Source organism: Triticum urartu, chromosome 3A (assembly GCF_056163025.1).
Source record: "Triticum urartu cultivar PI428250 chromosome 3A, HENAU_Tu73, whole genome shotgun sequence".
NCBI lineage: Eukaryota > Viridiplantae > Streptophyta > Magnoliopsida > Poales > Poaceae > Triticum > Triticum urartu.
In genome coordinates, this window is record NC_141875.1 from 156,113,522 (window position 1) to 156,257,700 (window position 144,179).

A 144,179-nucleotide genomic window follows, 5' to 3' on the forward strand; every position below is an offset into this window, starting at 1 on the left:
TCAAGGTGCTCTCAGTAACGGTGGAAGGAACCCAATTACAGGTCATAATTGTCTTGGGCGGCATGGCGAAAGGACAACCTAAAGACAAGAATAATTTGTCGGCTCAAATTAATTGGTGGGATACAAGTCAACAATTGCAATGCATGTTCAGAATGGCGGCTTAAGTAAGGGCTAATGATATATGAAGTAACGATAAACTGGCAGAATAAGCTGCCATGACTAAGGGCATTCAAGATCTACCAAGAGTAAAAATTTGCTAAGTATTAGGACAAACAGGTTTTATGGATTGAGGCTATAAATTTGGATCTATCGCTGTCCAGAAAAGGGAATAAATTCAAAATATATAGAGGCGACAGTGGAAAAGCAGAGGAGCCCTAGAAGAGATCTGTTGTGGTGAGGATATATTCTAGTATTAAAAACAAGTGCTAAAACTACTACCGCACAAGATTCATGTGGTTTTTGGATCTAATCCATGGATCAAAACAAAGAGAAAGTAGGGCAGCGACGAACACCGACGAACACCGATGAAACCTAATGGTAGATCTATGACGAAAGAAGGGATGGCTTACTGATGTTGTTAGGGCAGTGGAGTGGCACCGCGGTTATCTGGTCTGATCAGGGTGATGCAGCGGCCGTAGTTGAGGTCGAGGATGAAGGTTGACGGCGGCGGAGCTCGTGCGAGTGGATGCATCGCGAGGAGGAAGAAGGCGAGAAGGGAAAGGAGAAGAATGGAAGGTGACTCCGTGTCCCTATTTATAGGCTTGGAAGTACAAACGGCAGGCACGGGAATCGAGGAACAGTAAAATGGATATGTGTCGACACGGGTGCCTTAATTTTCGGAGAGTCAGTAAAGAAAGAGATTAATTAAGATTTGGATTCTATATAACATTAATTGCAGATGACGTCATGTTGGGTTATCGCAACTTTCGAACACGACGTCATGGCGGGTCACAATACTTCACAATAAGAGGAGGAAGGATTTTTCTAAGTGATTGAAGATTGACATGAACAAGTTCAAGTCAACCTGGGGCCTAATGTTGGGGATATAACTATTAAGTATAACCCGCCTAGGAGGGACAGGGTCATCCCTATGACGATTCATCTCAATGAAGCCCAAGAAGCATATGGTGGTTCATAGATAGACTTTGTAGAGGGCCAAACCCGAAGGCGGCTTAAGGCCCACGGATATAAACCGCCATGTATGTATACTTATTTTGTAAGGTAGGAACGAAGGGTCACCGAGCCGGATACGTTGTATAAGCCGGCCGGGACTCTATAGGCCACAGGGCGTCAACCCGTGTATATAAGGGGACTACCCAGCGGTGGCTTAGGACAAGAATCAACAGATCGAGAGCCGGGTCAAGCGTATTCGCTCCCCGTTCATCGAAACCCTAGCAATGGCACCTACAACTGGATTAGGCTTTTACCTTCACCGTAAGGGGCCGAACCAGTATAAACTCCTCGCGTCCTTTGTCCTGATTAACCCCTTTAAGCTAACCTCATTGCGATGGCTCCATGACTAAGTCCTCACACTAGGACATCTGCCATGACAATTCCACTGCAGTGACCCATGGTCATTTCCGACATATCATGTCGGGTTGCCCGCTGGCTATAAATAGCCCACCCCCTCCACCACAAATTAGTGGCTGCTCAGAGTTAGTGCATGACTTTTATCGATTGAGAGCAACCCACCTTCGAAGCCTTTGAGAGAGAGAATCCTTGCGAGGATAAAGCCCAAAAGACCCAGAGCCAAAGAGTGTTAGGCATCACTGAAGTCTTTCTGTCCATGTGACCTGAAGACTTGTTACACTTGAGGACTGTGCATCCTCCAGCCGGTTAGGCATCATGTTATGAGGATCCAAGAGTCATTATGGATCGTCGGTGAACAGAGTCTATGAAGGTTTGGAAGTCTACCTTGAAGACTTACCAAAGTGATTGGGAAATGACTGTGTGTCCTTAGCTCAAGGGGAATAAGGTGAAGACGTGGTCTTCTGAGTTCAATCTCAGCCTCCCTAACCAGACGTACAGTTGTCACAACAACTGGAATTGCTCTACCAAATCCTTGTCTTCACTAAGCTACTGGTTCTATCCCCTACCACCTTTACATTTCAGTTTGTCATCGTAAAGCCATTGCTTGTTTGCCTGATCTGTTTGACTTCTCTGTGCGAATACTATTACCTGTTTGGCTTCATACTATCTTCCATTCTGATCTGTTGTACCTAGCTGCTATTAGCCTTCGTGCTTTCATTATATTGCTTACTTGACTATAGTCTTCCTAGTGTAGTTTATCTTCCGCTGCATATCATATAGGTTCAATTTGATTGTCTGTCTTTGAAGACCTTGCATATTTGAAGACTTTCATAAAAATCGCCTATTCACCCCCCTCTAGTCGATACTAGCCCTTTCAATTGGTATCAGAGTAAGGTGCTCCCTTGTTCTGTGTGATTCGGTTTAACCACCTGGAGTTTTAGCTATGTCGACTACAAGGATAATCAAGGTCTTTGCTGCATGCCCCGTCTTTGATGGCACTGATTACCCCTACTGGAAGAACAAGATGAGCATGCATCTTGAAGCCATTGACATCGACCTCTAGTATGTCGTCAAGACTGGCATTCCCAAAGTCGGTGAAGGCATCACCGCTGCTGATGTCAAGAGGTTCGCGCAACTGGACTCAACCGCCAAGAACATCATCTGTGGTCATCTGACCAAAGGACAATATGGCCGTGTGAGTGCTTTGGAAACTGTGAAGCTAGTCTAGGACTAGTTATCCAAGGTCAACGAAGGCGTCTCAACATAGAGAGACTCAAGAATAGATGTGCTTCACAATCTCTTCAATCGATTCAAGAGAATGAGAATGTCCAGCTCACATTTGACTGCCTCACTGATATCACAAATGAGCTTCGCACACTCCGCGCCATTGAGATCACCAAGCATGAAATTGTGAAGAAGCTACTGAGATCACTTGATAGCTCATTTGACACTTTGGCCCTGATGATTCAAGAACACCCTGACTTCAGAGATCTCAATCCGCCTGACATACTTGAGAGGCTCAACACACATGAGTTTTAGCTATTTGAGAAGAGAGATATCTATGGCCCCAACTATGGACGATCCCGTGCTTTGAAGGAAAAAGCTGTTTCCTCATCTGAAAAAAATCTGACTGTAGTTCTGATGATCCTGAAGACATTGGCAAAGAGCTAGCAATGCTTGTGAGAAAGTTCCAGAAGTTCACCAAGAAGAATCGCTTCGGAAAGTCTTCAAGATTGATAACCCACAAGTATAGGGATCAATTGTAGCCTCTTTCGATAAGTAAGAGTGTCGAACCCAATGAGGAGCTAAAGGTAGAACAAATATTCCCTCAAGTTCTATCGACCACCGATATAACTCTACGCACGCTTGACGTCCGCTTTACCTAGAACAAGTATAAAACTAGAAGTACTTTGTAGGTGTTGTTGGATAGGTTTGCAAGATAATAAAGAGCGTGTAAATAAAAAGTAGGGGATGTTTAGATGAAGACACAACTAAGTTAGTTTTAGTAGAGAGCTTGTTGTCACACAAGAAAGTTATTTGTCCCTAGGCAATCGATAACTAAACCGGTAATCATTATTGCAATTTTATTTGCGGGAGAGGCATAAGCTAACATACTTTCTCTTCTTGGATCATATGCACTTATGATTGGAACTCTAGCAAGCATCCGCAACTACTAAAGATCATTAAGGTAAAACCCAACCATAACATTGTAAGGCATCAAGTCCTCTTTATTCCCATACGCAAACAACCTACTTACTCGGGTCTGTGTTTCTATCACTCACGCCACCCACCATAAGCAAATCATGAACATATTGCAAACCCTACAACGGGGATCCCTCACGCTTGCGCGGCATGGAGAGCACCATAGGACAGCACCAATAATAAAACATGCAACTCAAACCAATCATGATCATCAATTAACCCATAGGACAAAACAGATCTACTCAAACATCATAGGGTAGCCATACATCATTGGGAAATAATATATAGCGTTGAGAACATGTTTAAGTATAGATTAGAGTGGGTAAAAGAGGGGTTACACCGCTGCATAGAGGTGGGAAGAGTTGGGGATGATGGCGGTGAAGTTGTTGGTGTAGATTGCAGTGATGATGATGGCCCCGGCGGTGTTCCGACGCCACCGGAAGAGAGGGGGAGAGAGCCCCCTTCTTATTCTTCTTCCTTGACCTTCTCCCTAGATGGGAGAAGGGTTTCCCCTCTAGTCCTTGGTCTCCATGACATGGGAGGGGCGAGAGCCCCTTCGAGATTGGATTTGTCTCTCTGTCTCTCTCTGTTTCTGTGTTTTTGATTCTGCCCTTTCACCGTTTCTTATATTCCTGGAGATCGGTAACTCCGATTGGGCTGAAATTTGGAAACGATTTTTATCCGGATATTAGCTTTCTTGTGGAGAAAGAAGGGCACCAACCACCTTATGGGGTGGCCACGAGGTCCCAGGGCGTGCCTGACCCCATGGGGCGCGCCCCCTGCCTCGTGCCCCCTCGGGCATGGTCTCGCATTGATTCTTCTTCCCAAAAATCACATATATTCCAAAAAAAAATCTCCATCGGTTTTTGTCCCATTTGGACTCCGTTTGATATGGATTTTCTACGAAACAAAAAACATGAAACAAACAGGAACTGGCACTGGGCAATGGATCAATATGTTAGTCTCAAAAATAGTATAAAAAGTTGCCAAAAGTATATGAAAGTTGTAGAATATTGGCATGGAACAATCAAAAATTATAGATACAACAGAGACGTATCATCATCCCCAAGCTTAATTCCTGCTCTTCCTCGAGTAGGTAAATGATAAAAAGATAACTTTTGATGTGGAATGATACCTAGCATAATCTTGATCATGTAATCTAATCATGGCATGAATATTAAGACATGAGTTATTCAAAGCAATAGTCTATAATTTGACATTAAGACAATAGTACTTAAAGCATACTAATAAAGAAATCATGTCTTTTCAAAATAACATGGCCAAAGAAAGTTATCCCTATAAATCATATGGTCTGGCTATGCTCCATCTTCACCACACAAAATATTCAAATCATGCACAATCCCGATGACAGGCCAAGCAATTGTTTCATACTTTTGATGTTCTCAAACCTTTTCAACTTTCACGCAATACATGAGCGTGAGCCATGGACATAGCACTATGGGTGGAATAGAATATGATGATGGAGGTTGTGTGGAGAAGACAAAAAAGGGAGAAAGTCTCACATCGTCACGGCTAATCAACGGGCTATGGAGATGCCCATCAATTGATGTCAATGCGAGGAGTAGGGATTGCCATGCAACAGATGCACTAAGATCTATAAGTGTATGAAAGCTCAAACTGGAAACTAAGTGGGTGTGCATCCAACTTGCTTGCTCATGAAGACCTCGGGCATTTGAGGAAGCCCATCATCGGAATATACAAGCCGAGTTCTATAATGAAAATTCCCACTAGTATATGAAAGTGATAACTCAAGAGACTCTCTATATGAAGAACATGGTGCTACTCTGAAGCACAAGTGTGGTAAAAGGATAGTAACATTGTCCCTTCTCTCTTTTTCTCTCATTTTTTCTCATTTTTTTCTTTTTTTAGGCTTCTTTGGACTCTCTTTTTTTGGGGGGCTTCTTTGGCCACTTTTATTTTGATAACCTCACATGGGACAATGTCCTAATAATGATGATCATCACACTTATATTTACTTACAACTCAATATTTACAACTCGATATCTAGAACAAAGTATGAATCTATATGAATGCCTCTGGCGGTGTACCAGGATGTGCAATGATCTAGCGTAGCAATGACATCAAAAAACGGACAAGCCATGAAAACATCATGCTAGCTATCTTACGATCATGCAAAGCAATATGACAAGAAATGCTCAAGTCATGTATATGAAGATGATGGAAGTTCCATGGCAATATATCTCGGAATGGCTATGGAAATGCCATAATAGGTAGGTATGGTGGCTATTTTGAGGAAGATATAAGGAGGCTCATGTGTGATAGAGCGAATCATATCACGAGGTTTGGATGCACTGGTGAAGTTTGCACCAACTCTCGAGGTGAGAAAGGGCAATGCACAGTACCGAAGAGGCTAGCAATGATGGAAGGGTGAGAGTGCGTATAATCCATGGACTCAACATTAGTCATAAAGAACTCACATACTTATTGCAAAAATCTATTAGTCATTGAAACAAAGTACTACGCGCATGCTCCTAGGGGGATAGATTGGTAGGAAAAGACCATCGCTCGCCCCCGACCGCCACTCATAAGGAAGACAATCAATAAATACCTCATGCTCCAACTTCGTTACATAACGATTCACCATACGTGCATGCTACAGGAATCACAAACTTCAACACAAGTATTTCTACAATCCACAACTACCCACTAGCATGACTCTAATATCACCATCTTTATATCACAAAACTATTGCAAGGAATCAAAATATCATATTCTGTGATCTACAAGTTTTATGTAGGATTTAATGACTAACCATGTGAATGACCAATTCCTGTCAACTCTATAAATAGATATAAGTGAAGCAAGAGAGTTTAATTCTTTCTACAAAATATATGCCCATGCTCTAACAAATATAAGTGAAGCAAAATAGCATTCTACAAATGGCGGTTTTCTATGTGAAGAGAAATAGGCAATCCAAACTTCAAAAGATATAAGTGAAGCACATGAAGCATTCTATAAAGCCATACTGAAAACATATAAGTGAAGTGCAATGAGCATTCTATAAATCAACCAAGGACTATCTCATACCAGCATGGTGCATCAAAGAAAAGTGAAAACTAAATGCAAAAGATGCTCCAAGATTTACGCATATCATGTGACGAATAAAAATATAGCTCCAAGTAAAATTACCGATGATTGTTAGAAGAAAGAGGGGATGCCTTCCGGGGCATCCCCAAGATTGGTTGCTTGGGAGTCCTTGAATATTTCCTTGGGGTGCCTAGGGCATCCCCAAGCTTAGGCTTTTGCCACTCCTTATTCCTTCATCCATCGTGATCTCTCCCAAAACTTGAAAACTTCAATCACACAAAACTTAACAGAAAGTTCGGTATGATCCGTTAGTATAATAAAGCAAATCACTACTCTAAGTACTATTGCAAACTAATTCATATTTTGTTTTTGCATTGTAGCTAATGTAATATAAATTTTCCATGGCTTAATCCACTGATAGAAATTGATAGTTTCATCAAAACAAGCAAACTATGCATCAAAAACAGAATCTGTCTTAAACAGGACAGTCTGTAGTAATCTGAACATTCACCATACTTCCGGTACTCCAAATATTCTGAAAAAATTAGGAAAAATAAAAAATTATTATAGAAATACAGTGCAAAATGTTTCAGAACCGTTTGACGTTCCAGTAAAAAATGTAAAATCGCGCACTACAGCCAAAGTTTCTGTTCTGCACCGCACAAACCAACAAGCAATGTAAACATCCTAAAGGAAAATCTTGGCACATTATTTTTATAATACAATGGAATTGTACAAGGGGATAATTATTTTTTTTGAAAAGTTTCTGTAATCATGATTCACAAAGTTTCCGTGAGCATGAACAAAGTTCAAGGAGATCCCCCACTTCAACAATGCTTGTCTATCTCACTTTCACTTTCCTTATTGAAAAGTTTTGGGTTCCCCTCTTTATTTTTTTTGTTTTTAAACTATATAAAAGCACTCAACAGAAATAAATGACTCTCTAAAACTTCCGGGTTGTCTCCCTGCAGCGCTTTCTTTAAAGCCATTAAGCTAGGCATAAGGTGCTCAAGTAATGAATCCATCCAGATCCCAAGGTATATCAAAGCCAATTCTAATTAAAAATGATTTGTGATTTAGTAGTGAGCACAAAGCAACATATATCATGTAATTACGAAGTCTAACTCTCTTCCTATGCATCAGCATGTCATAAAAGAACAATTCATGCACACATAGTAAAGGCCAATGCATAGTATAAACAGTTTCTTGCAATTTTATCACATTGGAAACATGGAGAGGCGGAGATGTAGTTCCTCTCTCATAATAATTGCAAGTAGGAGCAGCAAGCACATGCATATTATATCTATCAAAATCATCATGTGTAGTAGTGAAACACAACCCATCAATATAATCCTTAATAAGGGCAAACTTCTCTGATATAGTGTAGTCGAGAGAATTCAAATAGATAATAGGACTATCATGCGTGGGTGCAATAGCAACAATTTCATGTTTAACATAAGGAACTATAGCAAGTTCATATACATAAGCATAATTCATATTGGCATCTTGGCCACAAGCATAGCAAGCATCATCGAAAAGGGATATTTCAAAAGAATCAATGGGATCATAACAATCATCATAGCAATCATCCTTCGGTAAGCATGAAGGGAAATTAAACAATGTATGATTTGAAGAGTTACTCTCATTAGAATGTGGGCACGGGTAGCTAATCCGCTCTTCCTCCTTTTGTTCTTCGTTCTCCTCATCATCTTTTTCATCCAATGAGCTCATAGTTTCATCTATTTCTTCTTCCATAGACTCCTGCAAAATATTAGTCTCTTCTCGGACAGCGGAGACTTTCTCCATTAATTCATCAATATCATAATTTTATTTATAATTCTCATTGCAATATTTAAGGATAGCTAAATTTTCAAGTCTATAAACTGAATCATCAAAATCTTCAAACTCTTTAAATAAAGATTCAATTTCATAAGCACCCATAAAAGCAACGAATTCTTCTATTTGTTCCACATAATAATAATAATCATATATACCATTAGAATAAGAAGCCAAGGTTTCATCATCATTAAATTCACATGAAAAGGGAAGGTGTGGAGCCTTCATCCTAGAGCAACAAGTATAATCATATCTCAAGCATAGTTGCCGAGCATACCAATGCAACATATAAATTTGATCCCACAATAGTTTCCCTTTTTGAGTCAAGTGATAATCCTAAAGTATTCACGTTGATCCAATGTTACTCCCATTATAAAGTTGAATGGGGTTTTCTCAGGATTATCAAAGTAGTACATGATATCTTTCACATAATGAGCATCGAGGGTTTTAGGAGGTTCCCCATCTCCATGAGTAGCAAGTAAACCTATTTTTTTTGGTATTTCGTGTTCCATATCCATAACTAAAGATAGAGAACAACTTAGAACAGCAAATAAAAATTACTTAGTGATAAAGCAAACAAGCACACACGAGAATATTCACCCCACGCCATAACTCCCTAGCAACGGTGCTAGAAAAAGGTCTTGATAACCCACAAGTATAGGGGATCAATTGTAGCCTCTTTCGATAAGTAAGAGTGTCAAACCCAATGAGGAGCTAAAGGTAGAACAAATATTCCCTCAAGTTCTATCGACCACCGATACAACTCTACGCACGCTTGACGTTCGCTTTACCTAGAACAAGTATAAAACTAGAAGTACTTTGTAGGTGTTGTTGGATAGGTTTGCAAGATAATAAAGAGCGCGTAAATAAAAATTAGGGGCTGTTTAGATGAAGACACAACTAAGTTAGTTTTAGTAGTGAGCTTGTTGTCACACAAGAAAGTTATTTGTCCCTAGGCAATCGATAACTAAACCGGTAATCATTATTGCAATTTTATTTGAGGGAGAGGCATAAGCTAACATACTTTATCTTCTTGGATCATATGCACTTATGATTGGAAATCTAGCAAGCATTCGCAACTACTAAAGATCATTAAGGTAAAACCCAACCATAGCATTATAAGGCATCAAGTCCTCTTTATTCCCATACGCAAACCACCTACTTACTCGGGTCTGTGTTTCTATCACTCACGCCACCCACCATAAGCAAATCATGAACATATTGCAAACCCTACAACGGGGATCCCTCACGCTTGCGCGACACGGAGAGCACCATAGGACAGCACCAATAATAAAACATGCAACTGAAATCAATCACGATCATCAATTAACCCATAGGACAAAACGGATCTACTCAAACATCATAGGGTAGCCATACATCATTGGGATATAATATATAGAGTTGAGAACCATGTTTAAGTAGAGATTACAGTGGGTAAAAGAGGGGTTACACCACTTCATAGAGGGGGGAAGAGTTGGTGATGATGGCGGTGAAGTTGTTGGTGTAGATTGCGGTGATGATGATGGCCCCGACGGCGTTCCGGCGCCACCGGAAGAGAGGGGGAGAGAGCCCTTCTTCTTCTTCTTCTTCTTCTTCTTCTTCCTTGACCTTCTCCCTAGATGGGAGAAGGGTTTCCCCTCTGGTCCTTGATCTCCATGGCATGGGAGGGGTGAGAGCCTCTCCGAGATTGGATTTGTCTCTCTGTCTCTCTCTGTTTCCGCGTTTTTGATTCTGCCCTTTCACCGTTTCTTATATTCCCGGAGATCCGTAACTCCGATTGGGCTGAAATTTGGACACGATTTTTATCCGGATATTAGATTTCTTGCAGAGAAATAAGGGCACCAACCGCCTTACGGGGTGGCCACAAGGGCCCAGGGCGCGCCTGACCCCCTGGGGCACGCCCCCTGCCTCGTAGCCCCCTCAGGCATCGTCTCGCGTTGATTCTTCTTCCCAAAAATCACATATATTCCAAAAAAATCTCCGTTAGTTTTTATCCCGTTTGGACTCCGTTTGATGTGGATTTTCTACGAAACAAAGAACATGCAACAAACAGGAACTGGCACTGGGCACTGGATAAATATGTTAGTCCCAAAAATAGTATAAAAAGTTGCCAAAAGTATATGAAAGTTGTAGAATATTGGCATGGAACAATAAAAAATTATAGATACGACAGAGATGTATCAAAGATCCAGTTCCAAGAATGATGAGGCTTCCTGTCATGACTACAAGAAGAGAACTTGCCACAAATGCATGAAGCCAGGCCACTACATATCTGAATGTCCTCAATGGGACAAGGAAGCGAAGAAAAAGAAGAAGAGCAAGGAATATGACTCTTACGACAGGAAGAAGAAATCCTCAAAGTCTTCTTAGAAGTCTTCATCAAAGTCTTCATCATACAAGAAGAGCTCATCTGGCAAGGCTTGTGCGTTCATTGGCAAGGAGATGGATTCAGAGGAGGAGTCTGCTTCTGAGGAGGTAGAGGTGGAGTCTGAGGAGGAGTCTGACTCAGGCATGGCAAGCCTGGCTCTAGCTTCGGCATTCGTCGCCAAGTCCATCTTCAACATTGAAGACAATGGTCACGCCACCAACGCTGAAGTAAATGATGAGGACTACTCTGCTCCAACCTACTGCTTCATGGCACGAGGTGAAGGAAATATGCCCTAGAGGCAATAATAAAGTTTTTATTTATATTTCCTTATATAATGATAAATGTTTATTATTCATGCTAGAATTGTATTAACCGGAAACTTAGTACATGTGTGAATACATAGACAAACAAAGTGTCCCTAGTATGCCTCTACTTGACTAGCTCGTTAATCAAAGATGGTTAAGTTTCCTAGCCATAGACATGTGTTGTCATTTGATGAACGAGATCACATCATTAGAGAATGATGTGATGGACAAGACCCATCCGTTAGCTTAGCACTATGATCGTTTAGTTTATTGCTGTTGCTTTCTTCATGACTTATACATGTTCCTCACACTATGAGATTATGCAACTCCCGAATACCGAAGGAACACCTTGTGTGCTATCAAATGTTAGAATGTAACTGGGTGATTATAAAGATGCTCTATAGGTCTATCCGATGGTGTTTGTTGAGTTAGGATAGGTCGAGATTAGGATTTGTCACCCTGTGTATCGGAAAGATATCTCTGGGCCCTCTCGGTAATGCACATCACTATGAGCCTTGCAAGCAATGTGACTAATGATTTAGTAATGGGATGATGCATTACAGAACGAGTAAAGAGACTTGCCGGTGACGATATTGAACGAGGTATGATGATACCGACGATCGAATCTCGGGCAAGTAACATACCGATGACAATGGGAACAACATATGTTTTTATGCGGTTTGACCGATGATAACCCACAAGTATAGGGGATCGCAACAGCTTTCGAGGGTAGAGTATTCAACCCAAATTTATTGATTCGACACAAGGGGAGCCAAAGAATATTCTCAAGTATTAGCAGCTGAGTTGTCAATTCAACCACACTTGGAAACTTAGTATCTGCAGCAAAGTGTTTAGTAGCACAGTAATATGATAGTGGTGGTAGCGGCAACAAAAGTAAAGACAACAAAAGTAATGTTTTTGGTATTTTGTAGTGATTGTAACAGTAGCAACGGGAAAGTAAATAAGCGAGAACCAGTATATGGAAAACTCGTAGGCACCGGATCAATGATGGATAATTATGCCAGATGCGGTTCATCATGTAACAGTCATAACATAGGGTGACACAGAACTAGCTCCAATTCATCAATGTAATGTAGGCATGTATTCCGTATATAGTGATACATGCTTATGGAAAAGAACTTGCATGACATCTTTTGTCCTACCCTCCCATGGCAGCGGGGTCCTATTGGAAACTAAGGGATATTAAGGCCTCCTTTTAATAGAGAACCGGAACAAAGCATTAGCACATAGTGAATACATGAACTCCTCAAACTATGGTCATCACTGGGAGTGGTCCCGATTATTGTCACTTTGGGGTTGCCGGATCATAACACATAGTAGGTGACTATAGACTTGCAAGATAGGATCAAGAACTCACATATATTCATGAAAACATAATAGGTTCAGATCTGAAATCATGGCACTCGGGCCCTAGTGACAAGCATTAAGCATAGCAAAGTCATAGCAATATCAATCTTAGAACATAGTGGATACTAGGGATCAAACCCTAACAAAACTAACTCGATTACATGATAAATCTCATCCAACCCATCACCGTCCAGCAAGCCTACGATGGAATTACTCACGCACGGCGGTGAGCATCATGAAATTGGTGATGGAGGATGGTTGATGATGACGACGACGACGAATCCCCCTCTTCGGAGCCCCAAACAGACTCCAGATCAGCCCTCGAGAGGTTTTAGGGCTTGGCGGCGGCTCCGTATCGTAAAACGCGATGATTTCTTCCCTCTGATTTTTTTCTTTCCGAAAGCAAATATATAGAGTTGGAGTTGGTGTCTGAGGGCATCCAGGGGGCCCACGAGGTAGGGGGGCGCGCCCTAGGGGGGGGGGGCGCCCCCACCCTCGTGGACAGGGTGTGGGCCCCCTGGTCTTCATCTTCGGCGAGGATTTTTTATTATTTTTTCTAAGATGTTCCGTGGAGTTTCAGGTCATTCCGAGAATATTTGTTTTCTGCACATAAAACAACACCATGGCAATTCTGCTGAAAACAGCGTCAGTCCGGGTTAGTTCCATTCAAATCATACAAGTTAGAGTCCAAAACAAGGGCAAAAGTGTTTGGAAAAGTAGATACGACGGAGACATATCAACTCCCCAAGCTTAAACCCTTGCTTGTCCTCAAGTAATTCAGTTGACAAACTGAAAGAAAGAAAGAAATACTTTTACAAACTCGGTTTGCTCTTGTTGTTGTAACTATGTCAAGCCAACATTCAAGTTTTCAGCATAGATCATAACTAACCACATTTGCAACAATTCTTAGGTCTCATAATTACTCATATCAATAGCGTAACCAACTAGCAAGTCATAATAATAAATCTCGGATGACAACACTTTCTCCAAACAATCATAATATGATATAACAAGATGGTATCTCGCTAGCCCTTTTTGAGACCGCAAAACATAAATGCAGAGCACCTTTAAAGATCAAGGACTAACTAGACATTGTAATTCATGGTAAAAGAGATCCAATCATAGTCACACCCAACATAGATTAATAGTGATGAATGCAAATGACAGCTGTGCTCTCCAGCTAGTGCTTTTTAATAAGAGGGTGATGACTCAACATAAAATTAAATGGATAGGCCCTTCGCAGAGGGAAGCAGGGATTTGTAGAGATGCCAGAGCTTGGTTTTGAAATAGAGATAAATTGTATTTTGAGCAGTATACTTTCATTGTCAACGTAACAACTAAGAGATGGCGATATCTTCCATGCTAAACACATTATAGGCGGTTCCCAAACATAATGGTAAAGTTTATACTCCCCCTCCACCAACAAGCATCAATCCATGGCTTGCTCGAAACAACGAGTGCCTCCAACATACATCAGGTCCCAGGGGGAGTTTTGTTTGCAATTAATTTTTATTTAGTTTGCATAAAGCATGGGACTGGGCATCCCGGTGACCAGCCATTTTCTCGTGAGTGAGGAGCGGAGTCCACTCCTCTTGAGAATAACCCGCCTAACACAGAAGATAAGGACAACCTTGGTTGATACATGAGCTATTCGAGCATACAAAACAGAATGTTTATTTGAAGGTTTAGAGTTTGCCACATACAAATTTACTTGGAACGGCAGGTAGATACCGCATATAGGAAGGTATAGTGGACTCATCTGGAATAACTTTGGGGTTTAAGGGATTGGATGCACAAGCAGTATTCCCGCTTAGTACAAGTGAAGGCTAGCAAAACACTGGGAAACGACCAACTAGAGAGCGACAACAACCATGTACATGCATTAAAATTAATAAACATTGGATGGAAGCATGAGTAGGATATAATCCACCATGAACATAAATATCGTGAAGGATATGTTGATTTTGTTTCAACTACATGCGTGAACATGTGCCAAGTCAAGTCACTTAAATCATTCAAAGGAGGATACCACCCCATCATACCACATCATAATCATCTCAATAGCATGTTGGCACACAAGGTAAATCATTATAACTCATAGCTAATCAAGCATGGCACAAGCAACTATGATCTCTAATTGTCATTGCAAACATGTTTATTCATAATAAGCTGAATCAAGAACGAGGGACTCATCATATTTACAAAAACAAAAGAGTTCGAGTTCATACCAGCTTTTCTCATCTCAGTCAGCCCATCATATATCATCATAATTGCCTTTCACTTGCACGACCAAACGGTGTGAATAAGAATAAGAGTGTACATGCATTGGACTAAGCTGGAATCTGCGAGCATTTAATAAACAGGAGAAGACAAGGCAATATGGGCTCTTGGCTAAATCAACAATAATGCATATAAGAGCCACTTCAACAATTTAATTATGGTCTTCTCCAACTGATCCCCAAAGAAAAGAAAAGAAATAAAACTATTTACACGGGAAAGCTCCCAACAAGCAGGAGAAGAACGGGAAATATTTTTGGGTTTTCTTTTTAATTATTACTACTACAGCAGAAAAATAAACTACTACTAAGTTTTTTGTTTTTCTTAAGGTTTAACAAACACACAAGAAGAAAGCAGGAAAAAGAAAATAAACTAGCATGGATATTACAGCAAAAACGTATGAGCACCGACATCTAGCAATAAGTGTGTGTGAACATAAATGTAATGTCGGTGAGAAATACGTACTCCCCCAGGCTTAGGCTTTTGTCCTAAGTTGGTCTATTGCCAGGGATAGCCTGGCGGATACCCATAGGTGTAGCTGGGGTCATACTGCGACGAAGAATAGTTGGGATCATACTGATGTGCAGTGGTTATCGCCTGCTGAGCTGCAGCGTGGAATCGAGCTTCCTCCGCTCTCCTCTCATACTCTTCCGCCTCCTCTCTGGTAATAACATATCTTATTTTTGTCTGTGAATCAAAGAAGGCAGGAGCAGGGAGAGTAATATGGAAAACACGTGGTTTATCAAAAATTAAACGATATAAGAGAGGTGATTCAGGCCTCTTGACAAACTGGTGCGAAGCCATAGAGTCATAATCTAAATATGCAGGAGGCAACTCCGTATCACCCTCACGAATATCTATCTCAAGAAAATGAGCTAAGCGAGTTGCATAAATTCCTCCAAAGAAATCTCCATTATGTCTATTATGATGCAACCTACGAGCTACAATGGCTCCCATATGATAAGATTGGTCTCCTAGCAGAGCACTCCTAAGAATGCTAAGATCAAGGACACACATGTGACATGCTTCATCCTTAGCATTTATGCATCTACCGATGAAAAGAGCAAAATAATGTATAGCAGGAAAGTAAATGCTCCCTTTGGTAGCCTGCGTTATATCTCTAGATTCCCCCACAGTTATACTAGCAAGAAAGTTTCTAAATTCAGATTTAGGGGGATCCCTAACACTACCCCATGATGGAAGTTTGCAAGCAGAAGTGAAATCCTCTAAGTCCATGGTATAAGATTTGTCATAGAGATCAAACATGACTGAAGGAGAATTATGCGAAGATGAATACTCAAACCTCCTCACAAAGGAACTTGTGAGATCATGATACCGGGGGCATTTGTTAGCCTCAAAATCCTCAAGACCGGCATTGCGCAAATGTGCTTTGAATTCTTCTTTAATTCCCGCACGATCCATACAATTTTCCAACGGCCATTCGCAAGGCCGTACTGGAGCGTCTCTTGGTGGATCCTCGTCAGCATCGCGCATAGCAATCCTGGGTCCTTGCTTCTTAGAGGAACCACCTTGGAACATCTTCCTAAGCATATTGTTTTTCTCTGAAAAATTCTGAAATTTTTAGTAACTTCAAACAAAAGTAAACCAACTTCAATAATATTGATAGCAACTACTCCTACAAGTGCCTAGAGCCTATATCAAGCATTAGAACTACTTGGAACCATATAAATTTGACATGCAAGATCAAGAACATGGTCACCTATGCAACACAAATTTGCAAAGAATAAAGCACTAGAAAAAACTAATTGGACCAATGGAGGAGTCACATACCAAGGAACAATCTCCCCAAGCAGTTTTGCGAGAGGTGCTTTGAGCAAGGAGATCGAAAATCACAGCAAAAGTGGCTGGAACTCGTGCTTGAGTTGGTTTTTCGGGTTTGTGTGAGACAGAGGAAGAAGATGGGTGCTGGGATAAGTGGAGGAGGGCCACCATGGGCCCATGAGGTAGGGGGCGCGCCCTAGAGGGGGGGGGGGCGCCCACCACCCTCGTGGCCAGGTGGCAGCTCCTCCCGCGGTAATTTTTGCACAACAAATCCTCAAATATTCCCGAAAAAATCATATTAAATTGGCATGTCATTCTGAGGACTTTTATTTTCGGGATATTTTTATATTGCATGGATAAGTCAGGAAACAGACAGAAAAAATACTATTTTTACTTTATTTAATATAAATAATAGAAAGTAAAAGTGGGGTACAGAGGGTTGTGCTTCTAGTTTCATCCATCTCATGCTCATCAAAAAGAATCCACTAACAAGGTTGATCAAGCCTTGTTAACAAACTCATTCCGATAATCATGAAACTGGAGAAATTTCGAATAACACTAAGTTACCTCAACGGGGATATGCACATCCCCAATAATAAGTATATCATATTTCTTTTTGACAGTAGGAAGAGGAAATTCAAAACCTCCAATTATAATCGATGAAAATTTTCCAATGGAGTTGATACTCTGAATTTGAGGTTGTTTCCTCGGAAGGTGTACCGTATGCTCATTACCATTAACATGAAAAGTGACATTGCCTTTGTTGCAATCAATAACAGCCCCTGCAGTATTAAGAAAAGGTCTTCCAAGAATAATAGACATACTATCATCCTCGGGAATATCAAGTATAACAAAGTCCATTAAAATAGTAACGTTTGCAACCAAAACAGGCACATCCTCACAAATACCGACAGGTATAGCAGTCGATTTATCAGCCATTTGCAAAGATATTTTGGTAGGTGTCAGCTTATTCAAGTCAAGTCTACGATATAAAGAGAGAGGCATAATACTAACACCAGCTCCAAGATCACATAAAGCAGTTTTAATATAATTTCTTTTAATGGAGCAAGGTATAGTAGGTACTCTGGGGTCTCCAAGTTTCTTTGGTATTCCACCCTTAAAAGTATAATTAGCAAGCATGGTGGAAATTTCAGCTTCCGGTATCTTTCTTTTATTAGTAATGATATCCTTCATATATTTAGCATAAGGATTTGTTTTGAGCATATTAGTTAATCGCATACGCAAAAAGCTAGGCCTAATCATTTTAGCAAAGCGCTCAAAATCCTCATCATCCTTTTTCTTGGATGGTTTCAGAGCAAAAGACATGGGTTTCTGAACCCAAGGTTCCCTTTCTTTACCATGTTTCCTAGCAACAAAGTCTCTTTTATCATAACGTTGATTCTTTGATTGTGGGTTATCAAGATCAACAGCAGGTACAATTTCTACATCATTATCATTACTAGGTTGAGCATCGTCATGAACATCATCATTAATATTTTCATTAGGTTCATGTTCATGACCAGATTGTGTTTCAACATCAGACATAGAAATATCATTTGGATTATCAGGTGGTTCAGCAATAGGTTCACTAGAAGTTTGCACAGTTCTATCATTTTTCTTTTTCTTCTTTTTAGAAGAACTAGGAACATCAATATTATTTCTTTGAGAATCTTGCTCGATTCCCTTAGGGTGGCCTTCAGGATACCCTGAGTCATTATACATGTTCTAGTAGCCACTCTAACAGCATAATCATTTTTCTTACTATTCATTTCATCAAGCACTTCTTTTTGAGCCTTAAGTACTTGTTCTACTTGAGTGGTAACCATAGAAGCATGTTTGCTAACAAGTTTAAGTTCACCTTTAATATTAGCCATATAATCACCCAAGCGTCTAATCATATAAGCATTTTTTTAATTGTCTACCAAAATAAGCATTGAAGTCGTCTTGCTTAAACATAAAGTTATCAAACTCATCCAAGCACTGACTAGCAATTTTAGTAGGAGGGACTTCAGTTTTATCATATCTATAGAGAGAATTTACCTTTACTACCTGTGTCGGGATATTGGGATCAGGAGGTTCTTCAATAAATAAAGAATTGAGATCATATGTTTCTTCAACAGGCGGTATATTAAGACCATGTATTTCTTCAATAGGAGGTAAATTCTTAACATCTTCAGCTTTAATACCTTTTTCTTTCATAGATTTCTTTGCCTCTTGCATATCTTCGGGACTGAGAAATAGAACACCTCTCTTCTTCGGAGTTGGTTTAGGGATAGGTTCAGTAATTGGAGCAGGAGCTGGCTCAGGAGGTGCCCAATTATTTTCATTTGTCAACATATTATTCAATAGAATTTCAGCTTCATTCAGTGTTCTTTCCCTGAAAAGAGAACCAACACAACTATCCAGGTAATCTCTGGAAGCATCGGTTAGTCCATTATAAAAGATATCAAGTATTTCAGGTTTCTTAAGAGGATGATCAGGAAAAGCATTAAGTAACTTGAGAAGCCTCTCCCAAGCTTGTGGGAGACTCTCTTCTTTAATTTGCACGAAGTTGTATATTTCCCTCAAAGCAGCTTGTTTCTTATGAGCAGGGAAATATTTAGCAGAGAAGTAATAAATCATATCCTGGGGACTACGCACACAACCAGGATCAAGAGAATTAAACCATATCTTAGCATCACCCTTAAATGAGAATGGAAATATTTTGAGTATATATAAAAGTAACGCGATCTCTCATCATTAGTAAACAGGGCGGCTATATCATTTAACTTAGTAAGATGTGCCACAACAGTTTCAGATTCATAGCCATAAAACGGATCAGATTCAACCAAAGTAATTATATCAGGATCAACAGAGAATTCATAATCCTTATCAGGAACACATATAGGTGAAGTAGCAAAAGTAGGGTCGGGTTTCATTTTATCTCTAAGTGATTCTTTGTTCCATTTAACTAATAACCTCTTAAGCTCATATCTATCTTTGCAAGCTAAAATAGCGGCAGCAGATTCCATATCAAAAAGATAGCCCTCAGGAATAACAGGCATATTTTCATCATCACTATCATCATCGTATTCAGATTCAATAATTTCTTTTTCTCTAGCCCTAGCAATTTGTTCATCAAGAAATTCACCAAGGGGCACAGTAGTATCAGGCATAGAAGCAGTTTCATCATAAGTAGCATGCATAGCAGAAGTGGCATCATCAATAACATGCGACATATCAGAACAAATAGCAGAAGCAGGTGTAGGTGTCGCAAACTTACTCATAATAGAAGGTGAATCAAGTGCAGAGCTAGATGGCAGTTCCTTACCTCCCCTCGTAGTTGAGGGATAGATCTTGGTTTTTGGATCTCTCAAGTTCTTCATAGTGTCCAGTAGATATAAATCCCAAGTAACTCAAAGAATAGAGCTATGCTCCCCGGCAACGGCGCCAGAAATTTGTCTTGATAACCCACAAGTATAGGGGATCACAATAGCTTTCGAGGGTAGAGTATTCAACCCAAATTTATTGATTCGACACAAGGGGAGCCAAAGAATATTCCCAAGTATTAGCAGCTGAGTTGTCAATTCAACCACACCTGGAAACTTAGTATCTGCAGCAAAGTGTTTAGTAGCACAGTAATATGATAGTGGTGGTAGCGGCAACAAAAGTAAAGACAGCAAAAGTAATGTTTTTGGTATTTTGTAGTGATTGTAACAGTAGCAGCGGGAAAGTAAATAAGCGAGAACCAGTATATGGAAAACTCATAGGCACCGGATCAGTGATGGATAATTATGCTGGATGCGGTTCATCATGTAACAGTCATAACATAGGGTGACACAGAACTAGCTCCAATTCATCAATGTAATGTAGGCATGTATTCCGTATATAGTCATACGTTCTTATGGAAAAGAACTTGCATGACATCTTTTGTCCTACCCTCCCATGGCAGCGGGGTCCTATTGGAAACTAAGGGATATTAAGGCCTCCTTTTAATAGAGAACCGGAACAAAGCATTAGCACATAGTGAATACATGAACTCCTCAAACTATGGTCATTACCGGGAGTGGTCCCGATTATTGTCACTTCGGGGTTGCCGGATCATAACACATAGTAGGTGACTATAGACTTGCAAGATAGGATCAAGAACTCACATATATTCATGAAAACATAATAGGTTCAGATCTGAAATCATGGTACTCGGGCCCTAGTGACAAGCATTAAGCATAGCAAAGTCATAGCAACATCAATCTCAGAACATAGTGAATACTTGGGATCAAACCCTAACAAAACTAACTTGATTACATGATAAATCTCATCCAACCCATCACCGTCCAGCAAGCCTACGATGGAATTACTCACACACGGCGGTGAGCATCATGAAATTGGTGATGGAGGATGGCTGATGACGACGACGACGACGAATCCCCCTCTCCGGAGCCCCGAACGGACTCCAGATCAGCCCTCCCGAGAGGTTTTAGGGCTTGGCGGCGGCTCCGTATCGTAAAATGCGATGATTTCTTCTCTCTGATTTTTTTCTCTCCGAAAGCAAATATATAGAGTTGGAGTTGGCGTCGGAGGGCATCCAGGGGCCCACGAGGTAGGGGGCGCGCCCTAGGGGGGGCCACCCTCGTGGACAGGGTGTGGGCCCCCTGGTCTTCATCTTTGGCAAGTATTTTTTATTATTTTTTTCTAAGATGTTCAGTGGAGTTTCAGGTCATTCCGAGAATATTTGTTTTCTGCATATAAAACAACACCATGGCAATTCTGCTGAAAACAGCGTCAGTCCGGGTTAGTTCCATTCAAATCATACAAGTTAGAGTCCAAAACAAGGGCAAAAGTGTTTGGAAAAGTAGATACGATGGAGACGTATCAACCGATAAAGATATTCGTAGAATATGTAGGAACCAACATGAGCATCCAGGTTCTGCTATTGGTTATTGACTGGAGATGTATCTCGGTCATGTCTACATAGTTCTCGAACCCATAGGGTCCACACGCTTAAAGTTCGATGACGATTTGTATTATTAGTTATGTGATTTGATGTACCGAAGGTTGTTCGGAGTCTCGGATGAGACAACGGACATGACGAGGAGTCTCTAAATGGTCAAGACATAAAGATCGATATATTGGACCATGTTATTCGGACACCGGAAGTGTTCCAGATGGTTTCGGATAAAACCGGAGTGCCGAAGGGGTTACCGGAACCCCCCGGGAATTAATGGGCCTTAGTGGGCCTTAGGGGGAGAGAGAGAGGGAAGCAGCCAGGAGGTGGCACGCCCCCCCAAGGGGAGTCCGAATAGGACTAGGAGAGGGGGCGCAGCCCCTCTTTCCCTCTCCCTCTCCCTCTCCTTCTTCTCCTACTTGGACTAGGAAAGGGGGGGACCGATTCCTACTTGGAGTAGGATTCTCCCCCCTTGGGTGCGCCCCTTGTGACTGTCCGACCTCCTCCTCCCCTCCTTTATATACGGGGGAGGGGGGCACCCCATAGACACACAAGTTGATCTTTTAGCCGTGTGTGGTGCCCCCCTCCACAGTTACACACCTCGGTCATATCGTCATAGTGCTTAGGCGAAGCCCTGCATCGGTAACTTCATCATCACCTTCACCATGCCGTCGTGCTGATGGAACTCTCCCTCGGCCTCAACTAGATCAAGAGTTCGAGGGACGTCATCGAGCTAAACATGTGCTGATCACGGAGGTGCCTTGCGTTTGGTACTTGGATCAGTTGGATCGCGAAGACATTCGACTACATCAACCGCGTTACTAAACGCTTCCGCTTTCGGTCTATGAGGGTATGTAGACACACTCTCCCCTCTCATTGCTATCCATCTCCTAGATAGATCTTGCGTGATCGTAGGATTTTTTTGAAATACTTCGTTCCCCAATAGTGGCATCCGAGCCAGGTCTATGCGTAGATGTTATATGCATGAGTAGAACACAAAGAGTTGTGGGAGATAATAGTCATACTACTTACCAGCATGTCATACTTTGATTCGGCGGTATTTTTGGATGAAGCGGCCCAGACCAACATTACATGACCGCATTCATGAGACTGGTTCTACCGACGTGCTTCGCACATAGGTGGCTAGTGGGTGTCTGTTTCTCCAACTTTAATTGAATCGAGTGTGACTACGCTCGGTCCTTGTTGAAGGTTAAAACATCACACTTGACGAAAAATCATTGTGGTTTTTTCATGCTAGGTAAGAACGGTTCTTGCTAAGCCCGTAGCAGCCTTGTAAAACTTGCAACAACAAAGTAGAGGACGTCTAACTTGTTTTTGCAGGGCATGTTGTGATGTGATATGGCCAAGACGTGATGAGATATAAATTGTTGTATGAGATGATCATGTTTTTTTTAAAGTTATCGGCAACTGGCAGAATCCTTATGATTGTCTCTTTATTGCATAAGATGCAAGCGCCATATAATTGCTTTACTTCATCGCTATGCGATAGCAATAGTTGCAATAGCAATAATTGGCGAGATGACCATGTGCCGACACATTGATAAAGATCAAGATGATGGAGATCATGGTGTCATGCCGGTAACGATGGAGATCATGACAGTACTTTGGAGATGGAGATCAAAGGCACACGATTATGATGGCCATATCATGTCACATATTTTGATTGCATGTGATGTTTATCTTTTATGCATCTTATTTTGCTTAGTATGACGGTAGCAATATGAGATGATCCCTTACTAAAATTTCAAGGTATAAGTGTTCTCCCTGAGTATGCACTGTTGCGACAGTTCTTCGTGCTGAGACACCACGTGATGATCAGGTGTGATAAGCTCTACGTTCACATACAATGGGTGCAAGCCAGTTTTGCACATGCAGAATACTCGGGTTAAACTTGACGAGCCTAGCATATGCAGATATGGCCTCAGAACACTGAGACCAAAAGGTCGAACGTGAAGCATATACTAGATATGATCAACATAGTGATGTTCACCATTCAAAACTTCTCCATCTCACGTGATGATCGGACATGGTTTAGTTGATATGGATCACGTGATCATTTAGATGACTAGAGGGATGTCTATCTAAGTGGGAGTTCTTAAGTAATATGATTAAATTGAACTTTAATTTATCATGAACTTAGTCCTGATAGTTTTTGCATATCTATGTTGTAGATCAATAGCTCGCGTATAGCTCCCTTGTTTTATTTTTGATATGTTCCTAGAGAAAACTATGTTGAAATATGTTAGTAGCAATGATGCAGACTAGCTCCGTGATCTGAGGATTATCCTCATTGCTGCACAGAAGAATTAGGTCCTTGATGCACCACTAGGTGATGGACCTATTGCACGAGCAGATGCAGATGTTATGAACGTTTGGAAAGCTCGGTATGATGACTACTTGATAGTTTAGTGCGCCATGCTTTACGGCTTAGAACCGGGATTTCAAAAACATTTTGAACGCCATGGAGCATATAAGATGTTCCAAGAGCTAAAATTGGTATTTCAGACTCATGCCCGAGTCAAGAGGTATGAGATCTCTGACAAGTACTTTGCCTACAAGATGGAGGAGAATAGCTCAACTAGTGAGCATGTGCTCAGAATGTATGAGTACTACAATCGCTTGAATCAAGTGGGAGTTAATCTTCCAGATAAGATAGTGATTGACAGAGTTCTCTAGTCACTATCGCCAAGTTACTAGAACTTCGCGATGAACTATAATATGCAAGGGATGATGAAAACGATTACCAAGCTCTTCGTGATGTTGAAATCAACAAAGGTAGAAATCAAGAATAGCATCAAATGTTGATGGTTAAAAAGACCACTAGTTTCAAGTAAAATGGCAAGGGAAAGAAAGGGAACTTCAATAGGAATGGCAAGAAAGTTGTCACTCCTGTGAAGAAGCCCAAAGCTAGACCTAAGCCTGAAACTGAGTGCTTCTACTGCAAAGGGAATGGTCACTGGAAGCGAAACTACCCCAAACATTTGGCGGATAAGAAGGATGGCAAAGAGAACAAAGGTATATTGGATATACAGATTATTGATGTGTACGTCACTAGTGTACATAGTAACCCCTAGGTATTTGATACCGGTCCAGTTGCTAAGATTAGTAACTCGAAACAGGAGTTGCAAAATGAATAGAGACTAGTTAAGGGCAAGGTGACGATGTGTGTTGGAAATGATTCCAAGGTTGATAAGATCACCATCGCACACTCACTTTACCTTTGGAATTAGTGTTGAACATAAAATAAATGTTATTTGGTGTTTGCATTGAGCATAATATGATTGGATCATGTTTATTGCAATACGGTTATTCATTTAAGTCAAAGAATAATTGTTATTCTATTTACATGAATAAAACCTTCTGTGGTCATACACCCAAGGTGAATGGTTTATTGAATCTCGATCGCAGTGATACACATATTCATAATATTGATGCCAAAAGATGCAAAGTTGATAATGATATTGCAACATGCTAGTGGCACTGCCGTTTAGGTCATATTGGTGTAAAGCGCATGAAGAAACTCCATGCGGATGGATTTTTGGAATCACTTTATTATGAATCATTTGATGCTTGCGAACCGTGCCTCATGGGCAAGATGACTAAAACTCCGTTCTTCGGAACAATGGAGCGAACCACTGACTTATTGGAAATAATGCATACCGATGTATGCGGTCCGATGAGTGTTGAGGCTCGTGGCGGGTATCATTATTTTCTGTCCTTCACAGATGATTTGAGAAGATATGGGTATATCTACTTAATGAAACATAAGTCTGAAACATTTGAAAAGTTCAAAGAATTTCAGAGTGAAGTGGAAAATCATTGTAACAAGAAAATAAAGTTTCTACGATATGATCGCAAAGGCGAATATTTGAGTTACGAGTTTGTTCTTCATTTGAAACAATGTGAAATAGTTTCGCAACTCACGCCACCTAGAACACCACAGCGTAATGGTGTGTCCAAACGTCGTAACCGTACTTTATTAGATATGGTGCGATCTGTGATGTCTCTTATTGATTTACCACTATCGTTTTGGGGTTATGCATTAGAGACAGCTGCATTCATGTTAAATAGGGCACCATCTAAATCCGTTGAGATGACACCATATGAACTATGGTTTAGCAAGAAACCTAAGCTGCCGTTTATTAAAGTTTGGGGTTGCGATGCTTATGTGAATAAGTTTCAGCCTGATAAGCTCAAACCCAAAGCGAAGAAGTGCATCTTCATAGGATACCCAAAAGAAACTGTTGGGTACACCTTCTATCACAGATCTGAAGGCAAGATCTTTGTTGCTAAGAGTGGATCCTTTCTAGAGAAGGAGTTTCTCTCGAAAGAAGTGAGTGGGAGGTAAGTAGAACTTGATGAGGTAATTGTACCTTCTCCCAAATTGGAAAATAGTTCATCATAGGAATCAGTTCCAGTGATGCCTACACCAATTAGCGAGGAAGTTAATGATGATGATCATGAAACTTCAGATCAAGTTACTACCGAACCTCGTAGGTCTACCAGAGTACCGCACCAGAATGGTACGGTAATCCTATTCTGGAAGTCATGTTACTAGACCATGACGAACCTATGAACTATGAGGAAGCGATGATGAGCCCAGATTCCGCGAAATGGCTTAAGGCCATGAAATCTGAGATGGGATCCATGTATCACTACAAAAAAAGACACATCCATGACATTTTGGGCCGAACGAATTTTTTTCCTGTCATACTTATGACACTTCTATGACGATAATTGTGACAAAACCCGGTATCATCATAGATGTGCTGGGGTCCTACTTCTATGACAAAAAATCATGACAGAAAATGGGCTTTTCATCCTAGGCGGGCCGGAGACGCAACTGCATGGCATTCTTTGGGCCGTCCATGATGGAAAAAACCGTGGTAGAAGCGAGGGCGAGGAAAATATCGGGGAGTTCCCTGTTACGGTGCGTGGTCAGGGGACGAGCAATGCGCGTTTCTCTTGTACACGTACGCGCGTGGGTGCGAGGCGTTGGGCTCTAACTGAACTCGAGCAAGGCGTTCGCCTAACTGAAGTCGAGCGATTGCACATCCGACTACGCGTTACTGAACCCGAGTGATCGATCGATCCCTTGCTGTTAACTGAACCTGAGTGATTCCTTCGCTACTGCTGCTAACTGAAGCCGATCGAACACTGCTACCTCCTTTCCTTGATGAATAGTGAGTGTTTTTGGGGCGGGGTTGGATGAACAGTTCCTGGTGAGGGGTTGGATGAACAGGACCCCGTGGGGGGTTGGATGAATAGGACCCCGTGGTAGTAGAGGCCGTTGCCATTGGATGAACAGTACCCCGATTGATCGAGCCGGTGGATGAATAGGACCACGTGGAGGGCTGAATGAACAGGAGCCCGTGGAGGACTAGTTGAACAGTAGCCGGTGGAGGGCTGGATGAATAGTAGCCCGTGGAGGGGTGGTTGAACAGGACCCCGTGGAGAGAGCTGGTTGAACACTAGCCGGTGGAGGAGCGCGCGGTGGAGGCTGGATGAACAGGAGCCTGTGGATGAACAGTCGCAGATGGAAGCTGGAGGAGGTCGATGGTGGATGAACAGTTGCCCGTGGAGGATGGAGGAGGTCCATGGTGGAGATGAACAGTATCCCATGGAGTCCCGTTTTGCGGTACGCCACACCGCTCCCGATGAACTGGACCCCTGTTTCGACCGTAGCGCTCCAACACAAGTCCGTTTCCTCCGTTTTGCGGTACGCCACACCCCTCCCGATCAACAGGACCCCGTTTCCATCGTAGGAGGTCTGTTTCCTCCGTTTGCGGTATGCCAGACCCCTCCCGATGAACAGGATCCCGTTTTGACCATGGCCGGTCAAACACAAGGCAGTTTCCTCCGTACTGCGGTACGGCAAGCCTTGTTTCCATCGGCTGTTCCGTCCAAGCCGGTTGGCTCCCGATGAACACAACGTATTCCGTTGCCTCCCGATGAACACGAAGCATTCCGTTGCCTCCCCTTGAACACGACGACAGCGCAGCTTCTCCGTTCCGACCCAGCCATGTACACGAGCCCTGGCCGTACTTATGCACGAGTACGCGTTCGAGACCCCGCCCGTATGTCTGTACGTGGCTGTATTTTCTTTCTTGCACCCTGGCCACTGTACGTACGTGTACATGCTACGTGCGCACCTCTACTACGACACGTTCGCGCTTCTACATCGACCAGTATGTATGTACACGTTCGCGACCAGAATGACAACGCTATGTACACTTCGACCAGGTGGGTCCTGACTGTTAGGCACTTCCTTGCATGCGAAGATGTAGCTGGTGGGTCCTAGTAGTCAGGGGGAAACGATTATTTTTCGAAATACGGTGGCCCATCCGGTGGGTCCGTGCTGTCAGGTAGAGGAATCGTTATTTTCCACATAATAAGGAGGCACTTCCTTGCTGCGGCCGTGGACCCAGCTGCCAGCCTCTCCACGTACAGTACTCTTCCGATGGAAGTCGTTCCTTGACCATGTTGACCACGCCGCGCCGAGAGCACTAGGGTGGTGGACGATGGCGAGGCCTAGGAAGGGGATGACGCGGACCAGGGAATACGCGTGTAGCGCCCCGAGACCGATGTGCCAGGTGTCTTCCAGTTATTCGTTGTTGTTGCCTTGTCATTTGCTTGCGTGTTGCATCTTGTCATGTCATCATGTGCATTGCATCATCATGTTTTCAAAACCTGCATCCATCCGGGTTCCCCCAGTTCTTTCCGTTGTCCGTTCTGAGCCCATACACACTTGCACACGCCCGCGGCATGTCCGAAATATTATTTTATAAGTGGCCGGAAAATGTTCTCGGATTGGGTTGGAAGTTGGCGTGTGGTCTTATTATAGTGTAGTTAGACCGCCTGTCAAGTTTCATCGCATTCGGAGTTCGTTTGATAGCCCAACCGTTAAACTATAGCGGCATTATAGCCGGTCTAACGTCGGACGTTTTCGGTCTCCGGAAACAGTCGCCGGGCCTCTCTTCTCTTCTCTCAGCCTGAGGCCTTCTGCATAGTCCTCTACCCACCACCAGGACCAACCTAACCTCTCTCGTCAGCCCGCGGCCCTCCTCGCGCGTGCGTCCGAAAGCTGTCCCTGACCCGAACCGGGCTGTCGTCACCGTTGGATCCGGATCATCCCCAAACGTCTACAAAACATCTACGTTTTGTTTATTGGACTTCCTAACCTATATTTTCTCTGCCGTCTGATTTAGATCGAAGGGCTTCCATTAGTCTGCATATAGACCCACTCACTATATAAACCAGAAACCCTAAAACCTAGGGGTTTGTCCCCATCGCCGCTGCCATCTGACCAAATCCCCCCTTGGGATCTCCCCTGCCCGATCCAACCCACCAACCGGCGCAACCCCCTCCTCCTTGCTCGATCCCTCGTGCCCGAGCCACCTCGCCGGAGTAGTAGCAGCTACCGGCGACCGCGCTGCCTCCACCTCGTCCTCAACCCCGCAGCCGCCGGATCCCATGCGTGCCTCCACCTCGAACCACCTCGCTTCCCTGTTCCCGAGCGCCTCGGCCTTCCCCTCGAGCCGGAGCTCGCCGTCGTCGGTGAACAGCAGCAACAACCGAGGCCCGCTGCGTTTCCCCTCTATTTCCTTCTCGTACTTCCCCTTCCCCTGTCTCTCCCTCACATCTCTCTGTCTGCAGGAGACCGCCGTCGCACCCTCTGCCATGGAGCTCGCCTCCATCGTCAGCAGCAGCCCCGAGCCTCGATCTGAGTCGTCATCGGCGTGCCACTACCGGAGCACCAGCAGGCCCTGTCCAGCGCCCTTGCTTTTTTCCTTCGTCTTCCTCGCTGCTCCCTTTGTCTCACCCGTTTCTCTCCCTCTCTCTGTTCTTTGTAACAGCGCCATCACCTGAGGAGCTCCTCTCCTGCGACGTCTTCTTCCTCGCCGAGCCTAGCCATGGATGCTACCGCCCTGGCCTCGGACCTACCGAGTCCCGCGCCCTTGCCGCTCCCTGCTGACTTCGTCGGAGCCGCGCCTCTCCACCCCTGACCGCGCCGGCCATGTCCCTCGTCGGAGTCGCGTCCTGCTTCCCCTGCTTCATGAATGAGAACAGGCCGCGTTGACCTGTTCCTCTGCCAGCGTGGATGGGAACCACGTCGTCACACGAGGCCTCCTCTTGCCTCGCCAAGGCCGGCCTGCTTCCCCTCCGAACTGGGCCTGGCCCATGGGTGAGGCCGCTCCCGTGCACCATCCTTTTTTCTCTCATGTTGGGCCAGCCTGCCAGATTCGGCCCGTTCATGTTTTTTTCCAGATCTACGAATTTCCTATTTATTCCAGAGATGACAGTTTTGTAGAGAGCCCCGTAAACTTCATGCATTTAATAACTTCACAACCGTGCATCGGATCTAAATAAATTATATATGAAAGTTGCTTAGAATTTTGTCTAGTTTAATAATATTCAACTTTCATGCATGTTTGAAATATTTAAAATGCTGTTTGGTTAAATTTGCTCCTATGTCATGTTAAAATGATTTAATTCATAACTAATTAACCGTAGCTCAGACTTAAATAACCTTTATATGTAAATGGGGTAGAAAAATGCCTAGTTTAACATGGTGGCATTGCTTTGCATGTTTAACAACTCTAAAATTATGTTTAGGGAAGAACAGTACCAAACCTTAAAATATGCACATGAGGAGTTTCCAGACTTGTTATTTGTTGTTCCGGCCTCATTTAAACTTGCCTAGATAGGTAGTTTTCATTTGCTTCACCCCTTGCCATGTTAATCAACATTTAATATTGTTGGGTACATAAACGAGATTGGACTAAATAACTTGTTGGGGTGTTTCGTCAATATGCAACTCGTTGCATATTGAGCTCCACTTAATTTGTAGGATTGTTTGTGCACTTTGCCATGCCATGCTTCATTAAACCGGACATGCATCATACTTGGTTGTGCATCATGCCATGTTGATGTGATGGTTGTTTAGTATGTTGTTTGCTTTTTCCGGTGTTGCTTCTTCGGGTTGGTTCCAATAACATTGCATTTGTGAGGATTCGTTCGACTACGTCCGTTTGTCTTCATCATGGACTCGTTCTTCTTCCTTGCGGGATCTCAGGCAAGATGACCATACCCTCGAAATCACTTCTATCTTTGCTTGCTAGTTGCTCGCTCTTTTGCTATGCCTATGCTACGATAACTACCACTTGCTTATCATGCTTCCCATATTACCATGTTAAGCTCTAATCCACCTTGTCCTAGCAAACCATTGTTTGGCTATGTTACCACTTTGCTCAGGCCCTCTTATAGCGTTGTTAGTTGCATGTGAAGATTGGAGTATGTTCCATGTTTGGAACATGGTTATTTTGTTGGGATATCACAATATCTCTTATTTAATTAATGCATCTATATACTTGGTAAAGGGTGGAAGGCTCGGCCTTATGCCTGGTGTTTTGTTCCACTCTTGCCGCCCTAGTTTCTGTCATATCGGTGTTATGTTCCCGTATTTTGCGTTCCTTACACGGTTGGGTTATAATGGGAACCCCTTGACAGTTCGCCTTGAATAAAACTCCTCCAGCAAGGCCCAACATTGGTTTTACCATTCGCCACCTAGCCTTTTATTTCCCTTGGGTTCTGCAGACTCAAGGGTCATCTTTATTTAAACCCCTGGGCCAGTGCTCCTCTGAGTATTGGTCCAACCTGTCAGCTGCCGGTGGCCACCAGGGGCAACTCTGGGCTGGCCTACCGGAACCTTGGACAATCCGGTGTGCCCTGAGAACGAGATATGTGCAGCTCCTATCAGGATTTGTCGGCACATTCGGGTGGCTTTGTTGGACTTGTTTTACCATTGTACAGGATGTCTTGTAACCGGGATGCCGAGTCTGATCGGATTGTCTTGGGAGAAGGAATATCCTTCATTGACCGTGAGAGCTTGTGATGGGCTAAGTTGGGACACCCCTGCAGGGATTTGAAATTTCGAAAGCCGTGCCCGCGGTTATGGGCAGATGGGAATTTGTTAATGTCCGGTTGTAGAAAACCTGAAGCTTGACTTAATTAAAATACATCAACCGCGTGTGTAACCATGATGGTCCCTTCCCGGCGGAGTTCGGGGAGTGAACACGGTGTTGGAGTTATGCTTGACGTAGGTTGTTCTAGGATCACTTCTTGATCATAGATTCTCGAACGTGCTTTGCCTTCTCTTCTCGCTCTCATTTGCGTATGTTAGCCACCATACATGCTAGTGCTTGCTGCAGCTCCACCTCATACCCCTTTTACCTACCTATAAGCTTAAATAGTCTTGATCGCGAGGGTGTGAGATTGCTGAGTCCCCGTGACTCACAGATACTTCCAAAACTAGCTTGCAGGTGCCGATGATATCGTGCAGGTGATGCAACCAAGCTCAAGGAGGAGCTCGATGAAGTTCGTGTTCGTTATGTTGTTCCGTTTCTAGTTGATCAGTAGTGGAGCCCAGTTGGGACGATCGGGGATCTGTGTAGCATTTGGGGTAGTCTTCTTTTATTTTGGTTCCATAGTCGGACCTTGATTGTATTTGGATGATGTAATGCTTTATTCATGTATTGTGTGAAGTGGCGATTGTAAACCAACTATGTATCTCTTTCCCTTATGTATTACATGGGTTGTGTGAAGATTACCTCACTTGCGACATTGCTTTCAATGCGGTTATGCCTCTAAGTCGTGCTTCGACACGTGGGAGATATAGCCGCATCGAGGGTGTTACAACACGGCAGTGGTTGCCCACACGGAGAGGAGTACGAGGGTTCACTAGTTCGGCTGCGGTGTGAGGCTACCGTCGCCGCAGAATAACAAGAGGTGTGGGTGCGTAGAGGGATAGCCAGGCCAGCGGTGGGAGTAGTAGGGGGCGGTGAGGCCTCCGAGGCATCACAGCCGGCCATGGGAGGCAGGAGCACGCGGCACGACCGTCGCTGGTTTGGGTGGCTAGAGCAAGAAGACCAGATGTTGAAGAAGCACTAGGGCTGTTGGATGGACATCGTACGGTCACTTGAGCTAGACTCGTTCATATTGACTAAGTTGACAAAGCCCTCCATCCCCGTCAACTTAGTAGGCCCACAAGTCAGCCTCCCACTTTGGTGGGTCCCAGCTAGTAGGGGGTATTCATTTTTTTGTGCGTAATAAGGAGGCACTTCCTTGCATGCGAAGATATAGCTGGTGGGTCCGACCTGTCAGCGGGGGGGGGGGGGGGGGCTTTTTCGTGAAATACAGAGGCCCTCCCGGTGGGTCCCAGCTGTTAGGTGGAGGAATCATTATTTTGCGCGTAATAAGGAGGCATTTCCTTGCGTGCGGCCATGGATCTAGCTGTCGGCCTCTCCATGCACAGTCTACTTCTGATGGATGTCGTTCGTTGACCATGTTGACCACTCCGCGCCGAGCGCATCCAAGGTGGTGGACGACGGCGAGGCCCCGGACAACAACGAGTCGGAGATGGGAAGACCGAGAGTAGACTCGCAGACGGAGAGGTGTATGAGGGTTAACTGGTTCTGGTGCGGTGTGGTTCGGCAGTCGGTGGAGGAGAACAGGAGGTGTGGAGGGGTGAAGGGATGGCCTGGCCAACGGTGGGGTAGCGCTTCACAGTGAAGCGTGCTGGCAGCTCTGATTAAATATGCCAACTCTAATAGTACCATGGACCCCGATTCTGATGATGAAAAGATGGGAAAGGTAAACAAGAGTGGCAACACCAAGGGCCAGCATCAAAACCCGGCGAGTCAGGGGGGCAATGGTAAGCGCAAGGCTGATGGTAATTTAGATTTTGTGGCCAACACTAACACGCAGAACATTGGTCAGCATCATAAGGGAAAGCCACCTCCTTGGGCAGGAGGGACGGCTATCAATCTTGAGCAGATGATGAATGAGCCTTGCCCAAAGCATGCTATGCGGGAAAGGCCATATAGTCACCTTTGGAAAGACTGCCAAATCATGACGGAGTTCAACAATTCAAATTTGTTCTAGAACAATCATGGGTTGGGCGGCGACTCAGGTTCCGATTCTCATGGTCCGAGTTACTGTGGTGGCGGTTCTAATTCCGGTTTCAGGGTGGTTATCATCAACAGTCCAGCCAGGGGAATCAACAACATCAATCGTGTTATTAGAGTAACCTGAAGCAGTTGAATAGTGGGCAGTACCACGTCTTCACCACAAGTTTATGTAAGAGGGATAGGAAGCTTCATAAAAGGGCAGTAAACGCCGTTGAGCTGGCGGTTCCCCATTATTTACGATGGTCTGAGCAGCCCATATTGTCTGGAGCCGTGAGGATCACCCGCCCCGGGTTGATAATCCGGGTCATTTGGCGCTGGTGGTGGCACCTCGGGTTGGAGGATACAAGTTCACTAAGGTACTCATGGATGGAGGCAACAATATTAATATCCTCTACTATGATACTTTCCGTCGTATGGGGTTGACCGACAAAAACCTTAAACCGTCAAACACTGTTTTTCACGGTGTGGTACCTGGTAAGTCGGCATATCCGGTCGGTAAGATATCTTTGGAAGTTGCTTTTGGAGATGAGTACTGATTCCAGATCTGAGACGTTGACCTTTGAAGTGGTTAAAATCAAGAGCCCTTATCATGCTCTATTCGGACGGCCGGCTTATGCCAAATTCATGGCATGACTTTGTAATGTATATCTGTAGCTCAAAATGTTGGGTCACAAGGGCACTATAACAGTACATGGGAGTCGCAAGATAACCTTGGAGTGTGAGGAAGACGATGCTGCTTATGCTGAGTCTGTTTGTGCGACAGAAGAGTTGAAGTTCTACAAAGACAATGTTGACCCGGCAGACATGACGTCATTGAAAAAGCCAACTACGGAGCATGATCAGGTCTTGAAGTTTAAGTCGGCAGATGATACTAAGCTAGTTGATTTTGTTCCTGGCGATTCATCCAAGCAGTTCAGCATCAGTGCTAATCTGGATCCGAAATAGGAAGGTGCGCTCATCCAGTTCATCCGTGAGAACCGGGACATCTTTGCATGGAAACCTTCTGACATGCCAGGTGTACCGAGGGAACTCGCTGAGCACACTCTTAATATTGATCCAAAGTTTAAACCGGTCAAGCAATTTCTTCATCATTTCAATGAAGAAAGGCGTAAGGCCATTGGTGAAGAAGTGGCCCGGCTCTTGGCGGCTGGGTTTATTTTTGAAGTTTTTCATCCTGAGTGGTTGGCTAACCCGGTGTTGGTGCTTAAGAAGAACGACACTTGGTGTATGTGTGTGGACTACACGGACTTAAACAAAGCTTGTCCGGCTGATCCCTTTGCTCTCCCTCGTATTGATCAAATTATTAATGCTACGGCGGGTTGTGAGCGTTTGAGCTTTTTGGATGCTATTCTGGTTATCATCAGATCAAGATGGCAGTTAAGGACCAGGAGAAGACAACTTTCATTACTCCGTTTGGAGCCTTCTGCTATGTGTCCATGCCTTTTGGGCTCAAGAGTGCCCAGGCGACTTACCAGCAGTGTGTGCAAAATTGCCTCCACAATCAAATCGAGCGTAATGTTCATGCTTATGTGGATGACATTGTAATGAAGTCCAGGAAGAAGGAGACCCTGATTGGTGATTTGAAAGAAACCTTTGACAATCTCCGGATCTATATGATGATGCTTAACCCGGCCAAGTGTGTCTTTGGTGTGCCAGCTGGTAAGCTTTTAGGATTTCTGGTTACTGAATGAGGTATTGAAGCTAACCCAGAGAAGATAAAGGCTATCACCTCTCTGGCTAAACCGGCATGTATTAACGATGTCCAGCGTTTGGCGGGTCGTATTGCGGCCTTAAGCCGGTTGGCTGAGAAAGCTATCCCTCTTTATGAGATGATGAAGAAGACAGATCACTTTGTTTGGAGTGATGCTGCTAATCAAGCGTTTGAGGATTTGAAGAAACAGTTGGCTGAGCCGCCCGTTCTTGCTGCTCCCATTGACAAGGAGCCTTTGCTGTTATATGTGGCTGCCAATGGCCGAGCTGTTAGTGTAGCCATTGTGGTGGAAAGGAAGGAAGCAGGCAAATAATATATGGTTCAATGGCCGGTTTATTACATCAATGAGATCCTTATTGAGTCCAAATAGAGGTATCCACATTAGTAGAAGCTTGTGTACAGGGTTTTTATGGCTAGCCGGAAGCTGAAGCAGTATTTTCTGGGTCATCCTATCATTGTGGTTAGTTCTGCCCCTTTAGGGGATATCATTCAAAACTGAGAAGCCACAGGTCGGGTAGCCAAATGGGCCATTGAGCTTGGACCTCATGGTTTAAAGTATGTGCCTCGTACAACCATGAAGTCTCAAGCACTTGTGGATTTTATCAATGATTGGACAGAGTTGGAGATACACGAGGAGAAGCCAAATAACACATATTGGACTATTCACTTTGATGGTTCCAGGCACTTGGAAGGCTCGGGGGCTGGAGTTGTCTTGACTTCCCCACGAGGTGATAAATTTTCTTATGTCCTCAGGCTGATGTTCCCTTGTACTAACAATGCAGTTGAGTATGAGGCCTTGCTCCATGGTCTTCGGATGGCTAAGGAGATGAACTTAAGCCATGTGAGGTGCTTTGGCGACTCAGATCTGGTAGCACAGCAAGTGTCTGGCACTTGGGATTCTAAGGATCCACTCATGGCGGCTTATCGTCGAGAAGTTAATGCTATTGCTGAGCACTTAAAGGGTTATCAAGTTGAGCATGTGGATCGCAGGAAAAATGAGGTGGCTGATGCTCTAAGCTGGTTAGGATCTCAGCGTAAGCCGGTGCCACCTAACACTTTCCTAGATATTCTGCATAACCCTTCTATCAAGTTGCCTACATAGGAGGATCTTGCTATTCCTAACCCGGAGGCACAACTGGTGGAGGCTCTTCATGCTATTCCGGATTGGACAGTTCCATATTTGGCTTATTTGACCCGCGGCGAGTTACCTGAGGATGAAACTTTGGCCAGACAGATAACCCGGCGGTCTAAGTCAATGACTATTGTCAATGGAGAGCTACATCATTGCAGTGTTACATGGGCGTTTCAACGTTGTGTTTCCCCCGAAGAAGGCTGTGAAATTATGCGAGAGATTCATGAAGGAGATTGTGGTCATCATGCCGGCTCTAAATCTCTTGTAGCCAAGGCTTTCCATCATGGGTTTTATTGGCTGACGGCTCACGCTTACGCTGAAGATCTAGTCAGTAAATGTGATTGATGTCAGAAGTTTTCACGCGGAGCTCATGTGCCGGCTCAAGAATTGAGGATGATTCCAATTACTTGGCCATTTGAAGTCTGGGGGCTTGATATGGTTGGGCCTTTCAAAAGGTCCAAAGATAAAAAGACACACCTCCTGGTGGCGGTTGACAAGTTCACAAAGTGGGTTGAGGCAGAGCCGGTCAGTAAATGTGACGCGACGACGACAGTTCAATTCATCAAAAAGGTGATTTTCTGTTTTGGTTTTCCACACAACATCATAACTGCTAATGGCACTAATCTATCCAAGGGTGCTATGGAAGAATTTTGTCAATGTGAGCATGTCCGGCTTGATGTATCACCAGTAGCTCACCCCCAGTCTAATGGTCAAGCTGAGAGATCCAATCAAGAGATCCTGCGAGGCATCAAGCCTCGGCTTATGGTTCCTTTGCAGAGGACGCCGGGTTGTTGGATGGAGGAGTTACCCTCGGTGTTATCGAGTATCAATACTACCCCAACAGTTCGACGGGTTACACGCATTTCTTCATGGTTTACGGAGCAGAAGCAGTTCTCCCTAGTGACATCCGTCACGACTCGCCCTGCGTGGCGGCTTATGTTGAGGCTGATAATGAAAAAGCATGCCAGGATGCACTTGACCTGTTAGATGAGGAGCGTGACCTTACGGCGGCTTGTTCAGCAATTTACCAACAAGATCTGCATCGTTATCACAGCCGCTGGGTGAAGACCAGGACCTTTCAAGAAGGTGACTTGGTGCTCTGGCTTATTCAGGATCAGACTGATATGCATAAACTATCCCCACCTTGGCAAGGGCTTTTTGTGGTCAGCAAGAATCTGAACAACAGATCATACTACCTTGTCGATGTTCGAGACCACAAGGACTCACGCACGTCGGAGGAGGAGATCCATCGGTCGTGGAATATTGCTCATCTTCGGCCTTACTACACTTGAGCCGCCAGCTCTTACAATGTACATATCTTGACAATGTATATATTATGATGATTATAATAAAGATGGCACCCCTGCTAGTACAGGGCCTCCGTTCGTTTCATCTCAAATAATAATGAGTCTTTTTCACTACAAATGAACATTTGGGGGCTTCCTGCTCATTGAGCATAGCTATGAATATCCCTCTTGATCCGGCACAACGCCACTCTCATAGGTCATTTGGGGGCCTCTTGCTCATTGAGCATAGATGTGAATATCCCTCTTGATTGGCTCAATGCCACATGTTACTTGGGGGCTTCCTGCTCATCGAGCATAGCTGTGAATATCCCTCTTGATCGGCTCAATGCCACATGTCACTTGGGGGCTTCCTGCTCATTGAGCATAGCTGTGAATATCCCTCTTGATCGGCTTAATGCCACAAGCCATTTGGGGGCTTCCTGCTCGTTGAGCATAGTTGTGAATATCCCTCTTGGTCTGGCTTATATGCCCTAAAGCACGTTGGGGCTTCCTGCTCAAACATAGGTGTATTCACCAAAGAGAACATAGCGTTACTACCCTTGTGAACTAGCTTGGAACACCCGGTCTATTCACCAAAATTTTCCGGGTTATCCTGCTTTGTAGAGTCTGCCACTCCGCCCGGGTAATCCCAGAATGACAAGCCGGACTCTTGACAGTCAATCTTACATAGACCCTGAACTTGTCAAGGTTAAAACGACGGTCATGTGAGGCCGGATTCACAAAGTGTAAAAGGTTAACTCAGTGGCTTGGCGGCCCATGAAAGCCTTGGAGCTTTAGGTTTGGAGGCCTATGAAAGCCTCGTTTTCTAGATTTTTAATTCATTATCTTTTTCTGAAACATTTTTTGGGGTCGTGTATTTACGCCATATTAACATATGGCTTGAGACGATTCAGGCCATGAAGCCTTCATGCTTATGGATCATATTTGAGCGTATCTAGAGTTTGATAACCCGGACTGGCTTCGGACTATAAGTCGCCAACATATAATAATAGCCTATGTTCTTGGAGTTCTGGCTTTAAACTTTGGGATGATACCCCTTACTACCTAAGGTGTTCACATTTGGGTTAATATCCTTACTGCTTTCGCTTGCTAAGCCGACGGTGTATCACAAGTATGATATTTTTTATTAAAGGTCATGATTAAACTGGCCCTGGTTATGGGCTATCTTTAGCCACCGGTGTTTTTATAAGGTATTATGACCCGTCCTGCGGTAAACCGCCAGGATCCTTGTCATGTATATGTGTGCAGGTACAATAAGTAAATTGGAGCACACAGTCGATGAGATCATAAACATAAGTGGCAGATCTTCAAGTTTGACAGATCAGTAGTATCATGCAAAACAAAATATGCACGATTGCATGGTAGATCAAGAGTTTAACTAAGCCTATTGCAAAGACATCTGATGCCCCACAGGAATGACTGTCTTAGGAGTTTCACAGAAAGAAGATGCCAAGCCGACCCACAGCTTATGGTTCTTGACCTTGCTGAGTTGAAGGTTGCGGCTCGTCCACCACCGGTTCATCTGCCTCCTTTTCACCCAATGGCTGGAAGTCAGTGGTCGACCAGTCGATCCTAGTTAAAGCTCTGAATACAGCTTCATCACTTATAAGTGTGGATGGGTCAACATCAAGGGCATAAGTGTGCTTACGGATTAGAGGAGTCAGGTCCGGAGCATCATGAGTCGGCACCTTCACCTTCTTATTGTTGGCATCATAAACCGGTTGGTAATGTGTAAGATCAGTGTCTTCAGCTAGTTTGCTAGCCAAAGAACGCATTTCCCTTGTAAGGGTGGAGAAATCATCTGCAGTGAAGGGTGACCCATCTTCTTTTATGCTTGGAGAGCCGTTTGCCAAGTCTGCCGGTTCAAGATCAGTTAGCCACGCTTTGGCCCGGGTTAGCGTACTAAATGCACCGGCTCTTGCAGTTGATTTTTCCAACTCTTCGATCCGCGTAGGCAGCATTGATAGTTTATCCAACGTATCCTTGATAAGGGTTGGAGCCGGTTTGTTGTGTGCAGCGGTGCAGATAACCCGTTGTGCGCCACTGTATAGATGTTCTATGAGCGTGTAAGCCGCTTTCAGTTTCTTCTGCATGTCTGAGCCAAGATGGGTAACCCGAGATCCTGTATCATTAAGGATGTTGTGAGACAAGAGCACATTGGATAACATATGTTCCCTAGAGGCAATAATAAAGTTATTATTTATTTCCTTATTTCATGATAAATGTTTATTATTCATGCTAGAATTGTATTAACCGGAAACATAATACATGTGTGAATACATAGACAAACATAGTGTCACTAGTATGCCTCTACTTGACTAGCTCATTGATCAAAGATGGTTAAGTTTCCTAGCCATAGAAATGAGTTGTTATTTGATCAACGGGATCACATCATTAGGAGAATGATGTGATTGACTTGACCCATTTCGTCAGCTTAGCACTTGATCGTTCAAGTTTACTCCTATTGCTTTCTTCATGACTTATACATGTTCCTATGACTATGAGATTATGCAACTCCCGAATACCGAAGGAACACTTTGTGTGCTACCAAACATCACAACGTAACTGGGTGATTATAAAGGTGCTCTACAGGTGTCTCTGATGGTGTTCGTGGAGTTGGCATAGATCAAGAATAGGATTTGTCACCCCGATTGTCGGAGAGGTATCTTTGGGCCCTCTCGGTAATGCACATCACTATAAGCCTTGCAAGAAATGTGGCTAATGAGTTAGTTGCGGGATGTTGCATTACGGAATGAGTAAAGAGACTTGCCGGTAACGAGATTGAACTAGGTATTGAGATACCGACGATCGAATCTCGGGCAAGTAACATACAGATGACAAAGGGAACAACGTATGTTGTTATGCGGTTTGACCGATAAAGATATTCGTAGAATATGTAGGAACCAATATGAGCATCCAGGTTCTACTATTGGTTATTGACCAGAGACGTGTCTCGGTCATGTCTACTTAGTTCTCAAACCCGTAGGGTCCGCACGCTTAAAGTTCTGTGACGATCGGTATTATGAGTTTTTGTGTTTTGATGTACCGAAGGTAGTTCGGAGTCCCAGATATGATCACGGACATGATGAGGAGTCTCTAAATGGTCGAGACGTAAAGATCGATATATTGGATGACTATGTTCGGATACCGGAAAGGTTTCGGGAGGTTTCGGGCATTTACCGGAGTACCGGGGGGTTATCGGAACCCCCCGGGGAGTATATTGGGCCTAATGGGCCTTAGTGGGAGAAGAGGAGGGGCGGCCAAGGGCAGCCGCGCGCCCCCTCCCCCTCTAGTTCGAATTGGACAAGGAGGGGGGGCGGCGCCCCCCTTTCCTTCTCTCTTCTCTCCCTTCCTTCTCCTCTCCTACTCCAACTAGGAAAAGACTCCCCCCTTGGCGCGCCTCCTCCTTGGCTGGCCGCCTCCCCCCTAGTTCCTTTATATACGGGGCAGGGGGCACCCCATAGACACAACAATTGATCTGTTGATCTCTTAGCCGTGTGGAGTGCCCCCCTCCACCATAATCCACCTCAGTTATATCGTAGTGGTGCTTAGGCGAAGCCCTGCGACGGTAGCTTCATCAACATCGTCACCACGCTGTCGTGCTGACGAAACTCTTCCCCGAGATCTACTGGATCATGAGTTCGCGGGACGTCACCGAGCTGAACGTGTGCTGAACGCGGAGGTGCCGTAGGTTCGGTACTGAGTTTCGGTCGATCGTGAAGACGTACGACTACATCAACCGCATTGTCATAACGCTTCCGCTTAATGGTCTACGAGGGTACGTGGACGACACTCTCCCCTCTCGTTGCTATGCATCACCATGATCTTGCGTGTGCGTAGGATTCTTTTTGAAATTACTACGTTCCCCAACAATATGTTCGAAGATTAAGAAGAAGCTATCTTACCGAAAATGGCAGTGGTCATGGCATTGATCTGCTATTTTAAGCCGGCAAGCTCTGCAGATACCGGCTTAAAGGCCGCCTCAGCATCCTTGGCTCTCTTCAGGAGGGCTGACTTCTCTGTATCCCAGCCCGTTTGTTCAACCTTGAAGTTTTCCTTCAATTTCTCCATTACTGTTAAGGCAATAGTCAATTCATCCATGGCTTTGGAGGTTTGTGCTTGTTGAGATTTGATGTTCTCTTGAAGGCCGGCGACTTGGGATTCCTTACTGCTAAGTTTAGTCTACAAAAAATAAACAGTAAGTGAGATGGCAATGAATTTATTTGAAGTCCCAAGCACAATACAAGCATTATACTTGGCACTTGGGGGCTAATGTCTATTGCTTATTCAAATATTGTGAAGTCCCAAGCACAATACAAGTATTATACTTGGCAATTGGAGGCTAATGCATATTGCTCTTCAAACATGGCTTTATTTGCTGACCTGGACAAATGATGGCGATCCGGGTTACGAAGATTTTGAGTGGGATTATGGATTTCTAGCAGATGATTAGTCTCGACTTAACATATTTGTTAAGCCGACCATTGGGGGCTACGGATGCAAGGTTAATTCTTGCTGAGTTAAAGTGTCGGCTCAACATATTTCTTAAGCCGGCCCTTGGGGGCTACAGATGCAAAGTTGAGGCGCTGATATTATAAAATCCCAGTTTATCTTGCAAGTGTAAGCCAGCCCTTGGGGGCTACTAGAATTGATCTATGCAGCTATTGAAGTTTGCAGCACATATTATTCTAATCATGTCCAATAAACTTGGCGGCTAAGGGGAAGGATATTCATATAACAAGGAATTGCAGTGCTTACCTCATAGGGCTCTTTCATCAGGTTCACTAAGCAGGCTTCAAAGTCACGGCTGGTGTACATGCGATTTAAATAACCGGAATGGAGGTCTTGAGCACTGAAATGAGTATAGCTCTACAAGTCTGCCTTCCATTTGCCTTTATCTTTAGCCAAAATTTCTTCTTTTGCGTTGTGCCTGGATAAGACGGAGGGTTGGCTTGGAGCTGTGAATCCAAATCCAGTGATAACAACATCGTTAGTCTTCTCCTTAGCAGGTTCAATTGGGCTTGGCGGCTTAGAGAAAGCCGGCTCAACATCCATATCATCTGGAGAAACTTCATGATCTTGTGGTGGAGGATCATTAAGGGTGGCATCAGCAATTGTGCTAGCAGGTTCTGAATGTTATTTTTCCGGTTCAGATGGGTTAGAATCGTCGACCGGCTTGTTCATTTTAGCTTTCTTGCTAGGTTTGCTTTGGCCCCTGAAAATAAGAAGTGTAAAAGGTCAGTATAATGATCAGGCAATAAGTGTGAAGGGTTAAAATGTGTCGTTACCCAGGTACAGTCTTGAAAGCTGGGATCTGAGTTCCCGTTGACTCGCCAGAGGAGGAATGAGAAGTCCCCTGATAGTTTGAATCAAACGGGTTAAGAGGTTATCGAAAGAACCTGCCTTGGGATAAAGTACATCGGAAGCAGGAAAGACCTCTAGGCGGCGTTTGCGAACCGACGTATTTGGTAAGCCGGAGGAGGTGATTTGTCCACCACTATGCCGGGTAACTCGGCGAGCTTCGTGTTGCTATTTCTTCAAAAGAAAGTTGGGATCCAAGTGAGCTAGAGGGTGAGAAAAGCTTACTTTCCGGCTTGCTTGTCGGGATTTTGGTGTTGGCAGAGGTTCTGAGCGGGAAGGAAGAATAATTACCTCTGCGTCACCTGCACAGCTGGCCTCTGCGTCGTCCTAATAACAATCATTGTCAATGGTATGTGTAAAAAAGGAGCCAAGAGAGTCGAGTTCTACCTCTGACTCATCATCATTGTTAGCGTCAATGCTTAAATCAGCAGGCACGATGGTCTTCTTGGTAGATTTTTTGGTCGCCAAGGTTTTGGTGTGAGCTGGTTTGGCCGGCTTATCCTATGTTTTCCTCTTCCAAAATGGATCATCAGCCTATTAAGATTGAAAAGATCATAAGTAGGCATCAAAAATATTTGTTAAGTAAAAGAGGTGCAATTCTTACAGCTGGCGGCTTGTTGAAAGTGCAGAAAGGGCTAAGTCCGGTTTTGCTGCACTCCTTCACAGGTTCATTCAGCAGTTTTTTGGTAGCTTCAGTGATCTCCACATCAGACAGTTGAATGTTACAATGGCGATGAGGATCTTTCATGTCGCCAGTGTATTTGCACATTAAGCTGGGGCGGCGGCTTAACGACAAGATATTCCAAGATATCTAGCACAGGAAAAAGTCGACGCCAGTTAAGCCATTAGCCATAAAGGCTCTGAGTTTTGAAAAGGCTGGTGCGTATTTGGCCCGTTCCCTTGCATTGAGCCGTTGGGGGAGTGGATGTGTGTTGCTAAATTGGTGTTCGCGGTAACCCAACAGAGGATTCTCACTGGCTGGAGACGTGTCTTGACAATAGAACCAAGTTTGGTTCCAGTCTTTGGGGTTTCTGTGGAGCTTGGCATGGGGAAAGCTAACTTTTTTTTTTTCCTTTTTTGAATTGAGACTCCACCAAGTTCTTGGCATGGCCCGTCGACAAACTCGGTTTGGCGGTTCAAATAATAGAACTCCCTGAATAAGTCAATGTGGGCTCCTCTTGAAGGTAAGCTTCACAGAATACTTGGAAGTTGCAGATGTTCGATACAGAGTTGGGTCCGATGTCTTGAGGGTGCAGTTGCAAGAAATGAAGCACATCACGGAAAAACTTTGAGCCGGGGGGGGGGGGCTGAACCCTCGGCCCAAGTGATCAGCAAAAACAATTACTTCTCCATCTTTTGGTTGAGGAGGAACTTCTGCACCAGGAGCTGTCCAATGGATGATCTCTTTCTTGGCTACAGAGCTAGTGGCGACAAAATTGTTGAATTCTTCTTCAGTAACCCGGGATTTGATCCAATTGCAAGACGTATATGTCTTAGCCATTTTCTCAATGATCTGAAAGAAAGGTTATGCTGGTTCAAGATTACATGTTTAAGCCGGCCTGTGGTTAAAAGGAAAGCAATAATGAAGCATGCATAGGAGTTAAGCCGGACGTTGGCATTTCAAAGTTACAAGGAACCATTGGCGGCTTAAGAGGGGATTAATGATACCTGGCGGGTTACTATGACTGAGTTAAGCCGCCCATACAGATATTGAAAGAATAGATCTGGGGATTAAAAAATCACTAAGTATTGAGAAAAACAGGTTTCACAGATTGATGCTATGATTTCGGATCTATGACACTTCAGTTAATGGGAAAATATTTAAACCTAAATATCGGTGCTCGAGCAGTTCATGGGTTCAGATCGGTTTTCTCATGCAAAGGATGTGTTTTAAATAGTAAACGGGGGATGCTATAACTACCACGACATATGAGGGCTACCAGTTTGAATCAAAATCACAAACTGCAGTGGAAAGCGAGGATGAACTTTGATGAACCCGTCGAAACCCTAATGGATCTATTAGAAGAAGAAGAAGGGGAACTAACCAGGGCTGTTGGACAGCAGAGGAGTGCAGATGGAATCTGGTCCAAACAGGTTGATGCAGCGGCCGAGGTTGGAGCAGAGGTGATGGTCGACGGTGGCGGTAGAGCTCAAATGCTAGGGCGTCACGAGGTTGAAGACAGAAATGAAGAGGCAAGGGGGGGAGTGAAAGGGACCCCCAGCCCTATTTATATGACAAAGGGATAAGGGACATGCACGGGAATCGAGGAGGCCAAAAATGGATATGACAGTGCAGATGCCACGATTTTCTAAGATTCATTAAAAGAGAAGATTTATTTGAACTTTGTGCAGTATTAATGACAGGTGACGTCATGGCGGGTTACCATGATCCTAGAATATGATGTCATGGCGAGTTACAACGTTTCGCAAGAGTAATAAGGAAGGAATTTTTTCTATGTGTTGAAGATTGATATGAACAAGTTCAAATCAACCTGGGGCCTAATGTTGGGGATATAACTATTGAGCTAACCCGCCCAGGAGGGGCCGGGTTAAGCCCCTGGCGGTTTATCAATACAAAGCCCATGAAGATGCTTAAAACGGTAGTCCATTACGCAAACTCATTGAGGGCCTGAAGCCCAAAGGCGACTTAAGGCCCAAACAAGTGTAAACCATCGTATATGTGTAACTTGTATTATAAGGCATGTACAGTTAAGTCACCGAGCCGGACAAGTTGTTTATGAGCCGGCCAGGACTTTGTAAGCCGCTGGGTGTCGACCTGTGTATATAAAGGGATGACCCGGCGGTGACTTAGGGCAAGAAACAACAGATCGAAAGCTAGGTTAAGCATATTCGCTCCCTGGTAATCGAGACATAAGCAATACCACCTCAAACGGATTAGGCCTTTACCTTCACCGCAAGGGGCCGAACCAGTATAAACTCCTTGTGTCCTTTGTCCCGTTTAACCCGTTTAAGCTAACCATGTTGTGATGGCTCCACGACTAAGTCCTCACACTAGGACATCTGCCGTGACAATTCCACGACAAGTTCGGTGGGACCGAAAGGGGTGGATTGGTCAGACCGAGATGTCACTGAGAGGTTTTGGAAGTTTAATCCCCTGATAGATCGATGGTTCCGAGTGCTCCTCACCCGGAGGGTCTGAATTCGAATTGATCAAACCTACTGATGTAGCATGAATAGAGTTTGAGACGAGAAAAGCATAGATAGTTAGAGGGAGTACTTAAGCATTCTTGTCCATCCATTTGGCAAAGAGAAAAGACAAACAATAAAAACAACAAATGGATGTCCTCGAATGGGGAAAAAATATGCAACCAACATGCTCACACAATAAGATAGCAAATGAAATATGTGGCAAAGCATGCACAAACACTCTAGCATCTATCAAGCAATTGGCGATGACTAGGCCATCTTTATATGAGTATATTGACTGAGGAGTCAAATGAGAACATTTGATCGTAGGTCATACTCATCGTTTAAGAACAAGTGGGGTTACCACTTTTACATAAAGCATCATTGTGTTCACACCATTAGAGTTGCTTTAGCTCAATTCTTAGAGCAAAGCTCCCCTAGATGTGATATCCCCCTAAGAGGGATGAACTAACGTTGGGTTTTTGTCGATGATGACTTCATGTACGTCTTGAAGATGTAGATGCTCAATGTTGATGTAGATCATTTGGAGCAATCCATTGGAGTGAGTTGCACTTTCAGTACCTACATGGGGTTAGTCCAACAAGGAACATACAAGGATATCCATACACATGGAGTGAAAGTCACATGATGTTGTCCATGAAAGCATTAGGTTACCTTGTCCCTTGTCTTACCAACAAGAGGGTTTGTGACTCCATGAACTAGTGCAAGATGTGAAAGTTGATTGCACTTGTCCTTAACAAAATGAATATGAGTGAAGTATGTTGGCGGAGTCACCCTCAAGAACTCTCTAGTTCTTCTTCTTTGGGATCCACATAATCTTGATGGGAATCCTTGGAATTGTAGTCGTACTTGATGAAGTAGAACTTGATGTAGTCTTGGGAGCCCACTTGACCAAGGCCTTTGGAGCTTCTTCAAATGCATCAATCTTTTCTTGAAGCTTGTCCTTGACTTTTAGCTTGTGGTCTTGTGGTGGAAGATCATCTTGAGCTTGTGTTCCCTTGAAAGAAGTGGGATCATACTTCTCTTGCCGAGGAACAAACTTCGTCTTGCGGTATTGATCTTCTTCCCACTCAACTCCACTGGCATTGAACTTGCGTTCAAAACCAACACCTTGATTCTTCCGGTGCCTTCCTTGCTTGCGTACAATTTCCTCAAATTGCTTACTTCCGGCAAGGCTCTTGTAGACATCTTTCTCTATAATTCCCTTCAATAAGCTATTTTCTTGCTCAAGTGTAACTTGGCTAAGAGAATCATTAGTGGAATCAAGAGTACTACTAGAAGCAACAACATTGGATTTAACATGATTATTATTACTACTAGAAGAAGAATCTTTCTTGCTCTTGTTGCTAGATTTTACTTGTGGCATGTAAGTAGACAAAAGTAAACGCTTGGCAATGTAAGAAGAACTTTTCTTACGAAGATCATCATTGATTATTTTTAAGTACCCATGCTCTTGCTCTAGATTGAGATTTTCAAAGCGTAGCTTCTCATGAGTCTTTAAAAGCTCTCAATGATCCTATAAGGTTGTTTCATGAGCTAACTTAAGAGTGTTTAGTTATTTAGTTAGACGCTCAATCTCCTTCTTATCATTGTAATTCCAACTTGATTAGCATGATTAATAGCAGTTTCATCATAGTTTTCATCACTAGAGTTGTCAACAAGTAAATCATCATCACCTAGCAAATCATCTTCATCACTATTGAAATCAACATACTCGGGGTGTGATACCTTGGGGCCTTTAGGCATGAAGCACCTTCCATTCCATTCATTTGGTGATTCAAATATGTCGTAGGAGTTGGATGACACAAGTGCAAGACCGGCAACACCTTCATCTTGAGTATATTCGGAGTTGGAGTGATAGCTTCTCTCGGAGTAGTTGTCGAAGTTGGAATCGGATACCCATTCACCAACATGAGCTTGATGTCTTCATCTTGTGTAGCTCTTTGATGACTTGTCCTTCCTTTCTGAATCCTTGCTTCTGCGAGAGGGTCTTCATTCATAATGATCATCTCTACTCCTTCTCTATCGGTGGTGATTCCTCTCTTTTGCTTCTCCTTTTAGGTGAGTCTTCCCTTGTAGGGAGCCGTACACTCACTAGAGTAGTGTCCGGGTCTTCCACAATTCTAGCAATTGCGATCACGACTAGAAGATCTTTTGTCATTGTAGGACCTTGACTTGGAACTTCTTTATTTGTTTCTACTCTTGTAGAACTTGTTGAAGTTCTTTATCATTAGGCTCAATTCTTGATTGAAGGCTTGTTTCTCACTTGATGTTGTAGGAGCATCACATGAAGCTTTGTAAGTACCACTAGACTTGTTGGTTAGCTCTTTTTTATCCTTAACTGACATCTCATGAGCAACAATTCTACCAATGACTTCCATTGGATTGAGATCTTTGTAATTGGGCATCATTTGAATCAAGGTGCACATCGTATCATATTTTCTATCCAAGGCTCTTAGGATCTTCTTGACGATGAATCTGTCAGTCATCTCTTCACTTCCTAAGCCGACAATCTCATTTGTGATGAGAGCAAGCCCATAGTACATTTCAGCGACACCTTCACCATCCTTCATTTTGAACTTGTCAAGTTGACTTTAAAGCACATCCAATTTGGATTCCTTGACGGACTCAGTACCTTCGTGCATATCAACCAAAGTATCCCAAATTTCCTTTGCATTCTCAAGGCGGCTGATTTTGTTGAATTCTTCGGGGCACAATCCGTTGAAGAGGATATCGCAAGCTTGAGCATTGTATTGCAACATTTTCAATTCTTCCGCGGTCGCTCCTTGATTCGGTTCTCTTCCATCTTCGAATAATTCACCTTGTAAGCCAATACACACAATATCCCAAATGGTGGGGTTATGTCCAAGAATGTGCATTTTCATATTATGCTTCCAACTAGCAAAATTAGTACCATCAAAGTAAGGACCTCTACGGTGGTAATTTCCCTCTCTAGAAGCCATACTCTCCTAGGTTGTGAAACCAAGGCTATGATCACGAAAGCTATGGAAATCAAGGCAAATGGAGACCAAAGCTCTGATACCACTTGTAGGATCGAAAGTAGGTCTAGAGGGGGGGGTGATTAGACTACTTGACCAAATGAAAATCTAGAATTTTCCCAATTTTAATTCTTGGCATATTTTAGCAACTTAGCACAAGTCAAGCGATCAACGTACACATGCAATTCTAATAGTGTAGCAGCGGAAAGTAAAACATTGCATATGAAGGTAAAGAGAAGGGTGTGGAGAAGGCAAATGCAATGTAGACACGGAGATTTTTGGCGTGGTTCCGATAAGTGGTGCTATCGTACATCCATGTTGATGGAGACTTCAACCCACGAAGGGTAACGGTTGCACGAGTCCACGGAGGGCTCCACCCACGAAGGGTCCACGAAGAAGCAACCTTGTCTATCCCACCATGGCTATCGCCAACGAAGGACTTGCCTCACTTGGTTAGATCTTCACGAAGTAGGCGATCTCCTTGCCCTTACAAACTCCTTGGTTCAACTCCACAATCTTGAGGGAGGCTCCCAAGTGACACCTAACCAATCTAGGAGACACCACTCTCCAAAAGGTAAAAGATGGTGTGTTGATGATGAACTCCTTGCTCTTGTGCTTCAAATGATAGTCTCCCCAACACTCAACTCTCTCTCACAAATTTGGCTATGGTGGAAAGATGATTTGAGTGGAAAGAAACTTGGGGAAGGCTAGAGATCAAGATTCTTGTGGTTGGATTGGAATGTCTTGCTATCAACACATGAGTAGGTGGTTATCTCTCAGAAAATGAGTTGTGAAAGTGTAGGCACGTTCTGATGGCTCTCTCTTCAATAGAGAAGGGGGTGGAGGGGTATATATAGCCTCCACACAAAATCTAACCATTACACACATTTTACCCAACTCGGTCAGACCGAATAGGTGAACTCAGTGAGACCGATTCACTTCAAAATGTGAACGTTAGGATTCTCGGTGGTACTGACATAATCAACTCGGTGAGACCGATGCACTAGGGTTAGGGAAAAATCTCATCTCGGTGTGACCGATTGCATGAACACGGTGGGACCGATTTCAGCAATGAGCAAACAGAGAGTTGGTCAGGCAAACTCGGTGGGACCAATCGCTCCTTTCGGTGATATCGAAACATTACGAAAGGGAAACAGAGAGTTTGCATTGCGAACCCGGTGGGACCGATCGCTCATTTCGGTGAGACCGAAATGTTATGAAGGGAAATAGAATGTTTGCAATCCCATCTCGGTGAGACCGAAATCCCTATTGGTGAGACTGAACTGATTAGGGTTTCTGGCTATGGCTATGTCAAATGATCTCGGTGGCGTCAGATAGATCAAATTGGTGGGGCCGAGTTTGACTTTAGGTTTAGGACATATTGGAATTTGAGAAAGTGGTTGAGGGCTTTGGAGCATATCACTAAGCATTTATGAGCAAGTAGATCATTAAATAACACCTCATCCGCTTTTAATAGTATTGGCTTTTCCTATGGACTGAATGTGATCTTGGATCACTAAAATAGAAATGTAGAGTCTTGAGCTTTTGCCAATATTTGTCCTTAGCATTTTGAGGGGTCCACATATCTAGTCCATGTCATGCCAATCATTGAACTTTTTGAAATGTTCAGCTTCAATGGATATTAGTTCAATGAGCTATATGTTGTTATGAATTACCAAAACCACCTGGGGATTAGTTGCACTTTCAATCACCCCCTTTTTGGCAATTGATGATAACATATAGATCAAAGCTTCGACAAATGATAATAAGAATGAAATGCATTGATGCTTTGAGAAGTATGTGATAAGCAAGAGCTCCACCTAAATTTGTGCATTATTTAAAATTTGCTTTTGAATGCAAATGCACAATCGATTAGGATCACAGGTTACTCTTACATGTCACATACATTTTGGTGGAGCGCTCAAAATGATAGAATATAAATAACATGCACTTATCACCAAGGCAAACATGATTGATCATACACAAGTATTAAGATAACATCATTCAAGCACACATTAAAGCATAATATGATCAAACACATGACCATAAGAGTATCTCACACACAAGCACAAATATTGTAGCAACCCAACAAAAAAAGCAAGTAGCAAGAGAGGCAAAAAAAAGCAAAACACACACACACACGCACACACTCTCTCTCTATCTCTCTCTCTCGAAGCCTATGATCTATACACTTTCTCCCCCTTTGGCAACAAGTTACCAAAAAGCTTGAAAATGCATAGTGCTATGTGGCACTCTAAGAACGATCTCTGGGAGCTCTAGTGTGCGAAGATGTCATGGAGAGGATAGCATATGCAAAATCTTCCTAGGATGTCTGAGGAACTGGAGGAGTTGCAACTGGAGGAGTTGCAACTGGGGCAGTGGCTGCAGGTGCTGAAGTGGTAGCTCTTGTGTCACTGACTGGCACAGCTATAGACCTATGTGCTCTAGGCACTCTCTGAAATGCCTCTGTGGTTGGCCTGCCACTCCTGTCGTCAAGATCTTCCTGTATCTTCTCAACTAAGGTCTGAATCTCTGTGACCTTGACATCTAGATCATGCAGCTTTTGTTGGGGAACGTAGTAATTTCAAAAAATTTCCTATGCACACGCAAGATCATGGTGATGCGTAGCAATGAAAGGGGAGAGTGTGATCTACGTACCCTTGTAGATCGACAACGGAAGCGTTAGCACAACGTGGTTGATGTAGTCGTACGTCTTCACGGCCCGACCGATCAAGCACCGAAACTACGTCACCTCCGAGTTTTAGCACACGTTCAGCTTGATGACGATCCCCGGACCCTGATCCAGCAAAGTGTCGGGGAAGAGTTCCGTCAGCACGACGGCGTGGTGACGATCTTGATGTACTACCGTCGCAGGGCTTCGCCTAAGCACCGCTACAATATTATCGAGGATTATGGTGGAAGGGGGCACCGCACACGGCTAAGAATATGATCACGTGGATCAACTTGTGTGTCAAGGGGTGCCCCCTGCCTCCGTATATAAAGGATCAAAGGGAGGGGGGGTGCGGACGGCCAGGAGAGGGCGCGCTAGGAGGAGTCCTACTCCCTCCGGGAGTAGGATTCCCCCCCCTTTCCTAGTTGGAATAGGATTCGGGAGGGGGGAAAGTGGAGAGAGAGAAGGAAGGGGGGCGCTGCCCCCCTCTCCTTGTGCTATTCAGACTAGGGGGGAGGGGCGCGCGGCCCAGCCCTGGCCACCTCTCCTCTCTTCCACTAAAGCCCACTAAGGCCCATATACCTCCCGGGGGGTTCCGGTAACCTCCCGGTACTCCGGTAAAATCCCGATTTCACCCGAAACACTTCCGATATCCAAATATAGGCTTCCAATATATCAATCTTTATGTCTCTACCATTTCGAGACTCCTCGTCATGTCCGTGATCACATCCGGGACTCTGAACAAACTTCGGTACATCAAAATGCATAAACTCATAATATAACTGTCATCGAAACCTTAAGCGTGCGGACCCTACGGGTTCGAGAACAATGTAGACATGACCGAGACACGTCTCCGGTTAATAACCAATAGCGGAACCTGGATGCTCATATTGGCTCCTACATATTCTACGAAGATCTTTTATCGGTCAGACCGCATAACAACATACGTTGTTCCCTTTGTCATCGGTATGTTACTTGCCCGAGATTCGATCGTCGGTATCTCAATACCTAGTTCAATCTCGTTACCGGCAAGTCTCTTTACTCGTTCTGTAATACATCATCTCACAACTAACTCATTAGTTGCAATGCTTGCAAGGCCTATGTGATGTGCATTACCGAGAGGGCCCAGAGATACCTCTCCGACAATCGGAGTGACAAATCCTAATCCCGAAATACGCCAACCCGACATGTACCTTTGGAGACACCTGTAGAGCACCTTTATAATCACCCATTTACGTTGTGACGTTTGGTAGCACACAAAGTGTTCCTCCGGCAAACAGGAGTTGCATAATCTCATAGTCATAGGAACATGTATAAGTCATGAATAAAGCAATAGCAACATACTAAACGATCGGGTGCTAAGCTAATGGAATGGGTCATGTCAATCAGATGATTCACCTAATGATGAGATCCCATTAATCAAATAACAACTCTTTTCCATGGTTAGGAAACATAACCATCTTTGATTAACGAGCTAGTCAAGTAGAGGCATACTAGTGACACTCTGTTTGTCTATGTATTCACACATGTATTATGTTTCCGGTTAATACAATTGTAGCATGAATAATAAACATTTATCATGATATAAGGAAATATATAATAACTTTATTATTGCCTCTAGGGCATATTTCCTTCAGTCTCTCACTTGCACTAGAGTCAATAATCTAGTTCACATCGCCATGTGATTCAACACTAAGAGTTCACATCACCATGTGATTAACACCCATAGTTCACATCGTCATGTGACCTATACCCAAAGGGTTTACTAGAGTCAATAATCTAGTTCACATCATTTATGTGATTAACACCCAAAGAGTACTAAGGTGTGATCATGTTTTGCTTGTGAGATAATTTTAGTCAACGGGTCTGTCACATACAGATCCATAAGTATTTTGCGAATTCTATGTCTACAATGCTCTGCACGGAGCTACTCTAGCTAATTGCTCCCACTTTCAATATGTATCTAGATCGAGACTTAGAGTCATCCAGATCTGTGTCAAAACTTGCATCGACGTAACTTTTTACGACGAACCTTTTGTCACCTCCATAATCGAGAAATATTTCCTTATTCCACTAAGGATAATTTTGACCAATGTCCAGTGATCTACTCTTAGATCACTATTGTACTCCCTTGCTTAACACAGTGTAGGGTATACAATAGATCTGGTACACATCATGGCATACTTTATAGAACCTATGGCTGAGGCATAGGGAATGACTTTCATTCTCTTTCTATCTTCTGCCGTGGTCGGGCTTTGAGTCTTACTCAATTTCATACCTTGTAACACAGCCAAGAACTCTTTCTTTGACTGTTCCATTTTTGAACTACTTCAAAATATTGTCAAGGTATGTACTCATTGAAAAAACTTATCAAGCGTCTTGATCTATCTCTATAGATTTTGATGCTTAATATGTAAGCAGCTTCACCGAGGTCTTTCTTTGAAAAACTTCTTTAAAAACACTCCTTTATGCTTTGCAGAATAATTCTACATTATTTCCGATCAACAATATGTCATTCACATATACTTATCAGAAATGTTGTAGTGCTCCCACTCACTTTCTTGTAAATACAGGCTTCACCGCAAGTTTGTATAAAACTATATGCTTTGATCATACTATCAAAGCGTTTATTCCAACTCCGAGAGGCTTGCACCAGTCCATAAATGGATCGCTGGAGCTTGCACACTTTGTTAGCTCCTTTTGGATCGACAAAACCTTCCGGCTACATCATATACAACTCTTCTTCCAGAAATCCATTCAGGAATGCAGTTTTGACATCCATTTGCTGGATTTCATAAAATGCGGCAATTGCTAACATGATTCGGACAGACTTAAGCATAGATACGAGTGAGAAACTCTCATCATAGTCAACACCTTGAACTTGTCGAAAACTTTTTGCGACAATTCTAGCTTTGTAGATAGTAACACTACTATCAGCGTCCGTCTTCCTCTTGAAGATCCATTTAATCTCAATGGCTCGCCGATCATTGGGCAAGTCAATCAAAGTCCATACTTTGTTCTCATACATGGATCTCATCTCAGATTTCATGGCCTCAAGCCATTTCGTGGAATCTAGGCTCATCATCGCTTCCTCATAGTTCGCAAGTTCGTCATGGTCTAGTAACATGACTTCCAGAACAGGATTACCGTACCACTTTGGTGCGGATCTCACTCTGGTTTACCTACGAGATTCGGTATTAACTTGATCTGAAGTTACATGATCATCATCATTAGTCTTCCTCACTAATTGGTGTAGTAGTCACAGGAACAGATTTCTTGTGATGAACTACTTTTCAATAAGGGAGAAGGTACAATTACCTTATCAAGTTCTACTTTCCTCCCACTCACTTCTTTCAAGAGAAACTCCTTCTCTAGAAAGGATCCATTCTTAGCAACGAATGTCTTGCCTTCGGATCTATGATAGAAGGTGTACCCAATAGTCTCCTTTGGGTATCCTATGAAGACATATTTCTCCGATTTAGGTTTGAGCTTATCAGGATGAAACTTTTTCATATAAGCATCACAATCCCAAACTTTAAGAAAGGACAACTTTGGTTTCTTGCCAAACCACAGTTCAGATTGTGTCGTCTCAACGGACTTAGATGGTGCCCTTTTAAACGTGAATGCAGCTGTCTTTAATGCATAACCCCAAAACGATAGTGGTAGATCGGTAAGAGACATCATAGATCGCACCATATCTAATAAAGTACGGTTATGATGTTCGGACACACCATTATGCTGTGGTGTTCCAGGTGGCGTGAGTAGTGAAACTATTTCACATTGTTTTAACTGAAGGCCAGACTCGTAACTCAAATATTTTACCTCTGCGATCATATCGTAGAAACTTTTATTTTCTTGTTACGATGATTCTCCACTTCACTCTGAAATTCTTTGAACTTTTCAAATATTTTAGACTTGTGTTTCATTAAGTAGATATACCCATATCTGCTCAAATCATCTGTGAAGGTCAGAAAATAATGATACCCGCCACGAGCCTTAACACTCATCGGATCTCATACATCAGTATGTATTATTTCCAATAAGTCAGTTGCTCGCTCCATAGTTCCGGAGAACGGCGTTTTAGTCATCTTGCCCATGAGGCATGGTTCGCAAGCATCAACTGATTCATAATCAAGTGATTCCAAAAACCCATTAGCATGGAGTTTCTTCATGCGCTTTACACCAATATGACCTAAACGGCAGTGCCACAAATAAGTTGCACTATCATTATTAACTTTGCATCTTTTGGTTTCAATATTATGATTATGTGTATCACTACGATCGAGATCCAACGAACTATTTTCATTGGGTGTGTAACCATATAAGGTTTTATTCATGTAAACAGAACAACAATTTATTCTCTTACTTAAATGAATAACCGTATTACAATAAACATGATCAAATCATATTCCTGCTCAACACAAACACCAAATAACACTTATTCAGGTTCAACACTAATCCCGAAAGTATAGGGAGTGTGCGATGATGATCATATCAATCTTGGAACCACTTCCAACACACATCGTCACTTCACCCTTAACTAGTCTCTGTTTATTCTGCAACTCCCGTTTCGAGTTACTAATCTTAGCAACTGAACTAGTATCAAATACTGAGGGGTTTCTATAAACACTAGTAAAGTACACATCAATAACATGTATATCAAATATACTTATGTTCACTTTGCCATCCTTCTTATCTGCCAATCACTTGGGGTAGTTCCGCTTCCAGTGACCAGTCCCTTTGCAGTAGAAACACTTAGTCTCAGGCTTAGGACCAGACTTGGGCTTCTTCACTTGAGCAGCAACTTGCTTGCTGTTCTTCTTGAAGTTCCCCTTCTTCCCTCTGCCCTTTTCTTGGAACTAGTGGTCTTGTCTACCATCAACACTTGAGGTTTTTCTCGATTTCTACCTTCGTCAATTTCCGCATTACGAAGAGCTTGGGAATCGTTTCCGTTATCCCTTGCATATCATAGTTCATCACGAAGTTCTACTAACTTGGTGATGGTGACTAGAGAATTCTGTCAATCACTATCTTATCTGGAAGATTAACTCCGACTTGATTCAAGCGATTGTAGTACTCAGACAATCTGAGCACATGCTCACTAGTTGAGCGATTCTCCTCCATCTTTTAGCTATAGAACTTTGTTGGAGACTTCATATCTCTCAACTCGGGTATTTGCTTGAAATATTAACTTCAACTCCTGGAACATCTCATATGGTCCATGACGTTCAAAACGTCTTTGAAGTCCCGATTCTAAGCCGTCAAGCATGGTGCACTAAACTATCAAGTAGTCATCATATTGAGCTAGCCAAACGTTCATAATGTCTGCATCTGCTCCTGCAATAGGTCTGTCATCTAGCGGTGCATCAATAACATAATTCTTCTGTGCAGCAATGAGGATAAACCTCAGATCACGGATCCAATCCACATCTTTGCTACTAACATCTTTCAACACAATTTTCTCTAGGAACATATCAAAATAAACATATGAAAGCAACAACGCGAGCTATTGATCTACAACATAATTTCCAAAATACTACCAGGACTAAGTTCATGATAAATTTAAGTTCAATTTAATCATATTACTTAAGAACTCCCACTTAGATAGTCATCCCTCTAATCCTCTAAGTGATTACGTGATCCAAATCAACTAAACCATGTACGATCATCACGTGAGATGGAGTAGTTTCATTGGTGAACATCTTTATGTTGATCATATCTATTGTATGATTCACGCTCGACCTTTCGGTCTCCGTGTTCCGAGGCTATATCTGTATATGCTTGGCTCGTGAAGTATAACCTGAGTATTCCGCGTGTGCAACTGTTTTGCACCCGTTGTATTTGAACGTAGAGCCTATCACACCCGATCATCACGTGGTGTCTCAGCACAAAGAACTTTCGCAATGGTGCATACTCAGGGAGAACACTTCTTGATAATTAGTGAGAGATCATCTTATAATGCTACCGTCAATCAAAGCAAGATAAGATGCATAAAAGATAAACATCACATGCAATCAATATAAGTGATATGATATGGCCATCATCATCTTGTGCTTGTGATCTTCATCTCCGAAGCACCGTTGTGATCACCATCGTCACCGGCGCGACACCTTGATCTCCATCGTAGCATCGTTGCCGTCTCGCCAAGCTTGTGCTTCCACGACTATCGCTACCGTTTAGTGATAAAGTAAAGCATTACAGCGCGATTGCATTGCATACAATAAAGCGACAACCATATGGCTCCTGCCAGTTGCCGATAACTCGGTTACAAAACATGATCATAATAAAATTTAGCATCATGTCTTGACCATATCACATCACAACATGCCCTGCAAAAACAAGTTAGACGTCCTCTACTTTGCTGTTGCAAGTTTTACGTGGCTGCTACGGGCTTAAGCAAGAACCAATCTTACCTACGCATCAAAACCACAACGATAGTTTGTCAAGTTGGTGTTGTTTTAACTTTCGCAAGGACCGGGCGTAGCCACACTCGGTTCAACTAAAGTTGGAGAAACTGTCACCCGCTAGCCACCTTTGTGCGAAGCACGTCGGGAGAACCGGTCTCGCGTAAGCGTACGCGTAATGTCGATCTGGGCCACTTCGTCCAACAATACCGCCGAACCAAAGTATGACATGCTAGTAAGCAGTATGACTTATATCGCCCACAACTCACTTGTGTTCTACTCGTGCATATAACATCAACACATAAAACCTAGGCTCGGATGCCACTGTTGGGGAACGTAGTAATTTCAAAAAATTTCCTACGCACACGCAAGATCATGGTGATGCATAGCAACGAAAGGGGAGAGTGTGATCTACGTACCCTTGTAGATCGACAACGGAAGCATTAGCACAACGTGGTTGATGTAGTCATACGTCTTCACGGCCCGACCGATCAAGCACCGAAACTACGGCACCTCCGAGTTTTAGCACACGTTCAGCTTGATGACGATCCCCGAACTCCGATCCAGCAAAGTGTCGGGGAAGAGTTCCGTCAGCACGACGGCGTGGTGACGATCTTGACATACTACCATCGCAGGGCTTCGCCTAAGCACCGCTACAATATTATCGAGGATTATGGTGGAAGGGGGCACCGCACACGGCTAAGAATATGATCACGTGGATCAACTTGTGTGTCAAGGGGTGCCCCCTGCCTCCGTATATAAAGGATCAAAGGGGGGGGGTGCGGCCGGCCAGGAGAGGGCGTGCCAGGAGGAGTCCTACTCCCTCCGGGAGTAGGATTCCCCCCTTTCCTAGTTGGAATAGGATTCGGGAGGGGGGAAAGAGGAGAGAGAGAAGGAAGGGGGGCGCCGCCCCCCTCTCCTTGTCCTATTCGGACTAGGGGGGGAAGGGCGCGCGGCCCAGCCCTGGCCACCTCTCCTCTCTTCCACTAAAGCCCACTAAGGCCCATATACCTCCCGGGGGGTTCCGGTAACCTCCCGGTACTCCGGTAAAATCCAGATTTCACCCGGAACACTTCCGATATCCAAATATAGGCTTCCAATATATCAATCTTTATGTCTCGTCCATTTCGAGACTCCTCGTCATGTCCGTGATCACATCCGGGACTCTGAACAAACTTCGGTACATCAAAATGCATAAACTCATAATATAACTGTCATCGAAACCTTAAGCGTGCGGACCCAACGGGTTCGAGAACAATGTAGATATGACCGAGACACGTCTCCGGTCAATAACCAATAGCGGAACCTGGATGCCCATATTGGCTCCTACATATTCTACGAAGATCTTTTATCGGTCAGACCGCATAACAACATACGTTGTTCCCTTTGTCACCGGTATGTTACTTGCCCGAGATTCGATCGACGGTATCTCAATACCTAGTTCAATCTCGTTACCGGCAAGTCTCTTTACTCGTTCTGTAATACATCATCTCACAACTAACTCATTAGTTGCAATGCTTTCAAGGCTTATGTGATGTGCATTACCGAGAGGGCCCAGAGATACCTCTCCGACAATCGGAGTGAAAAATCCTAATCTCAAAATACGCCAACCCAACATGTACCTTTGGAGACACCTGTAGAGCACCTTTATAATCACCCATTTACGTTGTGACGTTTGGTAGCACACAAAGTGTTCCTCCGGCAAACGGGAGTTGCATAATCTCATAGTCATAGGAACATGTATAAGTCATGAATAAAGCAATAGCAACATACTAAACGATCGGGTGCTAAGCTAATGGAATGGGTCATGTCAATCAGATCATTCACCTAATGATGTGATCCCGTTAATCAAATAATAACTCTTTGTCCATGGTTAGGAAACACAACCATCTTTGATTAACGAGCTAGTCAAGTAGAGGCATACTATTGACACTCTGTTTGTCTATGTATTCACACATGTATTATGTTTCCGGTTAATACAATTCTAGCATGAATAATAAACATTTATCATGATATAAGGAAATAAATAATAACTTTATTATTGCCTCTAGGGCATATTTCCTTCAGCTTTGTCTCGAAGATCCTCTCAAGGCTCTCTTCATTTAGAGTCAGGGTGGCTAGTCCTTTCTCTATTCTCACTGTTGCCTCAAGTAGATAGCTGAGTTGGTCCTTCCCGCGTTTAGTAACTTTCACATAAAACACTTCAACCAGTTTGTCATCAATCACAAAAAAGGGGGAGATTGTAATTGCATCTAGTGCCACCCCTAGTTGGTTTTGGAGTATTGACGACAAATATGGTTGAGGAACTAATGTGTTTGTGAGAATTGCAGGATACCACAGGTAGAAGTCCCTCACTGATTCGGTTTACCTACCACAGATGACCCCTAAAAATGTATGAAGACATTGAAGACAATGGTGGTTCGTGAAGACATTCACGTTGAAGATAATAACATGTGAAGACATTCACGTGAAGACTATGGAGTGCGAATACATAGTTCCTTTCGTAGTTTCATTTTCTTCTTTATTGAGTCATAGGAACCACCGAACTGTTAAGTGGGTTCCAAGTGAACAAAGTAAGAAGACTGACGCGATGCTCAACCCAAGTCCTATGTCTTCGAGTGAAGACAATGAGAGTAAATCTTATCCAGAGTTGGATGAGTCAGCTTTGCTTGTAGCCCAAGTCAAGTTGCCGCGTGTGTTTGAAATCTGACTTTGGACACATGTCAGTTTCTTAGTGACCCAGGGTCATTTCAGACATATCATGTCGGGTTGCATGCTGGTTATAAATATCCCACCCACTCCACCATAAATTAGTGGCTGCTCAGAGTTACTGACCGACTTCTATCGTTTGAGAGCAACCCACTTCCGAAGCCTTTGAGAGAGAGAATCCTTGCCGAGGACAAAGACCAAAACACCCAAAGCCAAAGAGTGTTAGGCATCACTGAAGTCTTTTGTCCGCGTGACCTGAAGACTTGTTACACTTGAGGACTGTGCATCCTCTAGCCGATTAGGCCTCAAATTCTGAGGATCCAAGAGTCATTATGGATCACCGGTGAATGGAGTACGTGAAGGTTTGGAAGTGTACCTTGAAGACTTACCAGAGTGATTGGGCGAGGACTACGTGTCCTTAGCTCAAGGGGAATAAGGTGAAGACATGTTCTTCTGAGTTCAATCCCAGCCTCCCTAACCAGATGTACAGTTGTCACAACAACTGGAACTGGTCTACCAAATCCTTGTCTTCACCAAGCTACTGGTTCTATCCCCTACCCCCTTTACATTTCAGTTTGTCTTCGTGAAGCCGTTTCTTGTTTGCCTGATCTGTTTGACTTCTCTGTGCAAAGACTATATTACCTGTTTGGTTTCATAATGTCTTCCATTCCGATCTGTTCTACCTAGCTGCTATTAGTCTTCGTGCTTTCATTATATTGCTTACTTGACTTTGGTCTGTCTAGTGTAGTTTATCTTCCGTTGCATATCATATAGGTTCAATTTGATTGTCTCACTTTGAAGACCTTGTGTATTTGAAGACTTTCATAAAAATCACCTATTCACCCCCTCTAGTCGATAACTGTCGGCGTTCTGGGAACGGGGGTCCCCAGACTTGCCTGCCTGCGGCCTGCGGCGTGGCTCAAAGGGGGGCCTAGCACGGCCCATCTTCACCAACACAAACTCAAGACCCTCGCGAGGGGCCAAGCCTCGCGGGGCGGACGACACGGAGCTTCCTCAGGCACGGCCTCGTCAGGCTGGCTCACGAGGAGGCGGAGAGATCAAGGCGGGGTACCTCACGAGGTGCCCGTGATGCAAGCCATGACGACTCAGGGCGCCAGGCGGGTGCCAGCCCGCGCAGCGTCCTCCTTTCCTTTTTGGTGCAAAGGGGGCAAGCGCAGCCGTGGAGTACCGAGGCATCAGGCAAAGGTTGCCGTTTCGGTGCAACGAGACCAAGACCAGGAGGACTACGAGACGGAGGTCACCGTGGAGCCCAAGACGGCGTCATCACCAGAGCTTTGCGCAGGCTACTTTTGTCAGGATAGTTGATACTTGCTGTCCCCCTTCAAATTAGCCTGCCATTGTTGGCTCCCTTCCCGCTCAATATTTGGGGAGAGGACCAGGGCCACTATAAATAGGACCGGCCACCCGCATAGCAAGGGTTCGGCTGAGTCTCCTCCAAGGGCTCGACAAGTAGAGAGGTGGTAGAGAGAGAGAGAGATAGAGAAAGGTGGCTGAACTCCCCCCAGCAGTTCATCGCCCCAGCCAAGAACAGACCCTCGCGAGGCTGTTCTTCCTTGTACTATCCATCATCATCAGCCCAAGAGGCAATCCACCACACCACACACTAGAGTAGGGTATTACACCATAGCGGTGGCCCGAACCAGTATAAACCCTGTGTCCCTTGTGTTGTTCTTTTCATAGCTTTGATCCTAGCATGGCGGAGGGGTGCAGGAAGGTAGGAGGTGAAATCTCCGCGCGCACCCCAGTGTTCGAACCTCAAGGGTCTGCCGGAACCCAAAATCCGACATTTGGCGCGCCAGGTAGGGGGTGCGCCGGAATTCGTCTTCCACCGCTCCGTTCTCCTCCGACCATCGCGCCCATGTCTGATGCACGTCGGGCCCGCGCGAAGCGTCGGGCCGCCCTTGCTTCCCACATCGCCCAGATGGCCCCTGTCAGCGGGCACCCTCGCCGTTCCCCGTCACCTGCCGTCAACGCCGCCACCGGCCCGGCGGGGGATGAGCGGCAAGCATCGTCTCGGCATCTGTCCGTGCGGCAAGACAGGCGCACCGCAACTCACTCGCTCACCCCAGCTAGTTCTTCGTCCCGCGTGCTCCGCGCGCCCACGGAGCCCCGCAACCTCTTCCCCGCCTACCGCGCTGCACCATCACCCCCAGTCGTCGCGGCCCTCTTGGGCGGATCGCAGGCGCCGCCTACAAGTTACCACGCCAAGCCGTTCATCCGCCGGGTCAGCGCCACTTCCACATGGCAGGGGGCTCCCCTGGATCGGGCGGCGCCCGAGACCGGCCTGAGCTTCAGCTCGGAGGACCACCCCTCCAACTCGGCCGGCTCGGGCGCGCTCCCCATGCTATGCACCCCCACCATCTGCCAGGTGGCCGTCACCAGAACTCTTATCGATGGCGGGGCGGGCCTCAGCGTGCTCTCAGTCGAGGCCTTCAACCTCCTCTGCATATCCCTGGAACGGTTGCAGCCCAGCCGGCCCTTCTCAGGCGTTGGGGACAGGTCGTCCAGCTCCTTGGGGCAGATCCGGCTCCCGGTGACCTTCGGAACCTACGACAACTTCCGCACGGAGCTGGTCGACTTTGACATCGCCCCCATCGGCCTCCCCTACAACTCCATCCTCGGCTACCCAGCGCTGGCCCAGTTCATGGCCGCGACGCACCCGGCGTACAACCTCATGAAGATGCCCGGGAGTAGCGGTGACCTCACCGTGCACGGGGATACTGGTGATGCTCTGCGGGTGCTGAAGCTCGTCTTCAGGACAGCAGCGTCAGCACAGCCTGCCGACTCGGGGGCCCCCGAGCCCAAGGGGGCTGCGCCCGCCAAGAAGAAGCAGTTGTTCACCCAAGACAAGGCAGAAACCAAGCAGGTGCCCGTCGATGAGGACGGGTCCACCAACGCCACTTTCACCATAGGCGCCCACCTCAAACCCGAGCAGGAGGGGGCCCTGGTCGCGTTCCTGCACGCAAACAAGAAGGTATTCGCTTGGGAGCCGGACCAGTTGGCAGGGATCCCCAGGAGCGTAATCGAGCATCACCTCAACGTGTGCCCCAACGTGTGCCCTGTGAAGCAGAAGGCCAGGCGGCAGTCCACAGAAAAGCAGGCCTTCATCGTCCAAGAGACCCACAAATTAGAGGCCGCTGGGGTCATTCGCGAGGTCCGATACCCAGATTGGTTGGCCAACCCTGTCGTTGTGCCGAAGAAGGGAGGGAAGGAACGCATGTGTGTCGACTTCACCAACCTCAACAAAGCGTGCCCGCAAGATCCGTTCCTGCTCCCCCGCATCGACCAGATCGTTGATTCCACTGCGGAGTGCGACTTGTTGTGCTTCCTGGATGCCTTCTCCGGGTATCACCAGATCAAGATGGCGGTGGAAGACGTCGAGAAGACGGCCTTCCTAACCCCGTGTGGGGTGTACTGCTACACCTGCATGCCATTCGGGCTGCGTAACGCAGGTGCGACCTTTCAGCGGCTGATGCATATCACCTTGGGCCCGCAGCTCGGGAAGAATGTTGAAGCTTACGTCGATGACATCATGGTAAAATCTCGGGAGGCCAGGACCTTGATACAAGACCTGGAGGAAACCTTCGCGAGCCTCAACGCAGTGAACCTACGGCTCAACCCAGAGAAGTGTGTGTTCGGAGTCCCCTCGGGCAAGCTCTTGGGTTTCCTCGTGTCCCACCGAGGCATCGAGGCTAACCCGGAGAAGGTCAAGGCGGTGGAAGACATGAGCCCGCCAAAGACCCTCAGAGAACTACAGAAGCTCACGGGGCACGTGACTGCGCTAGGGCACTTCATCTCCAAGTTGGGGGAACGAGCCCTGCCCTTCTTCCAGCTAATGAAGAAAAAGGGGCCCTTCGAGTGGACTGAAGAGGCCGACAAGGCGTTCCAAGATCTCAAGAGATACCTGACCAGCCCACCGGTCATGGTGGCCCCGCGCCCTCAGGAGCCCCTGGTGCTCTACCTCGCCGCCACTCCCTACTCCGCCAGCGCAGCCTTGGTAGCAGTCAGAGAGGAGCGCCGGATCAAAACCACGGCAGCAGCCTGGGATAAGGCAGAACAGGGACAAGGAAGGCCCACAAAAGCTGCCATCACGGCTGAGGAGGATCAACCACCACAGAGGGGCGCACCAGAGGCGGAAGAGGCCCCTCTTCCAGACGGCCAGTCTCAGGAGGCCCCATTGCCCCAAGAGGCGCCACGGTCTCTGAAGGGAGCCACCTGCACTGACGCACTCCACCTTGTTGAGCACCCGGTGTACTTCGTCAGCACAGTGCTGCGGGATGCAAGAGCACGGTACCCCATGCCTCAAAAACTCCTCCTCGCGTTACTGGTGGCTTCGCGCAAACTGCGACACTATTTTCAGGGTCATCCCATCAAGGTCATCTCGTCATACCCCCTGGAGAGGGTGCTCAGGAGCCCCAATTCAGCTGGGAGGGTCGCTGAGTGGAACATAGAGCTGCAAGCGTTTCAGCTCGAATTCAACACGACCAGAGTCATCAAGGGAGCAGTGTTGGCAGATTTTGTGGAAGAATGGATGGAGGCGCCAGGCCTCAAGGCCGGCGAGGATCGGTCCCTGTCCCCGGGAAGCGAGGTGCCAGAAGGCTGGGTTATGTACTTCGATGGGGCGTTCTCCAAACACGGCGCAGGGGCTGGGGTGGTGCTTATATTGCCCACCCAGGACAAGCTCTATTACGCCGTGCAACTTTGTTTCCAGCACGGCGAAAAGGTCTCCAACAACATAGCGGAATATGAAGGCTTAATAGCGGGCATAAAGGCCGCAGCTGCCCTGGGGGTGAAACGCCTCACCATCAAGGGCGATTCGCAGCTCCTTGTCAATTTCTCCAACAAGGTGTATGAGCCGAAGGATGAGCACATGGAGGCCTACCTTGCAGAGGTCCACAGGATGGAGAAGCAGTTCTGGGGGTTGGAGTTGCAGCATGTGCCCCGTGGCACCAATCAGGAAGCCGATGACATCGCCAAACGCGCGTCCAGGCGGTTACCTCAGGAGCCTGGCGTTTTCGGGGAGCGGCTCTTCAAGCCTTCAGCCTTACCATCATTATCAAGCACGGCTCAGCCCAGGGAGGAGCTCCCTCATCCACCTGCCTCAGGAGCTCCGGCTTGTGGCCTGGCCTCGGGAGCACGCCTGCTCCTGACGATGGAACCTCAGGAGGGATGTTGGATCACGGAGCTCCAGAGCTACCTAACGCAAGGGACCCTGCCGGAGAAGGAGGGGGAAGCAGAGCGAGTGGCGCGCCAGGCCACGGCATACTGCATCAAAGATGGAGAGCTCTACCAGAAGCGACCAAACGATGTATCCCTGCGCTGCATCTCCAGGGAGCAAGGGAAGGAACTACTGGAAGATATACACGGCAGAGACTGCTGACATCATTCGTCATCGCGGACCCTCGTTGGCAAGGTGTTCCGCAGTGGGTTTTACTGGCCCACCGCGCTCAATGACGCCGTTGAAGTAGTGAAGGCTTGTGAGGCCTGCCAGTTCCACGCCAAGCAGATCCATCAGCCGGCAGGGGGCTTGCAGACTATCCCCCTTTCATGGCCATTTGCAGTCTGGGGGCTCGACATCTTGGGTCCGTTTCCTCGGGCGCCAGGGGGCTACCGCTACCTTTACGTTGCCGTGGGAAAATTCACCAAGTCGGCTGAAGTGGAGGCTGTCCGCACCATTCCTACGGGTTCTGCAGTCAAGTTCATCAACGGCATCGTGAGCCGGTTCGGGGTGCCGAATCGCATCATCACGGACAACGGTTCGCAGTTCACCAGTAACCTCTTCAAAACATACTATGCTAACCTTGGAACGCAGATATGCTATGCTTCAATGGTGCACCCCCGGAGCAACGGCCAGGCCGAGCGAGCCAACACGGAGGTCCTGAGGGGCCTCAAGACCAGGACGTTCAAGAAGAAGCTGGAGGCTTGCGGCAGAGGTTGGTACGACGAACTGCAGTCCGTGTTGTGGTCCATCCGCACCACCGCGACCAAGCCGACTGGAGAGACCCCGTTCTTCCTGGTCTACGGAGTAGAAGCAGTCCTCCCTCACGAGGTCAGACGTCGCTCCGCGCGGGTCCTGGCGTTCGACGAGGCGCAGCAGGACGCCATGCGGGGGACGGACCTCGTGCTGGGGGAGGAGCGTCGCCGGGAAGCCGCGCTGCGAGCGGCGAGGTACCAACAAGCACTGCGGTGATATCACTGCCGCAACATCCGCCCCAGGACTCTTGAGGTAGGAGACCTCGTGCTCAGGCGGGTTCTCTCCAGGGAGGGATTGCACAAGCTCTCTCCCATGTGGGAGGGCCCGTTCAAGGTTGTTCATGTTTCCAGGTCTGGCTCCGCGCGCTTGGAGACTCAAGAGGGAGTGCCGGTCCAGAATGCATGGAACATCCAGCACCTCCGGAGGTTCTACCCCTAAAAAGGCCCGGAGCCTGTGAAGCTATCGCGTTTTGGAAAAGGCCCGGAGCCTGTGAAGCAAGGCGAGTGCCTGTGAAGCTATCGCGTTTTGGAAAAGGCCCGAAGCCTGTGAAGCAAGGCGAGTGCCTGTGAAGCTATCGCGTTTTGGAAAAGGCCCGGAGCCTGTGAAGCAAGGCGAGTGCCTGTGAAGCTATCGCGTTTTGGAAAAGGCCCGGAGCCTGTGAAGCAAGGCGAGTGCCTGTGAAGCTATCGCGTTTTGGAAAAGGCCCGGAGCATGTGAAGAAAGGCGAGTGCCTGTGAAGCTATCGCGTTTTGGAAAAGGCCCAGAGCCTGTGAAGAAGGCCAACGCCTGTGAAGCTCGCCGCCCGTGACACTCTCACATAATAATGAGTTGGGGCTGTACACGCCCCGGAGTCTCAGGAGCGTCGGCCTCAGGCCCTGGGGCTCCCTCCCACGCCCAGTGGCAGCACTTAGCTCCGCGCTGGTGAGAATACGTCGAAGACTAGACTAGGTGCCGGACGCGGCTTTTCATTTGCTTTCCGCAGTTGGCTTGTTCCTCTTCGTTTGGAATTTTATTGAAGTTGTTGCCGTCTTTGGCTTGCGGTTCTTTGGCTTTTCGCTCTCCTGCCTCGGTTTCTCTTGCGCAAGGCCTCGCGAGGGGGAGAGCCGGGCACCCTCGCGAGTGTTCCTATCCTAGTCATTCAAAGAGTTAGCGACCTGGGCCCCTTACAGGAGCACCCCTCCAGTCCATGCCCCACGGGCACCGCGACACAAACAAAGGGCCTGGGTCGGTCGCCCCCCACGGCCGGGGCCGGGAACTATCCACGCTCGGGCACATAGCCGGAAGGTACGGTAACGAAAGCAAAACGATGATTAACAAGCAATAACCCAAACATGCCCCCGCGGGGCTCCGCACTATTGTCTTTGTTACGTAGGAAAAAGGGAAAAGGAAGAACAAATCCGGCGTGGCTCGCCTCACACCGGCCCGCAGGGAAGGCCCGAGCTGCCTCCGGAGCTCAGGCGGACTCCCTCTCGCACTTCACCAGGGCACGGCGGCGGGCGGACACGTTACCACCCCCCAAGCAGATACGACGGCGTGGAGGCTGATCGCGGCCACCGCTAGAGGAGTCGCTGCCTGAAGAAGAACTGGAGAAGCTTGGGGAACCCCGAACACCGCCAGCCGTGTGAGAGCTGCTCTCTCCACCATCACCGGAGCTGGGTTCCCAGCCGCGGTTGTCACCCTCGGGGCAACACCCTGCGCGACGACCATCTTCCCCAAACACCCTCACGTAGAGGGTGGCGTCTCCGTCGAACTTGAAGTGTAGGGTGCACCGACGGCTCAGGCCACGCACGCGGGCAAACGTCTGCCAACCGCGGGCAAGGGACAGGCTCCTGGCCGCGGAGGCCTCCAGAGAGACCCATGAGGCCCGGCTGCAGCAGCCGTCGGCCTGGAGCCAGAGGCCGCCCGAGGCGCCGGCCGGGAGCTCACCGAGGAGGAAGCGAGGAAGCGGAAGCCGGGTGCTAGCCGGCTCCGCCGACCACACGATGAACTCCGGCAGCACTTCAGCAGCACGAACGCGTGGCCTGGGGGGACGTGCAGCCGGAGCGCACCCCTCGGCTGCAGCAATCCGCCCGTCGCCGCGCTGAAGATTGCCTCCACGGCCGCGGGGAGCCACCGCGGTGGCCACAGGATGCTTGCGAGGGCGCCCTCGGCCGCGCTTGGGTGGGGGAGAGGCGGGCTCAACCCGGCAAGCCTTCCCCTTCTCGGTGGCTGAGAACCTCCTCGACGGGGCCATGAAGAAAAAGGAGAAGCAAGGGGGGATGAACTGGAAGGGCGTGCGCCGGTCCATACTTATGGCTGGCGATGGCCAACCAATGGCCCCCACGATCGCAGGTAATTATGACCCGCTTTGCATGCAAGGACTTGTCCAATCCGTGCAGTTGCTGAGGCACCGTGGGGAAGTGGAGACGCCCACGTCCAATCAACCGCCACGCGGCGCCCAAGGCCACAGGCTGTTAGGGCCCGCGGCGCTTCACTCTTGCCCTTCCGCCTCCCTGCACGGCCAAGTCCGGGTGCGCCTTGGGCCCGGGGCTACTGTCGGCGTTCTGGGAACGGGGGTCCACAGACTTGCCTGCCTGCGGCCTGCGGCGTGGCTCAAAGGGGGCCCAGCACGGCCCATCTTCACCAACACAAACTCAAGACCCTCGCGAGGGGCCAAGCCTCGCGGGGCGGACAACACGGAGCTTCCTCAGGCACGGCCTCGTCAGGCTGGATCACGAGGAGGCGGAGAGATCAAGGCGGGGTACCTCACGAGGTGCCCGTGATGCAAGCCATGACGACTCAGGGCGCCAGGCGGGTGCCAGCCCGCGCAGCGTCCTCCTTTCCTTTTTGGTGCAAAGGGGGCAAGCGCAGCCGCGGAGTACCGAGGCATCAGGCAAAGGTTGCCGTTTCGGTGCAACGAGACCAAGACCAGGAGGACTACGAGACGGAGGTCACCGTGGAGCCCAAGACGGCGTCATCACCAGAGCTTTGCGCAGGCGAAGACTACTTTTGTCAGGATAGTTGATACTTGCTGTCCCCCTTCAAATTAGCCTGCCATTGTTGGCTCCCTTCCCGCTCAATATTTGGGGAGAGGACCAGGGCCACTATAAATAGGACCAGCCACCCGCGTAGCAAGGGTCCGGCTGAGTCTCCTCCAAGGGCTCGACAAGTAGAGAGGTGGTAAAGAGAGAGAGAGATAGAGAAAGGTGGCTGAACTCCCCCCAACAGTTCATTGCCCCAGCCAAGAACAGACCCTCGCGAGGCTGTTCTTCCTTGTACTGTCCATCATCATCAGCCCAAGAGGCAATCCACCACACCACACACTGGAGTAGGGTATTACACCACAACGGTGGCCCAACCAGTATAAACCCTGTGTCCCTTGTGTTGTTCTTTTCATAGCTTTGATCCTAGCGTGGCGGAGGGGTGCAGGAAGGTAGGAGGCGAAATCTCCGCGCGCACCCCAGTATTCGAACCTCAAGGGTCTGCCGGAACCCGAAATCTGACAATAACAAGCCCTTTCAGCAATATAGTAGCTGATAAGTATTTCCCTCAGTGAGAACCAAGGTTATCGAACCAATAGGAGAATCACATCAAGCCTAGTGAATAGCACATGCACACACACAAGAGCAAATACTTGCACCCAACGCGGGCTAGAGGGTTGTCAATCCCCTTGAACTTGTTAGTTGCAAGGATTAAGTCTGCCAGTGGTAGATATATAAATCCCAAAACAAAATTAAAGTAAAAAAATTGTAGCAAAGTATTTTTGGTTTTTGTAATATGATAAAAGTAGACCCCGGGGCCATAATTTTCACTAGAGCCTTCTCTCTTGAAACATAGCATACGATAAATTACTGTTGGGCAATTGATATAAAAACATATAGTTATGATATTATTCATGACAATGATCATGTATATAGGCATTACGTCCATGACAAGTAGACCGAAATGATTCTGCATCTACTACTATTACTCCACCAGTCGACCGCTATCCAGCATGCATCTATGGTATTAAGTTCATAACAAGAGTAATGAATGAAGCAAGATGACATAATATAGACAAAGTAAACTCAAGCAATATGAATGAACCCCTTCATCTTAATGGCAACAATACAAATATGTGCCTCGCTACCCCTTCTGTCACAAGAGAGGACACCACAAGATTGACTGCATTACAAAGCACCTCTCCCACTGAAGATAAATCAATCTAGTTGGCCAAACTAAACGGATAGGTCGAAGAGAAATACAAAGCTATAGCAATCATGCATAATAAAGTACAGCAAAGACTCAATTGCTTTCAATGAATAATCTGATCATAAACCCACAATTCATCGGATCCCAACAAACACACCGCAAAAGATTACATCGGATAGAACTCCATGGAGACCATGGAGAACTTTATGTTGAAGATCAAAGTGATGGAAATATGCCCTAGAGGCAATAATAAATTTTTATTATTATATTTCCTTATTCATGATAAAGGTTTATTATTCATTCTAGAATTGTATTGATCGGAAACTTAAATACATGCGTGGATACATAAACAAATAATGTGCCCCTAGTGATCCTCTACTAGACTAGCTCGTTGATCAAAGATAGTTAAGGTTTCCTAACCATGGACATGAGTTGTCACTTGATAACGGGATCACAGATCACATTAGGAGAATGATGTGGTGGACAAGACCCATCCATTAGCTTAGCATATGATCGTTCAGTTTATTGCTACTACTTTCTTAATGTCAAATACGTATTCCCTCGACCATGAGATCATGCAACTCCCGGATATCGGAGGAATACCTTGTGTGCTATCAAATGTGACAATGTAAATCTGTGATCATAAAGATGATCTACAGGTATCTCCGAAGGTGTCTGTTGAGTTGGCATGGATCGAGATTGGGATTTGTCAGTCCGTGTATTGGAGAGGTATCTTAGGGCCCTCTCGGTAATACACATCACAGGAAGCTTGCATGCAAAGTGACTAAGGAGTTAGTTATGAGATGATGTATTACGGAACGAGTAAAGAGACTTGCCAGTAACGAGATTGAACTAGGTATGGAGATACCGACGATCGAATCTCCGGCAAGTAACATACCAACAGACAAAGGGAATTACATATATTGTCATAAAGATTCGACTGATAAAGATCTTCGTAGAATATGTATGAACCAATATGGAGATCCAGGTCCCGCTTTGGTTATTGATTGAATAGGCATCTCGGTCATGTCTACATCATTCTTGAACATGTAGGGTCCGCACGCTTAATGTTCGTTGATGATATAGTATTATATGAGTTATGTGAGTTGGTGACTGAATGTTGCTCAGAGTCCCGGATGAGATCATAGACATGACGAGGAGCTCTGGAATGGTCCGGAGGTAAAGATTGATATATAGGACGATGCTACTTGGTCACCGGAAAGTTTTGGAATGTACCGAGTAATCATCGGATCACCGGAAGGGGTTCCGGGAAGCCCTGGGAGGTTAATGGGCCATACGGGCAAAACGAGGGGAGCACACCAGCCCACAAGGGGCTGGCGCGCCCCTCATCTGGCCACATCCCTTGGGAAGAAAAGTAAGGAGGGGAGTCGGCCTCCCCTTGCCTCCCCTATCCTCCCCTTTCCTTCCCCCCGAGTGCAAATAAGGAAGGAGGGCGCCATAGGGCAGGTGCCCAAGGGGGATGGCGGCCACCCTTGGGGCGCACCCTGGCTGCCTCCCCTTGGGGTGCCCAAGAGGGAGGTCACACAACCCATGACAATCCACAAGTCGTGTGCGGCGCCCCACTCCCCAATTTCATCCTCCGTCTAGTTTTATGCAGTGCACAGTGAAGCCCTACGAAACAAGTTCACCATCACCGTTATCACGCTGTCGTGCTGCCGGAACTCATCTAATACTCCATCAGTCTTGCTGGATCAAGAAGGCGAGGACGTCATCGTGCTGAATGTGTGCTGAACACAGAGGTGTCGTATGTTTGGTGCTTGATCGGTTGGATCGTGAAGGTGTACGACTACATCAACCATGTTGATAAACGCTTCCGCTTTACGGTCTACGAGGGCACGTACTGTGTAGACATACTCTCCCCTCTCGTAGCTATGCATCTCCATCGATAGATCTTGCGTGTGCGTAGAACTTTTTGTTTTCCATGCAATGTTCCCCATCAGTGGCATCATGAGCCAGGTCTATGTGTAGGTCATATGCACGAGTAGAACACGAAAGAGTTGTGGGTGGTGATGTTCATACTGCTTACCACCAACATCTTATTTTGATTCGATAATATTGTGGGATGAAGCGGCCCGAACCAGCCTTACATGTCCACGCACATGAGACCGGTTCCACCGACTAACATGCAACTTGTTTTGCATAAAGGTGGCTGGCGGGTGTCTGTTTCCCCTACTTTCGTTGAATCGAATTTGACTACAGCCGATCCTTGAATAAGGTTAAAATAGCAACCTTGATAATCACTGTTGTGGTTTTTGCGCAGGTAAGAACGGTTCTTGCTAGTTGCCCATAGCAACCACGTAAAACTTGCAACAACAAAGTAGGGGACGTCTAACTTGTTTTTGCATGGCATGTTATGATGTGATATGGTCAAGATATGATGTGGTATATGTTGATGTACGAGATGATCATGTTTTGTAATAAGTTCACGACTTGTATGTCGATGAGTACGACAACCGGCAGGAGCCGTAGGGTTGTCTTTAATTATTGTATGACATGTGTGTCAATCACTAAGCACCATGTAATTGCTTTACTTTATCACTATGCATTACCAATAGTTGTAGAAACAATATATAGTTGGCGAGATGACCCCGACGCTACGATGGAGATCAAGGTGTCGAGCCAGTGATGATGGAGATCATGACGAGGCTTTGGAGATGGATATCAAAAGCACAAGATGATGATGGCCATATCATGTCACATTTTTGATTGCATGTGATGTTTATCATTTATGCATCTTATTTTGCTTAGAATGACGGTAGCATTACAAGATGATCCCTTCACTTAATTTCAAGATAAAAGTGTTCTCCCTGAGTATGTCATTGCCAAAGTTCTTCATTTCGAAGCACCTCGTGATGATCGGGTGTGATAGACTCTACGATCACATACAACGGGTGTAAGACAGTTTTGTACATGCAGAATACTTGGGTTAAAATTGACGAGCCTGGCATGTACAGACATTGTCTCGGAACACTGGAGACCAAAAGGTCAAACGTGAGTCATATAGTAGATATGATCAACATAGAGATGTTCACCATTGATGACTACCCCATCTCACGTGATGATCGGACATGGGTTAGTTGATTTGGATCTGTATCACTTAGATAATTTGAGGGGTGTTAATTTAAGTGGGAGTTCATTAGTAATTTGATTAGTTGAACTTAATTTATCAGGAATTTAGTCTTAATAGTTTTTGCATATCTATGTTGTAGATCAATGGCCCATGCTACCGTTCCCTTGAATTTTAATGCATTCCTAGAGAAAGCTAAGTTGAAAGATGATGGTAGCAACTACACGGATTGGGTCTGTAACTTGAGGATTATCCTCATTGTTGCACAGAGGAATTATGACCTTTATGCACCGCTAGGTGACAGACCTGCTGCAGGAGCTGTTGCAGATGTTATGAATGTCTAGCAGGCTCGATATGATAACTACTCAATAGTTGAGTGTGTCATGCTATACGGCTTAGAACCGGAACTTCAAAGACGTTTTGAACGCCACAAAGCATATGATATGTTCCAAGAGCTGAAATTGTATTTCAAGCTAATGACCAGGTTGAGAGATATGTAGTCTCCAACAAGTTCTATAGCTGCAAGATGGAGGAGAACAGTTTTGTCAGTGAACACATACTCAAAATGTCTGGGTATCATAACCACCACTTGACTTAGATGGGAATTGATCTTCCAGTTGAGAGTGTTATTGACAAAGTTCTTCAAACACTACCACCAAGATACAAAGGCTTCTTGATGAACTATAATATGCAAGGGATGATGAAAACGGTTCCCAAGGTCTTCGCAATGCTTAAGGACACGGAGGTAGAAATCAAGAAGGAGCATCAAGTGTTGATGGTTAACAAGACCACTAGTTTCAAGAAAAAGGGCAAGGGGAAAGAATTGGAACTTAAAAAACAATGGCAAGCAAGTTGCCACTCCCGTGAAGAAGCCCAAAGCTGGACCCAAGCCTGAAACTGAGTGCTTCTACTACAAAGGGAATGGTCGCTGGAAGCGGAACTGTCCCAAATACTTGGTGGATAAGAAGGATGGCAAAGTAAACAAAGGTATATTTGATATACATGTTATTGATGAGTACCTTACTAATGCTCGCAGTAGCACATGGGTATTTGATACTGATTCAGTTGCTCATATTTGTAACTCGAAATAGGAGCTGCGAAACAAACGAAGGTTGGCTAATGACAAGGTGATGATGCGCGTCGGGAATGGTTCCAAGGTCGATGTGATCACCATCGGCACGCTACCTCTACATCTACCTTCGGGATTAGTTTTAGACCTCAATAATTGTTATTTGGTGCCAGCGTTGAGCATGAACATTATATCTGGATCTTGTTTAATGCGAGATGGTTATTCATTTAAGTCAAAGAATAATGGTTGTTCTATTTATATGAGTAATATCTTTTATGGTCATGCACCTTTGATGAATGGTCTATTCTTGTTGAATCTCGATCGTAGTGATACACATATTCATAATATTGATGCCAAAAGATGCAAAGTTGACAATGATAGTGCAACACACTTGTGGCACTGCTGTTAAGGTCATATTGGTGTGAAACGCATAAGAAACTCCATGTGGATGTACTTTTGGAATCACTTGATTATGAATCATTTGATACTTGTGAACCATGCCTCATGGGTAAGATGAGTAAAACTCCGTTCTCCATAACAATGGAGCGAGCTAATGACTTAGTGGAAATAATACATACCAATGTATGCGGTCTAATGAGTATTGAAGCACGCGGTGGGTATCGTTATTTTCCAACCTTCACAGATGATTTAAGTAGGTATGGATATATCTACTTTATGAAACAAAAGTCTGAAACATTTGAAAAGTTCAAGGAATTTCAGAGTGAAGTGGAGAATCATCACAACAAGAAAATAAAGTTTCTATGATTTGGTCATGGAGGCAAATATTTGAGTTATGAGTTGGCCTTCATTTAAAACAATGTGGAATTGTTTCACAACTCACGCCACCTGGAACACCACAGCGTACTGGTGTGTCCGAACGCCGTAACCGTACTTTATTAGATATGGTGCATTCTATGATGTCTCTTACTGATTTTCCTTTATCATTTTAGGATTATGCATTAGAGACAACCGCATTCACGTTAAATAGGGCACATCTAAATCCGTTGATACGACACCGTATGAACTATGGTTTGGCAAGAAACCTAAACTGTCGTTTCTTAAAGTTTGGGGATGCGATGCCTATGTCAAAAGGCGTCAGCCTGATAAGCTCGAACCCAAATCGGAGAAGTGCATATTAATAGGATACCCTAAAGAAACTATTGGGTACACCTTCTACCACAGATCTGAAGGCAAGATCTTTGTTGCTAAGAATGGGTCATTTCTAAACAAGGAGTTTCTCTCAAAAGAAGTGAGTGGGAGGAAGTAGAACTTGATGAGGTAATTGTACCTTCTCTCGAATTGGAAAGTAGCACATTGGAGAAAACCGTTCCCGTGATGCCTCAACCAACTAGAGCGGAAGCTAATGATGATGATCATGAAACTTCATATCAAGTTACTACTGAACCTCGTAGGTCGACCATAACACGTATCGCACCAGAATGGTACGGTAATCCTGTCCTGGAAGTCATGTTGTTAGACAACACGAACCTACGAACTATAAAGAAGCTATGATGAGCCCAGATTCCGACAAATGGCTTCAGGCCATGTAATCTGAGATAGGATCCATGTATGAGAATGAATTGTGGACTTTGGTGGACTTGTCCGATGATCGACAAGCCATTGAGAATTAATGGATCTTCAAGAAGAAGACGAACGTTGATGATAATATTACCGTCTACAAAGTTTGACTTGTCGCAAAAGGTTTTTGACAAGTTCAAGGGGTTGACTACGATGAGACTTTCTCACCTGTAGCGATCCTTAAGTCTGTTTGAATCATGTTAGCAATTGCCACATTTTATGATTATGAAATCTGGCAAATGGACGTCAAAACTACATTCCTTAACGGATTTCTTAAACAAGATTTGTATATGATGCAACTAGAAGGTTTTGTTGAACCTAAAGGTGCTAACAAAGTGTGCAACTCCAGCGATCCATTTATGGACTGGTGCAAGCATCTTGGAGTTGGAATATACACTTTGATGTTGTGATCAAAGCATATGGTTTTATACAAACCTATGGTAAACCCTGTATTTACAAGAAAGTGAGTGCGAGCTCTGTAGCATTTCTGGTGTTATATGTGGATGACATGTTGCTGATTGGAAATGATATAGAATTTCTAGATAGCATAAAAGGATACTTGAATATGAATTTTTCAATGAAAGACCTCGGTGAAGCTGCTTATATATTGGGCATCAAGATCTATAGGGATAGATCGATATGCTTAATAGGACTTTCACAAAGCACATACCTTGACAAAGTTCTGAAGAAGTTCAAAATGGATCAGTCAAAGAAAGGGTTCTTGCCTGTGTTGCAAGATGTGAAACTGAGTCAAACTCAAAGTCCGACCACGGCAGAAGATAGAGAGAAAATGAAAGTCATTCCCTATGCCTCAACCATAGGTTCTATTATGTATGTCATGTTGTGTACCAGACCTGATGTGTGCCTTGCCATAAGTTTGGAAGGGAGGTACCAAAGTAATCCAGGAGTGGATCATTGGACAGCCGTCAAGAACATCCTGAAGTACCTGAAAAGGACCAAGGATATGTTTCTCATTTATGGAGATGAGAGAGAGCTCATCGTAAAAGGTTACGTCAATGCTAGCTTCGACACAGATCCGGAAGACTCTAAGCCACAAACCGGATACGTATTTATATTGAATGGTGGAGCTGTCAGTTGGTGTAGTTCCAAGCAGAGCGTCGTGGTGGGATCTACATGTGAAGCGAAGTATGATGACCCGCAAGTATAGGGGATCTATCATAGTCCTTTCGATAAGTAAGAGTGTCGAACCCAATGAGGAGCAGAAAGAAATGACAAGCAGTTTTCAGCAAGGTATTCTCTGCAGGCACTAAAATTATCGTTGATAGATAGTTGTATGAAGAGATAATTCATAAAGGGTAACAAGTAACAAAAGTAAATAAGGTGCAGCAAGGTGGCCCAATCCTTTTTGTAGCAAAGGACAAGCCTGGACGAACTTTGGTATGAAGCAAAGTGCTCCCGAGTACACATGGGAATTATTGTGAAGTTAGCTTTCATCTTGCTCATATGATTCATGTTCGTTACTTTGATAATTTGATATGTGGGTGGACCATTGCTTGGGTGCTTCCCTTCCTTGGACAAGCCTCCCACTTATGATTAACCCATCTCTCAAGCATCCCCAACTACGAAAGAAGAATTAAGATAAATCTAACCATAGCATGAAACATATGGATCCAAATCAGCCCCTTACGAAGCAACGCATAAACTAGGGTTTAAGCTTGTGTCACTCGAGCAACCCATCATCTAATTATTACTTCCCAATGCCTTCCCCTAGGCCCAAATCATGGTGAAGTGTCATGTTGTCGATGTTCACATAACACCACTAGAGGAGAGACAACATAGATCTCATCAAAATATCGAACGAATACCAAATTCACATGATTACTTATAACAAGACTTCTCCCATGTCCTCAGGAACAAACGTAACTATTCACAAAGCATATTCCTGTTCATAATCAGAGGAGTATTAATTATCACTAAAGATCTGAACATATGATCTTCCACCAAATAAACCAACTAGCATCAACAACAAGGAGTAATCAACACTACTAGCAACCCACAGGTACCAATCTGAGGTTTTGAGACAAAGATCGGATACAAGAGATGAACTAGGGTTTGAGAGGAGATGGTGCTGGTAAATATGTTGACGGATATTGACCCCCTCTCGATGAGAGGATCGTTGGTGATGACGATGGCTTCGATTTCCCCCTCTCGGAGGGAAGTTTCCCCGGCAGAACAGCCCCGCCGGAGCCCAAGATTGGTTCTGCCCAAGTTCCGCCTCAAGACGGCGGCGCTTCATCCCGAAAGTTTCCTTCTGATTTTTTTCAGGTCAAAACACACCATATAGTAGAAGATGGGCATTGGGGGCCTACCAGGTGGCCCGCAAGACTGAAAGGCGCCCCCCAGGGGGGTAGGGTGTGCCCTCCACCCTTGTGGATGGCAGATGGCCCCCTCTAGTGCTTTCTTCGCCCAATATTTTTATATATTCCAAAAATATTCTCCGTGAAGTTTCAGGACTTTTGGAGTTGTGCAGAATAGATCTCTAATATTTGCTCCTTTTCTAGTCCAAAATTCCAGCTGCCGGTATTCTCCCTCTTCATGTAAACCTTATAAAATAAGAGAGAGAAGGCATATGTATTGTGCTATAATGTGTAATAACAGCCCATAATGCAATAAATATCAATATAAAAGCATGATGCAAAATGGATGTATCATCTCCCCCAAGCTTAGACCTCGCTTGTCCTCAAGCAAAAGCCGAAATCAAAAAATATGTCCACATGTTTTGAGATAGAGGTGTCGATAAAATAAAATATGGACATGAGGGCATCATGATCATCTTTAGAACAACAACATATGTTGTCATATAATTTCTTATGCTAAAGTAACAATTTGTTCACAAGGTAAGGTATGAATCAGAAATTTTATTGAAAATTAACAAACTATGATCTCATCCATTGAAGCAATTGCAATTTATCATAACATCAGAAAGAGTCAATATAAGAGCTTTTCAGCAAGTCCACATACTCAACTATAATTTAGTATTTCACAATTGCTAACACTCACGCGATACTTATGGGTACAAAGTTTTAGTCGGACACAGAGAAAGATAGGGGCTTATAGTTTCGCCTCCCAACCTTTTACCTCAAGGGTAATGTCAACAATAATACTTTATGATAACCTACATCCGAGTGAATATATATATATATCCGGATCTCTCCAACACATAGTGCTTGCCAAAGAAAAAGTGTAAAAAGGAAAGGTGAAGATCACCATGACTCTTGTATAAGGGTAGAAGATAAAAGTAAAAGATAGGCCCTTCGCAGAGGGAAGCAGAGGTTGTCATGCGCTTTTATGGATGGATGCACAAAATCTTAATGCAAAAGAATGTCACTTTATATTTCTGCTTGTGATAAAGAACTTTATTATGCAGTCCGTTGCTTTTATTTCTTCCATATCACAAGTTCGTATAAAGCTTATTTTCTTCACACTAATAGATCATGCATATTTAGAGAGCAATTTTTATTGCTTGCACCGATGACAACTTACTTGAAGGATCTTACTCAATCCATAGGTAGGTATGGTGGACACCCATGGCGAAACTGGTTTAAGGGATGTTTGGAAGCACAAGTAGTATCTCTACTTGGTGCAAAGAATTTGGCTAGCATGAGTGGGAAAGGCAAGCTCAACATGTTAGAGGATCCATGACAATATAACTTCTATTTAGATATATGCAAACATAACTCATTATGTTGTCTTCCTTTTCCAACATCAACCTTTTAGCATGTCATATTTTAATGAGTGCCCACAATTACAAAAGATGTCCAAGATAGTATATTTATATATTAAGCCTCTCTTTCTTTATTAATTCCTATTAATTGCAACAATTACCAAAACTATGTTTGTCATCTCTCAAAACTTCTATTCATCACTCTTTGTATGTGAAGTCAATACTCTCCAAGATAGTATATTTCTTTTTATTCCTCTCTTTTATTTTATTCCCTCAAGACCATAGCAAGAAGGCAAAGCCCTCAACTCAAAACTACTCTTTATTATATGTAACTCGGACTCGATTACATTGCTAGAGATCAAAACAAAACTCAAAGCTAGATCATACTAAAAACTTTATTCTACTAGATCAAGATATAACCAAAAGGATCGAACTAAGGAAAATGATAAAGGTAAAGGTGTGATGGTGATACAATACTGGGGCACTGTGATATCCTGGCTTATTAGGGATGATAGACTACTCATATCAATAAGTAATTCCTTCTTTTCTGGGAGCCCATTCAGACAGAACTCCAATGGGCCAGTCTAGATCCTGCTAGGAGTAACGACCACTGGCGGGTGTGTCAACGGGTGTATCAGAGCCGACCCTCGCAGTTACACGGATATTTGCGGACAGGTGCGCGGTCATGTTGTGCATGACGTTTGTGACCCATCGTGGCACACGGCATGGCACATGTGCCGGACTGGATGCACAGATGTATGTGCCAAGAGGGAACATTCCTGTGGCCCAACGAGGACGTCGGTTCCTCTGAGTGGGGGTGTATGTGATAGCCTGGCTTATTAGGGATGATAGACTACTCATATCAATAAGGAATTCCTTTTTTTCAGGGAGCCCATTCAGACAGAACTCCAAAGTTAAGCGTGCTCAGCTTGGAGTAGTTTCAGGATGGTGACCGACTGGGAAGTTGCTCTCGGGTGCGCACGAGTGAGGACAAAGTGCGCAGAAAAGACTAGTATTGATCTGTGGGGCCAGTCTAGATCCCACCTGGAGTAACGACCACCGGCGGGTGTGTCCGAGGGCATTACAGGCACCTCCCCCAAGCTTGGCAGTTGCCAAGGGTAGTGCCCATACCCATGTATTTATGTCTCTTTCTTCGGTGGTGGTGATGATGGAGTTATTGATGAAGTAGTGCCACACTTCGAGCGCAGGAGATACTCCAATCTACGATTGATGCTCTAGAGGGCGATGATATGCTCTTGCAACAGAATATTTTCACGAGTGAGATATTTATTTTGCACATGAACTATTTCAATGATCTTGAAAGCTTCAATTTCAGTAGGGGTAAGATGATTGTAGTATGGTTGAAGGATGTCTTCTTCTTATACTGTCGGAACTTGATCTCCCGCGGCCTTCTTGATCTTATCACCACTACAAAAAAAAGACACATCCGTGACATTTTGGGCCGAACGAAATTTTTTCTGTCATACTTATGACACTTCTATGACGATAGTTGTGACAAAACCAGGTATCATCATAGATGTGGTGGGCTCCTACTTCTATGACAAAAAATCATGACAGAAAATGGGCTTTTCGTCCTAGCCGGGCCGGAGACACAGCTGCATGACATTCTTTGGGCCGTCCATGACGGAAAAAACCATGGTAGAAGCGAGGGCGAGGAAAATATAGGGGTGTTCCTGGTTACGGTGGGTGGTCGGGGCCGAGCGATGCGCATTTCTCTCGTACATGCACGCGCGTGGGTGCGAGGCGTTGGGCTCTAACTGAACCCGAGCGAGGCATTGGGCTCTAACTGAACCCGAGCGATTGCACTGCAGGCTACGCACTACTGAACCCGAGTGATCGATCGATGGCTGTTAACTCAACCCGATCGAGCGATTCCTTTGCTACTGCTGCTAACTGAAGCCGATTGATGCTGCCTCTGGATGAACAGTGAGCGTTGCTGGGGGGTTTGGATGAACAGTTCCCGGTGGGGGTGGATTAACAGGACCCCATGGTGTTGCCTCTGGATGAACAAGACCCCGATCGATCGAGCCGGTTGGGGCTGGATGAACAGGACCACCCCGTGGAGGGCAGGATGAACATTAGATGGTGGAGGGCTGGATGAACAGTAGCCCGTGGTGGGGTGATTGAATAGGAGCCCGTGGAGAGGGCTGGTTGAATAGTAGCCGGTGGAGTAGCACGCGGTGGAGGCTGTATGAACAGGAGCCCGTGGATGAACAGTCGCAGGTGGAGGCTGGAGGAGGTCGACGGTGGGTGATCAGTAGCCCGTGGAGGCTGGAGGGGGTCGATGGTGGAGATGAACAATATCCCGTGGAGTCCCGTTTTGCGGTATGCCACACCCCTCCCGATGAACATGACCCCCGTTTCGACCGTAGAGCTCCAACACAAGTCCGTTTCCTCCGTTTTGCGGTACGCCAGACCCCTCCCAATCAACAGGACCCCCGTTTCGACCATAGGAGGTCTGTTTCCTCTGTCTTGCGGTACGCCAGACCCCTCCCGATGAACAGGATCCCGTTTCGAACGTGGCCAGTCGAACACATGGCCATTTCCTCCGTTCTGCGGTACGCCAGGCCTCATTTCCATCGGTTGTTCCATCCAAGCCCTCTCGATGAATAGGAAGACGCATTCTGTTCCGACCAAGCCGGTTGGCTCCCCATGAACACGACGACGATGATGTTTCTCTATTCCGACCTAGCCATGTACACGAGCCCTGGCCGTACGTATGCGCGAGTAGGCGTTCGAGACCCTGCTCGTATGTACGTACGTGGTCATATTTTCTTTCTTGCACACTGGCCACTATACGTACGTGTACATGCTACGTGCGCGCCTCTACTACGACACGTGCACGCCTCTACATCGACCAGTATGTACGTACATGTCCACGACCAGAATGACAACGCTACGTACGCTTTGACCAGGTGGGTCCCGATTGTGAGGCACTTCCTTGCGTGGAAAGATATAGCTGGTGGGTCCCAGCAGTCAGGGGGGCAAATCATTTTTTTTGCCCGGACGCACTTCCTTGTGTGCGAATATGTAGCTGGTGGGTCCCAGCAGTCAGGGGAAACGTTTTTTTCATGAAATACGGTGGCCCGTCCAGTGGGTCCCCGCTGTCAGGTGGATGAATAATTATTTTGCGCGTAATAAGGAGGCACTTCCTTGCTGCGGTCGTGGACCCAGCTGTCAGCCTCTACACGTACAGTCCACGTCTGATGGAAGCCGTTCCTTCACCATCTTGACCACGCCACGCCAAGAGCACCAGGGCGGTGGACGATGGGGAGGCCTAGGAAGGGGACGACGCGAAGCCGGGGAAGACGCGGAAGTGGATGCCCACGCATAGAGGAGTATGAGGGTTCACTGGTTCACTACGGTTTGAGGCTGCCGTCACTGCAGAATAACAGGGGGTGTGGGTGAGTAGAGGGATGGCCTGGCCAGCGGTGGGAGTAGTAGGGGTAGTTAGGCCTCCGCCGCATCATAGCTGGCCACGGAAGGTAGGAGCACAAGGCACGACCGACGCTGGTTTGGGCGGTTGGAGCAAGAAGACCAGAGGTTAAAGAAGCACTACGGCCGTTGGATGGACATCGTACGGTCACTGGAGCTAGAATCGTGCATATTGACTAAGTTGACAAAGCCCTCCGTCCCCGTCAACTTAGTAGGCCCACAAGACAGCCTGCCACTATACTGGGTCCCAGCGAGCAGGGGAGTATTTATTTTTTTGTGCGTAATAAGGAGGCACTTCCTTGCGTCCGAAGATATAGCTGGTGGGTCCAAGCTGTTAGCGGTGGTAACATTTTTTCACAAAATATAGAGGCCCTTTCGGTGGGTCCCAGATGTCAAGTGGAGGAATCATTATTTTGTGCGTAATAAGGAGGCATTTCCTTGCGTGCGGCCCTGGACCCAGGTGTTAGCCTCTCCACGTACAGTCCACTTCAGATGCATGTCGGTCGTCGACCATGTTGACCAGGTCGCGCCGAGAGCACCAGGGCGGTGGACGATGGCGAGGCCTAGGAAGGGAACGACACGGAGGCAGGGAAGACTCGGCAGTTGTTTCCCACGCGGAGGGGAGTACGACTGTATGAGGGTTTACTGGTTCGTATGCCGTCGCCGAAGAATAACAACAATTGTGGGTGAGTAGAGGGATGGTTAGGCCAGCGATGGGAGTACGGTGGGGCGGTGAGGCCTGCGCGGCAGCACAGCTGACCGTGGGGAGGAGGGAGCAGGCAGTTCCGCCGGCACTTGTTTGAGTGGCTGGAGCAGGAAGAGTAGAGATTGAAGAAGCACGACGACTGTTGGATGGAAATCCAACAGTCGCTGCTTATGCGTCAACCTTTTTTTAGGAAAGCCTCAAATCTGTGGAAAACATCATACAACCCATCTACCATTATTTCTAATAATCTACAGCCCATTTGCTAATTCTTAAGGTTTTTTTGGAGCCCATATTCTTTTTGTTAGCATTACAGCCCATATTGCGGCCACGGTTAAAAATTATACAAATTTTGCATATTTCGGTGCGGTCCGAACTGTTTTTAATCCCGAAATTTCGAGTCACATTCAAACTGATTTTAAAAATAAATGTATATCAATATAAAATCCAACAAATTGTCCAGGCATAAAAATCAATGCAATTTAAAATCTCGAAATGATAAAAAGAAATTTGAAACTAATTGCTGGTTTGATGTGTTTTAAAAATGTACAACCCATTTCTCATTACTGATAGGCCATTTTCTCGGCCAGCCGAATGAAGCTCTCCTCGTCTTGAAAGATTTGCAGCCCAACTGGCCTGACAAAGCGACTTACTTGGCGAATCACAAAAAAAATGGGTTGTGGCCCTGGACCCAGCTGCGGCCGTGGACCCAGCTATCAGCCTCTCCACGTACAGTACTCTTCCGATGGAAGTCAGTCGTTGACCACATTGACCACGCCGCGCCGAGAGCACCAAGGCGGTGGACGAGGTGAGGCCTAGGAAGGGGACGACGCGAAGCCGAGGAAGACGCGGCAGTGGATGCCCATGCGGAGAGGAGTACGAGGGTTCGGCATGAGGCTGCCGTCGCCACAGAATAACAAGGGGTGTGGGTGAGTAGAGGGATGCCCTAGCCAGCGGTGGGAGTAGTAGGGGCGGTGAGGCCTCCGCGACATCACAGCCGGCCACGGGAGGCAGGAGCATGCGGCACGACTGGCGCTGCTTTGGGCGGCTAGAGCAAGAAGACCAGAGGTTGAAGAAGCACTATGGTCGTTGGATGTACATCGTACGGTCACTGGAGCTAGAATCGTTCATATTGACTAAGTTGACAAAGCCCTCCATCCCCATCAACTTAGTAGGCCCACAAGTCAGCCACCCACTATGGTGGGTCCCAGCTAGTTAGGGGGTATTCATTTTTTGTGCGTAATAAGGAGGCACTTCCTTGCGTGCAAAGATATAGCTGGTGGGTCCGACCTGTCAGCGGGGGAACATTTTTTTCACGAAATACAGAAGCCCTTCCCACGTACAGTCCACGTACAATGCATAATAAGGAGGAACTTTCCTTGCGTGCGACCATGGACCTCGTGGGTCCCAACCGTCAGGCTCTCCACGTACAGTCATCTTCCAATGACTCTCGTATGTTGACCACGCCGCGCCGAGCGCACCGAGGCGGTGGACGACGGCGAGGCCCCAAACTGGAATGACCCGGAGATGGGGAAGACGTGGAAGTGGAGTTGCAGATGGAGAGGAGTGGGAAACTTGACTGGTTCGGGTGCGGGGTGGGCCTACACTCGGCAGAGAATAACAGTAGGTGCAGAGTGGAGGGATGGCATGGCCGTCGGCGGGGTAGCGTTTCGCTGAGGAGGGCAAAACAACACCGCTGGACGTAAATCCAATGCCTTCTTAGGCTTCGACCTACTGGCCCACATATCAGCCAGTCCATTTGTTTTTAGTCCATTTGGTGGGCTAGGTGAAACAATGATGTAGCATCTATGCAGCCCGTTTATATATATGGTAGAATTTAAAGCCCATTTGCATTTTTCTCGAAATCCGCGGACTTGCTGGGCTGGGTGAAAATATCATGTTGGGCTACACGGAGAAATGTTATAAAAACATAAACACATGATTGGACGTCTATTACTGCATTGGTCAGTAAAATCTTTGCAAGCTTATGTACGCAATCACTAGGAGTTAACTTGCCAAGTTATATATAAACACTTATTATTATTATTATTTTGTAAGAACTTTCAACTTACGAAATAAAATATCATTTAAATTTGATGAGTTAATAGTACGTGGGGTATTATTATTTTTTAGGCTAGATGTGGGACAGTTGAGTTGGTTCTAGGGAAAAGTACTGGGAGAAAACTCAGTTTACATCGAAAAAGAAAGTGGGAGAAAATTCAGATATAGGATTAATGAAAACGAAAAATAAAGGAAGTGGGAAGGTCTATAAAATGGTTGGATGAACGACAGGTTTAACAGAAACTTATGTTGTTTCTAATATATATATATGTAATAAAATAAGATATAAATATAGGTTCAGTTTTGCATTCTTATAGAAAACAAGTTCAGTTTTGCATTCTTATAGAAAAATACAACTGAGTTGTGTGTCGTCTTGAAAAAACAAACATAACTTGGGCTGCTGATGTTATAGAAAAGCTAGGTTGGGAGTCCCAGAGGCCGCTTGATACCTGCTGGATCCAAAAAATGTTGAAACATGTCGTGGGCTGCCCATGTTAAACAACAAAACCTAGGCCATGGACCTGGTGGGCCCGGGACTGTCAGCCTCTCGACAAACAGTTGTCTCCCGATTCCTCTTGTTTTGCTGACCATGTTGGGAACGACAGATGGCGGCGCCGCAGCTAGAGCACCAAGGCGGAGGACGACGTCGAGACCTCAGACCGAACGAACTGGAGCAGGGGAAGATGCAGGCGAAGGGGACTACGAGGGTTGACTTGTTCGGGTGCAGGGTGGGCCGGTGGAGCTGCTGCCGCCGGACAATGGGTGGTAGTAGAGGGATGGCCTGGCCAACACCATAGGCTATGATGGCCAGCCGCTGTATAGGAAGAGGACGAAAGATTAAACAAAATAAGGAAATACAAATGGATAGGTGGTTGGTCCCATATTTCTGTGTACGAGACCTGCTGGGTCCACCTGAGGAGGGGAATATGTTGGGAGGAAGGAGATTCAAAGCACGACAGCCAAGTGAACTAGTTTTTTTCTAACGGACAAGTGAACTAGTTACATACATAAGCAAATAGCCACTAAAAAAAGCAAACAGGTTAATGGGTTCTCAAAAGAAATATTTCGGACAAAACAGATAATTATGACACATAGGCTAATGCATGAAACACTCAGATGATAAAGGTGCTTATAAACAGATAAAGTACAACATCTAAACCTTCCTGGCACGCTTGATCATGACGCTGCGGCTGTCCGTGTACTCGTCGGTTATGGGAAGTAGACACGCCCTCATGTCCAAGATCTTCCTGTACATGTCGTAGCATGCGTATGCGTCCTTGGCCGCATAGGTTATGTAGGCTAGATTCAGAGGTACCTCCCATGTGCTCAGGTCCTTGGTATCATTGTCTTCTTTCATGTTGGCGTATCAGGGGTCGATGATGGTCTCGGCGAGGTCAACCACGGAGTCCTTCTCCTGCCCGTTGCTGATGATCTTGTATTGCTTGTGGATGTCGACAAGCTTGTTGCACCAGATGGCCGAATCATCACGTTCTTCCTTCTCTCCACCGTAGCGAAGGTGCAGTTGGCGCATGCCGATGAAACGGGCGAATGCTCCAGAACCTCTGATGGCCCTACAGAAGTGGTAGATGAGAACCTCGTCCCGCACACATACCTGGGCGACGGCGATCCGCTGGTCCCTGTCAGGAGACGAATGGATGGGCACAAGGTCTAGTCCTGCAACCTTGTGCTTTCTCATCCTATAGGTACTGCTAGAACTCGGCGAGGCAGAGCTTCACCAAGTCTGGATCGTTGGTGTACATCACATTCAACTTGGTGCAGCCATAGGAGTGAACGGCGAACTCAAAGGGGAACTCCTTGCTGAAGTCCATATCAAGCAGGCTCACCCCTCGGATCACCATTGGAGTCTCTTCAAGTGAACGAGTGTGTAGGCGGCGGCAGCAGTTCATTTTTCAGCTCTTGGGGAACTGGATTCAACAGTAAACTGAGTGTGTACAGGCAACAACAGTTACTACCCCTCCCTCGTCCGCTGCACGCCCGGCAGAAGATGCACCCTCGGCGCATTCAAACGCCTCCATTAAGAAACCTACTCTGGCCACACGTCGGTTCACGAGCGGGTCTGTATTGGTACTGTAATAACAGGAGTTAGTGGTCACTTTACTTAAACTTAATTAGCTTTATTAGAAATTTATACTTAAAACAAGCAATGCATTGGCTCGTTCTATCAGTGCCATAGGATCAACATGCACAACAATTAGAATTATTATTCTTAGGATGCACACGATCAGCACATTTGTCGCACTTTCACAAAGACAATACTACCAAGTTTGAACTGTTTGTTATGGTTGTTGTCCTCTGCATCATCATGATGTGTTTCCCATCTTACAAGATTCAGAACCAACAAATAAGATCTAAATAATAAGTACAACAAAGATGCCTACAAATCTCATTGATTCCCAGCTTGGAAGATTCAGAACCAACAAATAAGATCCAAATAATAAGTACAACAAAGATGCCTACACATCTCATTTATTCCCAGCCTGCAAGATTCAGAACCAACCCATTAGAGCCTTTTGATAAACTGAATATCGGGATTAAATCCATCTTGGCTAGCCATGTCATACAATCAAAGAACTTGGTGAATGCTCTTGACCGTCATAACATCTGTAGTTGAGTATTCCTATTTGCACAACACAAACAAGAAGAGCATAATTTCACTTTAATAGTGGCCTCCTTGAACTCAACCTACAGCTCCACTCGGATGAGGCCTTCCTGGAGTTCCATGATTCAATTCATGCGCCTTTTTCTACAGTTCACCTAAAATGAAGCAAAGATTGCATCATTCCGCTAGCAAGAAGTACTTGCTCTCGTGAGCTGGCAGGTTCTTATTTAGTAGTTGCACTAAAATTGAGGAACATTGAGGTTGGCTGTCCGGCTCATGTAAGGTGCAACTATAATTTTCTTATCCTTTTATGCAGTTCCACTAAAATAAAGTGCCATTGTGGTGAGAGTGACGGCTCATCTTGCAAAGGCTAACAAAATGTTGCACGAGATTACCAGTAGAACTTGACGGAGATTTTGGAAACTCCAATCACCATTTTGTGCAGTTCCACCAAAATTGAGAGATATTGTCCACGTGACATTTTAGTTGAATTGCACAAGACACTCATTCAAAAAAGTGTTTTGTGCAGTTCACCAAAAGGTCACAATAGCAACAAGGTAAAATGGATATCCCTATCTACACAAAAAGATAGAAAGTAAACAGTTGATGGTCAATAAGAATATACGAAACATATACGAAATGAAAAGAAGCATCTTAATTATGTTCATGGCAATCACGCAAGGACAATAGAAATTTAAAACGTCAGAATGCTTCATGTTACCAGAAGCATTACGATCAACAATGAGATTCCTCAAATATGGGATTACTTTAATGGTGGCATTGCTTGTTTACTAGATACAGTAAATCAACAGCAGCTAAATAGTTGGTTTAAGGGCATGGGACCGTGGGGACACCAGGACACTCAGCAGCGTAAAGGAGCAACTTACCTATCATACTGGGGAAAATAGCAGGAGTACCATTTGTAACACAGTTTAATTGCATCATATCACTGGAGGCATTAGATTAACAATAACACTGGTTAGACATGTCCTTAAGGTAACAGTGTGATCGCTTCATTTTACATGCGCCCTTACATTAACAACAACAAAAGGTTTGTATAAGGACATGCGGCAGTGGACGCATCAGCACAATGTACCTACAAGGAGGCATAAAGTGGTGATGCCGAGTTTGTTCATGCTCTGTGAGGGCAGCAAATCTAATCCTGGAGACCTTTTACTATCTGAGGGCAGCAAATCTAATCCCGGAGACCTTTTACTATGTGAGGGCAGCAAATCTAATCCTGGAGACCTTTTACTATGTGAGGGCTGCAAATCTAATCCTGGAGGCCTTTTACTATGTGAGGGCAGCAAATCTAATCCTGGAGACCTTTTATTATGTGAGGGAAGCAATTCTAATCTTGGAGACCTTTTACTATGTGAGGGCAACAAATCTAATCCTGGACATACTCTGTTGACTTGTCCACCAAGCGCCACTTTCTATCCTTTTTCAACCAATAATAGATATGTTCCTTATCCAGTTTGTATTACTTTTTCCCATTATTTCCCTTTTCAACCAAGGTACCAGTTGGGTATCCGGTCTCTACTATTTTCACCATATTATTTCCTCTTTGAATAAAGTCCTAGATTCATGCTACAACTTTCCCTCCTTTCTTCGTTGTTTGAACAAAGCCCTAGATTCGAATGCACGAAGTATCTTTACCTCTAATAATACTAAAAATTTAGGTGGCTTTAGAAGAGCTGATTGGAGTAGAAAAAGATGCACATGCATACACATGGGGAGCTAGGGCAGTAGAGAAGGCCGCTTTCGAAGAACTTATACCTGAGGGTCGTCGGGATGTCGGCGGCGGCAGGTCGGATCTGCAGACAATACAGTAGGGAGGAAGAAGGGTCGGAGGACCTCCCGAGCCGGCGCTGTGTCGGAGCGAACGGCACAGGCCCCTCCGGCAGCTGTGGCTTTCCTTCCTCGCCGGCGATGACCGCGTGAACGATTCACCTAGTCCTCTACACACACCAGCCGAAGGGATCCGGCCGGATCGGTGACCAGCGGTGAGCAGAGAGAAAATGTCGCAACCGCTGTCTTGTTTATATCTGGAGAGGATGAGAGAATGAAAAGAGCAACCCTAGTGATGCAAGCGCTCAGGCCCCTGAGTACATATATAGTGGAGTGATTATCTTTTTCTCTCCACAACAAGTGTTTCAATTTGTGTACGTGACATTAAATAAAAGAAACTCTCTATTTAAGGTGACTACCTGTACGACTCCTACTTACTACTACTAGTAGTAGTATTGTTCACTTGTGGTCCCCGGCCCTCCATTCATTGAACAACCCCACAGGTGAATAAACATACAGTACTACTCCCTCCGTTCCTAAATATAAGTCTTTGTAGAGATTCTACTATGGGCCACATATGAATGTATATAGATGCATTTTAGATTCTAGATTCACTCATTTTGCTCCGTATGTAGTCCATAGTGAAATCTCTACAAAGACTTATATTTAGGAACGGAGGGAGTAGTATTTATATAGAACGAACAAGCTCGAACTATTTTTGCGTAGTTAAAAGTTGAGGGCGGGGCTTTTCCCGGGCAGTACGCGCGGCAGTTTTTGCGTAGGCGGTTTGACAAGGAGGCGAGGAGGGTGAGGGAGTAGCGGATTCAACTTACTTACTGCTGGAAAGGTCGGGCTATGTGATTTGACGGTGCATTACCTTTTGGATCCATGTGTTAGAGTTAGTTTGGGTTAGTTTGAACTCAACTAACCCAAAAATATTCAGACATGAGGGTTAGTTTGGGTTACTGTTTGGATCCATGTGTTGGAGTTAGTTTGGGTTAGTTTGAACTCAACTAACCCAAAAAAATCTAACTGACCCAAGAGGTGCTTATTTGGGTTAGTTCTTCTCGGGACACTAAAAAACACATTTCTCTCTCTCTCTCTCCCTGCAGCAGATCCCTCCCCACTTCCTCAAAGCTTCTCGTCCTCTCCCTCCCTCCCTCCCTCTCGCACTGCCCATGAAGGCACCTCGCCGTATCCGCGCTCCATCTAACCCTGTCATCCAAACACCTCTTTCGCTAGAGTTACTTCAGGGTTAGTTCAGGATTAGATTCTAACTCTAACCTTTAACCGAATTAGAGTATCCAAACAGGGCCAGGCGGTACGACCGGGGTGATGCCCCCCTTCCGTTCCACACTCTAATCTGGTGCATGACACGTATTATGTCAACCCGAATGCTGCTGCCTGTCCCACATGTCGGTGAAGTAGTACGTAGTAGTAAGAAGAAGCAAAGAATCATGCGGTATAAGTCTTTCTAGAGATTCCAACAAGTGACTAGACTACACTGCGTGCAGTATCTCAAATCTCAAATCTCCCTTCCGGTTTATAGGGCTCAAATCTCAAATCTCATCAACCAAGGCATTTTGCCAATGGAGGAGTGTATCTCGTACTTTACAAAACTACCCTAATTAAACCCATGCATAAATTACGTAGTTCTCTCATTTTCCTCTCCGCCTTGGCCGCGGTGCACAATATTGACCACTCCCATATGACTAGCCGCTCTATCTACATGCGGGACATCAAAGCATTCGGGCCCGCGTGCCATCCACCAAATCACAGCGAGGTGCTACAGTCGAAACTCACCGGTCACCCCGGTGTGGCTGTCATGACCCGTCATATCGCAAAACCCACACCTTTACCAGCAGTGGTAAAGTGGCCTCGAAGTTGGACTGGACGAAGCAACCATCATTTCACTAGAACTCTAGTTGAAGCCATCTCTCCCCTTTCTTGAAGAAAACCTCAATCCAGGCTACTCACTTTTGGCATTTTTCTTCTGTACCGACGAAGGAAAGGTGGGCGAATTAGTGATGCTGCTATATTTTCATTCCAAGAATCTTATTTTTGCGAAGCACCGACCGATTCTCACAGCCTATTCTTTTCCTGTTTTCATTGCGATTGTGGTTTCCTTTTGATTGCTTTTTGTTTGTCAGTTCATTGATGGATCCTAGAGCAGTAGGCAAAGAGTTGCCGGCGGACAACCCATTGGAGACAGCGATCTCCATGAAGCGAGCATCGACCAATGAGTTGACCATGTTGGCGGGCCAACCCATGGAGACGAAGAACTCCAAGAAACAAGCACTGGCCAAAGAGTTGACGATGTTGGCGGACAAACTCCTCAAAGAAAGTTGGAAAAACAGCAAGGGCCCCACCGTGCCTACCCCAGAAACTCTGATGGCCACCTATGCGAAGCTCAAGGACGAGTTTGAGGAGATAGTCGCCGTTGAGAAGAAGTATTCCCCTGGCAAGGTGATGGCCCCCATTGAGGACGGGGAGATGGCCCCGGAGGGATGGGATCCCCCGGTGAGCTGCACAAGGTAAAAAATAATGGCTTATTACCGAAAGTTGTGGTTTTTGATTATTTGCAATGTTCTTGCTAATATGTTAGGGTTGTGCAGGTGCCGGTGGACATCCTTGATGATTCCGATGTCACGGCCCGTCCTGTGGACAACGCCCCAGAGATCGTTCTCGATGTCGCGGTCCGTCCTGTTGGCATCGCCCCGGAGATCGATTCCGATGCCGCTGTCCATCCTACGGACATCACCCCAAAGATCGATTCCGATGTCACGGTCAGTCCTGTGGACATCGCCCCAGAGATCAATTCCCATGCCGATGTCCATGTTGTGGTCATTGCCCGAGAGATCGATGACAAGAAATAGTTGGTCGCGCTAATCCTTCAGGGTAGCTTGCATTGCCCTGTGTTTAATTACCAGAACGATGCGTGTTATCAAACCATCTTAGGGCTACTGCACTGTCTTGTGTGGGCGGTACTTTCTACTTTTTTTTGATAGTGAATCATGCGAACACTCTCCAAGTTATGGAAACAGATGTATCCTCACCAGCCTTTGATGAAATATATGGCATGCTTAGATGTAAGTTTGAACTGTTTATCATATCAGCATGGCTTATTTGATGATTCTTGGTGTTAGTAGGCTAGCTACTGTGCGAGCTATAGTACTTGCAAAACACTCACCGAAGAGAAATGTTGGGGCTGATGAGCTTGTGGTACGCTTATACTGATCCGTCGTCAATCGTCCAATAGCCCAAGCTCCTAAAATTGTAGGCTTAGCGATCGATCAGACAATAGTCGACACGGATACATTCAGGCCTCATTTAGTTCATAGGGTAGGAAAATTGTAGCAAAAGTACAGAGACGTACAACAGAAAATCATAGCAGTACAAAGACGTCCCTCCGTTCCAAAATAGATGAGTCATCTTTGTACTACTAACTTTGAAACGGAGGGAGTACAAATCCTAGGCGGGCTAGTTTGGCCTAGTGGATTTTAGTGATATGACATGGTACAGTGTCGTCCAGTCTTCGCGTGTGGTAGCAGTACTGCGAGTAGAGTAAGTTTTCATGAAGAAGCGGAATTGAACAAAGTCATGATGGTTCCTTCGTCCGACTAACTTTGTGCATGGCAGGTGGATCTGGATAATTTTGTGCATGGCAGGTGGACCAGGATGGTCGACGTCCCACATGTCGGCGAATGAAAGTATTCTTTCCGATATAATGGATGAGCAACGAGTATTCATTGTTTATTTTGATGAAACTTATTGTCTCCACTGTTATGACGGAGGAGTGTGAAACATGGCAACCCAGTGAACTTGGCATGTGCACCACTCCCTCCTTCCTCATGTAATACTAACATAGTGTTGACTATAAGGTTACAAGTTTTTCTCGCTCTCTCTCTATCTATTTCCTCTCAAATGTTTTTTACCTTTCTTTTTTAGACACAATTGTTTTTTATGCCTCTTTGTTTAGAATTAGTTTTTTATACCTAGCAGCACGTGTAGAGACGGGCTCCTGCATATCCCACTCCTTGACTTTGTCAATGCCTCTCTCCTCCACATAAGAGGGCTTGCCGAGAAGACGAGATGATCTCTTAGCACAATATGTTTCACCATGTTTTTAGGAATAACTAGTTATTGAAGATAAGGCTAAGAGATGATCCATTGTACACATGTTTTTTGTCATCTCTAAATTACATGCAAGACTTATGATAAGACTATCTTATCAACCATTGTGCATGCCCTTTATAGCCCAGAATTTTACTAGTACTACTTTCTATGAATGCGGGCAGCTAGCCTTTGAGGGAGGAGCGTGCGCGGGGAGGTGGTGGGGTGGGGGAGGGGTTTTGGTGGGCCAGGGCGGTAAGAAGCGGGCTTGGAAGCAGTGCGGACTCCTGCATGGCCCACCTCACATTATCACCACATATTTCTTGGAGTCCGTGCACGGAGGGCGGGCGATCTCTTCTCCCTCCCCTGTCTCTCTCCTCTCAGCCGACGCCCGCCGAGCGATTAGATTTCGGCTATCGACGGTTTATTCAATTGCAGTCCCACATGTCAGTGAAAATGCAAGACAACGCGTGTCCCCTCTGGTGAGCGGCGTGTGAGCCAGACTGTCGGGGGTGCGACGTGAACGCGACGCGTACGAGTTGTAAGTGTGCCGCCTTTTCCTTTTGAACTTGCAAAGCGTAACATTTTCGTGCGATCGATTGATAGAAATCCAGAACAAAATGACGAGGGCGGTGATTTCCCGCGTGTTATGCGGGCTAATTTGAGTTATATGACGTGCTACAGTGCCATCCACTTGCTCCATTTTTATGTAAGCAAGAGTCTACACTCTTACGTGGGAGGAGTGCGAAACACGGTGGATCTGATTTTGATCAAGGGATAATTGTTCCCTGTGAAATAATGGAGCACTGTTAGCGATTATAGCATGATAGTTAGGGCATCTCTAGCGTTGGCCCTCAAATTTACACAGGCATCTGTCCGAGGACACTGATGGATACCATCCAATGTTGCCCGCATACCTTTCGACAACTATATGAACTAACCGGACGAAATTCATGTAAACAAAGCAAATTTCAAATTGACCGAATGAAATTCATTACATTTTGAGAACTTTTCCTATAAACTGGACGAAATTCATTACATATTTCGCACAAATCGTACTAAAACCTACTGTAAACCTAATCTAAACGATCACCGGACCCCGACCACCATGTCCACACATGAACCTGAGAAAGCCGGGCATTGCCTTTGCCTCCTCCTTATCCGCCTCGATAACCTCATCCTCCGGAGCACAAGGTTATGAAGATTTCGGCCTCCACGTCGCCGTCAAGCGGCTAATCGGCCGCCGATTTTTATCCCGCCAAGCTTGGCATCGACTGAGTGGAGGAGCGGTGACCTTCCTGGGACCAGAGCGGTGGCGACCTACCGTGTACTACTCTTCCTCGCTACCGGCTGCGCCCACACACGCATGCCGGCTTCGTGGTCGTGGCGGCCGGGGGGGGGGAGCCAGTGATCTCCTTCGTCTGCTCCTGCGAGAGTACGTCCAAGAGAGCTTTGGAGTGTGCCCGGAGCGGAGCCACCGATGTCCTTCGTCTGCTCCTACAATAGTACGTCCAAGAGAGCTTTGGAGTGCCCGGAGGCCATGGTTGGAGTGGTGCCAACAGAAGGAAGGGACCGGAGGAGAATGAGTGTGGGTCTTTGGCTATGGATGGGAGCTGGGGCGAAAGTTAGTATAGCGGGTGAATGGCAATGATCCGCGACAGACGGATGGACAGCTGGCACCGGAGTAGGTTCGTTGACATCCGTGGTGTCATTAACGCGGAGCAGTCGCTTGCACCGGGATGCCGCGCGGGTGGTGCTCTCTCGGCCCTCGCGCTGCTACAATGTCGGCGGCAGTGAGAGGTCGCGTCGGGCGTGAATGCGGACGCTGCTTCAGTGACTTAACCGCAGGTGCGTTGTCTCACTGACATGTGGGCCCAATGGGCATCAGGCCCGCATGTCAGTGACACACCAACTGCACCTGCAGTTAAGGCCGGTGAATGCGGCATTGACGTTCTGGAGAGACGATGATCATTTCAGGCGGGAAGCGCGCGCTAGCGATGTAAGGGGTTTTGGTAGGCCAGGGCGGTCAGACGCTGGCGTGGTGGTAAAATGTGAACTCATGGATGACGAGCCTTTGAAGCATATGCGACACGTATTGACAACCAGGCGTCCATGCAACCGCTCTTGTTGCCAGCTAGCATTCGACGACCACCATTAGACACCACACAACCATACATAACTTATGAATAATGGACGAATCGATCAGACACACACTCGTGTGCAGTGGCACTATGATCAGTTGCTCACGATAGTACATACTCCGCACCATAGTACCCTCTCTATCTAGGCTATTTTATAGATTGTCGTTGTGATGGACGATATACATGAGGAAGGCACCGAGTCACGAGTATGACCGTTGGTGTTGGGCCAGGTGAATACATGCTCGGTGTTCGTGGAGGCCTCCAGCAAATGTCTAAACATTAATGTCACATACGCATAATTTTGGTTTTTATTTCTTTCTCCACTGACAGGTAGGCCCACATAGATAGATAGATAAAGAACACGAGCTGATGAGGCACATGTGGACTGTTTGACTGGTCAACCAGACAAATACGGAGCTATACGCTGAGCCAGTGACCGTATAATCACCATATCTCGTATACAATGATCAAAGTGAGCTATCAAGACAAGTTCAATGACTTCCAATGCATTTTACTCGGTAATAAATGACCAGGATTGAAGGGGAATCCAAATTTCCTTCGTCTTCTGTCCTTGAGCTCTTGACAAACCAATGCACTTTACGGTTGTCCGACCACTCCACCCCAGAGCTGTCACTAAGTGTCATTCATGCCACCGCGCCGCACACTAACCGGTAAGGAAGTGATGGCATCCCGCCGCGCTGAGTTCCTCACCGCCCATGACCACACACAGAATGGTAGGCAAGCGGTGGCATCCCGCCGTGCCGAGTTCATCTTCGCTCGCGACCTCACACCTATGTGGGTGGAATTTGATGCTGCCAAGGCCGGATGGGCGGTAGCTCAAGAGGCGGCCAAAGCCGCACAGAGGGAGCGGAAAAATCAGAAAGCACTCAACAAAAGAAAGGCCCGCCGCCGCAAGAAAGAAGAGGACGCACGCGCTGCTGCGGAGAGGTCGGCGGAGATCCAAGCACGGTGGGGTGTCGTCGACAAAGCCGAGAAGGAGAACGACGACATCTGGCCAGCATGTGAGAAGTAGTAGTACTAGTAGTTAGTGTGTGTCTGTGTGTGTGTCTGTGTCGCCCGTACGTTTGTTTAATTAATTACGAGCATGTAACAGTACTACTAGTTACTACTGTAGTTTTTAGAGCAAATTACCAGTACATTAGCCTAGACTCAATGGAAAAACTCCTATCCTATGCATCAAATGGCATCTCTTTCTCTATAGGAATTGAGATGCATGTCATCTCACTTCCTATGATTTTCATATTCCTATAAAATTCCTATCCTATGAACCAAAGGAGGCCTCTGCTGGAGTAACTACTGTAGCTAGCAGTATTGCTGGTACAATAGTTTTCTTCAAGAAGCAGAATTCAATGAAATCATGATGGTTCCTTCATCCGAGCAACTTCACAGTGGGTAAGGTTGGGCCTGTGATTTGACGGCTCATTAGTAATTACTGCGGCGCGACGACCGGGGTGACTCTCCCTTGGAGTTCTGCGGGCTTGGCAAGTGGACCAGGATGGTCGTCGTCCCACATGTCGGCGAGCGGAAGTATTATTTTCGATATCGAGGAGCAAGGAAACCGCGTGGTATAGTATCACTGGTGATTTATATTTATTTTTTATTTCTAATGATTGCTAGCATTTCAACTCTTACAACGAAGGAGTGCCAAACACACGGCACGTGCTGGATGTCGCACACGTCAGCAAAAGCAGTGGGACATGAACATCGTGGTAGAGAATCTCCACTTCTGGGTCGGAGACCACACGTAGTAGTACTACTATACTAGTGGTATGAACGATACAAAGTGCGACCCGGAGAGAAAGACACGTCTAGTTGGAAGGTCTCAGGGCATACACGTAAACAAATATAAAACCTAATATGTGCCTCCAATTAATATAGTCGTAGTAGAGTACTTAGTCACGTACTCCATAACATCACCAGGCATTGTACATACAACATTTAGTGGTAGTAAGAGACAAAGGCCTATGTGCCACGCATGTTCATACTATTTGTGCCTCTCTACTTCACTTACTGCGCTACATTACGCAGGTTCGCACGTCCACTCCTGGGTACATGTTCATCTCGTAGTTCCAGTCCCACGTGTTCTTCATATAGATGGAACGATCCTTGCATGACACGTGCACCTTGATGCTAGATGTGTCGCGTGTTGGCAAAAGGATGAACAAAGCTCAGTAAAAAAATAGAGTGGAAGAACATAGATTCCCAACGACCGAGAAGGAGCAAGGAACCTCGGGGTGGGGTGTCTGCACTCATAATATTTTATATTATTCAGCGATATAAAATCAACCAATCATCTCTATAGTGGATTGGAAGAGTACGAAACACGGCAGCCCAGTGTAGTTACATCATACTAGTACATGGCTAACCCACGCTATCACCATATTTGTCGACTTCCGTGTGACACCTATCTCTAGTAATCTAGCAGCCCGTATCGCTTCTCCCTCCTCGTCTCTCTCAAAGTGCGGTGGGCTGGCGTTTTTGCCATCTATTGAGGTCGGTTAACTCATCACATGTTAGCGACATGCCAAGAGCATTCTAAAAAAATTCCTTTCACGTTCCGTTTCAAAAAGAAAAAAATCCTTTCACATATGAATTTGACTGTATGCTTTGAGCAACTTGCATGTCCTATACTGCTCCTGTTTGGATACTCTAACTTATCTAGAGGTTAGACTAACTCATGACTAACCCTGAACTAACTATAGCCAAAGAGGTGTTTGGGTGACAGGGTTAGATTGACAATAAATGCACTTGATGGAGAGAGAGAAGTGATTTTTCAGTGGTCCCAATGAGAACTATCTACAGTTATCACCTCTTGGGTGGGATAATTTTTTTTGGTGGGTTCGGTGCAACTTGCTCCAATTTAAACCCTCATGCTTGGATACTTTAGGGCTATTTGAGCCCCAACTAGCTCAAACTAACTCTAACCCATGGGTCCAAACAGGGCCTATGGCCAGCCTCGACGCGGAACAGTCGGTGCACCAGGAAGCGGCGCTCTCTCGGCCGTCGCGCCACTTCAAAGCCGGCGCCAGTGAGAGGTCGCCTCCGCTTTGGTCGGGCATTAATGCGGCACTGATGCTCCGGGGCGACGCTGACCATTTCACACGAGAAGCGCACGCTGGCAAGGGAGTATAGGTTTTGAACCGTTTCATATGTAGTACTGGTAGTTTGCAAAACTACTCAATTATTGCACTCAGTTTCCTAAGAAATTATAGTAAAAAACGTTACTCCACAGCCCGCTTCCCTTCTCCTTCCTCTTCCACCGCCCGCACACGTCCGCGGGAAGCGACCGGTCAACCCTTATATAGGAGTGCTAGCACAAAAAGATGCATGCATGACCACTAAAATTTCCAGATTAAAGAGCCGCTCGGGAGTATGGCGTATGTTGTTACCTTCGGCCGGGCCATGGCTACCGGGCGACGGCGACCAGAGAAGAGGCGGCGGGAAGGGAATGAATGCAGCTACTGTTTGGGTTCGCCGTCCGGCTTAAATAAATGTGCAGCATCACGTGTACCTGCGGGTGCACAAATTGTAACATACGTGTCTGCTTAAGTGGGCGTCACGTAACTGGTGTGTGCGTGTGTGTGATTCTGAGAGACAGAGTGTGTGTGTGCGACTCTACTCTTCGGACATGTACTCAACCTTTTGCATCGGGATATAAGTATAATGGCATTTAATTTAGCTAGTGATTTATGTGGCCATGTTAACATGATTATTTAAAAAAGATGTCACTTCCTGCTCGTGATTTGCGTTATATAATTACAAGCAAGATGCTCGTGCATTGCATGGAACATCAATATGCATTTTTTTACAAAACACATGTTGTGATTTACCCATGCAGGAGTAATCCCATGTGTAAAAACTAATGATATTTCGAGAATTTTATCGGAAAACTGGTATCTCGAGAATGTCATCGAAAAAATGAAAGATGAGAGATAAGGTGAGGAGGAGTGGAGCGTGGTGGTGACTGGTGGTCGGAATGGGCAGATGCATGGGGATGGATGGCACCGGTAGGCGGCAGCGGCCACCATGCTAGATTGTTCTGGAGACTTTCTTTTTTAATTGCTCAGCAATGAGGTGTGGGAGATAAGGATGTGGAGAGAGGTTTGGCTATCTTTTGTAAAATTATCATAGTTTGCTTTCTATCCATCAGATATAGATCAGACGATCTATATTACAAGATGGCAGGCACACCATCATTGCCAACTCGGTTTTTTTATAAGGGTACAGATGATAAGTTTGCTAACTACTAAAGTAAAGTGGAATTTTTCCATGTTATACAAGTAAATTAAGGTGATTGTTTATCATACGGGTAAAGGTGGATGAAGGGTGGTAGGAACAAATGCTCCGCCTAGAGCATGTGTGTGTGATATGGAGTCTGTGTGTGTGTGTGAGAGAGAGAGAGAGATGAAGTCTTAGTGTGTGTGTGTGATGGAGTCTTACTCTGTGTGTGGGTGGGTGGGTGGGTGCGTGCATGCGTGCGTGTGTGGTGTGTGTGTGTGTCGCGGGGTCCTCGGTGGCGGATGTAATTTAAGTTTGCATGGCTTCATCATAGAGAGGTGATGTGTATGGCAGAGGCCACCAACGATGGGGTGCGAGAGAGAAAATGCCCGTAGAGAGGGAAGAGAAGGTGTGTGCACGTGAGAGTAGTCGACATTGAGAGAACGTGTTTGTTCGAGAGACACCGAGGAAGACTACTATATATCGATGGTTCATGTAGGCGGGAATGAAACGAAGGTATGGTCTTATTGTTGGAAATATGCCCTAGAGGCAATAATAAATTGGTTATTATTATATTTCCTTGTTCATGATAATCGTTTATTATCCATGCTAGAATTGTATTGATAGGAAACTCAGATACATGTGTGGATACATAGACAACACCATGTCCCTAGTAAGCCTCTAGTTGACTAGCTCGTTGATCAATAGATGGTTACGGTTTCCTAACCATGGACATTGGATGTCATTGATAATGGGATCACATCATTAGGAGAATGATGTGATGGACAAAGACCCAATCCTAAGCCTACCACAAGATCATGTAGTTCGTATGCTAAAGCTTTTCTAATGTCAAGTATCATTTCCTTAGACCATGAGATTGTGCAACTCCCGGATACCGTAGGAGTGCTTTGGGTGTGCCAAACGTCACAACGTAACTGGGTGGCTATAAAGGTACACTACAGGTATCTCCGAAAGTGTCTGTTGGGTTGGCACGAATCGAGACTGGGATTTGTCACTCTGTGTAAACGGAGAGGTATCTCTGGGCCCACTCGGTAGGACATCATCATAATGTGCACAATGTGATCAAGGAGTTGATCACGGGATGATGTGTTACGGAACGAGTAAAGAGACTTGCCGGTAACGAGATTGAACAAGGTATCGGGATACCGACGATCGAATCTCGGGCAAGTATCGTACCGCTAGACAAAGGGAATTGTATACGGGATTGATTAAGTCCTTGACATCGTGGTTCATCTGATGAGATCATCATGGAACATGTGGGAGCCAACATGGGTATCCAGATCCCGCTGTTGGTTATTGACCGGAGAGTCATCTCGGTCATGTCTGCATCCCGAACCCGTAGGGTCTACACACTTATGGTTCGGTGATGCTAGGGTTATAGAGATATTAGTATGCGGTAACCCGAAAGTTGTTCGGAGTCCCGGATGAGATCCCGGACGTCACGAGGAGTTCCGGAATGGTCCGGAGGTAAAGAATTATATATAGGAAGTGCTATTTCGGCCATCGGCACAAGTTTCGGGGTCACTGGTATTGTACCGGGACCACCGGAAGGGTCCCGGGGGTCCACCGGGTGGGGCCACCTGCCCCGGGGGGCCACATGGGCTGTAGGGGTGCGCCTTGGCCTATATGGGCCAAGGGCACCAGCCCCAAGAGGCCCATGCGCCAAGAGTCAAGGAAAAGGAAGAGTCCTAAAGGGGGAAGGCACCTCTGAGGTGCCTTGGGGAGGAGGGACTCCTCCCTGGCCGCACCCTTCCTTGGAGGAAGGGCCAAGGCTACGCCTCCCCCCTCTCCCTTGGCCCTATATATAGTGGGGGGAAGGGAGGGCAGCCCAATCTAAGCCCTGGCACCTCCCTCTCCCTCCCATGACACATCTCCCTCCTCCCGCAGCGCTTGGCGAAGCCCTGTTGGAATTCCGCTACTTCCACCACCACGTTGTCGTGCTGTTGGATATCCATCAACCTCTCCTCCCCCCTTGCTGGATCAAGAAGGAGGAGACGTCTCTGCTCCGTATGTGTGTTGAACGCAGAGGTGTCGTCCGTTCGGCGCTAGGATTATCGGTGAATTTGGATCACAACGAGTACGACTCCATCAACCCCGTTCTCTTGAACGCTTCCGCGCGCGATCTACAAGGGTATGTAGATCCACTCCTCCCTCGTTGCTAGATGACTCCATAGATAGATCTTGGTGACACGTAGGAAAATTTTGAATTTCTGCTACGTTCCCCAACACTTATTGGTTTCGGGGATATAGGGGAAGAGTGAGAGGGGGTAGCTACAAGGAGATTGTTAAGTGTGAGTGTGTTTTACCCATCCAGGCGGAAGTTATGTGCACACAAGAAGAGAATGATTCGATGTGGCATTAGGTTTGAGGGTAATTAACTACATATGGAGACATAGAGACCTTCAATGTGCATGTGTGAGGGGTATACATGTATACGTGGGATGTGTGTGTGCGCGCGCGCATGATCGAGATAAAAGAAAGAAGACATAAGTCATAAGCTAAGATCAACGACATGGGAGAGACGGATCGGTATGACAATATGCATGCATGCGAGAATGCAGGGAAGAAGGCCCGATAATTGAGCATGTGTTTTTGTCTTTAAGAGATAGTGGCGTGGGCTGGAGCATGCATCTATGGCGAGCAGAGGGAGTGAGGCACAATGATTGTGCAAAAGAGATCAACCTATAAATGAAAGAAGGTTGATGGATAAACAGATAAATAGAAAGATAAAGATGCTAGCTAGTGTGCGTTAGAGATAGGAGTCGAGTGGATCAGAAGGCTGAGTTATGGGTGTGGGTGTGAGAGAGATGAAGAAAGGGTGCCTGTGACTCACATACAAACAAATATCGGAGAGAAATGAGATCCCGAGAGATGGAGTTTTGTGTCTGCGAGAGAGTAAGATATTTCAAAACGAGAGTTATAGCTAGAGAAACATATGAGGGAACGCAAGATATCTCTAGGGAGAGAGAGTGTGTGTGAGCGACATACAAGAGAGCAGTGGAGAAATATGAGACCCTGGGAGACAGAGTTTGTGTTTGTGTGTGAGAAAGAGATATTTAAGAGGAAGAGTCATAGGTTTTCATACCTAAGGAGCGAAACACATCTCTGTATGAGGGGTGTGTGAGTGGCACACGAGGGAATAGTAGAGAGAAATGAGACCCCAGAAGACAAAGTTTTGTGTTTGTGTGAGAGAAAGAGATTCCACATGGAGAATCATAGTTAGAGACACATAGCAGGGAGGGAGATATACTTAGAGGGAGATAGAGTGATGAAGGTCAAGGGAGAGAGTACCGTCAGTGTGTTACGAAGATAAAAGATCATTGTCGACGTACAAGTAGCACGAGAGATACCCGAGAGACAATGAACCCGTATAGGTCTAGTGAGATAGTCCTATAAAAGCATGAGTGATAGTTATATGAGACGAATATCTGGATTAAATGGGATTCAAATATTTAAACTAGAGATCATGACAACGATAATATCATAACGCAAATTGGTGTATCAAACATGCATATTCATTTGAATTTGGGGACACGTGTAATGTTATATAGTTTATCAATATTGGTGATCCATAGATTCTTTAATTAGAAACAATGCATGGTTTATATGCAATTAATGTCTAAACGGGATTACACAATATGTTGCGTGTGTGAAACACATTATACATGTTTGATAAGTAAAAAAAATCCCGCATGAAACACACATTAATTGGAGACAGTTAGCGAGGAATGCATACATTGGATTTCAACATAAAGTGGTTTCAAATATTTGAAAATCCAAATTGATGGATACAACCTTATGAATCTGAGATCATGCCATTTGTAAACCATATTTATGTATAAAGGGTGTTGTGCTTTTGAAAGTATATATAAAAATGATGTATATAGAATTTTATTCCAATCGAAAATGGATCCCGCCCGAAAAAAATAGAATACAAACAGGATTCGAATTGAGTTGGCACGGTAAACGTGCACTCTGCAAAATTTGAATGAAGCGGGGAAAGTCGCAGTAGCCTCCCGAAACCAAAATCTGCGAGATGGAAATTACTACTGCCTATCCCTGCCACACAAAGCCTATCTGCTCGATTTTTTTAGGTTTCGACAGGGGTAGGTTTGTAATTTCACTCAAACATGACATAACTGCATCTCACCCGGATTCATACACGATGGGCGCCAAAACACAGTGTATCCTTGGTCGAGATCGACTCCCTCCCCGATTCATACATGGTGGGCGCCAAAAACAAACTCTCGTCGGCAAATATTCGGTGTATGCGAGATTACCGTCCTATCCCCAACCGACTAATATTGCTGTGATGTAGGAAATTTGAAACGGGGGCTAAGTTTGTAAATTTCCTCGCATTTGAGACAAGCACGCCCTGAAGACATGGTTCCCCCCTTCCTCTCCACCTCCATTTCCCCGTTCGTACTCCGTGGGCGCCAAAATACCCTCTCCACCCCAGCCTCCTTCGTCCGCCACCCCATCCACCGTCGTCCTCCTCCACCATGCCGGAGCTAATACCCCAACGCCGCCGTCCATTACAAGAGATTGACCTCTCTCATCCATGGATTCATACCGGGATCCTTGCGTCCCGTCCTCTCGCTTCATCCCCGCCGTCGTCCACCTTGTCGGTGCCGCTCCAACGACCATCTCGTCCACCGCGCCCCGCCGCCACCGTCTACCCTCCTAGATCTGCTTCCACGCTGCCGACAGCCATCGCTACCTCAGCACCGTCAAATTCTCAGAAGATGCATACACGGCGCCGCACCAGAGGCGGTACTCTTTCGTATCTGCTCAACTTATTTATCGCAGCAAGAAATAGATCGCCAATGATTTACTCTGATTTCTTGTCCATCACTTACTTGCTAGTTGAAAGCAAACATTGGTTGCGAAGTTGCCTTTGTCCGGTTTGCACCTTCAGATCCGCCATGGCACGCTCAACACTATACTCCCAATGCTTATTGTTTTCCCCTTTTATATTCCACACTAGTTAAATCACAGTAGACTAAATTTCAAAATTGGGTCAGTCGATTTTTCAGAGCTCGCCGGAGTTCGCCAGTGCGAACGAAGGGGCTTGGGTGGGGACTTTGGTTGTGGGGGGAGGGTGGTGGTGGGGCCTCGCCGAATGAAGAAAACTCGACGCGGGTGGGGCGGGGGTGGGGGTGGCGGAGGAACACAGGCGATGGGGCCGATGGTCCCGCCGGCGGCCCGTGCGGTGTTCTGTATGGGAAGAATCAGAGACGAGGAAGAAGAAGGGTTAGGAGACGTAGGATCTTCATCCAACCGCCTGAAATGGTCGACTGACCCAAATGACAAAAGTCACGTGACTTGCATGCAGACATGCCTTTATATTCAGTACCATTATCGTACCTGCTTAGCACTGCTCCTGAATCCATCAAGCTAAATAGCGTGCCACTCATAATTCCAAACTTGTTGCTCAAGTACGAATCTAATATGATGCTGATATTACTAAAATAGATAACATTTAATTGATCAGCTAATGTTCCTACTTTACTTTCAAAAAAGCACGTGCACCACATATAGAGAGACAGCAAGGAGTTGCTTTCTTAATGCGCTCTGGTTCATCATGTGTGGGCACTATGCAACGAACATTTTATTATCCAAAATCTGGTTGCTCTTCTTTAGCATGTTCCTCTTCCATTCTTATTTAATAAGTACTCTCTTCGTTCCTAAATACAAGTCTTTGTATAGATTCCACCATGGACTACATATGGAGCAAAATGAGTGAATCTACACTCTAAAATGTATCTGGATACATCTGTATGTGATCCATAGTGGAAATCTCTACCAAGACTTATATATTGGAACGGAGGGAGTATGATAGTAGTATAGTATGTTCCTTGTAGTGAAGATGAGCAGGGACATTTGCAGTGTAGAGGTCTATACGGTCGGTTGGTATGGACACTTTGAACTCTTCGGGCCTCCTTGATTCGTAGGATTTTGTAAACATGGGAATATGATTTGTAGTGGCCTGCCCACTTGAATCCTATAAGAATAGCAAGGAAATGCGGGGAGCTATGTCACCTTTGAGAGTTACACTGATATTAACAGTACCGCACCTTCAGTTGAAGAGAGCTGGTATCCGAAGCCTTTCTAGCCGTACCGACAATACTAGCACATATATTCCAGCAAGTTCCACTTTGCTATTTTACTCTGATGCTTACGGTTTTCCCGTTATATCTACACTATGATCTGTGTAGCTGCTTTGTGTCGCACTAGCAGTAGTCCACTCTTGAAGCTAAACACCGCAATGACTTACAAAATTGGCGCCAAGGCATTGAGTGCTATTCTGGATGCAATGAAACTCATACGCTCCCCACCTGTTGATTCTTGTTCAGAATATGATCCTAATGACTATTCTAACCTCGAGGAGTCAAAGGCAGATGGCCTGTCCTGTTCACCCATCAAGGTGTCTGTTCTAATTTGGCAAGGTTTTATTAATTTCGCGTATCTTGCATATGTTGTCTTGCATTTCTTCTACTTTGTTGCACCGCCATCTGCTTAGTTTACTCATCATATATGTCGAGATGCCATGCCCATCCATTATCAATACATTTTCCATCTGTCATCATACCATGTTTTTTCACCCAAATGTTGTTCGTGTGCATCAGACATCAAAAAGGAAGAGGGTGATTGCCAAACCTGAAGGAGCACCAGCAAAGTCCTTGAAAAACATGGTTGTGCCGGAGAAATCAGACAACACCCACTTATATTGGATGTATAACCAGTGACACAAAACGTAGGACCGACTCCAGCAGACTGTACCCATACTTCACTGGCCACATCACTAGCCGCACCACACAGGACTTGCACTCCAGCAAAAGGTATGCCAATTTCAGTTGCCGTAGCACCAGCCGTACCACAAAAAAAATCCCACTCCAGCAAAAAGTACAACCAGTCCACCAGCCGAAGACCTATCACAACTGCAGAGATGATCAATTCCTACATATTGGAACCCCATTCCAGTTATTCCCAGTTTAAAAGACAATGCTTTCAATGTTGTTAGGGACTACATGCATATATTCCTATCATGGGAAGATTATAGTGAAGACAAACACCATTTTCACATCCTCCTGTCCCACTTACGTGTAAGTGCTATTATTCATGGTGATTATTTTCTTGTTTTCTGCTGATTGAACACATCAGTGATTTACATTACATTGTTGTAAGTAGGCGAGGCTCAATCTGGATAGTCATGACGAGCAAAGCTTGCTTGCGCTTTTCAAGGAAGCATTACAGCAGTATTGTAGTTACCCGAGGAAATCACACTTTGATGGCAAGTCTATAAATGAATTTCTGGCGAAGTCTCCTGTGCTAAATTTAGAAGACATTGAATGGAAAAACCTTGTTATCACTGGTCTTGTTCCGAGGATGAGGTACTGTCTATGATATCGCATGACAATTTGAACTTCTACTTTTCTGCATGTGCCTTACGGATCTTTTTTGCAGGAAATCTGCTCGAAAAAGAATTCTGGTTTGAAAAGAACGACAGGATATCGCAAATATGCTACCCGCTGCTTTGCTCTTGTTAGTACCTGTTGTCCTGTATCACTGTACTTGCATACATACCTGGTTCATTATGTGACAGCAGTATGCATGATAGCTTGCTTATCAATTGTTCGCTCCAAATTATCTGATCTATATGAATGGTTACATTAGTATAGAATATATCCAATGCTAATGAAAAGTTTTAGCTCTGCATTGTTCTTGTAAGTACCTGCTGTCCTTTATCAGTGTACTTATATTGACAGGTAGTTGTTCATGTACCATCACTCCGCAGCTTATTTTCCTTTGCCCTCCATTTTCTACACATAAGATCTATATTTACTCTTACCATAAGGTTGGATAACACCGATGGTACTGAAGAAGTTTAGCTCTGCATTGCTCTTGGATGTACCTTTTGCCTGTATCGATGTACTTACATTTATAGCTACTTGGTTATGTAGCATCACTCTTCACCTTATCTTAAATATTCTCCATTTTTTCTTATATTGTCACATCTATATTTACTCTTAACAAAATATAGAATAAAGGCAATGCTTATGAAGAAGATTCTGTGGTAAACTTCTTGAATTGCCCCCCCCCATCAGCATGGACAAGGGCTTTATAGAGCCTGCCTTCACCAATAATATAAGTTTGTCCTTCTCAAGCCTTCAAACTTTCTTGTGTATATTTGGTTAGGCATGACTGCAACAGCTGTTTATTTTTGGTGTTTGCATCAAATTGCATGTTTAAAGTTTATTATGTACTCTAGTTCATAAACAAAAGTTTGTCCTTCTCAATTTAAGTTTTCAGTTGTACAACCAAGTTCCTTCTTCGTACCATGTAAATTAAACTATACAGAGCAAGTGATCTTATTTTGCCAATCTGAAATGGGATAAATTGACAGCACACTAACCATTGATACTTATGAGTTCTTGATCTATAATACAGTGGTGTCCTGAAGCTGCCAACTCCTTCACAGTGTCATTTCCTGCCATGTCTTGACCTGAACAATACCATATTGTGTTAATGCTATTTTAAACTGTGTCACTTTATTCGTTAGTAAGAAATGTGATGAATTGTCAACACTGATACTTATATGTGCAAAACCTGTCATTTGTCTACTTGTTTAGCTTTCAGAGTGAGGAGGATATAAGTGTCAAATAAGTGCAGTCTCACCAGCTTGCTCTGCTGCTTGCGCTGCAGCTCCCGAGCAGGGCTAACCTTTCTTGAACTCTATTGAAGTGCTGTCAGTTTTGTATATTGTTTTGTCGGCGTGTTTAGTTGCACTGGTGGCGATCTTTGATGCCTAGTGTATGTAATTTGATGTCTGCTTGTGCTTTATTATCATAGTGGCGAACTTTGATGCCCAGTGGATGTAATATGCCTTAATTTCTTTATTGTATAGTCTAGGTTTTTTTTCTTATTCACGATCCTGCAGTTATTTTACTATATATATATATCCTGTCTTCGCAGTAAAATGGCCTAACTGTAAAATTACGGTACATAATCGGACCGTCATGCAAATCACCATGTATGATCTGCATCATGGGCCCCGTCATCTTGGTCTGTTAACAGGCCTAAATGTAAACTGGCCCACTAGTAGATTCGGGCCTTTAATAGGCCAAGTAAACCGCCGTCCCTATTTTCCCAAGAAAACTCAATGGGCCTTTAGGAGGCTGAAAAGTAGGTTGGGCCTGAAACGTGCCGAACAGCTCACGGGTCGGCAGCAGGCCGAAATAGACCCTGGCCCATGAATGTGCCAATCAAATCATGGGCTTATCACAGGCCAAAATTGTCTCAGTCCTTGTTTGGCCCAATCAGATTATCGGCTGCGAGCAGGCCGGATGCAAACCGGGCCATAGTTAGGCCCAACTATATGACGGGCTTTTAACAGGCCAAAATTAATATAGGGCCGAAATGTTAAACGGGCCCTTAACAGGCCAAAACTAATATCAGGCCAAATTACTAAATGGGCCTTTAGCAAGTGGGCCCAAAAGCATAGCGTCCAGTTGACGGGCCGAATTTGATATGGGCCATAATTTAGCCCAAAGCCTCTTAAAGGGCCGGACCTGATCTGGGCCGTAATTTGGCCTAGAATGTGGTAGGCTTTTAATGGACCAGATCTCATATGGGCCATTATTAGGCCTGGAACATGGCAGGCCATTAATGGACCGGATGAAATATGGGCCGGCATTTGGCCCAAAACATGGCAACCAGTTAATGGGTCGGCCTACTAGGGTCCTCAAAGTCTTGTGGGCCTACAACTAGGCCGACCCATTAATGTCGGCGAAATCTCGTGGGCCTTTAGCTGGGCCGGCCCAATATGGTCCATAAAAATCTTGTGGGCCTTCACCTAGGCCGGCCCATTATGGCCCACAAAAATCTTGTGGGCCTTTAGCTGGGCCGGCCCATTATGGACCGCAAAATCTTGTGGGCCTTTAGCTGGGCCGGCCCATTATGGTCCGCAAATCTTGTGGGCCTTTAGTTGGGCCGGCCCATTTAAATTTTATGGGCCACTTTTGGGCCGGTCCACGTGTTAACATATCATAGGCGCATCTCGCCCATTGGATGAGTGACACATGTGCCAACACGGAGCTGACACGTGTTCCCTACAGCCAATGATGATTTTACACGTGGAAAATCCCCATTGGTCCGGGCTGTTAACGGGTTATCGGATCCAAAACCGGACCCGATAGCTTAACGGCGTTTCGTTACGGTGGATGCCACGTGTTGGTCACCCTTGACGAAAGCACTTCTGTCACGCGTGATTTATCGTCATGGAAGTGGACACTTCTGTGATGATAATTTTGGTAATGTCATGGAACACTTCTACAACAGCACCGGTATGACTATCTTGGTTCTGTCATAAATTTGTCATGGATGTACATGCATGACAGAAAACGTGACCTACTATGACAAACACGTATCATCACGGAAGTGTATTCTTTTGTAGTGCATCCTCGTTGGTTTCCCCAAGTTCTTCTCTCTTCATCTCTATCTTCATCAGCCAAGCGTCGCCGTCCCCATTGTTGGAGGAGGGGGAAGACATGATGCCTGGGCTTGAAAACTCTGGCAGAAAACAACTCAAAATGTAAACATGAGATATTGTCGTGGTACGGTGGTCAAAACCTTCGAGAGATTATATAATGAATTTTACCGACCAAAATAAGTATTGTGCAAGAAAACAGAGTCTAGAGGGCACACGAGGTGGCCACCTGGCAGGGGCGTGCCCAGGGGGGTAGGGCGTGCCCTCCACCCTTGTGGATGCCCCGTGCGCTCTTCGGACTACTTTTAATTTTCCTAATTTTTTAAATATTCCAAAACAGAGAAAAATTGCATTAGAACTGTTTTGGAGTCGGTTTACTTACGATACCACATACCTATTCCTTTTTGGAGGCTGAAACGTTTTGGAAAGTGTCCCTTATGTACTCCTCCGGTGTTACGGTGTTAATTATATTGGTCTCAACATTTATGGGATTACCTGAGATATAATGTTTGATTCTTTGACCGCTTACCACCTTCGGATTTGAGCCTTCGGCGTTGTTGATTTTGATGGCACCAGAACGATAGACCTCCTCGATAATGTAAGGACCTTCCCATTTAGAGAGAAGCTTTCCTGCAAAAAAATTCTTAAATGAGAGTTGTACAACAAAATATGATCACCTACATTAAACTCACGCTTTTGTATTCTTTTTTCATGCCATATTTTAACCTTTTCTTTAAAAAAACATGGCATTCTCATAGGCTTGGGTTCTCCATTCATCAAGCGATCTAATGTAAAATAACCTCTTCTCACCAGCAAGTTTGAAGTCATAATTGAGCTCTTTAATAGCCCAGTAAGCTTTATGTTCTAGTTTGAGAGGTAAGTGACAAGCTTTTCCATAAACCATTTTATACGGAGACATACCCATAGGATTCTTATAAGCAGTTCTATAAGCACATAATGCATCATCAAGTTTCTTAGACCAATTCTTTCTAGATCTATTAACAGTCTTTTGCAAAATCAATTTAATCTCTCTATTTCTCAATTCTACTTGACCACTAGACTGAGGATGATATGGAGATGCAATTTGATGATTAACATCATGCTTAGCAAGCATTTTATGGAAATCACCATGAATAAAACGTGAACTACCATCAGTCATTAAATATCTAGGGACTCCAAACCTCGGAAAAATAACTTCTTTAAGCATCTTAATAGAAGTGTTATGATCAACACTACTAGTTGGGATAGCTTATACCCACTTAGTAACGTAATCAACAACAACTAAAATATGTTTACAACCATTAGAGGAAGGAAAAGGTCCCATATAATCAAAGCCCCAAACATCAAATGGTTCAATAACAAGTGAATAATTCATAGGCATTTCCTGATGTCTACTAATATTACCAATTCTTTGGCATTCATCACAAGACAAGACAAACTTATGAGCATCCTTGAAGAGAGTAGGACAATAAAACCAGATTGCAATACCTTATGTGCAGTTCTATCTCTAGTGTGGTGTCCTCCGTAAGACTCAAAGTGGCACTTGCGTAGGATATGTTCCTGTTCATGCTCAGGTACTCAATGTCTAATAACACCATCTATTCCTTTATAAAGGTGTAGGTCATCCCAAAAGTAATGTCTTAAATCATAGAAAAACTTTTTCTTTTGCTGGTATGTGAAACTAGGTGGTATAAATTCAGCAACAATGTAATTAGCATAATCAACATACCATGGAGTACTGTGAGAAGCATTTATGACAGCTAATTGCTCATCAGGAAAGCCATCATCAATAGGTAGTTGGTCATCAAGAACATTTTCTAACCTAGACAAGTTGTGTGCAACGGGGTTCTTAGCTCCGTTTCTATCAACAATATGCAAATCAAATTCTTGTAACAGGAGAACCCATCTAATAAGTCTAGGTTTAACATCTTTCTTTTCCATAAGATATTTAATAGCAGCATGATTAGTGTGGATAGTTACTTTGGAATCAAAAATATAAGATCAGAACTTATCATAAGCAAAAACAACTGCTAAAAATTCTTTTTCGGTAGTAGCATAATTTCTCTAGGCATTGTCTAGAGTTTTACTAGTATAATGAATAACATTTAATTTCTTATCAACTCTTTGCCCTAGAACAACACCAACAGCATAATCACTAGCATCACACATAATTTCAAAGGGTAAATTCCAATCAGGTGGTAGAAAAATATGTGCAAAAATCAAGGCTTTATTACGTATTTCAAATGCTTCTACACAATCATCATCAAAAACAAAAGGAACATCTTATTGCAAGAGATTAGTGAGAGGCCTAGAAATTTTAGAGAAGTCTTTAATAAACCTCCTATAGAAACCAGCATGACCAAGGAAACTTCTTATACCTTTGATATCTTTAGAACATGGCATCTTTTCAATAGCATCTACTTTAGCTTTGCCAACTTCAATACCTCTTCCAGAAATTTTATGCCCCAAGACAATACCTTCATTAACCATAAAGTGGCACCTTTCCCAATTCAAGACAAGATTGGTTTCTTCACATCTCTGCAAAACTCGATCAAGGTTGCTTAAGCAATCATCAAAGGAAGTTCCATAAACGGAGAAATCATCCATGAAAACCTCAACAATCTTTTCACAAAAGTCAAAGAATATAGTAGTCATACATCTTTGAAAGGTAGCTGGTGCATTACATAAACCAAAAGGCATACGTCTCTAAGAAAAAGTATGAAAGGGCAACTAAAAGTGGTATTTTCCTGGTCATCTTTTGACACAGGTATTTGAGAGAAACTAGAATAACCATCTAGAAAGCGAAATGTGTATGTTTGGGTAATCTTTCTAGCGTTTGATCAATAAAAGGTAGATGGTAATGATCTTTTCTAGTAGCTTTGTTTAATTTGCGGAAATCAATTACCATCCTATAACATGTAACAATTCTTTGTGGAATAAATTCATTCTTATCATTAGGAACAACAGTAATACCTCCCTTTTTAGGGACACAATGAACGGGACTTACCCATCTACTATCAATAATAGGATAAATTATACCTGTCTCTAGAAGCTTTAGTATTTATTTCTTACCACTTCTTTCATCTTAGGATTTAACCGTCATTGTTGATCAACAATTGATTTAGCATCATGCTCCAGTTTAATTTTGTGCTTACATAGAGTGGGACTAATGCCCTTAAGATCATGAATAGTATATCCTATAGCAGCACGTCGCTTCTTCAGAGTTTTCAATAATTTTTTTTCTTCCTACTCTGAAAAGTTAGTGATGACCCACAAGTACAGGAGATCTATCATAGTCCTTTCGATAAGTAAGAGTGTCGAACCGAACGAGGAGCAAAAGGAAATGATAAGCGGTTTCCAGCAAGGTATTCTCTGCAAGTACTGAAATAAGTGGTAACAGATAGTTTTGTGATAGGATAATTTGTAACGAGCAACAAGTAACAAAAGTAAATAAGGTGCAGCAAGGTGGCCCAATCCTTTTTGTAGCAAAGGACAAGCCTGGACAAACTCTTATATAGAGAAAAGCTCTCCTGAGGACACATGGGAATATCATCAAGCTAGTTTTCATCACGCTCATATGATTCGCGTTTGGTACTTTGATGATTTGGTATGTGGGTGGACCAGTGCTTGGGTATTGTCCTTACTTGGACAAGCATCCCACTTATGATTAACCTCTATTGCAAGCATCCGCAACTACAACAAAAGTATTAAGGTAAACCTAACCATAGCATGAAACATATGGATCCAAATCAGCCCCTTACGAAGCAACGTATAAACTAGGGTTTAAACTTCTGTCACTCTAGCAACCCATCATCTACTTATTACTTCCCAATGCTTTCCTCTAGGCCCAAATAATGGTGAAGTGCCATGTAGTCGATGTTCACATAACACCACTAGAGGAGAGACAACATACATCTCATCAAAATATCGAATGAATACCAAATTCACATGACTACTAATAGCAAGACTTCTCCCATGTCCTCAGGAACAAACGTAACTACTCACAAAGCATAAACATGTTCATAATCAGAGGGGTATTAATATGCATATAGGATCTGAACATATGATCTTCCACCAAATAAACCAACTAGCATCAACTACAAGGAGTAATTAACACTACTAGCAACCTACTAGCACCAATCCCGGACTTGGAGACAAGAATTGGATACAAGAGATGAACTAGGGTTTTGAGAGGAGATGGTGCTGATGAAGATGTTGATGGAGATTGCCCTCTCCCTATGGGAGGAGAATTGGTGATGACGATGGCGATGATTTCCCCCTCCGGGAGGGAAGTTTCCCCGGCAGAACAGCTCTGCCAGAGCCCTAGATTGGTTCCGCCAAGGTTCCGCCTCGTGGTGGCAGAGTTTCATCCGAGAAGATGGCTTCTTATTTTTTTTTCCCATCGAAAGACTTCAAATAGCAGAAGATGGCCACCGGAGGGCCACCAGGGGGCCCATGAGGTAGGGGCGCGCCCAGGGGGGTTGGGCTCGCCCCCACCCTCGTGGGCAGGGTGTGGCCCCCCTGGTGAATCTCTTCTACTGAGTATTTTTTATATATTCTGAAAACGTCTTCCGTGAAGTTTCAGGACTTTTGGAGCTGTGTAGAAGAGGTCTCTAATATTTGCTCCTTTTCCAGCCCAGAATCCCAGCTGCCGGCATTCTCCCTCTTTATGCAAACCTTGTAAAATAAGAGAGAATAGGCATAAGTGTTGTGACATAATGTGTAATAAAAGCCCATAATGTAATAAATATCGATATAAAGCATGATGCAAAATGGACGTATCAACTCCCCCAAGCTTAGACCTCGCTTGTCCTCAAGCGAAAGCCGAAATCAAAAAATATGTCCACATGTTTAGAGATAGAGGTGTTGATAAAAATAAAATACGGACATGAGGGCATCATGATCATTCTTAGAACAGCAACTTACATAATTCTTGTCATATGATTTCTTATCCTAGAGTAATAATTCAATCACAATTTCAAATATGAATCGTAAACTTGATTGAAAACTAACAAACTATAATCTCAGTCACTAGAGCAATTGCAATTTATCATAACATAGGAAAGAGTCAATGTGTAAGAGCTTTTAATCGGACATAGAGAAAGAGTCCACATAGGAAAGAGTCAATTGCAATTTATCATAACATAGGAAAGAGTCCACATACTCAACTATCATATAGTCTTTCACAATTGCTGACACTCACGCAATACTTATGGGTATGGAGTTTTAATCGGACATAGAGAAAGATAGGGGCTTATAGTTTTGCCTCCCAACATTTTACCTCAAGGGTAATGTCAACAATAATAGTTCATGAAAACTCACATCCAATTAGCCATATATACCAAGATCTTTCCAACATACTGTGCTTTCCAAAGGATAAAATATAAAAACGAAGGGCAAAGATCACCATGACTCTTATGCAAGGTAGGAGATAAAAGTAGAAGATAGGCCCTTCACAGAGGGAAGCAGAGGTTGTCATGCGCTTTAATGGTTGGATGCACAAAATCTTAATGCGAAAGAACATCACTTTATATTGCCACTTGTGATATGGACCTTTATTATGTAGTCTGTCGCTTTTATTTCTTCTGTATCACACGATCATATAAAGCTTATTTCTCCCACACTAATAAGCCATACATATTTAGAGAGCAATTTTTATTGCTTGCACCGGTGACAACTTACTTGGAGGATCTTACTCAATCCATAGGTAGGTATAGTGGACTCTCATGGCAAAACTGGTTTAAGGGTATTTGGAAGCACAAGTAGTATCTCTACTTGGTGTGATGAATTTTGGCTAGAATGAGGGGGAAAGGCAAGCTCAACCATGTTAGACGATCCATGACAATATAATTAATCTCAGATGTAAGAAAACATAACCCATTATGTTGTCTTCCTTGTCCAACGTCAACTCTTTAGCATGTCATATTTTAATGAGTGCTCACAGTCATAAAAGATGTCCAAGATAGTATATCTATATGTGTAGACCTCTCTTTCTTTATTACTTCCTATTAATTCCAACGATGACCAAAACTATGTTTGTCAACTCTCAACAACTTTTATTCATCATACTTTTTCTATGTGAGCTCATTACTCTCCATAAGACTCACATGATCTCTTTGTTTCTTTTTATATCTTTCTCTTTTCTTTTGTTCCCTTAGGATCATGGCAAAATAATCAAGCCCTTGACTCAACACTAATCTTTATTATATAGCTCACAGACTCAATTACATAGAAGAATTATAAAGCAAAACTCACAACTAGATCATACTAAGAACTTTTATTCTACTAGATCAAGATATTACCAAAAGGATCGAACTAAGAAAAACGGTAAAGATAAAAGTGATGGTGATACGATACCGGGGCACTCCCCCAAGCTTGGCGGTTACCAAGGGGAGTGCCCATACCCATGTGATTATGTTTCTCTTTTCGGGGATGGTGATGTGATATTCTTGGCGATGATGCCCCTCAGGATACGATTCTCCTCCTCGAGATTATTGACTTGCTGCTTGAGGTCCATTATTTCCTTTCGGAGTTTTCCTGTAACACCAAAGCTCCCTGCACCCAAGGGTGCTGCATAGCTGCGGTAGAACCAGTGAGACTCTTTTTCATATTCTCATAAGAAAGAAATCTAACATTGAAGGGATAACTGAATTTGGAATAGCCGAGCTCTGAAGTTCTCCCATTGTGAATCCAGCTCGGAAGCGGGAAGTGACTTCTTGATCCTCTTCCATGGCATCTATTCTCTTCAATTCAGCCTCCATCTCTTCCTCTGTTGCCGGCCCAAAGGGGTCAACATTGTTGTTTGTCATTAATCTTGGTGCAAGATGAGACACCCGACTCTCCCTGACTGACTCTTGTGAAGACATCTTGCTCTAATCTGCAACAGAAACAGATTGAAACACAAATAGAAGATAATTTTGTGGTACGGGAGTCAAAACCCCCGGGAGATTATATAATGAACTTTTACCAACCAAAATATGTGTCGTGTACGAAAACAGTGTCCGGAGAGCACACGAGGTGCCCACGAGGTAGGGGCGCGCCCAGGGGGGTAGGGCGCGCCCTCCACCCTCGTGGAGCCCTCGTGTCCTTCCCGGACTGCTTCTTATTTTTTATTTTTCTAAATATTCCAAAACGGATAAATATTGCCTTAAAAACTGTTTTGGAGTCGGTTTACCTACCGTACCACATACCTATTCCTTTTTGGAATCTGGAGCGTTCTGGAAAGTGTCCCTTATGTATTCCTCCGGGGTTACGGTTTCAACAACATTGGTTTCAACATTTATGGGATTACCTGAGATATAATGTTTGATTCTTTGACCGTTCACCACCTTCGGATTTGTGCCTTCAAAGTTGTTGATTTTTATGGCACCGGAACGATAGACCTCCTCGATAATGTAAGGACCTTCCCATATAGAGAGAAGTTTTCCTGCAAAAAAATCTTAAATGAGAGTTGTATAGCAATACATAGTCACCTACATTAAACTCATGCTTTCTTTATCCTTTTATCATGCCATCTTTTAACCTTTTCTTTAAACAACTTGGCATTTTCGTAGGCTTGGGTTCTCCATTCATCGAGTGAGCTAATATCAAATAACCTCTTCCCACCGGCAAGTTTAAAATCATAATTGAGTTCTTTAATAGCCCAATATGCATTGTGTTCTAGTTCAAGAGGTAAGTGACATGCTTTTCCATAAACCATTTTATACGGAGACATACCCATAGGATTTTTATATGCAGTTTTATAGGCCCATAATGCATCATCAAGTTTCTTGGACCAATTCTTTCTAGATCTATTAACAGTCTTTTGCAAAATTAATTTGAGCTCTCTATTACTCAATTCTACTTGACCACTAGACTGTGGGTGATAAGGAGATGCTATTCTATGATTAACATCATATTTAGCAAGCATTTTACGGAAAGCACCATGAATAAAATGTGAACCACCATCAGTCATTAAATATCTAGGGACTCCAAATCTTGGAAAAATAACTTCTTTAAGCATTCTAATAGAAGTGTTATGATCAGCACTACTAGTTGGAATAGCTTCTACCCACTTAGTAATGTAATCAACAGCAACTAAAATATGTGTATATCCATTAGAGGAAGGAAAAGGTCCCATGTAGTCAAAGCCCCAAACATCAAATGGTTCAATAAAGAGTGAATAGTTCATAGGCATTTCTTGACGTCTACTAATATTACCAATTCTTTGACATTCATCACAAGATAAGACAAACTTACGGGCATCCTTGAAGAGAGTAGGCCAATAAAAACCAGATTGCAATACCTTATGTGCAGTTCTATCTCCAGCATGGTGTCCTCCATAAGCTTCGGAGTGACACTTGCGTAGAATATGTTCATGTTCATGCTCAGGTACACAATTTCTAATAACACCATCTACTCCTTTATAAACATGTGGGTCATCCCAAAAGTAATGCCTCAAATCATAGAAGAAAATTTTCTTTTGCTGGTATGTGAAACTAGGTGGTATAAACTTAGCAACAATGTAGTTAGCATAATCATCATACCATGGAGCAGTATGAGAAGTATTTATGACATTTAATTGCTCATCAGGAAAGCTATCAGCAATAGGTAGTGGGTCATCAAGAACATTTTCTAACCTAGACAAGTTATCTGCAACGGGGTTCTCGGATCCCTTTCTATCAATAATATGCAAATCAAATTCTTGTAGCAGGAGAACCCATCTAATAAGTCTAGGTTTAGCTTCTTTATTTCCATGCGATATTTAATAGCAGCATGATCAGTGTGAATATTTACTTTAGAATCAACAATATAAGGTCTGAACTTATCACAAGTAAATACAACTGCTAAGAATTCTTTTTCAGTGGTAGCATAATTTCTTTGAGCATTGTCTAGGGTTTTACTAGCATATTGAATAACATTTAATTTCTTATCAACTCTTTGCCCTAGAACAGCACCTACAGCATAATCACTAGCATCACACATAATTTCAAAGGGTAAATTCCAATCAGGTGGCTAAACAATAGGTGCAGAGATCAATGCTTTCTTAAGTATTTCAAATGCTTCTACACAATCATCATCAAAGACAAATGGTAAATATTTTTGTAATAAATTAGTGAGAGGCCGAGAAATTTTTGATAAGTCCTTAATGAACCTCTTCTAAAATCCGGCATGACCAAGGAAACTTCTTATACCTTTGATGTCCTTGGGACATGGCGCATCTTCTCAATAGCATCAACCTTGGCTTTATCAACCTCAATACCTCTTTTAGAAACTTTGTGCCCCAAGACAATACCTTCGTTAACCATAAAGTGGCACTTTTCCCAATTCAAGACAAGATTAGTTTCTTCACATCTCTGCAAAACTCGATCAAGGTTGCTCAAGCAATCATCAAAAGAAGATCCATAGATGGAGAAATCATCCATGAAATCCTCACAAATATTTTCACAAAAGTCAGAGAATATAGCCATCATGCATCTTTGAAAGGTAGCAGGTGGATTACATAGACCAAAAGGCATACGTCTATAAGCAAAAGTACCAAAAGGGCAAGTAAAAGTAGTCTTTGATTGATCTTTGGCTGACACGGGTATTTGAGAGAAACCAGAATAACCATCTAGAAAGCAAAAATGTGTATGTTTGGATAGTCTTTCTAGCATTTGGTCGATAAAAGGTAAGGGGTAATGATCCATTTTAGTTGCCTTATTTAATTTGCGGAAATCAATTACCATCCTATAACCTATAATAATTCTTTGAGGAATCAATTCATCTTTATCATTAGGAACGGCAGTAATACCTCCCTTCTTAGGGACACAATGGACAGGACTTACCCGCTGACTATCAGCAACGGGATAGATTATACCTGACTCAAGGAGCTTTAGTATTTCCTTTCTTACCACTTCTTTCATTTTAGGATTCAGCCGTCGTTGATGATCACGAACTGGTTTAGCATCTTCTTCCAAATTAATTTTATGTTGACATAGAGTGGGACTAATGCCCTTAAGATCATCAAGAGTATACCCAATAGCAGCACGGTGCTTCTTCAGAGTTTTCAATAATCTCTCTTCCTCATGCTCTGAAAGGTTAGCACTAATAATAACAGGATATATCTTCTTCTCATCAAGATAAGCATATTTAAGAGTATCAGGCAGCGGTTTAAGCTCAAACACGGGATCACCCTTGGGTGGAGGAGTATCCCCTAAGATTTCAACAGGCAAATTATGTTTCAGAATAGGTTCCTGTTTAAAGAATACTTCATCTATTTCCCTTCTTTCATTCATAAACACATCATTTTCATGGTCTAGCAAATATTGTTCTAAAGGATCACTAGGAGGTACGGCAATAGAAGCAAGACCAATAATTTCATCCTTACTAGGTAATTCTTCTTCACAGTGTTGTCTACTAAATTTAGAGAAATTAAATTCATGAGACATATCATCTAAACCGATAGTAACAACATCCTTTTTGCAATCTATGGTAGCATTAACAGTGTTCAGGAAGGGTCTACCAAATATAATGGGACAGAAGCTATCTTGTGGGGAACCAAGAACAAGAAAATCAGCAGGATATTTAGTTTTCCCACACAAGACTTCAACATCTCTAACAATTCCCATTGGTGAAATAGTATCTCTATTGGCAAGTTTAATTGTGACATCAATATCTTCTATCTCAGCAGGTGCAATATCATGCATAATTTCTTTGTATAAGGAATAAGGTATTGCACTAGCACTAGAACCCATATCACATAAGCCATGTTAACAATGATCTCCTATTTTAACAGAAATAACAGGCATGCCTACCACCGGTCTGTTTTTATCTTTAGCACAAGGTTTAGCAATTCTAGCAGTCTAATCAAGGAAATGAATAACATGCCCATCAATATTATTAGACAAGAGATCTTTAACAATAGCAATATCAGGTTCAACTTTAATTTGCTCATGAGGTGTATAAGTTTTAATATTGCTTTTTAGAACCACGGTTGAAGCTTTAGCATGATCTTTTATCCTAACAGGAAAAGGTGGTTTCTCATCATAAGATGTAGGAACAATAGGATCATTATAAGTGACAATCTTTTCTTCAACTTTAATAGGTGCAGCTACTTTTACTTCTATGGGAGGATGATATTTAAACCACTTCTCCTTGGGGAGATCAACATAAGTAGCAAAAGATTCACAGAAAGAAGCTGCTATCTCAGAGTCAAGTCCATATTTAGTGCTAAATTTACGGAAAATATTGGTATCCATAAAAGATTTAACACAATCAAAACTAGGTGTCATACCTGACTCCTTACCTTTTCAAGGTCCCAATCTTTAGAGTTGCGTTTAATTCTTTCCAATAAATCCCATTTGAATTCAATAGTCTTCATCATAAAAGAGCCAGCACAAGAAGTATCAAGCATGGTGCGATTGTTATCAGAAAGCCGAGCATAAAAATTTTGAATAATCATTTCTCTTGAGAGCTCATGATTGGGGCATGAATATAACATTGATTTAAGTCTCCCCCAAGCTTGAGCGATGCTTTCTCCTTCGCGAGGCCAAAAATTATATATATAATTGTGATCACGATGAACAAGATGCATAGGATAAAACTTTTGATGAAATTCCAATTTCAATCGTTTGTAATTCCAAGACCCCATATCATCACATAGCCTATACCATGTCGATGCATCTCCCTTCAAAGATAAAGGGAAGACCTTCTTCTTAACAACATCTCCGGGTACACTTGCAAGCTTAAATAATCCACAAACTTCATCCACATATATTAGATGCTCATCAGGATGTTTTGTTCCATCTCCTAAAAAGGGATTAGCTAGCAGTTTTTCTATCATACCTGAAGGAATTTCAAAGCAGACATTTTCATTTTCAGTAGGTTCAGTAGGTTGAGGAGAAACTCTTTGCTCTACTGGTCGGGATGAAGATACCCCGAACAAGCCCCTCAGAGGATTACTTTCCATAGTAACAAGTGACAGTAAATTTCAGCACACTATATAAATTTTTCCTTACCAAATTCCACCTACCAAAGGCGCCTCACTCCCCGGCAACGGCGCCAGAAAAGAGTCTTGATGACCCACAAGTATAGGGGATCTATCGTAGTCCTTTCGATAAGTAAGAGTGTCGAACCCAACGAGGAGCAGAAGGAAATGATAAGCGGTTTCCAGCAAGGTATTCTCTGCAAGTACTGAAATAAGTGGTAACAGATAGTTTTGTGATAGGATAATTTGTAACGAGCAACAAGTAACAAAAGTAAATAAGGTGCAGCAAGGTGGCCCAATCCTTTTTGTAGCAAAGGACAAGCCTGGACAAACTCTTATATAGAGAAAAGCTCTCCTGAGGACACATGGGAATATCATCAAGCTAGTTTTCATCACGCTCATATGATTCGCGTTTGGTACTTTGATGATTTGGTATGTGGGTGGACCAGTGCTTGGGTATTGTCCTTACTTGGACAAGCATCCCACTTATGATTAACCTCTATTGCAAGAATCCGCAACTACAACAAAAGTATTAAGGTAAACCTAACCATAGCATGAAACATATGGATCCAAATCAGCCCCTTACGAAGCAACGTATAAACTAGGGTTTAAACTTCTGTCACTCTAGCAACCCATCATCTACTTATTACTTCCCAATGCTTTCCTCTAGGCCCAAATAATGGTGAAGTGCCATGTAGTCGACGTTCACATAACACCACTAGAGGAGAGACAACATACATCTCATCAAAATATCGAATGAATACCAAATTCACATGACTACTAATAGCAAGACTTCTCCCATGTCCTCAGGAACAAACGTAACTACTCACAAAGCATAAACATGTTCATAATCAGAGGGGTATTAATATGCATATAGGATCTGAACATATGATCTTCCACCAAATAAACCAACTAGCATCAACTACAAGGAGTAATTAACACTACTAGCAACCTACTAGCACCAATCCCGAACTTGGAGACAAGAATTGGATACAAGAGATGAACTAGGGTTTTGAGAGGAGATGGTGCTGATGAAGATGTTGATGGAGATTGCCCTCTCCCTATGGGAGGAGCATTGGTGATGACGATGGCGATGATTTCCCCCTCCAGGAGGGAAGTTTCCTCGGCAGAACAGCTCTGCCGGAGCCCTAGATTGGTTCCGCCAAGGTTCCGCCTCGTGGTGGCAGAGTTTCATCCGAGAAGATGGCTTCTTATTTTTTTTCCCATCGAAAGACTTCATATAGCAGAAGATGGCCACCGGAGGGCCACCAGGGGGCCCATGAGGTAGGGGCGCGCCCAGGGGGGTTGGGCTCGCCCCCACCCTCGTGGGCAGGGTGTGGCCCCCCTGGTGAATCTCTTCTACTGAGTATTTTTTATATATTCTGAAAACGTCTTCCGTGAAGTTTCAGGAGTTTTGGAGCTATGCAGAAGAGGTCTCTAATATTTTCTCCTTTTCCAGCCCAGAATCCCAGCTGCCGGCATTCTCCCTCTTTATGCAAACCTTGTAAAATAAGAGAGAATAGGCATAAGTGTTGTGACATAATGTGTAATAAAAGCCCATAATGCAATAAGTATCGATATAAAAGCATGATGCAAAATGGACGTATCAGTTAGCACGAATAATAACAAGATATATCTTATTTTCATCAAGATAAGCATATTAGTATCAGGTAATGGTTTAAGCTCAAACATGAGATCACCCTTGGGTGGAGGAGGATCCCCAAGGATTTCAACAGGCAAATTGTGTTTCTACACAGGCCCTTGATTAAAGAATATTTCATCTATTTCCCCTTTCATTCATAAACATGTCATTTTCATGATCTAGCAAATATTGTTCTAAAGGATCAGTAGGAGGCACGACAATAGAAGAAAGACCAATAATTTCAACCTTACTAGGCAATTCTTTATCATGAGGTTGTCTAAGAAATTTAGAGAAATTAAAATCATGAGACATATACCCTAAACAAACAGTAATAATATCTTTCTCGCAGTCTATCTTAGCATTAACGGTATTCAAGAAAGGTCTACCAAATATAATGGAACAAAAATCATCTTGTGGGGAAGCAAGAACAAGAAAATCAGTAGGGTACTTTATTTTCCCACACAAAACTTCAACATCTCTAACAATCCCAATTGGTGATATAGTATCTCTATTAGCAAGCTTAATAGTAACATCAATATCTTCTATCTCAGCAGGTGCAATATCATTCATAATTTCTTTATATAAGGTAAAAGGAATTGCACTCACACTAGCACCCACATCACATAAGCCATGATAACAATGATCTCCTATTTTCACTGAAACAACAGGCATGCCAACAACATGTCTATGTTAATCTTTCATATCGGGTTTAGCAATTCTAGCAGCTTCATCACAGAAATATATAACATGCCCATCAATATTATCAACCAAGACATCTTTAACCATACCAATACTAGGTTCAACTTTAATTTGCTTAGAGGGTGTTAGTGTTCTAGTATGACTCTTATGGACCATAGTTGAAGCTTTAGCATGATCCTTCATTCTAATAGGAAAAGGTGGTTTCCCAATATAAGAAGTAGGAACAATAGGATCAACATTATAAGTAATAGTTTCTTCTTCAACTTTAATAGGTTCAACTACTTTCACTTCAATGAGAGGATTATATTTAAACCACTTCTCCTTAGGGAGATCAACATGAGTAGCAAATGATTCACAAAAAGAAGCTACTATCTCAGAGTCAAGTCCATATTTAATGCTAAAATCATGAAAAGCATCGGTATCCATGAAAGATTGAACATAATCAAACTTAAGGTTTATACCTGACTCATTACCTTCATCGAGTTCCCAATCTTCAGAGTTGCATTTAATTCTTTCCAACAAATCCCATTTGAATTCAATATTCTTCTTCATAAAAGAACCAGTACAAGAAGTATTGAGCATGGATCAATCATTATGAGAAAGACGAGCATAAAAATTCTGAATAATAATTTCTCTTGAGAGCTCATGATTGGGGCATGAGAATAACATTGACTTAATCCTCCCCCAAGCTTGAGCGATACTGTCTCCTTCATGAGGCCAAACATTATATATATAATTCTGATCACGATGAACCAGATGCATAGGGTAAAACTTCTGATGAAATTCCAATTTCAATCGGTTGTCGTTCCATGATCCAATATCATCACATAGCCTATACCATGTCAATGCCTTTCCCTTCAAAGATAAAGGGAAGACCTTCTTCTTGAAAACATTCTCGGGAATACCTGCAAGCTTAAATAATCCACAAACTTCATCCACATAGATTAGGTGCATATTGGGATGTAATATTCCATCTCCTGCATAAGGATTAGCTAGCAGTTTCTCTATCATACCCGAAGGAATTTCATAATAAATATTTTCAGTAGGTGCATTAGGTTGAGGAGAAACTCTGTGCTCTTCCGTTTGAGGTGAAGATACCCCGAACAAGCCCCTCAAAGGATTACTTTCCATAGTAATAAGTGACAGTAAATTTCAGCACACTATATAAATGTTTCCTTACCAAATTCCACTTAAAAAAGGCACTTCACTCCCCGGCAACGGTGCCAGAAAAGAGACTTGATGACCCACAAGTATAGGTGATCTATCGTATCCTTTCGATAAGTAAGAGTGTCGAACCCAACTAGGAGTAGAAGGAAATGACAAGCGGTTTTCATCAAGGTATTCTCTGCAGGCACTAAAATTAGCGGTGACAGATAGTTGTATGATGAGATAATTCATAGCAGGTAACAAGTAACAAAAGTAAACAAGGTGCAGCAAGGTGGCCCAATCCTTTTTGTATCAAAGGACAAGCCTGGACGAACTCTTATATAAAGCAAAGCGCTCCCGAGGACACATGGGAATTATTGTCAAGTTAGTTTTCATCATGCTCATATAATTCACGTTCGTCACTTTGATAATTTGATATGCGGGTGGACCGGTGCTTGGGTGCTGCCCTTCCTTGGAGAAGCCTCCCACTTATGATTAAACCCTCTCGCAAGCATCCACAACTACGAAAGAAGAATTGAGATGAATATGACCATACTATGAAACATATGGATCCAAATCAGCCCCTTATGAAGCAACGCATAAACTAGGGTTTAAGCTTCTGTCACTCAAGCAACCCATCATCTACTTATTACTTCCCAATGCCTTCCCCTAGTCCCAAATCATGGTGAAGTGTCATGTCGACATTCCCGTAACACTACTAGAGGAGAGACAACATACATCTAATCAAAATATCGAGTGAATACCAAATTCACATGATTACTTATAAGAAGACCTCTCCCATGTCCTCAGGAACAAACGTAACTACTCACAAAGCATGTTCATGTTCATAATCAGAGGAGTATTAATTATCATTAAGGATCTAAACATACGATTTTCCACCAAATAAACCAACTAGCATCAACTACAAGGAGTAATCAACACTACTAGCAACCCACAGGTACCAATCTGAGGTTTTGAGACAAAGATCGGATACAAGAGATGAACTAGGGTTTGAGAGGAGATGGTGCTGGTGAAGATGTTGATGGAGATTGACCCCCTCTCGATGAGAGGATTGTTGGTGATGACAATGGCTTCGATTTACCCCTCCTAGAGGGAAGTATCCCCGGCAAAACAACTCCACGGGAACCCTAGATTGGTTCTGCCCAAGTTCCACCTCGAGACAACGGCACATCATCCTGAAAGCTTCCTTCTGATTTTTTTGAGGTCAAAACACACCATATAGCAGAAGATGGGCCTCTGGGGCCTGTCAGGTGGCCCACAAGACAAGAGGGCGCCCCTGGGGGGTAGGGCGCGCCCTCCACCCTTGTGGATGGCAGGTGGCCCCCCTCTAGTGCTTTCTTCGCCCAATATTTTTATATATTCCAAAAATATTGTCCGTGAAGTTTCAGGACTTTTGGAGTCGTGCATAATAGGTCTCTAATATTTGCTCCTTTTCCAGTCCAGAATTCCAGCTGCTAGCATTCTCCCTCTTCATGTAAACCTTATAAAATAAGAGAGAAAAGGCATAAGTATTGTGTTATAATGTGTAATAACAGCCCATAATGCAATAAATATCAATATAAAAGCATGATGCAAAATGGACGTATTAGAGTACATAGCTGCTTCGGAAGCAGCGCATGAAAGGAGTCTAGATGAAGGAGTTCATATCTGATCCGGGTGTAATACCCAGTGCATCGGGTCCAATGATAATATTTTGTGAAAATACTGGAGCGATTGCCTTAGCGAAGGGATCTAGGTTTCACAAGAGAACCAAACACATCAAGAGAAGCTTCAACTCAATTCTTGAAAAGGTGAATGATGGAGACATAGAAATTTGCAAAGTACATACGGATCTGAATGTGGTGACCCGTTGTTAAACCTCTTCCACGAGAAAAACATGATAAGCACCAAGACTCCATGGGTGTTAGATTCATTACAATGTAATCTATATTATTGACTCTAGTGCAAGTGGGAGACTGATGGAAATATGCCCTAGAGGCAATAATAAAATTGTTATTATTATATTTCCTTATTCATGACAAAGATTTATTATTCATGCTAGACTTGTATTGATCAGAAACTTAAATACATGTGTGGATACATAAACAAATACCATGTCCCTAGTGAGCCTCTACTAGACTAGCTCGTTCATCAAAGATGGTTAAGGTTTCCTAACCATGGACATGAGTTGTCACTTGATAACGGGATCACATCATTAGGAGAATGATGTGATGACAAGACCCATTCGTTAGCTTAGCATATGATCGTTCAGTTTATTGCAACTGCTTTCTTAATGTCAAATACATATTCCTTCGACCATGAGATCATGCAACTCCCGGATACCGGAGGAATACCTTGTGTGCTCTCAAACGTTATAACGTAACTAGGTGATCATAAAGATGCTCAACAAGTATCTCCGAAGGTGTCTATTGAGTTGGCATGGATCGAGATTGGTATTTGTCACTCCATGTATCGAAGAGGTATCTCTGGGCCCTCTCGGTAATACACATCACAAGAAGCTTGCAAGCAAAGTGACTAAGGAGTTAGTTATGAGATGATGTATTACGGAGCGAGTAAAGAGACTTGCCAGTAATGAGATTGAACTAGGTATGGAGATACCGATGATCAAATCTTGGGCAAGTAACATACCGACAGACAAAGGGAATTACGTACATTGGCATAAAGGTTCGACCGATAAAGATCTTCGTAGAATATGTAGGAACCAATATGGACATCCAGGTCCCGCTATTGGTTATTGACCGGAGAGGCATCTAGGTCATGTCTACATCATTCTCGAACCCGTAGTGTTCGCATGCTTAACGTTTGTTGACATATAGTATTATATGAGTTATGTGAGTTGGTGACCTAATGTTGTTCGGAGTCCTAGATGAGATCATAGATATGATGAGGAGCTCTGGAATGGTCCAGAGGTAAAGATTGATATATAGTATGATGCTATTTGGTCACCGAAAAGGTTTCAAAATGTACTGGGTAATCATCGGATCAACTGAAGGGGTTCCGGGAAGCCTCGGGAGGTTAATGGGCCATATGGGCCAAACGAGGGGCGCACACCAGCACACAAGGGGCTGGTGTGCCCCTCCTACCACTACAAAAAAATAAACTTCTGTGATGATACGTGTTTGTCACAGTAGGTCACATTTTCTGTCATGCATGTACATCCATGACAAATTTATGACAGAATCAAGATAGTCATACCTGTGTTTCCATGACATTACCAAAATTATCATCATAGAAGTGTCCACTTCCATGACGATAAATCGCGCGTCACGGAAGTGCTTTCGTCAAGGGTGACCGACACATGGCATCCACCGTAACGGGACGCCGTTAAGCTATCGGGTCTGGTTTTAGATCTGATAACCCGTTAACAGCCCGGACCAATGGGAAATTTCCATGTGTAAAATTCTAATTGGCCGGAGGAAACACGTGTCAGCTCGTCAGTGGGTCAAATAGGCGCCTATGATACGTCGACACGTGCGACAACCCACCACTGGCCCATTTAGCTTACAAAGGCCGGCCCATTTGACTTGGTCAAAAGATAGCGGGCTGGCCCATGAAAAGCCTTTTAACGGTCTCTTTGCAAATAGCCCATTTCATGGCCTGGTAACTCACGGCCCGTCAGGGCCTACACGAAATCGGCCCAACAACGTCATGTGGGCCGTCGAATATAACACCAGCCCGTTCCACTCTCGGCGCATGTATGGCCCACGACCTCTTTCGGCTCATATGAGGCCTTCGTATCTTTGGCCCTTTAGAGGCCCATGGTGACTCTAGCCCATAATGAACAATAAATTTCTTTGTACCCATTTCACATGGGCCGTTTCCAGCCCGTGTTAGCTTTTGGCCTACTGACGGCCCATACGTTCTTGGGCTCCTTTCCAGCTCTCGACTACTTCCGACCCGTTACTGGCATGTTCCCCTAATGGGCCAAATTCGGCCCGTGGCAAGAGTCGGCCCATTTCTGGCATGTTAACCCGTTGCGCCGTTTCCAGCCCGTCCTATATTCTGGCCCATTAACAACCCATTATGCCTGTGACAGAATTAAGCCTTTGCTGTCCTCCGACCTGTTAACGACCCGTTACCATACTAGGCCGATACCAATTACGCCCGTTTACGGCCCATGTAGACCCATTTATCCGACGGCCCGAGGCCCACCGATTCTACGGCCGTGTTGGAGGCCCATTTAAAGGCGACATGTAGGAGGCCCATGGGTCCTATGGCCCATAGTAGCGTCAAGGTTACCACGGTCCGTATATGGTCCATGGTTGTTGCGGCCACTAGCAAACCAGGGAAAAATAATACTAGGAAATAAATAAGCCCGAAACTAACGCTAGGCTTTTAAGGCGTCAAAGATTGCCACAAGTGCAAATATAGGGAACACCCTACACTATACCAAAATGGCTTGCTGTTTTCTTCAGCTAGTGCTGGATGTTAAGAACAAATTTTATATCGCAACAAAACAAATTACAACTATAAAACAAAAGGAAGGTTGGCATAAAAGTTAACAGTCTGGCAGATAAATGAACCACCAGAAGTTCAGAAGCTCAGTTCATTTGACCTGATTGTTATGTTTTCATGGTGTATTGTTCGATGGAGCACCATAACATTCGCCTTCATTTCTCCTAGGCTCCTGAACAACATAGCAAATGTCTGATAGTCTGGTTGCAAAACCATGCATATCTTGACGACATTGAACAATGTATATCCTTGTTTCACAAAGGGTCTCTGTTAGGGAATGGACTTGTGTCTGGAGCACAGATATAACATTGTTTTGAGCTTGCATATCTTGATCATGAGGCAGTTTGAATGAGATTGCCTTAACAACCAACCCAGTATTACGCAGGAACATGCTTTTGGCACTGTTAGTGGACATGTATTGACCCACTACAGCAAGAGCTGACATTGCAGTTATAGTTGCCTCGCCACCTTTAGAAGGTGGCAGTTCCACCATTTTTTCCATAGCTTGCTGAAAAGTTGAGTTTTTACATTAGTAGTACCAGAACAGAAGATATTAAGGAGGAAGCAAAACCAAACAAAATAGCTTTGGTCTATATACAGAACTTATTCTGGTGAACCCATGTAAAATATTAGTTGTATTTTACTGCAAAGTACATAATAAAACCAGGTTCCAAACATATGACCATGTACCATGGCTAATGTATTGTCTATTTCTTCACATTGTATTGACAGCTAAGGATAAAGAGACAAAGTTTATAATACGGCAAGCGTAGTATGACATCATTCATATCACAAAACAACTGAGAACAGACAAACATGCAATTGTAACGTTGTGTGGGCAAGTCCAGCACGGAACTATATTACAGGTCAAGATCAAAGGAACATCACTCCTCTCTTTTAAACCTTGTAAGGTGTAATGATATGCTAAGGCAATTGTGTATAAAATTGAAAAGAGTAATAGACATTGGCCGCAAACCATGCAGTTCAAGGCACAAGTCAGAGTAAGTAGTAGTTAAAAGGCATGAGGATTAAGGACTTACAACAGTGGCTTTGACTGGTGTAGTTATGCCCTTCGTCTTGCTGGTGTGACAGTCCTTGAATATTTCCACAGCATTTGGTTCAGGTACTTTTTGGTCCTCGCGCGCTTTCCTCTGCATTTGGAACAAGTCAATATATATATGATAATATGTCACAACGAAAAGAGTGAAACAACAACTAATTACAAGAGCCTCACAGTGTGCAATATAGCTACAAGATCCTGTCGTCTGTTGGAATTTCACTTTCATATGGTTGGCCTTGTTCTTTGAACAGTTCACCTACAAGAAGATAGATTTGTGTGGCACATGCGTAAATAGGACTTCAACATGTGATCTGGTCACATATATATAATGTACCTGATACTTCGGATTAGACTAGTGTTTAACGAGGCCTCTCCAGTCTTCATCCGATATATTTTCCACTGGAGATGTTTGGGGAAGTTCACTGTTAGCCTTGCCTTCAAAGTGAGTTTTCCTCAAGTTATACCAATACTGTCGCAGAGCAGACTTGAAAACATGGGTGCAAGCTTGTCTGGTTGCATCATCTTGGCTATCCAACTTGAACCTCATATGTTGAAAATTATGGGAGTCTCATTATCAGCAACCTAGAAAGTATTGGACAGAGCAAGGTGATATTACTAGTTTCCATACATAACCATACTTATAGATAAATGGTCGAGGAAGGTGTTGAACTGGGTTTCGTCTTTGTCATTCCTGTACTGAATCCATGTTGGGAGGATACGTACATGACACCTAACGGCAACCGCTACCTCTGATACTAACTTGGCTGACTCTATAGCATCACGTGACCTTTTTAAACCTGCCTCAAAATGGATCTCCATTCTTCCTCCTCTAGATTTAGTTAACCTATCGAGCATTATCCCTGATGTTTGTTTCCTCTTCCGCCTAGGTGCTAGTCCAACAACGAACATAGGAAGTGTTAGTGCACATCAAACTATGAGACTACATATAAAGAAGCATGCAACTGTAACTTGACTCCAGCAACTACCTTCTTACTGTTGAAGCTCACAAAGTTCATCTGATCTTGCCAACTCATCTTTTGTCAAGAGTGCTTTGGAAGTAGTGTCAGGTGGCAAGGGAGCTTGGGAACGTGCTGCTAGCTGAGTTGACCAATGAGTAAATCGTGCAGCTGGTGGTACTGAGGAAGGTGCTCAACAACTAGGGCCGTCTCTGCTTGTTTGGTGGCAGCTATTTGTTTCTGTTTGGCTTGTTCTGCAGCTCGTGTAGCATAGGATACCCTGTCAGTATAATTTTCCGCTGGACTTTGACCTTCCATTGCACCATCAGTACCAACAGAATCTGCATGATTCTTCCGCTTCCCTTTCCCTGTCGTTCTATGTTGCTTCCTCTTTCTCTGTGCCATGTTAAGTCAAGCCGACAAGAAAAACGAATAACAATTTAGTCCTTCAGAACAAATTGATGTGTGATATAGACGAACTGAACTTTGATGTTAGACAACCACATGATAGGAGGATGTAATATGTACGAAAACAGTACGGCATGAGATAACCAGAACTATGATGTGTAAACTAAGTAGAAGACATTTCACTAAATTAGAAGCAATGCAATGGAAGGTAGACACCATATGAAAGATGCTACAAATATTGCTCTGCTAAGTTAACAATATCACACTGCCAAGCTAGAGAAAGCACCCCGGATGCCGGTTTAGCCGGAAGACTGCCATCAGTCTCTGCCTTATTTTTTCCTTCCTCTTTCTTAATTGTATTGCCTTGTCAAGTCAAACCCACAAGAAAAATGAATAAAAATTCATTTTTCAGAACTCATTGATGCAGGATGCTGATGAGAACTACTTTAATGTAAGGCGACCGCATGATAGGACGATTGAATGTGTAAGAAAGAAGGACAACACAGCTATGATGTGTAAACTAAGCAGAAGGCATTTCAACAAATTAGAAGCAATGAAAGCTAGACACCATATGAAAGATGCAACGAATATCACTCTACCAAGTTAAAATTGTCTCGTCATAAGTGCCATTTCAACAAATTAGAAGTAGTACAAGCTAGAAAAGAACGCGAGATGTAACCTATATGACACTCCCATGTCAAACATGTCTTATGATAAGTGATTGTTGCAGGTTACACAACAGTATTACTTTGATGTAAGAACATGGTGTGATAGACAGATATTGTATGTTCTAGAAACAGGAACATGTGTCTTAGTCACAAGTATAATGTGTAAAGTAAGCAGATGAAATTCAACAAAATTAGAAGCAATACAAGCTAGACATCATACATAACATGCAACCACATATAACAGTGCCAAGTTAGAGGGAGCACCTGTGATGGTGCACTAGGGGAGACGTGCTCATCACCAACACAACTACGTTGAGTGTCTATGCATGTGTTGTCTTGGAAATCATCTTGGGGTAATGGAGGAGTAGAATCTGTAGAGGCCCTCCGTTTGGAAGGAGCACCTTCATCAGCTGCCTTGCTAACTTCCTTTGGCTTTATTTATTTTGAATTGTCAAGTAAAACCGACAAGAAAAACTAATAAAATTCACTCTTCACAACTCATTCATGCATGATACTGACAATCACTACTTTGATGTAAGGCAAACACATGATTCCAGGATGGAATAATACGAAAAACAGGACGGCATGGCATATTCACAATTGTTTGTGTAAACTAAGCAGAAACCATTTCAACAAATAAGAAGCAATGCAAGCTAGACACCACATGAAAGATGCAACCAATATGACTCTGCCAAGTTAAAAGTGTCCCATCATAAATGGCATTTCAACAAATTAGAAGCAGTGCATGCTATAAATCATATGAAAGATGCAACTAATATCACACTGCATATACTGAAGGTGTCTTGTCATATTGATTTATGCGAGATACAAAAAAACAATAGTTTTATGTAAGGACATGCTTAATAGACAGATGTACTATGTACTAAAAATAGGAAGACATGTCACATTAACAGGTATAATGTATAAACTAAGTAGAATTGCACATGCAGTTTAACCAGATTAGAAGAATTACAATCTAGACACCATATGCAACATGCAACCACATATCATGCTGCCAACTTAGAGCAAGCACCTGCGATGCTAGTGTAGGGGAAATGCGGTAATCAACTATAGAGTTATGTTCACTATCTTCATCTAGCCTTGCTGTTAATTGAGAATTATGTGGGGAGGCTGACACTGCATTCTTTAAATGAGGATCTTTTATCACAGTAGTCCACTGGCCTGACTGCCTCATCATAAGTGATTGACGAGGGATACACAAGAATATTAGTTTGATGTAAGAACATGGTTAATAGACAGATGTACTAGTATGTACCAAAAACAGGAAGGCGTGTCATATTCAAAGGTATAGTGTGTAAGCTAAGGAGATGCAATTTAACCAAATTGGAAGCAATACAAGCTAGACATCTGGCTGGAGTGGTGAGCATGATCATCTAGGACCTGAGAGCCTGGTGGGAGGCGGGCTGCTTTGCAACCATCATGGCTTTTTAGTCGACTTCCAGGTGATGCATGTCTGTGTTGGGCTTGTCACTGGCTCGGCCAGTGCCATGACTAGCTATTTGTCTTCTAGTGCTCCCGAGATGGTGGTTCATGTAAAAAATATCTTTCCTTATCTTGATAAAGACCGACTTCGGCCTTTCGAATACAAGCTAGACACCATATGCAGCATGCCACCACATATGACACCGTGAAGTTAAAGCAAGCACCTGGGATGGTGGTACACAGCGAGCGAGATCATCAACTCCAGAGCTATGTTTCCCGTCTCCATTTGCTCACACTACACCCTTTAAAGTCTTGAAACGTGTCTGGCCTAGCCACGTACCACGCTAGAGCGACTTCCCTCTTCTCTTTTCTGCTTCTGTCAAGGCAGGGTCTGAAATACCCTTGCATAAAAACACAATAGTGAGAGTATGGGTGAAGTGTGTGCAGAACTAGTGCACTGTAAAAGTAGCAGATAGCAGGTGGCTGAAAAATAAATGACACGAGACATATGATAGCTCTACAACATTGCATGGCAAACAAAATTAGATTCTACTCCGTATGATTTTGTAATATATGAGCACAGGAAATGCAGGTACTCCTCCAGCACACCATCGATAACAGTCGACTAAAAATAAATAGGCCAGTCGATTTTTTTATGAACCGTCCGATCTATAAGGAACGGGCAGATGGCCTTCGTCTACCTCTCGCCAGTCACTGTTGACGATCTTTCTCGAACCGCCAGCGACCACCGGCCTAGACCCTGCCTCCGCCACCCCGCCCTCCCCTCGACCTCACACCACCGCTCGCTTGGCAGCGCCCCAGGCCATCCCTTTAATCCCGGCCAACCTCCAGATCGGGCGCCAGTAGCTCTAGGCCCCACACGCCCCTAAGATAAACACCGAGGCGCTTCTTCCCCGGCATAATAGGCGGACTAGCGCCTGTTACACCGGGAATGCTTCCGTTAATTGGGAATCAACTGACCAGGAATTGAAATCCAGGGGGCGACGGACCTCTAGCTAAGGTGAAATAGTATATGAGGAGAAACCTTGTGCATCACGAGTTACTAGGAACATCTAGTATCAAGAAGAAGCGGTCAACTAGTGTCTTCTGTGGGATGAATACCGTGCAAGCAGACACGTAAGTTTTGCACGAATAAGGGAAGAGGAGTACCATTTTCGGTTGCCGGTGTGGTCTCGTCCACATGTCACGGCGATCTTCTTCTTTTTGCCAGGGGAACCGATGTTCCTGAGGAGGGTGCAGGCTTGGAAGAACCCATGGCCAAATTGTTGACTAGGTTGCCGTGGTCGTATGTCGGCGGAGGGGAAGCAGATCCGAGGCGGCGAAGGATGGCGTAGCAGGAATAGCTCCGGTGCGGTGGACGGTGGCGAAGTTGGAGCGGCAGCGGTGAGGCGCGGGACTGCGTGGTTGAACTGGCTCGGGTACGGATGACTTGGTCCCGGCTTCAACTACTAGCCGTGGAGGGCGTTGTGGTTGAGGTTGCAGTGGACGACGACGTCGGGGTACCGGCTCCGGCGTGATGGAGGAGGGCAGCCGTTGATGGGTGGGATGGGGTGGCGGACGGAGCACGTCGAGGTTTCGCGGCTGGTGGAGAGTGATAACCCACAAGTATAGGGGATCGCAACAGTTTTCGATAAGTAAGAGTGTCGAACCCAACGAGGAGCTAAAGGCAGAACAAATATTCCCTCAAGTTCTATCGACCACCGATACAACTCTACGCACGCTTGATGTTCGCTTTACCTAGAACAAGTATGAAACTAGAAGTACTTTGTAGGTGTTTTTGGATAGGTTTACAAGATAATAAAGAGCGCGTAATTAAAAAGTAGGGGCTGTTTAGATAAGGACACAACTAAATTAGTTTTAGTAAAGAGCTTTTTGTTATGAGAAAGTTATTTGTCCCTAGGCAATCGATAACTAGACCGGTAATCATTATTGTAATTTTATATGAGGGAGAGGCATAAGCTAACATACTTTCTCTACTTGGATCATATGCACTTATGATTGGAACTCTAGCAAGCATCCGCAACTACTAAAGATCATTAAGGTAAGACCCAACAATAGCATTAAAGCATCAAATCCTCTTTATCCCATACGCAATAACCCCCTTACTCAGGTTTGTGTTTCAGTCACTCACGCAACCCACTATAAGTGAATCATGAACGTATTGCAACACCCTACAGCGGGGATCCCTCACGCTTGCGCGACACAGAGAGCACCATAGGACAGCACCAATAACAAAACATGCAACTCAAACCAATCTTGATCATCAAATAGCTCATAGGACAAAACAGATCTACTCAAACATCATAGGATAGCCATACATCATTGGGAAATAATATATAGCGTTGAGCACCATGTTTAAGTAGAGATTACAGAGGGTAAGAGAGAGGTTAAACCGCTGCATAGAGGGGGGGAAGAGTTGGTGATGATGGCGGTGAAGTTGTTAGTGAAGATTGCGGGGATGATGATGGCCACGGCAGCGTTCCGGCGCCACCGGAAGAGAAGGGGAGAGGGGGCCCCTTTGTCTTCTTCTTCCTTGACCTCCTCCCTAGATGGGAGAAGGGTTTCCCCTATGGTCCTTGGCCTCCATGGTGTGGGAAGGGCGAGAGCCCCTCCAAGATTGGATCTGTCTCTCTGTCTCTCTTTGTTTATGCGTTCTATTCTGCTGCCCTTTCACCGTTTCTTTTGTTCCCGGAGATCTGTAACTCCGATTGGGCTGAAATTTTAACACGATCTCTATCCGGATATTAGCTTTCTTGCGGCGAAAGAAGGGCACCAAACGCCTTACAGGGTGGCCACGAGGGTCAGGGGCGCGCCTGCGCCCTGGGGAGCGCCCCCTGCCTCGTGGCCCCCTCGGGCATCGTCTCGCGTGGATTTTTCTTCCCAAAAATCATATATATTCCAAAAAAATCGCCTTCAGTTTTTATCCTATTTGGACTCCGTTTGATATGGATATTCCGCGAAACAAAAAACATGCAACAAACAGGAACTGGCACTGGGCACTGATCAATATGTTAGTCCCAAAAATAGTATAAAAAGTTGCCAAAAGTATATGAAAGTTGTAGAATATTGGCATGGAACAATCAAAAATTATAGATACGACGGAGACGTATCAGAGAGGTAGTTTTGGCGCCCACGGAGTACGAATGGGGAATCGGACGGGGGTGCGAGGGGAGCTAAGGGAGATCCATGTTTCGGTCTGGGACGCGCTTGTTTTTGGCTTTATTGAACAAATGGGACGTGCTTGTTTGAAATTTGGGGAAAGTACAAAATTTACCCCCCCCCCTCTTAAATTTCGGACCTACTGCGGGTCGGGGGTAGGATGGTAATCCTAGGTGTCCCAAATAGTGGGCGGGAGCGATTTCACTCGCGTGCATGTGTGCTTAGGCGGTCAATGTGTATGAATGTTTTTCGGAGGCGGTTGCATGGCGTTTAGATGAAGCTACAAACATACCCCGGTTTAGACCTTTGGACGTCGGGCCGGTAGGTGTTCATGGGTCGGAGTTAGAAAAGTAATTTCCTTCTACTACCAAACATTGGTCTCACGCGGTTTTGGGCGACTAGAGGCTCTTTTGGCGCTTCGTTCAAAGTTTTGAAACAGAAGCATTCACGTTTAGAGTACTCTTGAACTTTGAGGATTGACCTAAATAGACAACGTTAAATTTGACCTTGTATGTTTGAAAACCTCATTAAATTATCCGCTTCTTTTTGAAATTTCGACACTTGGAAATCCTATAACTATGATTATTTTGGAATGGAGGAGCTAAATTTGAATCTAGTTTGTACACGACTATATATGCTATTCTGTACAAAATCGGAGCAAATATTGGTGCTCCCATAACTTAAGTATGATTTACAAATGCCATGATATTGAATTCAAATAATTGAATGGACTTCATGTTGAATTCAATTTTTTTAAACCACCTTAAGTTGAATTCAAATGTATGCTAGTTCATAGCTAGCTATTTATAATGTTCATTGTGTAACTTTTGTATGTATACTGTGCTTTACACACACAACATGAACTATACTCACATTTATATTAGATTACTAAAGTGATGCATTGTCTGGATTTCAAAATACTAGCTATGTGGATCAATTATGTTGAATAATAACATAGACATGCTCAAATTCTATAGAATCTAGATGTCTGATGGATCAATGACCGTTCCTTACGCGAATTGCAAATATCATGATCCCATCCTAATATTTGGATACAATTTATATCTTTAATCAATGTGTACATCAGTCTTTTACGTGTAGTTTCACTCTCCATCGGTGGTCTCTCACACATGCTCACACACTCTCTCCTGAGGTGTCTTTCTCGCAGACATACTCTCGATATAACCCTCCCTCCCTCTCATAACCATTTACGACTAGTTTCACTAACCTTTATCACAAGCACTCTTCCTCTCACAAGCATACACACGCACAATCCCCATCGACCCTTTCTATATACATAGACCTACCTACATGTCTCTTGTACGCACATTATATTTAGGCCTGTCTCTCACACATTGTGTCGCACCTCTCTTCCTAATCGACAAGTATGATTCTAGCAGAGCATTCTGTAGGATGCCCCTTAAAGTTAGGTTGGATGAATAGTAATATCAAAGATAAGGGGTTACCTTAGTCCGATAACCCAGGGTTACAAATCCTAGTCGGCTTCGTCAGTGGACACAGAGTCCTTCACAATTCTTCTATCATTGTCTTGTACGACAAGTCATCCATGGGTCTCCCTAAATGCATCACGGGCTGACCAATGTGGCGCAGCACAGAACCGAACCAAGGGCCTCACCTCTGCCCCCAGGTCTCGTTATCTTCTCACACCCACACATACCAACATAGACACTACACAAAAAAATCTCCTCGTGCTTCTATCCCCTCCCTCCTTGCATATACACACTCAAGGGAATCTCTCGCTGTGACATCATATTAGTCTCTCTCTCTCTCTCATTTCCCGTGCTATCTCTCCCACGCCCCCTCCCCCCGCCGGCCCCTCTATCCATGCCTCTCTCGAATACCTAATACACACACATACCTCTCTAGGCCCTGCCAAATACATCAACTACATATTCACACATGTTACATCACGTACCCCATTGATCTAAAAAGCCCTCTCTTCATGTTTATTTCGCATACAACATTCCTTTTGAATAAAGTGTGGCCACAAAATTATTTTAGAATTTCTACATATATACAACATTACAAAGTTATATGGAGGAGTATGAACGTTAATTTGCATTGCATGGTGCCCACAATGATATTTATTCCGCACTGTGAATTTTTATATTTTTATACTATATATAAAGTTAGTCATAATAAAGAGAAACAAAGAGCATCTCTCTCCCCATCGCATACACTCCCTCTACACCCGTTTCACCTACGCACACAAACTATCTCCAGGTCCTCTAAAAGTAAGCCCCCAACACATTCACGCATGTTTCATCTTTCTCTCGCGATATATACAGTGACAATCGTTGTATTTGGAGCGAAAGCATGATACGTACATTGAACTTCAGAATCCACTCATTACGGTCACCATTTATGTTTTGTGGTTATTATACAGTCACGGGCTCACCGTACAGCTCTGTATTTGCTCAAGACGGGACTAGTTGACCAGTTAAACGCTCCACGTGGCACCTCTAGTGTTGCATCACATTATCTCACTACCATTGGGCCCACCTATCGGCTTGTATCTACTCTTCTACACTCTTATAAAAACAGAGTTGGTGGTGATGGTGTGCCTTCCATCCTGCAACATAGGCCATCCGATTTATATCTGATGGATAGGAAGGGAACTATGGCAATTTTGCAAAAAGGTACCCACACACCTCTCCACATTTGCAAATAAGGCCTTCCCTCGTTCATCCTTTTCTCTCACAAGATAAACTAGTCATACAAATGCATCTTGATGTTACGTGCAACGCACGAGCATCTTGCTAGTAAGAATGAAAACAAACGACAAGAAAATATTGGATGGTGGTTTGAAGTCATGACCGCGGGCACAGCGGACAAGGTGGCCTTCTATTGGTATGTTGAGTTGTCTGTTTTAACACACAGGAGCTGGTGTGGTGATTATACACACACGCATGCATGCACACGAACTGCATGCACGCAACACTCACACGAACACATGCAGCCACGCACGCACGCAACACTCACACGTACACACGCAGCCACGCACGCACGCAACACTCACACGCACACACGCACGCATGCATGCAGACAGCACACGACCAACACACACTCTCATGCTCAAGTGCTCAACCTACACGTGCATGCGCACACATCAGGCCCTAACAGACACATACACAACCAGGTGATTCCCGCGCACGGGTTGGAGACTTGTCGCGCCTGGGTAAATTTGTGTTTATCTGACCTTTTTCCTATGTGAACTGACATGTGGGACCCACAAGTAACATGGTCAATTTAACTAGTCAACATGGTGCCACGCAGACTATTTGGCCGGTCAACAGAGTGCATTCCGATGCAGAACGGTGAGCAAGTGACCGTATAATCACCGCAAAACGTATATAGTGGCCGTAATGAGCGTATTCTGAAGTTTGGTGACCATATTACGCTTTTATCTTTGTAGTCCCTCCAAAACTACATCTCTACACGTTCTCGCATGTTATATCTAACAACTATGCAATACAACACTACTACTACTACACTCTAACACAATAAATCATAGGTGTTTTTAGTTTTACTAGATATCATATTGTTACTTAATTATTCAGTCTGCATACATTAAAATTGCTTTTGAAATGTATAGCCAGTATCATCTGCCGCACGGGAAAAATCCCGCCCTTTCCTGTTTAATCGGGTTTGTATCGATGGATCGTGCGAAACAGCAAAACTATAGTACTATACAGTACAAGTGACAGTTCACGGGGCCGCCGTGTCGTGTACTCCTCCGTCATAAGAGTGGAGCACTTGCTTTCATAAATGTTCTAGTCCCATTCGCCGACATGTGGGACATCATGCTACCGGGTCCATGTGCCATACCAAAATACAGTGCAGAGCAGCAGGGGTGAAGCACCCCAGTCATGGTGCCAGCATAGTAATGAGCAATGAGGCATCAAATCACAAAGTTGCACCTTTCCCGCAGTTAAGTTGGAGGGACGAAGTAATAATGCTAAAAAAGAAGTTAGAGGGATGAAGCAACCATCATTTCACTCGTTGCTGAATCCGCTTCTCCCTCATCTTCTTCAATTTTTTTGATAAGATCTTCTTCAAGTTAACCATATGTTGCTTCTGCCGTTGTTCTGCCTCATGTGGGACGTGGATCAGCTTGGTAAAGCACTGACACGTGGGACCGCATGTTAGCAAACCGCCAATCCAACGTCCTCTAAAAATAAGAAACCTCCCCCGCCATCCG